At 34.3% G+C, this 129,617-nt stretch overlaps 1 long non-coding RNA gene across 1 annotated transcript; it reads left to right on the top strand.

Annotated features, from left to right (window-relative positions):
* Positions 1–35,322: 35,322 nt before the first annotated feature.
* LOC125924595 (uncharacterized) lies at positions 35,323–97,788 on the top strand. Its single transcript, XR_007458481.1, has 4 exons — positions 35,323–35,446; positions 84,627–84,732; positions 85,730–85,783; positions 97,734–97,788. It is a non-coding gene; the product is annotated as an uncharacterized LOC125924595 (long non-coding RNA).
* Positions 97,789–129,617: the final 31,829 nt, after the last annotated feature.

Genomic DNA, 129,617 nt, shown 5'->3' with positions numbered 1-129,617 from the left:
TTTTTTTTTTTTTTTTTTTTTTTTTTTTTTTTTTTAAAGTAGGCTCCACACCCAGCGTGGAGCCCAATGCAGGGCTTGAACTCTTGACCTTGAGATTCAGACCCAGACCTGACTGAGTCACTCAGGTGCCCCTCTCCTCCCCTATTAAATGTCTCAAAGTCTGTCTCTAGCTCTAGGCCAGTATGTTAATTTGGGACCCCATCCCTCTGTCTCATCTTATGGGAACAAATAACTTCATAACTGGTCTTGGAGATTTGGGATTTTGTCTCTGCTACAATCTCCACCCACACTCTCAGTCGAGTAATTTCCCTAAAACAGTGTCATTCTACAGTTTCTTTACTCCAAAAACTTACAGTGATTTTCTGCTTGATAGTATTTCAGTATGCAATTAATACGAAGCTCTTTGTATAGATGGTGCAGTTTTCAGGTCTGGAGGTGATGGCCAAGAAAGAACTCTTGAGATGTCTTTGGTGCAAAAAGATGATTTTATTTAAGCATGGGGACAGGACCCCGGGGGCAGCCACCAGGGTTGTGAGAAGTGACTGATTGGAGTTGAGGGTGGGGTGGGTAAAGGCAAAAGGGAGGTCTCCAAAAGGACTTTCATATGTTAAAGAGGATTCATAAGATACTGGAGGTCAAGATATTGTCAAGCCAAGGTGTTTTTGTTTGTATGTTTTTCCTCTCTAGCAAAGTACTAACATTAAGGCAGTAGGGACTTCCTGAAGGAATGGTAAACTCTGTATTTGCTTCAAATATTTGTCAATGGGATGCAGCTTATAAAGAAATTTAATGTTATTTACATTTTCTTCTTGCCTTTGTTCCCTACATCACTATGGAGGGGAGGGTGACGTTAAGGCTCTAGGAAACTGAGTCTATGGGTTTCTGGAGATTAGGCTATTGATAAGATTGCCTTTTTCTTGTCATTTTCTAAGACATTTGTAAACTGATGGCAACTCATGTCCTGCATGACTGTGATCTCTACAAGTTAACCAGTGGTTTTTCCCTTTCCTTTGCTCTTGGGCAGCCAGGAGTGCCTGAGGAATGTCACAAGTATCCCACTCAAGGTTGGAGGGGCGGGGAGGTTTGCAGACTGTCAGCTTGCCTTATGCTCCCTCATCATAGATGTCCTTTTCCACCTTTACCTACTCTACTCTCCCTAACTTCAGCTTCAACAATATATACCTACAGCAACACTGATTTACTTCTCCTTTCCTAAACTTGCCTGGTGCCTTTATATGCAGTCTTCCTCTGCCTGTGATTTATCTATCCCTATTCCCTGTCTAGTCAAGTCGTACCTAGTCATAAAGGCCTAGGTCAAATGTCATTTTCTTGGTAATTTTCCTGAGCAGTCAGGTACTTGTCTCAAGTTTGCTGCTAGAACACTTTTAAAATAATATTAGTAGCGCTACTTTTCTAATCTCCATTATTTACTTATAGGTTTTTCTTTCTCCTGCTCCTCTAGCACGTTAGGTTTTTGAGGGTCTCAAAACCCTCTCCTCTTTTTTTACCTTGCCTCTTCCCTTTTATTCATTCCTGTTCACTAATAGATGTTCAGTAAATGGTGGTTTGATATAAATAAAGGAAAGAGGAAAGAAATGTAAATTGTAAAAAAGACTATCCAATTGTGGGTAAATATATTTGTGATATATGGTATAATTTCTCCCCGCAAAGAAAATAGCAATTCATCTTGCTCAACTTGGTGTTTTTTTTTTTTTTTCTTTTCTTGTTTGATAGAATTACATTAATTTTTTTCTGTGTATGAAAACTTTCATTAAAATTTCAACCTTAAAGGGAAGAATATAGAATAAATGTATCAAAACACTGGGACTGGTATGTAATTTGGGCCTAGTTTGCAATAAAAATTCTTAATTAATCATATACTTCAGTGCCCAGTGAATGAGATATTATTGTTTTGATGGAAACTGTCCAGATGGTAAACTAGGTGAAGCATTGTTTTAAATGATTCAGGATGTGTTCTATTCATTAGCTAAAGGTTTGTTTTGTTTTGTTTTTGTTTTCTTTTGCTTAAAACTTTTAATCAAGCAGATGATCTATGTTTTTTGTTGAAGGAAAAAAACAGAAAGATCCAAATTTCTCCTGTCTGTTTTTTGTATAGTCTACAATGAACTCATAGGCATAATCTAAACATCCTGATGACATGCTAATTGCATTCTAAAAATAGTTTCCACAATTGAGAACTTTAGTTCTAAAGATCAAACAATATCCTGATGGGTGGTTTATTATTATTATTATTATTATTATTAACTATTGTTTATCTATTTTTGAGAGAGAGATAGAGCATGAGTGGAGTAGGGGCAGAGAGAGAGAGGGAGACACAGAATCCGAAGCAGGCTCCAGGCTCTGAGCTGTCAGCACAGAACCCAACGCGGAGCTCGAACTCATGAACCGCAGGATCATGACCTGAGTCAAAGTCAGATAGATGCTCAACAAACTGAGCCACCCAGGCTCCCCGGTTCATTATTTTTTGAAAGCATTGTTGAAAATGAATTTTTTTATTTTTCTGAACTGGCCCCATTTTATTCTTATTGAATTTTTGGTAGCAGGATTCATCCTGGTCCTTTTAATTTGCACTGCACAGCGGACATCACCTTCAGTGACCCTTGCTCTCCCACTCCAGCATAAAAGTTCAACAAATGCAAAATCTGAGAGATGACAGGCAACTGATAGATAATTTGCAGTTAGAGAAGTTTCTTAATTACAAACCTATTTCGAGGCAGTCATAGTGTTGAATAATGAGAATTTGACATCAAATGAACTAGACTCAAGAATCAACTTGCCACATTCTAGTGCACATTCTCTGAACCTCAGTTTTTTCATCTGTCAAATAGACATTACACAGTGTATTTAAATATGATGTTTTCAAAAGTAAAATTCTATGTAATTTGATATATTTTTATTTCCATTATGCAGTATTAGTAGTATAATACAGCAGTATTACCAAATTATAGATTGTTATCCCTAATGATTTCATATGTACACATTAACTGTTCTTCTAATGTATATTTTTAAAAAAGAAATGTAGAATTTATAGACTTGAAGACATGTAGTCCAAAACTTATAGTAAAAATCCATTGACGAGTGACTCATTGGGGAAAACAATGAGCGAATGAGTTTATGCAGTATTTTACCTACTTAAATGCATATTCAATAGACACTTATTGAACACTTATCGTTTTGCCTAAAATATTCTGTACTGAATGAAGTGTAGAATATGAGATCTTCTGAACCAGGTGGGTTCTCATCTTCTGGAAGTGTGCAATTCCATAAATTACTCATCATTCATTGTTTGAATCATTAATTCAACACTTAACTTTTCTCATTCAGCATTTATCTGACCTGTCCCCAAGGGCTTAAGTTCAATGGAATGGCCAATACTTTTATCTAAAATATGCTTTTTACTACAGTTAGGCAATTATAAAACAATAGTTATGGAAATATGAGCATTAAGATAAAATGCAATAAATGCCCTTCTGGAAAATTTGCAGTAGAGACATTCTTTTTAGACAATTGGTAACAATTGTTTCTGAACTTTTTCTCTTTTGTCCCCCCACCCCACAGTATTTGGCAAAATTATGTACACGTTTCAAAAATATGTTTCTGTTAGGGTTTGAGACTGATAAAACTCACCCTTTCCTTTTAATGAGTTATCAAACAATTGAAAAATAAGACCATAGAAACATGTAGAGGCAAATCAGTATGTCAGCTTTATTATGCAAAGGTCTTGAGAATATGGTTTAAATCTGCTGTCAGTTAGTTCATAACAGAAGTTCTTCTTAGCAGAACTTAACACTTCGCCATTTGCACATAGTCATCCAGAACCTCTGGCCTCTCTGGTTCCTTTACCAGGCCCCTAGGGGTAAATTCTGCCATTGTAGACTTACCACAGTGGAGAAGCAGATAGGAGAGCTTCGTGAGGATAGGTCGTCAGAAGGGAATAAACCTAGAAGGGACAAAATCAGGCAAGGTCTGTTCCTTCTAATTTCACTAATTAGTGAAGTAATCTCTTCTCTGTTGGAAACGAAGTAAAATATCTCCATCTTCTACAACTACTTGAGGAAGAGGGGAAAATTGATGCCTTCTAATGCTATCTCACAGTATATCTGTTCACAGTCTTCATGTCCTTGAGGTAATGCATAGTGGATCTTTATTTTTAAAATTTTGATGTATTTAAACATTCCTAATTTGGGGGTATCTAGAGTTGTGCTACATTGTTTTGGGTTCATGGTTCAAATAGAATCTGTCAAATTTTTATTTAAAAATTGTATGATTTTAAAGGTGGGAAAACTATAAAATATAACTAAATACTTTTATAGATATTATAAAAGTTTTTATAGTATTTTATAGTACAGTATTCTAGATAAGGACTTTAACTTGTATAACATTTAAGAGGCTTGGCTGAAGATATGCATAATGACTTCTCTCCTAAACTGAGTCTTACTAACCTTCAGAATCCTAGTGCCTAGTACAGTGCCTTGCACTCAACTCTGTTAAATGAATGAATGAATGAATGAATGAGGAGGCATAGTTCTAATACTGATTTTGTTACTAACCTAAATCTTTTGATTTTAAGTCCTGGTTCCTGTTCAAGAACACTGGTTTCCTGAGCAAGAAAGAACAAAGCCATAATTTTCTCTGTAAATTTGAAAAAAACAAAAAAGAAAATTCAGACAGACATTTGCCAATTGAATCATAGCCTTCAAGATATATTATGATATGGTTAAAACATTAATTTAGCTAGCTATAGTTACTCATCAATGATAATTGAAATTTTGTTTTCCAAGTTTTACTGAATTATAATTTATCAATGGTGTCTTAAAAGTTTCATAAGGTCTTTTAAAATAAAACTATTATGCAGGGCCCCTGGGTGGCTCAGTCAGTTAAGCATCTGGCTTCAGCTCAGGTCATGATCTTGTGGTTCACGAATTTGAGGCCCACATCAGGCTCTGTGCTGACAGCTCAGAGTCTGGAGCCTGCTTCAGATTCTGTGTGTCCCTCTTTGCCCCTACCCTGCTCACGCTCTCTCTCTCTTAAAATAAATAAACATTAAAAAAATAAAATATTATGCAGACTTTTTTGGATGGTAAATTTCTTCACTAGAGATAAATACATGTGAATCAATAATTTCATTTGTATTAAATTTTGAATTTCCGCTTTAGAAATAACTTGTTGGTTACTCATGGAGACCAATGGAAACTTGTCTTCTTAACCTTGGCTGTTTTCGTGAAGAACTGTGAAAAGTCTGAGATCTTACCCTAGTGGCAAGCAAAACAAGTGGCCTGACCATGTTCCTAGGATGCTGGCCGAAGACCCAACATTCCTCAATTAGAGGCAAAAAACTTTATTACTTACAGCTAGCAAGTAGCGCGAACCTATTTGTATGAGTTCTCCTTATCCCCGGAGATAAGGGCCCAGCAATGGGCTGTGTTACAGGAGAGGGAACTTGGTTTTATAATGGACGGTACACATAACTATTCTTTGCTCTGGAGGAGACGCTGCCTCCAACAACTAGGGCCAAAAGCACACTTGTACTTTACTCCAGAGAAAGATACTATCTTAGTCTTTCAAGGCTTTTTGCAACAGTCGGTGCCCTTAAGGAAGTGCAGAAACCTGACACCCACGGTGAGTTGTCTCTCATAGCTTTCTGTTGAATTTAGGCATACCTAAGTGCAATCTCTCAACTATTAATTGGGAACTTACGTTTTAAAACTTAGTATTAGATATTGTGTGATACAGAGTGATGAGAAAGCTATGGTTCATGTCCTCAAAGAGTTAAAGCGTGTGCTCACACACACCTATGATAACACACAGTGATGTAAATACTCTGTTACTTACAGAGGCAATTCACCTAGAACTTAAAAAGTTTGAACTTGATGTCAGAGATGGTGAAATCACTATAGCATAGTAGGTAAGGATTGAGGCTGAACTGCTTGAGTTTAAATTCAACTCCCACCAATTACCATCTTCTAAGTATGTAATACGCACCCACCCTGCTCTTCAATTTCTTCATTGGTAAAACTTATATGAATACCTACCTCACAGAGCAGTTGGGGGGATTAAATGACTTACTATGGGAAAGAGTCTAGAACCGTTTCTAAAACATGCTGTTAACAATGTTAGCTCTGTAAAATCTAACTTCTATCACTTTTTATCATTGTGGCCTTAAAAAATTTACTTAACTTTCTCTCTGAGTCATGTTTTTCCTCACTTATGAAACAGGAGTGATATTTCATTTGTGGACTCTGAGTCATAAATTAAAAATGTAATGAATATTCTTAATCAAGACTTAAAACTGGTAGCTGTAATTAGTAAAGGGATATATACTACATTTACTTGAAGGGATAGATTTGGCTTCTTTCTATCTTTTAAATTTCTTCTGATTCACAGCTGGTAGAATAATGCAGCAGGTGCAGGTAGGGGTGGGGAGGAAGCAACATGATACTAGAAGTTGAGAGCTGGTTCTGTTCTTGATTTTGTCATTAATTAACTTATTCACAAAATATACTGATTGGCTCATGTTTGGCAATACTATGACAGGGTCCCTTGTTTTTAAAAACTCACAATAGTGGCTCAAGCCACTTATATTCTTTTATGTAGCCTGGAGGAAGCAAAGGTGATCAGGAGGTCACATTTGACCTCAGCCATGGAAGATGAGTCAGGACAATGTGAACAAAGGTACAGAGACAAAAAACAAACAAACCAACAAAAAAAAACACCAAATGCAGTGTGTTCTGAGAGAACACTTAAAAAGTTCAGTGTAGCCCCCTTAGAGTCTGAGGGATAGGTTGGACTGATCGTGGAAGTCATTTGGAGAAGGATCTAAATGCATTTAAGAGGTTAGCCTTAATGCCACGGGCCTTGTGAAGCTCTTAATGATCTTGGCTGCTGCTGCTGCAAAGCAAAGCAAAGCAAAACTGGGGCAAGAGCAGGACACTTTGAGAAAAATCACATTCTCAGCTTGATGATCCTGGAGACAAAACGGACCCAACCCTTTTGTATTATATTATTTTAGCAAGTAAAAGGAAATACTCTGAACTTAATAAGCACTAGAAGGAATCATCCTAGCACACCAAGCCCCTTAATCACCCTTAGTGGTTGTGGACTAGAAGTACCTGAATAAAGCTCTTAAACATAAATGCTGACCATTGAGTTGGGAAAAGACAAGTACTTGACATTAAACTCATACTCTATCCTTGCGTAGCTCAGTGGTGAGCATATAGGGTATGGCCAAGGATTAGAAGAGAACTGCTTTGACTTATGGGATATTTTACCCACCCACGCACACCCCACCACATCACGAGTACCTGCAGTGATTCTATTTTGCCATTTAATGTTAAAAGTATCGCTCTGTGGGAGCTTATTTCTTAACATATGGGACTTTTTTTTTTCAAATGTTTACATGACTTTACAATGTTTAGCAGAGTTAGGTACTGAACTGCCAAATACGTAGATTTTATTGTAATGTTGTTACACCAGTCCCCAAACTCTAGCAAAAAATATTCTCATTAACTGCTATTACCTTCATCAAACATATAACCTCTCGGCAGGGCTCTAGCTCCCTAGGCAAGCCCATTATCAGCCCCCGCACTTCAAGCAAGTGCATAAGCACCAGCTGTCAACGGTGCTTTCAATCCAGCTGTCAAACCAGGTGTGGTAGGCTCAGTGCTGTGCTCTGATGTTAATGATGGATTAATTAAGGCGGTGTGTGTGTGTGTGTGTGTGTGTGTGTGTGTGTGTGCATGCAGTGGAATCTGGCGAGCAGTTTCTGTGCTGCTTTTGGCTGGGATTCTGTGGTAGTCTTCAGTGTATTCCTTGGGGGCTTCCTCTCTACTTGCCAACAGGTCTGTACACTCCGTTTCAAAAGCAAACAGTCAGCTTATTTGAATTAAAAACAAAGAATCCCGTGACTAATTCACCGAAGCTCATGATCTTGACAGAGAAGGAGCAGCGCTTATTTGACAGATCACAAAAGGAGATGGAGGTGCTCTTTTTTCTCCTTGCTTTTGCAGGGTAGACTAATCTGTAGGTACATTGCTTGTGTTGCATAAACCAGTGACATGTCATGATATTCTTAGCTCAAAAAATAATAGGATGTTGCAATATTTAAATGTTTCCCATAAACATGTTTGGGTGTGTATTTTTGCAGGATGACTTTGTTGATAACACTGTTGACCTTTGAAATTGTCCCTCCCACCCCCACAGGATTTGCCTCTGTATTGTTGGTTAGGCTTCTTCTCTCAAGGCAATCTATAGATTTTTAGCTACAGAGTTTTAAACTACTGCCCCACGTTACTCACTAGTAGTGTCTTATCTGTTAACACACCGTTTCGGACTTGGGGACCTGTTAGCCAGGGACTCAAATGCTTTGGTCCTAGAGTTATATCCTCCATTGTATCTTGGATAAAAAATTCAGGCTTCCATTTTTTTTGATGGAATAATAACAGTGTTAACAAGAATAATAATTACAATTAATTGAGCACCTATTACGTGTTGGATTTTAAATACATTATGTACATAATCTCATAATCTCCTTATTGATCCATTGCACTGAAGAAGTTAGAGCAAGTAACTTGCCCAGAGTTGTATAGCTCATAATGAAGAATGCAATGCATTTGGAGAAGATCAATATTGAAGAAACATTAGGGATTTATTAGGAAGGAAAAGGAGAAGCCATAAGGAAACGAACTAAGGATGTGGACAACCCAGAGCCTTACAGGAACAATGACTGTTAAGACACAATAGAACCTTGTGGCCGCAGCACACATATCTTGAGTAGGGAGTTGGGATACTGCAGGATTGAGACATGGCATGATAAGGAGTGTGAACTTGACTTTATTCTCCTTACAAAGAGGACTGGCGAAAAGACAGTCATTTTAGTTCTTAGAAGATAATGGCAATGAGGAGGATGCATTAGAGTGCAATAATAAGAGAACACCATTAAGAAGTCATATCACTGAGGTATACTTTTTATTGGGTGCAGAAAGCAAAGCATAAAGTGAGCCATGTATAGTCATTCGTTGCACCAGGATCTGTTTTAGGAAGCTGCTCGACTAGGAAAATGTCAGACATCTAGATATACAATATTATTGTTGCCTCATAATAATAATAATAATAATAATAGCTAGCATCTGAGTGACTAGTGCATGCCAGACACTACTTTAAGTTCTTTTTTTTTTAATGTTTATTTTTGAGACAGAAAGAGAGACAGAGTGCGAGTCGGGGGTGGGCAGAGAGAGAGGGAGACACAGAATCTGAAATAGGCTGCAGGCTTAGGCTCCATGCTGTGAGCACAGAGCCAGAGGTGGGGCTCCAACTCACGAACCTCCCGATCATGATCTGAGATGAAGTAGGCATCTTAACCAACTGAGCCACCCAGGCACCCCCCCCCCCCCATAGGTATTAATTCATTTAGTCTTCACCACAAGCCTATGGGGTATGCACAGGGGAGCGCTGGAACAGGTGATGACGTCATAGAGGGTGGTTTCCAGATTTGCTATTTTGACAACAGAATAAGGTAGTATTTTAGGGAGATGCTTTATTTCAGATTTTATTTATTAGTAACTGTAACATTTATAATGCAAATTTAGATTTTATATGTATCATTGTCAACAAGGAGTCATATTTTGTCTGGAAACTCTCTGAAGAAGTATAGTATTCTATAGACTGCATTTTTAGGGAGCAGTTTAACATTTGAGGAATGACAATTAGATCATATTATATCTGGATATCAAGGAAATATTTTATACACTACCTTACAAGTTCTCACCAGAAAAATAAATTCTGAGTGGCTTGAATGTGCACTGTTGTCAAGTGGATTTAAAACAGAGTGAAGGGACCCTAAGCAAAGGGTAATGATAGCAATAATAATGATAAATGGCGATGCATTGGGTTAGGAACAGGGTGCACAGTTGGCTGCTTTTATTTAAGATGTCTTGGTAATGTTAAAGCTGCAAAAAGCATTAATAAATGAGAATGTAGTGCTGTAATCTGAAATCTTTTTGCAGATATCTTGGTCCTTGCTCAATGTAATTATATATTGCTATTATTATTTAATTAAAGATAAAAAATCACATCAATTAACCTATGTGGTATCTCAAGTATCGCAAATATCTCAAGAACTGTCACTGGTTGTCTGCTTATAGTTATATAAGCCAGGACCATTTAACTGCCAAAGTGAACAAATTCTTCGTTTTCAAAATGAAGAAAGAAGAGAAATGCAAATGGCCTTTACTTTCAGCCAACGATATTAATTTTGTTGCAACATTTTTGCCATCGGAACTCTCCAGATAGAGGCCCAACCTATGCTAACCAGCTTGTGCATAGTTTAAAATAGTAATAGCAGATACATGGAAGTGAATTTAAAAGGAAAGATGTATTCATTTTTAGAAGAGAATGTTGACTATAAAATAATATTAATGTGTATATGCAAATTGTTTTAGCTATGACTTCATAATTTGTAATGGTATTCAGCTTGACAATGTTTACACTTGTTAATGACTCCCTTTATGAGTGATAATTGATCTACTTCATTATCATATTAAATCCTTGATCATATGCCATTAGGTTTGATGTAATAAATGATCTGTGTGATTTTTAGTGTAATGAACTAATTAGACTAATTAAAATCAATATGTGTGCCAATATTATACTTTGAATCCAAATGCTCTTTCTTACTCTCCTGGCTTAAAATCAGCAACTCAGTAAAAAGGATCTAATGCTGATTTATGAGCACTTGAGGAACATGAGGCAGAATAAATTGCTTGTGGTAGTGGAGACAGCATTAGTGAAGTATAAGATACTAAGTGCATTGTAAGGTCAGCAATAAGGGTGTACTTACACATGTAGTTATATGGCACCTTAAACCTCCTCTTAATATATCAGAACATCTCAGCAAAGTAATTTAGTTTAAATGCCAGTATGATTACTCTGCACTTGTTCATAAACAACATTGTAAAAATACAAGCATCCCAATCAGGTAATTAATCTACAATCTAATGAAAATATACATATTTAGTTTGATATATGCTTTTCAACAATTGATTTATTTTCTGTTAGAGTGAAGGAAACACACTTTAAAGCAGAGGTTAAATAAAAATCAATGTGTAGCCCTACAACCTTAAATCATCTATTATTCATTCAGAAATCTGTAGAAATTATAAATGATAGCTTTGGAGAACCTATAGATAAATTCTTCAAAATTAAGCTCTATGTTACTTCTTTGAGGAATTTTTTCCTGCTTCTCTAAACTGTAATATGTCCCTCACTTGAATGCTCACCCAAATGCTCCTTCTTTCTTCTTTTTTTCTTTATTTACCAAAATTTTAATTTAGGATTAATTGATCAATGGTGATAGAATTTCTGGATTGTCAACTCCATAAGGGATAGGACCCTATCTCTGAATCTTCTTGAAGTAGGCCTAACACAGTGCCTTGCTCATGGAAAGCAATCTGTTTCTTTAATTTTCTTGTAAACGTACATAAGTTTATTTGCTACTTCTAAGTTTAGTAAGTTTTAGATTATTTTAATGGAAACTAAATATCGTACCCCATTAGTCAAAAGGTATCTGCAATTTTTTTTTTTAGATCAGTTAGCCAAATTGTCTCCTCAAAGCTGAGCACATGCCTTCCATGTTTGTTTGTTTGTTTGTTTATTTATTTATTTATATGAGAGCTGATAGAAGGTGAAGATACATAAGGAAGTTGAACTGGAATGTGGAAGTCTGGGCTTATTCATTCTATGCCAGATCAATGGTTACTCACTTTGTTTCCTCTTACTTGATATCAGGGTTTACAGCTATTGCTAGTAAATGAAACCAGTGTGTAATATCTTTGGATACTCTCTTTAAAGACTTTCCTGCTAGGTTTGTTTTACCTATGTCTTCTGATGATCTAAATATAGGTAGGCATTTAATGTGAAAGTTTCACTTTGGGCATAGTCTTTAGTGATTTGACTGTGAGGCAACATAAAAGAGACTCTTAAGGGATTTTCTCAAGCTCATTCAGAACCTGTCTCTCCTATTTATTTTTTCTTTACATTTCCCGTGGCTTCCACTCATCTTTCATTTATTTATTTTATTTATTTATTTATTTATTTATTTATTCATTCATTCATTCATTCATTCATTCAAAAACAAACATATTGAGACGTTATGCAAAGTATTATCTTGGTTCTCTGATAAAGAATATAGTGCTCCCAGTCCAAAGCCATTTCTTGTCTGGGAAGAAAAAGATATACATAAATAGTTCATATTTACATAAATTAATCTAAAATTATATGTAATAAATCTTTGAGAGTCTCAAATAAATTGCAAGTAAAATCCAAAGAGGGGCCAATGACTTCTGGCAGGGTAAATTGCGAAGGCTTTGTAAGGGAGGTAGCATTCGACCTGAACTTTGATGGCTAGAAAGAATTTTGTCAGGGATAGGAAGTGACCATGCTAGAGAGAATGAAAAGCGTAACAACTTCTCTATTCTAAAATAAGGTGAACTATTATAATCCAGACTAACTAGATAGATGGTGGCAGCAGTCTAAATTAGCTCAAATATGAATTATAGATTATTCTTATTGCTTTTAAAGACTTGGAATAATTGTGAATTTCATGAATTGATATCCAGTAGAGATTCTAAGTAATTTTTTTTTAAATGACATATATGTGTAAGTAATATTATAAGGTTGTTGAAAACTTCTAACATAATGAGAATCTTATGGAACACTGATTTCAAGCTGTGGATCCTAATAATATTTTATCATGTAAGAAAGGTGCAGCTCACTAGATTTCCTTGGTGGTGAAGGGTAGGGATAAATGGTATCGACAGATACGTTAAAGGGAGACTTGTAAGGAATGCTCTTAAATCTTAGACAAAATCTTAATATATAACACAGACAGGCATAGATCTCCTCTCATTGAAACTGGGACCAATCCATTCTCTTTTCTTGCTTCTCATTTCCAGAAACAGAGTCTAAAGGTTACTTACGCCTCTGCTCAACACAGGAGGAAAAAACTTGTACAGGTTGTACTATTTAATGTTACGGTATGTGGAATTAGCTCGGAGCACTGGTGACCACTCAAAAATGTTTATTATTGTTGTTGTTACCTTTACATGAAACCTTAGGAAAAGACTTTGAGCACTCAGTTGTGACATTGTTGGGTTTTGTGATTTTAAGGAAATAGCTTCAACTTTCAAAGTCTCAGCAGCATGTTTAAAATGGGGGTTTTGAATTAAGCAGTAGCTGAGGGTTTATTTTCTTCTAGTTATATTGTTCTATGATTCCAATAATAGTATTTTAACTCTTATGGAGATATTCATATTTTTAAAAAAGGCATCATTTTGTAAGAGAATAATCCTCTAGTGGAATTAAAACAATGTGATATATTGAAACTGCATTCATGAAATAAAATAGAAATGATATTTGGGTATTTGGGTGGGGCAATAATGTTTTGGGGTAGGGAGACTGCCATGTAAACAAGGTATGCCTAGAGTCTTTCTTCTTGCAGTCAGAACTAATGTCCTGACTGCATTCTGGGTTTCTTATGCTAATTAATACCCGCAGTTCCCTAAATTGTCTCTCTTGCTGTCTCTATGTGTCTATATGTTTCTCTCTCTGTATCTGTCTGTCTCTTGCCCTACCCCTGTGTCTCAACAGATTCCTAGGCTGGAGAAGAGAGATTACACTCTTCATCTGACAATACTTTTTAAATTTTTTCTAAGTAGGCATACCTTTCAATCTAAGTGTATTTATTCTGATAAAGGATTTCACTTCTTTGTACCATTAAGTCTGTAAGGAGCAGAAGCTACATTATTTCTGTTTAACTACTTAATGTCTATTTTTTTTCACAACTGTTTACTAAATATCCCTGGTTTGTTTTTCCAGGCTGTCCAGAGGTCTTTGACTTTTAATTGTGGTTGCTGAGAACAATAGATGGCTGGGTGTTTTGCTTCAGGGCCTGTCTGTGTCATTTGATTCCAATAAATGAAAATAGGCCTAATTAACAAAACAGCAGTAAGACTGTCACTATATGCTGCTGGACTTTCGCCTCATTCCTTGTCATGTGGTGAGCCAGGGGCAGACTACATGTAGATGTTAAATCGGAAAGAGCACTGTACTTAGGTTGTGACCTTGGGTTGGTCCTAGCTCTAATTATAAGTTATGTGATCCAGAGGAGCTCACTGAAAAGTGAGGGTGATAGCATCTCCCATGCTGTGGCCTTGTAGGGATGACGTAAAATGCCATAAGCAAAAGCAATGCATAAACTCCAAAACCCTATAAAAACCTAAGACTGCATTATTCATTCTTACAGATAACAAATTTCATTTGCAGATTTAAACCTTGAACAAAATACATATTTTATATTGCTAGAATATGGAGGATGAAAGTTAAAAATTATAATCTGTGTACCAATGAGTATTGATACTAAGAATACGGCATTTTCTGTAAAAGAGTATTGAATAATGGAAAAGCAACCAAAATAGGGTTCCAGAAAAAATATATTTTATCTTATTTCAGATTGAGGTTGGATGATATGACTTGAACTTGCTATATGTTTATGAGTTTAAAAATGTTCAAGTTTCTAGTATCTAATGACTTCTATGTTCAAAGTAACATTTTATTAATTATTTCACACACACACACACCACACACATATATAGAGAGAGGGAATATGATTAACTTTATTCAATATTTGAATAGAGATGGTAAAATTATACACTTTTATATATACCTACATATACTTTAATTTTGAATGGGCAAATGTTGTTTTTACTTTTGTCCAACAAAAATATTCAAAAGGATTTTGGCCATACCTATAATTTCAATTTAATATATATCTCACTTTTCAGCGTTGGAAGTTCTGTGGAAGTCAAGGAAAATTTTTAATCTATATTATGGATCTCCAACATGTTATTCTAAACTCAAAATGTAATTGGAATTGAGACATATTCTGGTTGAACATCTACACTGAATTTAGTAGCATCTTCATTTTAATATGTTACTTTCAAAGAGACATTTTGAAAAAGGATTCAAACCACAAACGTTTTGTTTTTTTGTTAAATGTATGGTTTGTGCATTTTAGGAGCAGGTTTATTTTTGCTGAGTTTTTGTATTTATTTTAATTCATAACTATCTTTCTTCAACTCTTTTGTATGCTAATTAATCCTTTGTCAATTTTTGAGACAGACTGATTTTCAAATATATCAATAGTCCTGTCACTTTCAAGAGCTTTTCTTGATGGCCCCCACGTAGGACCTTACCGTTACCTTTTTGTGTCCACATGATACTTTATCCCATCTCTGTTGTAACAGTTATGAACATTTCCACACTTGTGTACATGATTGTATCTCTATAGTAGATTCCAAGTTTCTTGAGGGCAAGGCTTCTCTCATTTTTCTCACTACTCCTGGTATCTCGATTTGGGATTGGACATGTGGTAGTTGCTCAGATAATATATATTTTTTGGAATGAAATAATGAAATAGGGAATCATATTTAAAATAATTCATTTATTGCTATTGAGAAACATTACCAGCTGAAGAAAGAATTCTAGCTTTCCAAAAACCTGTCTGAGAAATATCAAATTCTTCATGTGTGTTAGCAACAAAGTCTTTTCATGCATTGGCTCTAATATTAGTATCTATAATATAACAGGCCACCTGATCCTTTATATATAAAAGTCAGTGAATATGTGTATCGTATATTTCCCAGGATTATTGTAAGACTAAAAGAAGAATTTAGCTGAGAAAGTATTTTATAAACTGTAAAATGCTATAGAAATGTAGTACTTACCAGAAGAAATTAGTGGAAGTAATAACATTGAGCTATCACTGTCATCATTGTTACTGGTTTGTGCTAGTGAGACATTCAATGCTCAAATCAGCCAGGCTTCTTATCACCACGTGCAAAATCATATATATTCTCTGCTTCATATTTGGAATAACTACTCATTCCCTTGCTTATACTGATCTCTGTAGTTTTAATGATGTTCGCATAAAATCCCTTTATGGAATTGGTTAAAACTGACTTCACAGGGTGTTGGTCATCTTTGTCGCTATTGTGTTAGACACCCAGAACCCACTTGCCCTTTTCCTGATAGTAGCAACCTAAACATTTGTTTCAGTGTTGTTGGAATTAGTAAGCTGTGCTGCACATACCTGGCTTGGGTGTGTGAACCAAAATAGACCAAATGAAGTTTAAATTCTTAGAAGAAATGATTTTAACTAATTCATCTTAGTGTCTTAGATTTGCCATTGTTCCTGCCACCTAGTTCCCTGAACTATTTGTGTAATTTCTAAGTCAGTTCTTCAGCTTTTTACAAATCTTTTTAATATACTGGGAACCATTTCATACCTTTCTGGTAAATCTCCTCTTGGTATATGTTAATTTTGCTTATACATGACACAAAACCCCTGACTAATACCAGGACCATGTATCTGTGAGTATTATGATTGTTTTTACCTAATTAGAGGGAATGGTTGTCATGAGTGTAATTTTTAACTCTTTTTGAATACTCAACGCCTTTTTGCATTGTGGTTTCTTTTGTATGTATGTGTACTTACGTAATGCTGAATGAATAATTTATCAATAAATGATGTCTGATTGAAGTAGAAATAGCAGGAACATGAACTTTTATGGCATATTTCCTGTGGCATTTAAATTATAATATCCACCTGCATTCACGCTGTTAAAGAGAATGACTCAAAGTAGTATAATTGAAAGGAAATTACTTTCACACTTCCACACTTTCAATGTTTAATAACAATCAGACACAAAATTGTTGTTTCCTAAAGTCAAAATAAATACTAGAGGTTTATGATCCAGTCCTCTAAAGTTTGGAAATAACTTAAATTTCCAACTAATAACATCACGAGTTGTTTTTTTTTTTTTTTTTTTTTTTGTTTTTTTTTTTTTTTTAGGCCACAAAATTAACATGATATTTAGGTCATATTCTGAAGCTGCCTTCTAATCAAAATGGTATCCAGTTGTGATTTCATTGTTGTATTTTAGTTTCTGACATTTTTCATGGATAATGTTCTGTTATCCTTTTGGCGATTACCTATGTGTGTATGAGGATAAAGGGAAACATACTTTATCATCTCATAAATTATGTTAATAAATAATGAACAGAAAAGATACCAGGAAACAAAGTAATAATTTAATCCCTCTGTAGGCATTCTGAAAACAAAGTGAAATTTTGCCTAAAAGTTAGATAGGCACTATTTGGCTTAAATTACCCGATTTGAGAATGTTAAAAGATTTTTTTTCTCTTTGAAAATGTGTGTTAAAACACGCCGCTCAGCTTCAGGAGAACTTAGTGAAAAAGTTCAGTGACTTTCTTGCCTGTGCCGTTTTCATCCTTACATTGCATTATAGCCATATTGTGTTTATTTATGTTATGATTATTAGTATCATTATTTTAAATTTGCGTCTCACTGCTTGCCGACTGTCTCTTGATTGGTACAGTGTGACAACAGGTAATAGACACAATAGCAGTAAAACAGTCATCATCACTGCTGGGATGAGAAACCCCTCCTCTCTGCTTTTTTTAACCTTCCTCAGCTGGAAAGTTTTGACATCTGCTGGTTTGGGACATGGCTGAGCAGCTGTCAGCAGTGGGGTAGCTGCTCTCAGCAGCAGTTGGCGGGATGGCAGGGTGCCAGCTTGTACCATCTGTGCGCCTGACATTTCATTCTAATTAACAGTAGGGTTAATTGTTCTGGCAGGCTCAAATGTAGTGTCTAACATTACCCAAGGGAAACATGTACAAGTGCAGGAGTGGCAGGGAGCTGGGGACAGCATCGCTAACAAACCCATCGAGGGAGAGTGGTTAACAACTACCGATGATTTTACTAGCTGGCCACATGCAATAAGGTTGAGGTATTTTTTATTCTGATGAATTATGCCAAGCCTGTAATGATGTAGAAGGAATCAAGCTTAGAAAGGCTGAGACTGCTGCCTTAGGGCAATTGTGAGGGAACAATTTGCATGTTATTACTGCATATTCATACCTAATTGTGTTAGGCTTTGCTAATAGAGCAGAATGACAGTATGAAAAATCGAGCAACTGCTTTAGAGGCAACAAAGCCAATGTTTTTTTCTTCCTACACTATGAGTGCTGAATGATCATTTAGACATTTAGTTGCTCAATATGACAAGTCTACCATTTGTTAGCTTGACATATTATAATTTATAAAGCAGTATTCTAATTTTACTTTTAGTTTATTCTTCTCATTTTATACAATATTCATGATAGCAATTTGAATGGGGATATTCATAGCTATTGTGAGTAGTTGTGATTCAAATAAAACTATATTTTGTATGAAGCATTACCATTGTTTTATGATGTATTAATTTTAATGTTTAAATAGCTTTTTCATATGTTAATACAACATAAACCAAGAGTTGATGAGAAATCCTTATTATAGTGGTGCTCATTCACGTTGCTATAGTTAATGTCTCAACATTTCCATTTTATAAAGGCCTATTTTTAGTGGGGCTTGGACAAAGAAATTGTCAGGTGGTGCAGAGCCAAAAAGTCTGCTGTTTTAGAAAAGTGACTACGTACAGATTCACTGAACTTTGTATCTGATTCTATCTTCTAAGTAGATAATATTCTTAAGAAATCTCAAGCACAGTGGTACATTTTTTATGTTAGCCCACAATGCCTTTTGAAATCTTTTTATGGAAACTCAGAGAAGACAAAGAATTAGAAAATGTAGCTTTAGAAATCTACATTTAAGAACTGGTAAGATGTTTCTTCATTCTAATTTTATTTCTTTCAGATTTGTAAGGCTATACTTGTATCCCCAAGTTGCCCCAATCTGATATTGGAATATCCATTCATTTCAAATTATAAGCCAGCTTTCATATTGTATTGCCTGCTCTAAGAGTCCAAAAAAATTTTTAGATTAAATTAATGAACAGAGAAAAAAGTTTCACTAGCTTTTCTGGCTAATTTATAATATGATAAAAGTTTTAAATATATTTCTTGTAAGTTCTAATTTTTAAAAATTTCTTACATAACTAGTTCATAATTTATTCAAAACTTGTACTATATGGAATGTTCAAAGTAAGTCAAAACTTTGCCACATGTTAGTTTGCTTTGTGTATGTGTGCGTTTTTATTTTTCTTAAAACATCTATTTTCCAAAGTGTATGTGGTTTGTTAAAAAATACATACTATAAAATCCGTCCTAACTTGTATTTAAATTTCAAACCATGGAATTATATAAATACTACATATTTGTAGCTTAATTATGTAGTAAAATATTAGAGGACTGTAATTCAAACAGTGTATGGTAGGGCCCAGTTAATTTATGAGACCCTAAATTTCAGCTATTGGTTGGTGATTTTATGGCTTTGGACATAGAAATTTAGTCCCCCACATAAGATGTGTTCTATATTTGTACATTTGTGAGTTGGAGGGTAAGTAGAGACTTCTGTTAAATATATGAGTCATCTCTCAGCCAGGAATATCCTCTGTTACCCTCAGTGTGTTTTGGTCAAAGTTTTATACCTATTTTTTAAAAAGACTGAAGGTTAGTGCAGCATTTTGGAAACTTCCTCTGATATGTCATCTAAATTTGAGCAATTACAGGACATTTCATTTGAAATCTAAGCCTAATAAGATTTCAAAGAATGTAAGTCTAACTGTTGTCCTAAAGGCATCATGTTGGATCAGACTGTTTTGGGATTTTTTTTCCCCGAACCTAACTTTTGAAAGGTAAAAAACAGGATGTTATCAAACAGAACAGCTCCTGCCCCCAAAACCAAGAGTTTGACTTGTATGAAACAGGGGTTCTACACTACAGCAAAGTGTATTTCAGGATCACAGAAATAGAAGGAACCTTGTAGTATTTTAGCATATTTCCTTTCCACCATTCTCACTTAAGCGGCTGGAGGCTCATTACCTTCCAAATTAGACTGTTTCACAGTTAAGGATTGGACATCCTTAACTGTAAGGAAGTGAGATATTTAATATATTTTTCTCTAAAAGCAAAAGGAAGATACTTAAGTCAGTACTTGAGTCAGATTTGTTTTTCATTCCATAAATTCATAAAGTGCAAACATAACACACATGGTTAAATTTTGAAAAGAAATCAACAATGTAATGCAGCTAATAATTTTTTTAAAGTGTCTATTTTTGAGAGAGAGAGAGGGCACGAGCGAGAGACAGAGCACAAGTGGAGGAGGTGCAGAGAGAGGAGACACAGAATCTGAAGCAGGCTCCAGGCTCCAGCTGTCAGCACAGCACAGAGCCCGACACAGGGCTCGAACCCACGACCTGTGAGATCATGACCTGAACCAAAGTCGGTCGCTCAACCGACTGAGCCACCCAGGCACCCCAGAGAGGGAGACACAGGATCTGAAACAGGCTTCAGGCTCTGAGCTGTCAGCACAGAGCCCAAAGCAGGGCTCGAACCCACAAACGAGACCATGACCTGAGCTAAAGTCAGATGCTTAACTGACTGAGCCACCCAGGCATGCCAACAGCTAATAATTTTTGAGGAGTATTATTTGTGAAGCAAAGTCTTTACTTTGTGTATCTTTATCTCTGTTTTCAAATTAAATTTTCCAGCTGTAAATGCATGGAACTCTTTAACTGAAGAAAGAAAAGTGCCACCCTAGAACCAATAAATGTGCCTCGTTTTGATTTTTGAAACACAGTCCCAATCAGGTCCCTTAAGTTTATTTCATTGTCACATTTATCATTATTATTGATGTCCAGAAAGCTTTTATTACTTGTTTTTGTTCTCATTTTTTTTTTTTTCTGGTGACTACTCTATAACCAAAGGCTCAATGAATGTTGCCCCATCTCTCTAGGAAATAACAATGGAATAAAAGCAACATTTACTGAATGATGACCCTGTGCCAGAAGTGATTCTAAGATTTTGTGTTTCTTACTTCATTTAAGCCTTATAACAACACAATAAAGTAGGTACCTTTGCTTTTCCCATTTTTCAGAGGAGGAAACCAGCTTAGAGAGCAGTAGTGACTTGCCTATATAATCAGGTAGTAAGAGAGGAGCTAGAATTGCATTGGGAACAAGCTTTCTTAATCACTGCAATAGACACACTATCCAAACGGATAAGTAAGACATAGAGGAAAATCCAAATACATGGGAAACATTTTTAAAAATGTATATAGTTTACCTAAAATGTTCAAAGCATGCTTTTGTTTATTATAGGGAATGAAGTCCAGAAATTAGTTGTTCATAAACTGGGAGGGTTATAATCCAAAGCTTTATACTTTATAGCACATCCAGATTTAGGAATTTCACAAAAGAGCTTACTAGGCGTCCTTTCAGTGGAGGACATTGTGTAATGGTACCTATGGGGATTATTTTATTGTAAAGGGGTGTGATGATGAAATTTCTATTGACTAAGCTATTTTACAACTGTAGAAAAGTAATAGTGATGTAAATGATTTTTTCTATAGTAAGAAAAACAAATTTTATCCAGTTGAGAAACAATTGTTTCTTGCCCCACAAAATATAACTCCAAATGTTACATTTTGTTGTCACACATTAGAAACATCACATTTTTTTCATTTTATATTCACAATATTTTGTATCCATTTTTCATTTCGTATTAGCAAGTTTTGTATCCATTAGGAAATTCATTATTCTCACTTGCATATACACACACACACATTATTGTATATATATAGCCTATATATGCATATTTTATATATATATATATATATATATATGCATATACATATACTTTGGTAAGCATTATGAGGTTAAAACAAACAAAAAGACAGAAACTGAAGTGACTGAATTTTACTGAGTGCCTATTATGAGTCCAGGAATTGCTAAATCCTTTGCATATATTAGCCATTTTATTTATTTATTTATTTATTTATTTAGAGAAAGAGAAAGAGAGAGAGATTATGTGGGCAGAGAGAGGGAGAGACACAGAATTCCAAGTAGGCTCCGCACCATCAGTGCAGAGCCTGATGTGGGGCTCAAACCCACAAACTGTGAGATCAAGACCTGAGGTGAAATCAAGAGTCAAACACTTACCGACTGTACCACCCAGGCACCCCTCATGTATTAGCCATTTTAATCCTCACCATAACTGTATATGGCAGCTATCAATTTCCCCACTTGAAATGATGAGGTGAAGATGGCAATGGGTATATAAATGACTTGGATATCCTGAGCTCCAACTGGTAAAAAAGGGAACCAGTCTGTCTGACTCCACAACCCTTCTTTCTATATTCAGAACACTATATAAAAGATAAACAAAACCACACAAATTAATGATTCATATATGATTACTATCTAAACCAGGGTAGAAATGCTCTTTTAAAGTGAAATATAAGTGACTGACAAGATGGCTGATATGTTCATTGATAAGGGCCATTGATAATGACAGTGCTCTTGCAAAGGAATCACTAGGAAGCAACTTGGATCTTCTGGAAACCAAACTCCATTCTATCATCATTGTCTTGAACACTTTCTCATTTCCATAACGAGTATCTTCTTTGTCTTCAATAATTTTCCAGCTAAATTTATCTGGGATTAACTCCTATAAATTCTGTCTAAAAAATTGGTAGGACAGCCTCTGATAGGCAAAAGTAAGCTGAAATTTTATTAATTGATTTGTCAATTATTAAATATTAAATATTAAAATGTTAAAAAATAATTTTAAAAATTGAATTTTATTAGGAAATACATTATGATAGATATGTAACATAGAAGAAAGGGTGGGTTATGTTTTGACAGATCTGTGTTGGAATTCTGGTTCTAATACTTGTGGCCTGTGTGAACATGGACACATTATTTAAAGATATGACCTTAATTGCGCTATCCAAAAAATTGGAATGAGAGATAAATAAGGTAAAAAAACACCCACAAATATAAATAGGGCATTCAAAAAATGGCACTTACATGTGTCAGTTTGGAGTGATGCATGGCCTTAAGAAAAAGCATTATTGTATGATTATTTCCTTTTCTCCTAATATTTTAAGAGTTAAGCAAAATGTCTTTGAACAAAGATACACACACACACACACACACACATATGTATAATCGTTCTTATTGGTATATTAGTCAAACATTTCTGTTTCTTTGAGAAACTATGCTTAAGTTTGTACCTTCTGTATATAGAAATTTAAGCCTATATAATTCTACAAGGAGACTTTTATATGTACTTAAAAAATATACTATGTACTTCTTAGTTCTCAAATATTTTTCTGAATTTTAGCAATTTTTTTTTCTGCCAAGTTAATTTAAAAGATAGTATCTTATACTCACTGAATGTGTTTTCTATTGTAAGTATTTTAGTTCCAGGAAAAAAATGTTATTGAGAATTTATTATTACTTTTATGCATGTATTAGTTATGTTTACTGTTTTTATTTAAAGTTTATGTAGTTTTGAGAGAGACTGAGACAACGTAAATGGGGGAAGGGCAGAGAGAGAGGGATAGAGAGAATCCCAAGCAGGTTCTGTGCTGCCGGCACAGAGCCTGACATGGGTCCTGAACTCACGAAACCTCGAGATCATGACCTGAGCTGAAACCAAGAGTCAGATGCTTAACCAACTGAGCCACCCAGGTGCCCCATATATTAGTTATGTTTATAAAGATACTTTTAGTTGGTAATAAACATACATACAGTTAAGTCTTATTGTGAGTGCTTATTTTACTAGTGATTTTCATTTTTATTATAATTGAATGTTTTTTTGTTTTTCATAGTTTCACTTAAACTTTCGAAAGATTTTGACTACCTAATGACATTTCACAAAACAGGAAATTCTTGCCATCAAACAGTGCATTAATTCATATTTGGTACATGGAAAGGCAAATTTAAGCATATGTGAATTGTGCCTATGGTGTGGAAGCATGGAAGGAAATGTATTTCACAAGACTCATAACATCCTAAAATGTAATTTGTTAACTTTAAGTACCCTCTACTGTGTAAGCAAGCAAAGAGATTATCAGAGTAAGTTCCATCTGTACCAATTAAACATTAATTCACATATATATAAAACATATATATATGTATAAAACATATATATGTATGTATACATATATATGTATATAAATATGTATAAAACATATATATATATATATATGTATGTATATATACATTTTAGAGAGTAAAATATATATATTTTAGTGAGACAGAGAGTGGGAATGCACGATTAGGGGAGGGGGGCAGAGAGAGAGGGAGAGAGAGAATCTTAAGCAGGCTCAGCACAGAGCCCCACATGGGCTCAATCCCATGATTCTGGGATCATGACCTGAGCTGAAATCAAGAGTTGGATGTTTAACTGACTGAACCACCCAAGCACTCTTCAAAGATATTTCTTACAATACCAAAACAGGATTAACTTCAGTGACACTATGCGTGAAGTTATTTATGTGGCACATTATTAATATCTTTGATTAGCTTTTTAAGGTATTCAACAAACAACATTTTTGTTGCTGTGGTTATCAACCTAAAGTAATCCCCAGGTCTGCATGCCTGATCAACCTGAAGGAACAGTGAAGAGACAGACATAATTGCAAAATTCGTCATTTTTGAGCCCCAACAGGCTAAAGCATGGCTAAAGCAAGTCTCTCTTGTTCCCTTGACAGGATCCCAGGAGATTCACAATGGGATTGGTGGATATAAAAATTGCCCTGGTGGATATAAACATTACCTCCTGGTGGATACAAAAATTACCCTGATGTTGCTCTTGGCTTTGTAACCTGGTCACTCTAATCTGCATTCTTGTCCCAGTCACTTACACTGTGGTGTCTGACTGCAACAGAGCCCTCAGGGTTGACCTCCCTGTCGCTGTCCTGCATAGTTCCTCCTGCAGTTCATAGTTTTCCTGCTTCAGTTAGCTCTTCTGCCCCTCCTCCTCCCCCTCTTCCTCTTCCTGCTTCTTTCTTGTCCTCCTTTCTCTTCCACTTGCCCCTCATCCTCTCCCTTTCTCTCCTTCTCCTCTTTGTTCTCCTCTACTTCCTCCTCCCTCTCCTTCTTTTTTCTCACCCCTCCCTCTTCTCTGCTGTCCTGCCTCCTACCCATTTTCTCTTTCTCCTCCTCTGTTCCCTCTTCCTTCTCTCCCTCTTAATCTCCTTCCTTACCCTTCCTGCTTTCCCACCCCTATCTCTGATCTTCATTCTTCTCTTTCTTCTCCTCACTTTCATTCTTCTTTTTGAAAATTCATCTTTAATGGGTGAAGGAGAAAGGATATAACAACAGGAAGTCATAGCAACTGTAAAAAGAAATATATTGAAAAAGAGAGTAATTTCATATTTTTTGAGGTATAAGTACAGTGGCATAAGTGTTTATAATACAGTTCCTTTCTGCAAAGACCTGTGGCCAAAATTAAGTTGAGATCAGTCACACAGTTTCCAGAACTTTCTCATGAGAGCCACAGAATATGAAAGATAATATGCACTGAATGAGTAACTTTGATCAGAAGTTGGTTTCCAGCAGCTCAAGGATTGGATTCCCACAGCTCAAGATTTTAAAGCTCATTAAGTAGGAACCAGGGAGTGCTCAGTCTGGTCTGGTTTGAGGTCATGAGTTTGATGATGAAGTTTGAACTTCTCCCAGGTGCTGATCATGTTACTGGTAGGACCAGGCCCCAAGGTTCCAACAGTCTTCACGATGATCTCTAGATTTTCTGGTTGTCTGAAGCTCATTCTCTTTGTTTTCTGTGGGAAGGACTCGTGAGAACAATATCCCACAAATCCTTGTATTTCATAACAGCATGTCTGAGGTTTTCCTGCTTAAAGATGGGTTTGGCTTGAATATAACATCTGTAGATCCTATTTTATTTTCTTCAGTATTTAAAATGTGTTACTCCATTTACTTCTAGCTAAAAGTGTTACTTTTGAAAAGTCTAATAAAAGTCTGATTTCCTTTCCTCTTAAGAGGTGATCTTTTTGCTGGGAAACACAAAAAAAAATCTTTGAAGTCTCAGTTTTATGAGAATATCTCTTGGTGTTGGGCTTTTTAGGACTATTTCCAGATGAGTAGTTTCAGGTCTTTCATTTCTGGGAATTTTTCTTGAGTTACGGTTTTCAGCATTTTTTTTTTTATTATTCTATTGCTGTAGATTTTCTCTTTGGGGATCATTATATGTCTATTGAATTTTCATAACTTATCTTCCATATTTACAGTTATAGCTCAAATCCTTATTATTATATCTTCATTTCTTTTGCTTTTGAATATTTTTCTCCTTTCTATCTTTTACTTTTCTGAAGGCATCATTTAGCATGCTTATTTGCTATTTTATTTTATTATTTCATCTTATTTCATTTTTTTAATCTCTGAGATAATATTTTCTTTTACTTTCAGCTCTGGTCTAAGTGCTGTCACCCATATTTTTACATCTTTCTATTTTACAAGCATCTTATTTCTGAGGTTTTCTAGCTAATTATGTATGTTTATAGTTTCTACATTTGTTATTTTTAAGCTTACTTTGAAATATTAAATTATAGTTTTTATTTCCTTTGTAGGCACGACTTGCTGGCTTTTGTTTTTTTTAGGAGAATTATAATTATTTTATAATTTACAAATGAAAATTGAGAATATACATAATGCCTTTATCTTGTTCATGTTTTAAATAAAATGAATGTGCCTTTAGAAAGGGGAGTTGGGGGCATGATCTCTTTCCTAGCTCATAGCTCTAGAGAATCCTTTTCACAAAGTGATGAAAATATATTTTATTTTCTGGGAGTTTTGCATCATTCCATTTTGCTTAAAGTAAGGCCATGTATCTTCTTACAGACCTTCCTCTTCTATATTTCCTTGCCGTACATTGAAATTTTTAGTACTTACTATGTTATAAACATGAGTAAAATGTGGTTTTATTTGTTCCTCTTATTGGTCTGTGTTTTGAACTAAGTATAAAATCCATACATTTCTGCATAAATGTGCTCTAGCAAAATTTGTGATATCACCAAAAAAGATGATTTTACCTTCGTGCTTTTAAGTTAAATTTACAGTAGCATTTATAATAATTTTATATGTTTAAACTACAACATAATGAGCTTCTAACATCTGTAATATTATTCCACGAATTGGTTGAAAAAAATCAAGTCAATGTTGGAAGTAACCTATATTTTTTTCGAAGCAATTAGTAACACCTATACAAACAGAAACATTAAACTTTAATGCTGGGCCCAACATATCACCAGCTATTGCTTACCTTTTCAGCTGTGCATTAGAAATCTTGCATTTGAAAATGAGTGAATTTAATTGAAAAGAACTATTATTTGATCTAAATGAAAAGTCATGCTTCACAAGGAAGTATGAAAATGTACTTCTTGTGGTTTCTTTGTTAAACTGTAGTCTTCAGCCTGGTTTTCTTAAAATAGTTTTCCATTTAAAACAAGATGCTAACGGTTCTTTGGTCATTTTTTGTATTTTGGTTTTCATGTAGTCATGATAACCTTAGGACTCTATAGTGAATAATATGTATCCACAAACATTTCGTGAAAATTATACATACCTAGTCAACCTTTTGAGACACATAAATTCTGTACTTAACTTTTCATTCAGCATAAGCATTTATATTTTTTATTTCATTGTCAAAAGGGTTTATTTACAAAAAATAAAAAGTTATATATGTCTACCATACAATAAATGACAGCATTATTGACATTGGTGCATTCCACCTACTGTTTACAGTACAGCTACTCTGCTTGCCTCTATATCTACGAGCACATTCCATGATTTCCCTTAGTATCCAAAGACCACATCAATTGGCAGTTTTGCACAAATTTCAGGCCAAGGCATGGTCCACCAACTGATGGACATGGCGGTGTCATATATCTTATAGGCCAAAACCTGAGACAAGGCAAAGTCAGCTGATATGTAAATGACTTGCAAAAGCACCCGGCGTCAAATACTTCTCTCTTCACCCCTGGAGCCTGGAAAGAGCCTTCAGCTACTCTTCTCAGAACACATTTATCAGTAAATACCCTGCATGTTTTCTTAGAATGTGTATTATTAGTTACATTGTATCTGGAAGGATCTGGCAAAGCTAATTTAACTAAATTCATTGCACAACGCATCTCACACAACACCGGACAGACCATGGAAGTTTCTGGAAGTACAAGAGATATTTTCTTTAATTTAATGCAACTATTGGAAATCATTGAAAAACATGAAATGAACAAACACAATAGTTTCTAAACCAGAACAAACACCGGGACAATAGATGTTAGTCATTCCTGACCAAACCGGCATGTGTGGTCACCACATCATATATTGAGTTCCTCTATATGCATGGCTTTGTTTCTGAGCTTCCCATTCCCTTCTGGACTATTGCCTGAGCAGATAGCCTGAACAGAAGTTGCTACTGTGTCTGCTCAGTCCGGGAGCCCAACTGCCATGGGCTTCTGTCCTGATTCCTGTTAGGACTCTGGTTTATAGGCATGTCTATCTTGGTCTTGATCCTGCATGAATTTTTGGCTTTCTCTTTTTATATTTTATAAATCGCTATTATGTATCTGGGGCATAATGCGAGTATCAAAGTACATTTATTTGCCATCTTTAGTAGAACTCTTAAAGATTTATTTCAGTGAAAATCCTTATTTTTTTTTTACATTCTCTAATATCAAAAATGACAAAGAATAAAATACCTCTTTTATATTTTAAGGAATATAGGAACAGAGATAGGAGACTGATTCCCGAAGACTGAATAGTAGACAAAGGGCTTTGGCCTTTATTCCATGGGCCAATAGGAAGGAAAAAAAGTTTTTATTTAAGAGGATATCATGATCAGATTTGTGCTTCAATGAGATAAATATGCTGGAAAAGGAAGTTGAGAGACCATTTAGAAAGCTACCATTCTAAGAGAGGTAAAGAGAGTTGTGTTTGTGGAAATAAAGAAGACAGAATAGCAAAATATTGTGGAGTTAAAATGAAAAAGTGAATGAGAGGCCCCATCGAGGGACCATTAAAAAAAAAAAAAAAGAAAGAAAAGAATAGATCGATTTTGAGCCTGCAGGATGGGAAGGCGATGGTGTCAACAAGACAAATCAGTAGCATACAAATAAGTGTAGTTAGAGGACGAGATGATAGGTTCAGTGTTGAAAATGTTTAGTTTGTGGTATTGGCAGGACGTACAGGCGATTGCCATTAGGCTGTTGAAAATGTGGCTGCATATTTGTTTTTTCAAATGAACACTTGCAGAAGCAATCCAAAGCTTCCCTTGAAATCTAAGAGTAAATTACATTAGCATCACTGTTGGGAAACCCAATCAGAATGTAATTTACAAAATATGTATTTTGCAGTCCCCTCTGCATTCCTCTTTAAATTCTAATATAAGGGGCTTACTGTATATTCAATAAGTATTTGGGCAAGTTGGATAATTTAGTCAGGACTCAGTGACTGTACCACCACAGCTTAGTTCCATTGCCAATCCTGGGGGCCATTTAAATCCAGGACCAACCACTATACCTGGAATGTGGTAGATCCTCATGGATGAGGAAGAAAGAATCAATGGGTCATTGAGCACATTTTTAATTTTTTAAAACTTTGGAAGTCATTTGTGTTTCCTCTTTTGGTATAGTGTTAGAAGAGAATTTGATGGGAATACATGATGAAATCTGAAACAAAAATTACATTGCTTAAATTTAACTAGAATATCCTTGGTTGGGCAGATTGAAGCACAGAAGGCATTTAAGGTTAGTTCACAGATTTATGAAACTACAGTGTTTTTTCACTTCCTTATTTACATAACTACATGAAATATAAAAGAATGAGTGGTATAAATTATATATTCTTTAGCAAAATATGAAGCTGTAATAATTATTATTAGAATTAAACATTTCCTCAAAATAATTGTCAATGTCATTCATGTCCATCTGTATAGGTAATTATTTACTTGCCAGTGACAACTGGAAAAAAATTCAATATGTTTTTTTAAGACTATATGATTTATATACATTTCTGCCTGATCACTGGAAGAAGTCAGAAGAGACTGTAGTTAATCCTTTATATTTCTTGGGTCTCTAGTCCGTCTTGCTTTGCAGTTATTAGAGTCCATTTTTAATGCTTGAGTATGGCATCAAAAAGCTGGTAGTAAATCTCATGATCTCCTAAAAAGCAGTTGTAGGTCAAGAGATAGAATGGTAGTAATTTATAAGGTCTGATGCTATACCAAATACTATCTAGAATTGGGCGAGCATTATGGGTTGAATCATGTCTTCCCTCCCCACACATACTGGTCCTAACCCCCAGTAGCTCAGAATGTGGCCTTATTTGGAAAGAGGGTCATTGCAGATGTAATTAGTTAAAATGAGGCTATACTGGAGTAGGGAGGGCTCCTAATCCGTATGGCTGGTGTCCTTATAAAAAGAGGGTGATGTGAAGGCAGAGACACACAGGGAGAATGCCATATGACAATAAAGGCAGAGATTGCAGCTGAAAGCCAAGGAATGCCAAAGATTGCTGGCAAACCACCAGAAGCTAGCATGTGGCAAGTTAAGTTTCCCTTGCAGGTTTCAGAGAGAGAGCGCATGCATGGCTTTGCTGACACCTTGATCTTGGACTTTTAGCCTCCAGGACTGGGAAACAATAGATGTCTGTTGTTTTAAGGCATCTAGTTTATGGTGCTTCATTACGGAAGCCGTAGGAAACTAATAGAGTAAAATACGTCGTGGGGTATAGCATGCCATTGTTTTTAGTGCCTGGAATATCTTTATTACCTTTTCATGGAAGTGACAGCTGCATATGGGTGGCCACAAACTTGTGCTTTCAGAATTTCCTGTATTTTAGGAAACTATGACCCAAATACCAGGTTAGTATTCTAACAATGTCCCTTGACATTTATTTCTAGATATTTCTTGCCAATTCTATCTTCTATTTGTTTTTAAAGGGTGCAGCCACTGTTAAGAACTACATACCAAGTTTTGTTGCTATGAATCATTTAATGCCATTGGAGACTAGGCCTAAGGAGATGGCATGTCAAATTCACTGAGGGTTTAAGCAGCTTCACAATAGTGTTTGAAAGGAGTGTTTGGGTGGAGTCTTCTGGGATAATGAGAATCCATCATATATTATGAAAAATAACATATTTATTACTTTTCATACTCATTAGTTATTATGTAAAATATTATGACATGAAAAATATGGTCATTAATACTTCCCTTGCTTGAATTTCGAGATATAATTAATTTTGATTTCCTTGGGCTATACAAGTTCAAGCAATTATTTTGGGGTAAATTTTTTTGGTATGATATTCTTACAGACAATCCCAATACCCACTGAACATTTCTTTTACATTTATTTTTCTAAAAATACGTGGACATGAACCTTAATCTGAACAGATTTCTTGTTGGAGAGTAATATTAAAAACTCATCAATAACCAACAACTAGTTAGTAAATAATAAATGTCATTTATCCTTTTGCTATCTTTTAATACCTGTTCCAATCTCTTTTATGTAAGAGATTTCTATTTCCCCATGACTCTATTTTCCTGCCCATTGCTAGCTTTAGAAGAAAAATAACTGTATTGCAAGATTTTCTGTAACTAAACTGGAAATTTCATATATCCTTGTTCCATTGAAAACATGTTCTCGCCTACAATTATCTCTAGCTAGATATTTGATGCTGTCACACAGATGATAAATATTGAGCTAGTTTCTTCAGTTCCTCTATCTTGGTAGACAGACAATTGTAAAGAATTTGGAAACACCTAAGTTGTAGAAACTATGACGTCATGTACTGTTAAGACCATTGATCTCTCCTCTCTATGTAAATAAGAAAAATAAATGCATTGAATAATGGTTCCTTTCCGTGTGTGTGTGTGTGTGTGTGCGTGTATGTGTGAATAACTGATGTGTATAGCTTCTCACTCACGCAAAAGTACTGAATGAAATACCCTTTTTTTAAAGAAAGGAAAGTACCAGTGATTTTGATACATTTTGAAGGTCAGTAATGTTCAGCATAGAGCAATAGGCGGAGAACAATAGCTCCTTAGAGAGTGGAAAACATGGTACTCTCATTATCCATAATCTCAGCTGGTCACCATAGTAACAGCATTTTATTTTCCAAGATGTAAGCCTTTATAGTTCTGTAGAATCCACTTCCTAGGCCTCCAGACACATCAGCGGCATCTAGTGGCTGAGACCTCGGCTGAAATGTTTGCGCTTTACCGCCTGCTATATTATGTTGGAAAACTGATGGCATGCACATGTGGCTAACTATGCTGATATTTTTCAATCGCCATGATGGGTGACTACAATTTTTCAGTGAAATATTTGTGGATTGCCTACAAAAAAGGTGAAAATGTAAGCAAAAGGAAATTATTTTACTAATACTTCTATGGTAAAGAATTTTGCGGGGGAATTGGAGAGCGTAGAGGCATGTGTATTCTCCATCCAAATACTATCCTGAGATAAGGAAATGATTGCTCAGGTAATTTATAGGACTACTTTCTGGAACCCCTAGATTTGCTAAATATTCAAAGAGTTTATTAATGAATTCTGAGGATAATTCAGTCATGTTTACCCACTTTCATTTTCTGATCACATATCTGTCCTTTACTTTGTGATTTTTAGAAACTTATGTAATAGTGGTTATTATCTTGGGTCTCTATTCCATCTTGATATATAAAATATAGTTCAGAATCAACAAACCGAACTTGGATAGTGAGTGGGGAAATTCAGACATTTTATCTATGTTCAGGGAGATAGTATGGGGTACATAAAAAGCCTGCACACTGGGTTGAGACTCAGGTGTAGTCCTGCTTCTACCCGATCCTCAATGATAATGACTCTTGAGCAAAAACTACAGCTGTGGTTCTCAACCTTGGCTGCATATGAGGAGACAATGTCAGTACCCAGACTCCGTCCTGGACCAATTAAAACAGAATCTCCAGGAGAAGAGCCTGAGCATGACTTGAAAAAAAAAAAAAATCTGAGTAACCACACCTCAAAATCTCCTGAGGAGTTCTGAAACAATATAGCATTACTGGTCTAACGTGTGACATTGACCTAGTTGTGTGAGACACAGACCATCACCATCACTTAGGAACTTGTTAGGAATTAATACACATTTAAGTTTGATAAGTAATGAAAGCCCATAGAGGCTCTAATATTCAGAAAGTCTGAGGTGAGCCTGGAAATCTATGTTTTTTAAAACTTAGGTGTTTCTGTGTATGTTTAGCTTCATGTTGTAACTGAGGCTATTACCTGGAAGTTTCCAGGAAGGTTAAATAAAGACACTTAGGTAGACTGCAATGCACTGTATAAATGTTACTCATTTATTCATAAGTTAACCAGTATTTACTAAGTACCTATCATGTTCCAAGTGCTGTAACAGGGATACACAGAAGAGCCGATGTGTTGATGTGCAGGGCTGAAATCAGTCTTGGAAGTAGGTACTTCTCAGTTCAGAAATGCTTTTCTGAAATTATTCATTTGCTTATCTTAGACATATCACAGAAATTTTAACATAAAAGAACCCAAAAGAAGTGTTTTTTAATTCATCAAATGAGAATTAAATACTTATTATGTACCCACACCTGTGTTCATCGTAGTGAAATTATTTACTTATTTTTCTACAATTTTTTAATGTTTTATTTATTTCTGTAAGAGAGAGATTGCCAGGTGGGTAGTGGCAGCGAGAGAGAGGGAGACAGAGGATCCGGGGCCGGCTGTTTGCTGACACCAGACAGCCTGATGTGAGGCTTGAACTCGTGAACTGTTAGATGATGACCTGAGCCAAAGTCCAATGCTTAACCAACTAAGGCACCCAGGCACCCCAGTCTTAGTGAAATATTTTTTTAAAGGAATACAGCACATTTCCTGCCTTTAAGAAATATACATTTTAGGTGGATTGTTACAGCACATTAAAAAAGTAACCAAAGGATAATATCAGAATAAAATTATATAGAACTAATTATACATTTTTTATTGATATACAGTTTCGAGGAAAGTGATCAGTTTGGTTTTTTTGGTTTTTTTGTTTTGTTTTGTTTTTTGATATGGAGAATTGTGTGCGGGAGATTTATTGAGAAGCTCTCTTGGGAACAACATCTGTGAGAGAATGAGAAAAGCAGGACTGAGCAGAGAGAGTTACCATAATGAGATGCATTTGTATGAGATAACTCATCTCACTCCACAGGGAACTTTAACTTTGAGACAGTCTTTCAATAATGTGGCTTCCGATTGAGGCCATGAGGCCAAGGTTTTGTTCCCCTACATCAGCCAGTACTGGATGTAAGCTGCCTCCAGGAAGAGGGTGTAAACTTGGGTGAAGCAACCCCCTTTGGCCGAGGGCAATTCTCAGGGGAGGTCTCAACTTTGAGGCACCAGCAGCCAATACTCAAGGCAGCTAACAGAGTGAATTCTTCATATCTGAAGGGTGGAATCTGAACAGTATGAATCACTTTTATTCCAAAAGCACTGGTCTGTCTAAAAATACTAAGCATTTCTCTCAATCTAACTTTCAGACCATCTCTTACCAGACGCATTCTACATTTTAAGACTTACCTTTTGGCAATCTCTAAATAAAATCTTTTGCCCTAGCAAATTTGGCAAACTAAAATCTTCCTGGAACATGTTTCAGGCCCTCTCATGCTATGCTTTTGTTCTCTTCTGACCACTTGCCTGAAATTTCCTGGACTGTTTTTCTTTCTCTTTCTTGGCCGACTCATTAGTTTAACAATTGTTTTAAGTATCATTTTGCTTATGAAAACATCTAAGATGGGCTTCTCAAACTTGAATGTGCATATACATCACAAGATCTGGGCATCTGCTAAAATGCAGATTCTGATTCAGTAGGTCTGGTGTGGTGTCTGAGAATCTGCATTTCTAACAAAGTAACCATGCTGGTAGTCATTGAAGAAATCTACCTTGTCTGTACTTTGGTAGGACTTTTATCTATATCATCTTATTGCATATAACTTATCCTTTTGTAGGGTGTTTTTATTTTGTACCAATATAAATTAATTTACATTTTAACAATTGCATCTGATATTATGTATATCTCATAACACTTAGCATAGTGTTAGTGTTTATTATGCACTCTATATATCTGTTGATTGATTTTGAAAGAAAGGACTAACAGGTAGTTAATGATTTTTCAAGGTGAGCATGTGAGTTTTCAGGGTTTTACAATGTTACACTTGCTGAATGAGAACTATGACCAATGACCTTTTCAGAATACTAGTAAAGCTATCCTGGTTCTGCTCCCGCCCCCACCCTGAGCTGACCATCTCATCAAGTCTGGAAAAAATTTGCCATGTCTTTACGAATGCTCAAGGACACAGAAAATTTTTAAAAAACTAAAGACTCAGATGTTCTCAATTTCCCATATTGTAAACCTAGCTTCTCTATTTCCTCTAGCTTCCGAGAAATAGTGAAATAATACATCCAGTGATACCTGTCAATGGTCTTTTCCTGTCTTTGGTGAGAAGCAAACACATCATGTCTACAGAACATCAACCAAAGAATAGTTTGAAGCCTATTTCCAGGTAATATTTTGCATTAACACTTGATTGCTAGTTATAACCAAATGGCGATTCTAATTTTTTATTCTTATTAATTCCATTTCTCCACTTAAATCCCTATTTGCCATCTATATACTCTCATTATTTTATTGCTTGACTCTTTGTAAAAATGAACACTAGGAACGATAGCTCTTTCCTTGACTGATTTTAAATAAATTAATCAGAATGGGTACTTGCATAATCTGGAAATCATATGCATTGGGAATAAGCCTGTTGCAACTTCTCATTAGGTAATTGTAAGTCATAAGTTTGCTGCTGAACCTGTGTCTGTTAAGGATGTAATGCGTCACAACTGACTGACTGGGGCCATTGTCTAGGTGGAAGTTTTGCTTTTGTGATTGTTATAATTTTATATATATTGGTATAAAATTATGGTATTCAAACTATGAAAGAATTCTAAAGATGTTTCTCAGTGTGCTTCAAATTCTTTGGGAAGCCAGGAGAGTTAATACTAAATATTTGATGAGGTACAATAATTTGAAAGAACTCTAATAAGCCCTTTTAGTCAAAGACTACATAATTGTGATGAGTATTTCTTGTTACTGGTTGACAGCATATGTATACTCATAAATTGGTTATTTTGTTGGAAACTTGAGCAGCAAGCATAGCTGTGCATATTGATGTTATTATACAAATCAAATATGTTTAAAGAGACTGGGTTAACAGAGTCTCAATATTAAAAGGCTATGGTTGACTCTTTCTCTTGGTCTTAATTTCTGTGTCTCTTTATAATTGACTAATGTTCATTGGTAGACTAAGTATGAATAATTTACGATTCACATAGCTGCTGGCTTATTAATTGTTTAATTTCAGAGAAAGTAACTATATATTAAGGAAACTCAAGTTGTCACTCTGAGTAGCCAAGTGAATTTATACAGTTTGTTACTGCATAGTCTAGAAATAGTGTATCAGACATACAGTCTGTATTTTCTGCAGTGCTTAAAAAGAAGAATGCTAATGAAATGTTGGAGAGATTTTTAAAAGTAAAAAGGAGCAAATGGCCTGACGTGTCTGAGGACTGCATGCTCTGAGTATTATTTCTCCTTTTTTTTTTTTTTACATTTTCTTCTGCTTCAATGATTCTACGTAATATGCCATAGAATCATTGTAAGATTCTATGTAATATTCATAAAATGAAGTTAATTGAATGATGCTTATTCTTTACAAGAAAACATAATTAAATATTGAAAAGAAAGTTGTAATTAACTTTAGATATATTACAATTTCTTTGGAGTTTGAGCAAATGATTTTGATTCTGAGAAATTAAAGGACATGATAAATTTGCCTTCTTTAGCAACATGCATGGAAAAAACATTGCTGTCTCAAAAAATGCACATTATTTTCATAATGGTAATAATTTCATTTGTCTCTACATTTATGCTGAAAACCAAAGACTAGTATAAATTGCATTTAAACTGAATGTTAATGGCCTTTTCTTGTTTGGTAGAATATTTTCAAATATATCTAAAAGATGAAAATTTTAATCAGCATCAGTGATCTTAAATGAAGTTGAAGAATATAAATTTGAAACTTCTACTTTCCTGAAATACAACTTTTAATATTCAAGGACAGGGTTTTGAGAAATGGTCAATAAGATTGATTTTGTCTGTCTTTAAAATACTTTGTGTGACAAAAGTAAGCTTCACATTAGGAAGTGTGGACAATGATTTTCCTAAAAGTGAAATTTGTTTGGATCTGGGAGGAGAAGAAACAGAATAATTTTAATGACTTCTCCTATTCCTCATCTCTTTCATGCATTTAGTGCAAATCATTCCAGAGCTCTGGATGAGCTTCTGTAGAGATCACAGTGCAAAGCTGTGGAAAGGAGTCTGAACTTAATGTTGGCACTATGGTAAACATTTCCACTTTCATGTATCCCTTTAGAGAATTGGGAAGAAAGAGGAACACAAAATGCTATGTGATCTCATAAAATGAAAGAGAAAAGAACAAAATAATATGTATATATTGAGAAAGGAGGGATGAACGGCATTTTAGTTATCTTGATTATATGTGAACAAGTCTCACTTTTCCTGGTAGACTGAGCTCCTTAAGGGCATGATGGCCTATGTATAATTCAGCTTTGTATAATATATTTTTTTCATGAATAAAATATGGTTATGGGCTGACAACCGCTTAGATCTCTACAATGTCATATCTAAATCATTTCTACTTCACCTAATGTTAGACTCACTTCCTCTTTCTTTACTCTCTTATATTACTGAATATCCTCAACCTCATGCATGCTCATCCCCTATACACACTAATTTAAAAATTAAGGCATTCTTATTACTCTTTGCTTAAGGCTAAACTTTGCATTGGTGCAATTGATTGCTTTCTCCAGAGCATTGCTCTATCATTTATTTTCTCTTACTTTGAGGACTTTTCCCTTTCTTATGGCTACTTCTCAGCTTAATAATAAGCTCACAGTCCAGCCACAATAAAACAATCAAGTGAAAAACTTAATATATTGGCCTACTTTGAGCAGGTGTCTTAACTTCAGATATTACTATATCTGTTCTCTTCCTGGATCATGTAAGCTTTTTAAGAAAGTCGTTACTCTGTCTCCATTTCCTTTCTTCACATTTGTTTCTCAATACATTGCAAATCGATTTTACTCTCATTGATGCTCTAATAAAGATCACCCTTGACTTCTAGATTCTCAAATCCAATGGTTACTTTTTTAGCTCCATCTTCCGGGATCTCTTTGCTACATGTGGCATTTTGATTCTCTCATTTTTAGAATTTCTTTTTAAATTATAAATGAGGCTCAAACAAATTTTTCTTCTTCTATTTTTTTTTTTTTTTTGGTCAAGTGGGTATTTTATTTAGTTGCTCTAGATTTCTCCTTTGTGAGTTGTCTGCACATATCTTTTGTTCATTTTCTTATTGATTTGCAGTATATTTAGAATATATTTCAGATACTAATTTATTATTATTGATATGAATTGCAGATACCTTCTTCCAGGTCAATATAGGATTTTTCCTCAAAGAACTGGTCACAAATTTTAACTTCTCTATTTCTTTTCTTTTCATTTCATAGTTTGTTTATGTCTTATATTTTTATTTCTTTCACTTTCTTTGACTTACCTTTTTTTTTTAACTGAGGTAAAATTGTATATAACATTGTAATAGTTTCAGGTGCAAAACAGAATAATTTTATATTTGTATATATTGCAGAGCAATTGCCACAATAAGTTACCATCTGTCACCGTATAATTGACCCCTTTCTCACATTTTGTCCACCCTCACCTCCTTCCTCTCTAACAGCCACTAAGTGAATATAAGTGAAATCATACAGTATTTGTCTTTCTCTGACTTATTTCACTTAGCATAATACCCTCAAGGTCCATTCATGTCACAAATGGCAAGATTTTCTTCTTTTTCATGGCTAAGTAGCATTTGAGGAACCTCCATACTATTTTCCATAGTAACTGCACCAATTTACATTTCCATTAACAGTGTATGAAGGTCCCTTTTTCTCTGGATCCTCTTTAGCACTTGTTATTTCTTGTCTTTTTGATAATGGCCAATCTAACAGGTGTGAGGTGATGTATCATTGTGTCTTTGATTTGCATTTCCCTAATAATTAGTGATGTTGATCATCCTATCATGTACCTGTTGGTCATCTGTATGTCTTCTTTGGAAAAATGTCTATTTAGATCTTCTGCCCATTTTTAATCAGATGATAATGGTTATTATTATTACAACTATTGACTTGAGCTCTTTGTATATTTTGGTCACTAACCCCTTCAGATACATGATATGTAAATATTTTCTTTCATTCAGTAGGTTGCCTTCTTGTTTTGTTGATGGTTTCCTCTGTTGTGCAGATGTTTTTTAGTGATGTAGTCCCACACTTGTTTATTTTTGCTTTTGTTCCCTTTGCTTTTGGAGTTACGGTTAAAAATTCAATGCTTTCATTCATTATTACTTTTATATGCTTCTTTCCATTTTCTTTATTCTTTTATGCTGAAACTTATATTAAAGAAATGTTGGAACTCATAATTTTATTCTCTAGGCCTTTCAACTTCACTATTCTCTCTTTTTAAAATTTCTTTGTTATCTCTGTTCATTCCAGGTCATTTTCACATATTTATTTTCCAGGTAACTAATTTCACTTTAGCTGCTTCTAACTGGCTGCTGAACCAATTGACCGTCATATTTTTTAAATTAAAATAACTGCATGTTTCAGTGTTTGAAAAACAGAACAATTCTATTTCATTCCTTCTAAAATACATTTGTTGTTTTATATGAAATCATAAAATGTTTACTCTTCATGCTTTAATTACTTTAAGGTTTTTCATTTTATGGAATCTCTATCATACTGTTTAATTTTCTGCAGTTCTTAGAGTCTAATCCTACCGTCCATTGCATCTGCTAATTATTTTTCATTAATTTGTGTTTCCTATTGTGTTTTGTTAGTTTATCTTCCTTATCTTCAATGAGACTGTGTGTGTGTGTGTGTGTGTGTGTGTGTGTGTGTGTGTGGTTATCCTGAGCGTGTATATTCTATGATATGGGCTGGTTTTGTTTCTGTCATATGTCCCAGAGATATCAGAAGCCTGTGTTGGAACTCCCATGCCATGCTATTCACATGAATTTAATACCAACATCCTTTAAATTGCAAGTTTGTGATTAGGATCATTAGAATTAGGTTTCTTTGTTATACTCCTGTGTTACTAGGTAATTTCTTGTCTAGGTTACTTCTTCAGTTAAGATGTGGTATGCTTGGAACCCAGACTTAATATATTCCAACTCCATATCTGTCAAGATCCTGAGTTTTGTTTCCTTTCACCATGTGGTCACTATATCTAAATGCCAAACTTATTATACTGACAAGGCCAGTGCCCCTGTAACCTGCATAGACAGACTAGGAAATCATGTACTAAATGGCCTTTTTTTCTAGCCAAACATGTTGACATTTTTATTGTTCATCTTTTGAATGTCTTTTTTTTTGATAAGTAGAAAAATTGAAGTAAAATTGACATATATTAATTTTAGGTGTACAGCATAATTATGTAATATTTGTATATATTATGAAATGATCACCATAATGAGTCTACTCAACATCCATCAACATTGTGTAGTAGTAAAAAAATTTTTTTCTTGTCATGAGAACTTCAAAGATCTATTCTGTTATCAGTTTTTACTTATGTAGTGCACTATTATTAACCATAGTCTCTGTGCTATATATTACATCCTCGTGACTTACTTTATTTTACATGACTGTAAGTTTGTTTGTGCCTTTTGACTCCTTTAGCCTGTGTTTTGCCCAACCCTACACTCTCCATCTCTAGTGACCACCAGTCTGTTCTCTGTATCCAAGAGCTTGTTTATTTTGTTTCGTGTTGTTTTGCTCTTTAGATTCTGCTCACCTGTAAGTGAGATCATCCTCTATTTGTCTTTCTCTGTCTGACTTATATCACTAATGAAATGTGATAATGGCCTCGAGTCCATCCATATTGTTGAAAACGGCAGTAAATGAGCTCTTTTTTATGGAACAATTTTACCTAGAAGTATGACTCTTTACTTCCATAGTATCATGGAAAAGGTGATTGCCATTTGTTAATCTCTCACTGATGATTTAGCCACCCAAAGGAGCATGTTACTGTAATGTGCTTCACGTCCAGTTAGTTAGAGGAGGTAAAAACGCAGATGTAGAAGGCATGGGAAAAACTGCTGAAGAACACCAACCTGACAAAAATTCTTCAAACTTCTTTACTTGAAAAATTTCTTGATATTTTGCCTCTCAGCCGCATATTTCTCTGACAGGTGGCATTACATTTATAGATGGATAGGCGAGCAGGCTGAATCACGGTCCCAAAGGTTTCAAGTCCTAATACCTGGAAAGTGTAAATGCTGTCTTATTTGGAAAAGATCTTGAGATGCAAAGGTTATCCTGGAATACTGGCTGGGTCCCAAGTGCCTTGCTAAGAGAGAGGCAGAGGGAGATTTGACACAGACAGAGAAGCTGATGTGAAGATGGAACAGAGAGAGGTTTGAAGATGCTGGACCTGAAGATTGAAGTGATGCAGCCACAAGCCAAGAAAAGTTGGTAGGCACTGGGAGCTCCAAATCCAAAATTGGTATCACTGGTCTGAAATCAAGGTGTCACCAAGGCCATGCTCCCTCTGGACGTTCTAGGGGCAGAGTCTCTTCTTTGCTTCTTCCTCCAGCTTTCAGAACTATTGGGATAATAAATGTCTTTTTTTTAAAGACACCAAGTTTGTGGTAATTTGTTCTGGCAGCTGCAAAAAAAAAAAAAAAAAAAAAACAACCCAATTCATGGATTAACATGTTTTCCTTTCTTCAAATTTAGATAGTGGAGTAGAGATCAAACCATCATTTCATGCCTGATATCTTTAGGTGCAGCCATATAATTGAAAGCATCTGCAGGATAAGGCAGTCAACCCCCCATGATTGGTAAGGGTATAGACTCTGCATTTGGGCTATCTGGCTTTGAATTTCACCTCCCAGAAGTTTTGTCATTTTGGGTAGGCTATTGAACTCCTTCTGTCTAACTGTACTCATATATACAATGGGGATAATGACAGGTACATTCATGCAATTCAATAATAGTTGCAGTAACACCTCTTGTAGGTGTTACGAGGATTAAAGTTGACATAATTCATATAAGCTGAGCAATGGTAGTTACAGGGTAAATGTTAGCTAATAGTATTTAGTCCCAACATGCAGATGTGATTTTCTCAGATTGCATTCAGTCAACCATATTCCTTCATTTGCATTCAGTTTGTTAATCGTTTGTTAAAAGGAGTATCTCTCAGCATTTAAATATTATGTACTGTGGTGTTTAGAGTCACTTTTTCCTAAACTTGAATTCTTCAAGTAATGATAATGAATAACAATTACATAGATGACATCACGTCACAATTTGTCTAAATTAATAATCATTAATTGAACCATTTTGATATAAGAACACTGTACTTCTTTATATAGAGATAAATTCAGATAAAAATCTGTGATGGGCTAACTTGTAAGGAAAATCTCTAAAATATTTAATTTTCTTACTAATATTCTCTAATATGTTGAATGTATAACATAACATTGCAGGAAGCAAAAAAAATGCTAAATAAATCTTCCAAAAAATAACTTTCTTGAGGGAGCTCTATAATATGGAGCAAGAGAACAGCTTTTCCATTTTTAGGGAGGTCTATGATTCTAAGATAATCTTTAAGAATGTTACAAGAAATGATGAAAGTATCAGCTGAGAAGAAAATTTTTTTTTCTCATTTATGTTTAACTGGCACATTGTAATAAGAAATTTGGGAGTTTTTAAAAATCTTTCTAAATTAAAGCATAATTAACATATAGTGTTATATTAGTTTCAGGTGTAGAATATAATGGCTTAACAATTCTATACATTATTCAGTGCTCATCATGTTAAATGTATTCTTAATCCTTTTTATCGGTTTCACCCATATCTTTCTCCACCTCTCCTCTGGCAACCACCAGTTTGTTGTCTGTTATTTAAGTCTATTTTTTGTTTGTTTGTTTGTCCCTTTTGTCTTTGTTCATTTAGTTTCTTAAACTTCACACATGAATGAGAAGTTTTAAAGCTTTATCATGATGGTATTTTCTAGTCACAAAGGCTATTCTACAGACGCTAGCAACATTAACTGAGAGGCACCTAGTGTAGTCCTGTTCTATGAGTTATACAGCAGACAAACCATTCTTGCTGGACCATTGGACTTATGTAAAGGCATCTTGAGAGATAAATTTGGAGTAGTTTCTGGCATGATGAAAAAGTGTTGCAGTGATAGTTAAATATACAGTCATTTGAGTCTGCTGGTCTTGCTTAGGAATCCTTTCTGCTACTTATGGGCTGTATGACTTTAGGCAAATTATTTATATTCTCCTATAATGTGGAGATAATATTAGTGTTACCTGCTGGAGTTGTTATAAAGATTAAAGAAACGTATGTATTTGCAGTAATAAGCATAATGCATAGCATTTGGTAAACAGGCAGTGGGGAGTCAGTAAATGACTTTGAAGCAGGGAAGAACAGGACCAGAAGTGCACCTTAGACAGATACACTTGGCTGCAATGTTTTTGGCTGGCAGTAGGTGGGAAAGGATTGGAGGAAGGAATTTATGACCTGACACAGTGCTTTCCAGGAAAGCTTCATTGCACAAAACTAAATATACCTGTAGGGTGTACTATAATGGGTACCACTGAGGGCATTCTTAATAAATGTTTGGTAAAGATGAGTTCATCCTCCCAGCTATGTACAAGGGTCTATTAAAATATAATAAAGCAATAGAAGTTATTTAAATATAGAGTAAAAAAACAAACAGAAAACAGTTACAAAAAATTCAAGAGTTTTGTTTATCAGGATAACAACATCTGAGCATAAAGTAAATAATTCTGCTCAAAATACGGCAAAGGTATCTTTATTTTTCTTACATGTTGGCAGATATCTGAACATTTCATAGGCCTTTCTCCTTTTGGTTACTTGCCACTGAATTCTCAATTTATTCTTTCTGCCCATTGTACAGTATCTGAGTTTTATAGCCAAGATGAATGAAGGCACATTTTTTAAGATACATTCTAAGAAAAATATATGAATCAGTTTGGCAAACATTTAAAAATTGATTTTCACAGTTAAATATTAGCTTACTAATGCACTTTACATTTTTCAAACACTCATTGATTGCAATAAAAATATTGTTTGTTTTATAAACTCTATCTCCAAAAGTTTTCAATTATCATACTATAAACAAGGATTTGATGAAGATGCAAAATAAACCTGAGCTTTCATCTTTCTCTTCCACAACTTGAGGAGTAGAGAATGGTGACAGGGTTTGATCCAGCCTGGGTGCTGGCTAGAATCCAAGTGGTATCCAGAGAGAAGCAATGTTAGCCATATACAGACTTGTGCTGTCTGTACCGGGCAGTTCCCCACACAGCTCTCTGCATCCCTCTGGCCATGTGGTACAGCTCTTCCATTCCTTTTAGGTCAGAATTTCTCAGTTGTTTTTTGCTGCCGCGTTGCACATTATATTTGTGCTTCAAGGCCAGGTTGAAATTATATACTTTTCTTTCAGCTGAATTTAGAGAAAAAATATGTAAATTAGTTGGGCTAACATTTAAAGACATTTATTTCCACATTTAGGTACTGTTCTTACGTGATTTCTGCCCTGTATTTTCCTTCCCACAAACAATACAAATTAATTTTATAATGAGATGGAAAGGTCAATATGTCTCTTTTTGCAGAGGTTTGCTATGCCTTTTGAAGTCAAAAAAAATTCAACAGTGTGCAAACTATTTTACTATACCACATTAGTTTTGTACTTTAAAGAAAAATGAGCTAACAGTACAAAACTCTTTTACTATACCACAATCCTTTCATTTTTTCCCCTTTTTTCTTATGATGTCTATGAAGAAGATGAGTATCCAATGAACCATTATTTCACCAAAACCCATCAGTTGGATCACTGGATAGCATAGTGGAGTCATGCTATAATGCAGAGGTTCTGAAATCGAGCTTTAGAGACCTCTTCAGATTGTCGTGGAGAAAGGGGAGAATCTAAATCCACTGCAAAAGAGTTCTACAATTCTTTAAAAGTTTTGAAAGATTAAATTTGGATACAATTTGGAGGTCATTGATTTAGTAGACTGTATACCTAGGGGGAGAAATAGACTAGAGTGTAGACATAGCTTGTTTTACAATGCCAAAAAAGTGTGAATTCCTAAAATTAGTGATTTTTTTTTTCAAATTGAATACTATCTTACTAGCATGTGTCATTTCCAGGAAATCTTTAATAATCTTTTTTTTTCTAAATTAAAGAATAGATTATTTCTTAAAAACTTTTTATGGCTTTTCAAGAAGTTAAGTTTTGTAAATCGGTGAACTTCTACTAATGTTGAACCGTTTTCCAAGTTTTGAATTGATTTCCTCATTGAGATGCTATTTTTAGATCATCTTCAGTATTTTTAAATCCTTATTTGGATGTACTGCTATCTTATTGGATGATTATGCTTCATCAAACTATTTTTCAAAAAATCTTCCTAAAATTGGCTAATAATATGTGATTAGGAACAATTTTAATATGGAAGCAAATCTGTAACTGTCTGTAAAACCCAGTTTTAGTCATTTGATGAGACTCTTCTAAGGGTTCTGAAAATCGCATCAATGTTTTTAAAGACCATTATAGAATTTTTAGCATCACAGCATAAAATCCGTATATGAGAAGTTAATAGGCTTCCCTTACATTACTTTCTGCTGCCATGGGCATCTTCTGTCACTCTTCTCATCAATATTCTCCTAACATGAGGCACAAGAAGGTGAGTGACCCGGAGGGAAAGAGGCGACCTGGTGAGCTCTTGAGTCCTTGGAGCACCTGTTATCCATGGATTTCAAAGCACTTAATACCGTTTGATGGTCCTGTGAGTTAAGAAGTGCTTTACGACTTGGCTGTGAGCTTGTCATGGGTCTCCAGTACATTATTGGAAAATAGAACCCCTGGGCTATTTTCCTGACTCCTGGGTCAATGTTCACGTCAAGAGATGACACTTGAGCCTTGGCTGACAGGGGGATTGGGTGCTGATGGTTAACACTACTAGTAATTGATCTTCTTGCTTTTTGTTTATTCATATGTACAAACCTGAAAAATTAAATATCCCCACACTGCATGATCCCAGTATTTGGAGAATTATGATCTTCTTCCATAGAAATATGAATAATTTAAAGAACATGTGATTGTGCCATGAGCAATTGAAGTCAAAGACAAGAATGGAATAACTAAAAAAAGCCTTGTGATAAAATACAATTTGGAGGAACTATGTTAAAGCATAAACCAGTTATGAGATATTTATAGACTTTGACTTTGTAAAGCAACTTTGCATTTGACTGTGTTTATTAGTGAATGGGAATTTATTTCCCTATATTGAATGAGCATTTCTTGGCAGGCAAACTGTGCACAAGCTACAATGAGCTTCAATGAAGTGCTTTCACATTCCCTTCCCACTGAGTTGAAAGCCTTCTTATATTCTCTCAAGTGTGTTTCTTTTCTCATGGAGGATGGCTTTGTTGAAAATTGCTTCCTCTTCTCTTGATTATTGAATCAGATATTATATTCAGTTCTTCAATACTTTATAGAATGTTGGTGAAAAATGAAATATAATGAGTATGATTCTTCCCTGTATTTTGAACACTATGTAGATTCAGCTGTAAAGAATTTAGCAGGGCGAAGCCAGTATTAGAGGAGAGATATTTAACTGACTTTTCTCTTTCTTTGTAATGGCTCCTGTCACATTCCTGCCTCCACCATTATGATACTCTTCATTTCCAGCATTTTCTTTGTGTCTCAATAGCCAAAGTCAGCCCTCAGTATACCCATTTTGAGTATACCCATTTGCTTCAACCCAGACGACTCATGTGGCCAAAGGTAGTTTGCTGTTATTTCCCAAAAAGACCACTGTCCTATATTCTATATTTTTAAGTTTTCTTCCTTCTTCATCACCATTAATATTAACCTGACCTTAGAATGTTGTTCATCTGCTAAGAACAATTAGAATGAAATTAAAACACCAAAGATGAATATGGTGTTTTCCACACTTCAATTCAAACTGTCAAAGGATTGGAAAAGTCCTGAACTTATATTTAACTTTGCCTCTTCATAGTTATCCTGCATATCATAAAAATATGAAGTAAATCTTATTGCAGTTATACTCTAATATTTGTGCCATTTTGTGTAAGCATACTGTAATAATTTTATTTCATCCTTTCTCAAGCAGTTGAGTGTAGTTATTAGATTATAAACTCTGGAGCTAAATCCTTCTGTATCTGTCAAGTCCTACCTGCCTGAGGTTTCTTATTTATAACATGAAGATAAGGTTGGTGTATTAAATAAGTTTATAAATATGGTGCTTTGTACCTAGTACGTGGCATGTCAAAATGTTCTTCTATTGTTACTCATTCATTATGAAAGATTTATTGAGCTTTTACTATGCACCTTAGTGGTGACCTTGTAATGCTAAAAAATATTGAAGGGCAAATATTAACTCAATGATCACTTAAATAAATATAATTTCAAATTTTGATAAAAATCTCAATTAAAATACAGAACAGTAGGAAACACAGTTGCTGGAAAATAAGATTGAAAGACAAGTGAATCTGGTTTATTTTGGAGGGAACAGTAAGTCTCCAATGAAGACTAAATATTTGAATGGCAATCTAAAGCATTATAAGAATTCATCGATTTAGTGGGAAGAGTGTTCTAGAAAGAGAACTTGTCAAAATTAGAGAAGGGGTCATTGATACTAAAGTATCTGAGAGAATGGGAAGTAAATGGGTACAATAGCAGCAGAAGAAAAGTGCCTATTTAAACAAGGAAAAAATAAGAAACTAGGACAAATACAGGCAACTTAGGTTTGATGGCAGGGAGTTTTCTTCTCGTTGTATCAATTTACTCGGTGTAGTAGAGTGTGAAGCTCTCTGCTGAGAATGAGGTTTCCATGATAGGACTGGTGTTTTGAGGATATGCAGAAGGTCTGAAATCTTTATGTGGAAAACAGGAAAGTGGCTTGACCAATGAATATGGCACAATTATTGGGAAGCGTTGAGTGTTCAGTTAAGATTGGTGGTTTATTAATTTATATAAAGGATTCCACATTCCCTGTTGTATGTTTTTCTGTAGCAGAACTCAGATGCCTGAGGTTAGACCAGAGAAAGGTCTCCAGTTCTTAAGAAAAGGACCACCCAAATTGGAGGTCTTTTAAATAGATAAAATGCAGAGACAGAGGAATAGAGGATTTAGGTGTTATAAAGGCAATGGTTAGAATCACGTTCCACAAGATTTTAACTTAGTGTGGAGAGAGGTTTTGTCATAAGGAGATTATTTATAAGGCAATACTAAAGGGACCAACACATTGAAGTTTTTCAGTTGTAATGAGTGTTAGGGTTGTAGTTAGTGTAATTAAATAATAATCTAAAAACTAAAACAAAAACTTGTAATGTGAGAGAGGAGAATCATTTTTTAAAGTTTATTTATTTATTTTGAGGGGAGAAGGGGCAGAGAGAGAGGGAGACAGAGAATCCCAAGCAGGACCCATGCTGTCAGCACAGAGCCTGGTATGAGGCTTGATCTCCGGAACCATGAGACCATCACCTGAGCCAAAATCAAGAGTTCGATGCTAACCGACTGAGGCACCCAGGTGCCCTGAGAGAGAAGAATTCTTAAAATACCAACATTAAGATTGGAAGAGTTTTAGGGTTGATAGTTTCTAGTGTCTGTCCAGGAAAGTGGATGACCAAAGAGAAAGCCCTTGATGATGATTTGAAGGAACTGAGAGGCCAGGATTTGGGAAGAGTTGTCCATGTGGCTTTTAGCAGAAATTGTCATGAGTAGAGAAACTTTGAGTTAAGTGCCAAGATTTCAACAAATGGGAGGGCTGGGTGGTGGGAGTGGGGGTGTGGGGGGGTGCTGGGATCTTAACAAATGTGATTATGAGAGTAATATAGTGGATTGGAATGAGCTTCAAAAAAAGCAGAGTTTTTTTTATAAAAGCATAAGGGAATGATTGTCTAGAGATATGTATATGAACAGTTCATAAAGGAAAAAGCAATTTTTTAACTCTTGCTTTATAGCGAAAGTATGGTTTTCATGATTTTCTCATAATTGGTCATTAAAATACATTTTTTTGATTTTCATATAATTAAAGGTGGAATGTCAGTTTTGGCTTAGGGCCCAAAATGTCCTTTTAAAACTTGCTTGCTTTTGGAAACTTCAGTATTATTTAAAGAGCTTTGTTTTTATTTATAAACATAAACACACGCACACACACACACACACACACATTCTTTCTGAAGATAGAAACACCACTATAGAAGTTATCAAATGATACCAGATATTAGATGGTATACTGATAGACTGTGTGCATTTGAAGATTAAAAAATATGTTAGGGTAAAATATGTTTACCAAAAAAATTTTTAAAAAACAGAGAAAACATTATGATGAACTAAGTGTGTGTTAAAATGTTGCATACAACTTTATCCATGCTCATACATTAGAAAGGTGGTTTAATCACCCATAAGAAATTACTAGCTTCTCTGTTCGTGAAGCATGACATTTCAATTGCACAGCCAATAAAAGAATTACATGAAGAGACTGAAATGATTTACTGTATGGAAAGCATCAAGACCAAGGTTACCATGGTGAACTACCTTTCTGCACACTCAAGGTCAAGTGAGAGTGACCCATCAATGGGCAACCTTCAGTTGAAACCTAATATGGAATTGCTCTTACAATTATTAGTTGGTTTCCTTCTTAAATAATAAAGATGACTGTAATAGGCCTGTTACCATTATTTACCTATGCTAAATTTAAATTTGTAATTTAAAAAGTGACATTATTGTTAAGAAATTGGTAGAAGAACGCTGGCATTTCTCAGAATCTCATAAATTGCAGCTGTGCACTCTGATCATTTCCTGAAAATGCGGATAGGTTAGGAAGTGTTTACACAATTTTAATGTAAGTTGAAAAAGATTCCAGTTGTATTGTAGCTTTTAATGTTTAACCAGAATCATCTTTATTGTAAATCCTATCTTTATTCCATTGGGAGGGAGAGAGAGAGTATAAATAGTATACACATATTATAAAATATTGTTATGTATAATTAATACCTTAAAATATGTCCAAAATTCTGGGAAGTTCTTATATTGCTTTTTTTCAGATATGTTTTGTTGATGCATAAAAAGAGGACTGTACTAATAAATGTCTTTTGAATTACACATGGTGTCAGAAAATGAAAGCCTTTGGGTTATGAATCTTGGATTTAAAGAGGCAATCATCAAATATTTAAGATGAAAATGCAGTAACACATGCTTGCTGTCATGTGTAAGTTTGGTGAATGTTATGACAAGGTTTTTAAAACATTCATAGTTGGAGTATTTTTATGAAAATATTCATTAATTCAAACAGACATTCATATCTGGCAACCTGCATTTTAATCGTGATTTCTGGCTGCATGAGAAAATCGGGAAAGCCATGAAAGAATGGGTGAAATATATAGCAATCATGTTTAAATTATACATTATAAGGCATACATATCTGTACGTTGTCATATTATGCATTAAATTTAATGCATAAATCAGATTGTTATAATTCTGATGTCGCCAAAAGGCACAAAATATGACAAACAGAAGTAGGCATGTAGATATTATCATATTCAATAATTCAATGAGCATTTGTTTTATGTAAATTAACTTTCTGTTAATAAAGATTATCCTCATTTATTACACCACTTCCATATGATAATTTAAAAAATGTCCTTTTTTCTCTAGAAAATCATTACAAAATGCGAATAATGCATTTGTTTAATATCTATATAAACAAGATCTTACCATCAGATTAGTTCTGGAAATGAAAGCATTATTGATTTCTGTAATAATTTTTATAATATGGCTACACTGCAAAACTGAAGCTGCTAATCTCATTTTTTTTGTGGAGAACTCTATGCATTTAAAGCAGTGTTTAAACTTTTTGTAAGTAAATAATCTTAGTTTCTTTAGAATGTGTTAATGTAAAGTTTGTAGAAAATATACTTTTGGAAGTAAACAGAAACTACTGTGAAGAACTTAGCAAACAAGTTGAATTCCTCCTCTCAGTACTATATTCTAATGCCAATTAAAATAATATTGAAACCTAATCCAATTGACTCTTGCTATTCTATATGTTACTCTTTTAAAACTAGTGGGAGTCCCATTGAGAAGAAAGGATTTAATAAACTCTCAAATGGCTGAATTAAAATGATAAATAAGTTATAAAATACCACTTTAAATGACAGCAAATGATAATATCCACAAAATCCACTGCACATACATCTTTTGCAAGAAAAACGTGATGCAGCATTTTCTAAGGAGAGGTATATTTCTTCTCACTTGTTACATCATGATATTTTAACTGTTTATTCAAGTCATATTATATGCATGGCACTTTATCATCTGAAGCATGCTACAGTTTCTGATTGAGCCCTGTAGGTATTCATTTCAGAAAGTGAACGTATATTTTTTTAATTTAATTTAATTTAATTATTCTATTCTATTCTATTCTATTCTATTCTAATTTTGAGAGAGAGAGAGTGAGTACATGGATGCATACACACATGAGTGGGGGAGGGACAGAGGGAGAGAAAGAGAGAGAGGGGGCATAAGAAAGAGAGAGAGAGAATCCCAAGCAAGCTCCGTGCTCAGCATGGAACCTGACATGAGGCTCAATCCCATGACTGGGAGATCATGACCCAAGCAGAAATCAAGAGTCATAGGCTTAAATAAATAGGCGCCCTTATTTTAGATGCTTAAAGTTTCACAACATTGTCATCAATGGGTATGCTTATAAACTTTTCAAACTAGTTTGAACGAACTAGAATTTCTCCTTGAAAGAAGGCTGATAAAGGTAATTTATGGAAAAGTGAGGGAAATTTCACTTTAAATTTTAAGTAGAAACTTAAGAATGAAAGTAAAGAGCACTTAATGTACACTAATTAGACATATTTTCTCTATATTAGCAATGGAAATTCAATAAAATTGATGGGGTGAACCACGTGAAATTTTCCAATATTTGAACAGTTTTGATGCACAAGAATGGTTGTTTCATATAGTTCAATGTAAGATAATTTGCATATGTGCTCATTATTGCATAAAATACTTCACTGTATACATGACAGCTTTATATAATATATTGTTAGTCAATTATTTATGCAAGAAACCAGTTCTTAAAGTAGAGACTTCACACTGTACTGGAAAGAGGACTGAACTAAGAATTTATATTCTGGCCAGGCCTCTACCATTTAATCACTGAGTCGTGTTAGGCCACCATGTAATTTCTCTGAGTTTTGCTTTCCTTATTGGTATTATGGAGATGTCACAGTTTGGAGTGCTTCAGATCACAAGTAACAGAAACATAGCCAACATGGCTCCAACAGAAGAGGCTGCTTATCTTAGATAACAAGAAATCTGGAAAGGTTCCATGGGTGCTTCAGAAGTCCAACAATGTCATTAAGCAGCCCAGGTCTCTTTGTCCTGCCTCTATGTTTGCTTCTCTGGGATGGTTACAGTATCATGACTTCTTTACACAACAGTGTGTAAAGGACACATGTCTATAATTTGACCTTTTCTAAAAGCAAAGAAAACCTTCCCTAGAAGACTCCACTAACATCATCTGAAATCTTATTGTATCACATGCCCATGCCTAAATCAATCACAGGCAAGGGGGAATAATATCATCATCTCTACCTTGGGTTAATTAAAAGACCTCTTCCCCAAGTTGATGGATGCAAAACAGTGTGCAACCTGATGAAATGAGGCCCTGATAGTCAGGGAAAAGGAGGAGGAGGCTTAGGTGGGCATCACCGATAGTCTGTGCTATACTAATTCATGCAATAGTGCAGTGATACAACATGAAAATTTGGAAAATAAAGACGTTGAATTTCAATACTTGTCTACAATATGTGACAGAGACCTGACAAATTTGGTACATAAAAGTGAAATCATACAGAAACAATTCATGTGTAAGCTGTGCTCTAAAAGTGGGCTTTAAAATATGGTTCTCAGTTGTGGTAAATAAAGAGTTGTACAACTCGTATATTAATGGCATGGGAACATTTAAAGTCATGGGTAATAGAAGAAGAGTGAGATTTTAAAAACATTTAGCTAATTTGCAATCAAGCAAATTAGCAAATTTTCTGTAATTTTAAGAATGTTTAAAAAACATCCTTGGATAAAGCTTGAGTTGACTAAATGCCTAATCTTACGTTTAAAACTCATTGGATTTACTGATTTTTGCTTTAAGAAGCTAACCTCTATAGAAGTTCAAACATGCAGTTAGGAAAATTGCAACTGTCCTGAAGACAGTATAACAAGAATACAGGAACTGGACCTTCAATATTAATTTCCAACAGATTTCAGAGATAAGAGACTGCCGTCAACTCTGGGAAAATGTTTTCTGGATTATATAAAATATTTGACATATAAATAGAAATATATAAAATATTTAGTAGTGGCGTAATTAATATTTTAGGTTGTGCCAGTGAAAATGAAAAGCATGAGGAACAAAAATACTAAAGGTGCATCAGTATTGAGATTAAACTTATAGTATAATATAAATTTACTTTAAAAATGGAATGACTTTATTTTTAAGAGGCTATTTCTTATAAAACCGGCACCTATTTCCGGGGTTGATACCTGAAATACAGATGGTAAAGGAATAAAATAAGTTAAACAGCAGGATTAGTTGGTCATTAACTCCTTTTTTTTCATGTTTTTAAAATTTATTTATTTTTGAGAGACAGGATGCAAGCAGGGGAAGGGCAGAGGAAGAGAGGGGGTCACAGAATCCAAAGCAGGCTCCAGACTCTGAGCTGTCCTGACACAGGGCTTGAACCCACGAACTGTGAGATCATGACCTGAGCCAAAGCCAGACACTTAACCAAGTGAGCCATCCAGGCACCCCTAGTCATTAACTTCTTTTTTAAATGCAGTAACCAAAAGAGAAGGTCAATGGTCATACAGAATATAATTGAAGTTACTTTGAGGAGGCAAATTCCTCTGTTAGACATCGTTGTTGAACTTCAGTAGAGATTGAGTTGGTGAGAATTTTTTTTGTATGAGTGTTCAGATTTTAGAGGCATGTGATATAATTTCTTCTATCGAAATCCTTTTTTTTTTGTAAATAATGTACTGAAAACTTTTAACTTTATTCTTTTTTAAAAATGAACTATAAACCTGAGAACAAACTGAGGGTTGATGGGGTGTGGGAGAGAGGGGAGGGTGGGTGATGGGTATTGAGGAGGGCACCTTTTGGGATGAGCACTGGGTGTTGTATGGAAACCAATTTGACAATAAATTTCATATATTGAAAAAAGATTAAGCCTTAAAACCCTAATTAAATGCCTAAATTGCAAAGAAAAAAATAAAAATGAAGTATAATTATTCATCTTAAAAGAGAGCAGAATGTGTAAACGTCTAATTGACATAATCCACTGTTTGTTTGACTCTTGTATTGCATTTATAAATAAAAATTAAAGATATAAATATGTGCGCTATTGTTTTATGCATTCATTCGACAAACGTATTGGGTACACACTATGAGTGAATCATTTGACAAGGTGTGTGGGCAATACAAAGTGAAACAAAGATGATAAATGAAATAAAAGAGATTTTTAACAAGTACCCATACAAGGTGGTATGGGATAAATGCTGTGTGGAATGGAATAAAAAATCCTAATACCATGCCATGGGTAGATCTCACCAGTGATTAACATTCAAGAGTCTATAGCGGAGTGAGTAAAATTGAATATAGTGTTGTTTCCATGTTGGTGTAAAAATTATAAACTGTTCCTAATTTTAATCTGAAATTATATCCTTCCTACATTTTTGAAGTTAAATGTCCTATCTTTAATGAAATGGTGATTTTGAAAATATTCTTAACTGACAAAATTGAATATTGGATATGCCAGTCTCCGAGTTTAGTTTAATAACTTAATTGCTTCATGGAAGTTGTATCTTAGAACAACTGATATAGACCAAGAACTATAGGACCAAACTCAGGAAATTCAGTTTGAAAGAAATAATGAATCTTCCTTGTGCAAGAGGAATGAGGAAATTTTCTATTTCTATATTCTGCCTACTTTTTTTACATACTCAGTCCAGGGAATAGATTATTCTCCCATGCAGTGGAGACACAAGGGATGCTTCTATGCACATTTTGGAGGGAGAATGAGATGAGTGTGAAAAGAGAGTTGGCAATGAAGTGGTTGGATTGAAAAATGATCTCTTCATGCAAACTAAATAGAAAGAGCCGATACAACACCAATTGACAGTGTATTCTCAACCTATTGGGAGTTAAAATTTCATAAAAAAGTCTTTCTCAGTATACAATCAGCTGCAATTTTATTGAATGGAGTATATGTTGAAAATCAAGATAATATTTTATTTTATCTGGCAACATGCTTAGCCAGAATGCTGGTTATGCCATGAAGCGTAGGTATAGCAAGTCCATTCTTTAAAAACTTCACTTGATTTATTAGTTGAGATAGCAAACATAAAATAACACATGAAATTGCTGCATACTGCTTGAGAATATTTGGCCGTCTTAATTGATTAATTTGTTTTGTGTATATTTTTAATCTTAAGGGGAAATTTTTTTTGGTGTTATTTACATATTTCGATTCTGAAAATGTCTTCTTGTAGGTATAAATGAAAACAATATCAGACTGGAGAGAAGAATCCATCATCATCATCATCATCATCATCATCAAATTATTTATAAATAAATAATTAACATCATCATTAATAGCTATCAATATGATGACAACTGTGTTTTGCAAACAAGGAAGTAGATATTAACCAGCTTGATTTATGTCACATAGATAGAACATTAGTACTGACTAGCTGAGTGGCTTTAGAAAAAATAAATCATAGCCTAAATCTTTTATATAAAAAATTATGGTCTGTATTAGGAAATCTCTAAGAAACATTTTGAGGTTACAAAGGTCTAATTTTTGCTTCAAAGGTTTTTTTTCTAATTTTCCTTGAAGATATGACCTTTTGCTCATAATGCAACAAAGTTAATTAAACTCACACATTGTACATGCTAATTTGAAGCTCCAATTGTAATTTATTGCATCTGAAATAGAAGGAACACAACTGGTTAATGAGTGATCAAATTTCTGAATTGTTTACAGAACAGAGTCTAGGGAAATAAGCTTTCACAGCCTGTAGGGTAGTACATGTATAAAACTAATACTTTAAAATAAGTTATAACAAAAATATTAAATACCATTGTATATGTAGTTGGAAGAATCGAACTCTGCTTTGATTTTGTTGTAGAAAGAAGAAAAATAAGATTTTTTTATAAATCTTAAATTTTTATAAATTATAAAAATCAGTGAATGGAGGGTGACAGTACAAAGTAAAGAAATGATTTTTAACTTGCAAGGTGTGCCCAGTTTCTCTGCTATGTTGCTAAATGAAGCCACTGTGGCAAATTGTTCTATTATTTGGCAAAATTGTTAAGGGGCTTCATTATTCATGTATCAGAGGGTGTTCTACCAGCAGGAGAAACTGAAATCACTCCTCAAAATAATGTAAAGCATTACCTATGATTTGGGCAAAGGAATCTGAGTGGATGATAATGTGTGTAGTAGGACTATATCCTTCTTCCTTAAAGTGGATATGGTCTATATTGTCTCTTTAAAACCATGGTCTGTTTTAGAAGTGTGTGTGCATGTGTGCGCGTGTGCATGTCTGTATGCACATGCCCAATAAATGTAAGGTAAGGATATTGAAAGGTAGAATAAGGCAAGGAGAGAGGAAAGGAAGTATACTTGAGCTAATTTCCTCATTTTTAAGAAGTCAATAGATGCAAAAATCATTCAAAGGTTATTTCTTGAAAAAAGTTTAACTTTATAAGGTCAAAATTTTTGATAAATATATTTTGTTATGTAACCGTAATCCCCACAATTATTTAGGCTTAGATCTCTATTAATTAGATTACATGTTCACCACATAGTCTCTTTTTACTATGATTTATCTAGAGTTTGAAATTTTTGATTTATCTTTTTGTTGAAAAATGTTTATGATTCATATGATCCACCAGCTTTTTTTTATTATTATTCATGCATGCTCTGTTCACTGGGCTCTGGTTATTTCCTATTTGAGAATATCCATTGCCTTCAGACTTAAAGGACAACTTAGTAAGGCATAAAATTCTTTGTTCACACTTTCTCTCAGAAGTGTGGATGTCCTCAGATGTTGTAGACATTGCTCTTCTACTTATGGCACTCCCTGAATGCTGCTGTGGAGACGTCTGGCACCCAATTTATCTTTCTCTCTTGTGGATGACTTCCTCTTACTGTATGTATGCCTACATGAGTCTTTATTCTTGAAGTTCAATGACTTCAAGAAGATAGAGCATGGTGAGATTATTCTGTATCAATTTTTCCTGGACTAGGTTCACTCCTCAGTGCAGATTCGATTTTTCTTTATTTCCGGAAAATGTATTCTGGCATATTATTAAATGTATATTTTAAATTGTATATGTTTTCTTATTCAGAGACACCCAGAATGCGCATTGGGTTTAATTTTTCTGGTTTTTATGTATGTAATCTTTTTTATAATTGCATTTTTCTTTTTTCTTCTTTTTTTAATTTTTTTTAACATTTATTTATTATTGAGACAGAGCACGAGCAGGGGAGGGGTAGAGAGAGGGGAAGACACAGAATCTGAAGCAGGCTCCAGACACTGAGCTGTCAGCACAGAGCCTAATGCGGGGCTCAAACTCACAAACAGCGATATCATGACCTGAGCTGAAGTCGGTCGCCTAACCAAGTGAGCCACCCAGGTGCCCTTAAAATTGCATTTTTCAATGAAGAATGTTTACTGGAAAATATATCTCTGTTAATATTAGGTCAGTCTTTCCAACTACATACTAGACCATGTAACTTGCTTCCTCATTAGCTTCCAGTGTCTTCCCATCATCCTTGGGATAAATCTGAAATTCTTAACACAAGCTCACCATCTCCTTGCCTGGCCTCATCTTGCAATCTTCTCCCCAAGAAAATTATGCAAGTCCCATTACTTGTGGATACTCAAATATGCTATGTTTCTTTTTGTTTGGTCTCATTATTTACATCTGTATATCAGATACCTTGCCCTCCCCTGTTTCATTTTTAATAAATTTTTTGGAGAAATTTTTAAAAGTACAGTAAATTCAAAAAACAACATGATAAACATCTTTGTATACTTCACACAAAATTAGCTATTAACATTTCATCATAATATTCTCAAATATTACTTTAATAAATGAAATAAAACATTACAGATAAAGATGATGCTCCATTTTTCCAGTCACAGGCCAGTCTGATCTGTCTCCCTGCTCCTTCCTTCCCTATTTACACGCATCCTTGATATTAATTTGGTGTGTATCCTTCCAATGCTTTAAATGTGTGTGTGTGTGTGTGTGTGTGTGGCTCAGTCAGGTAAGCATCCAACTCTTGGTTTTGGTTCATGTCATGACCTCACGATTCATGAGATCAAGCCCTGCAGGCACAGAGCATGCTTGGGATTCTCTCTCTCCGTCTGTCTCTACCCCTCCCCAACTGCACTGTCTCTGTCTCTCTCAAAATAAATAAATAAACTTTAAAAATTATGCAAATGATATCTAATATGTAAAACTCTGCAACTTGCTTTATTAAATCAAGCTATGTTTTTTGAAAATTATGGATAATATGTTATTTCTTTTTAATTTTTATTTATTTATTGTCTTAAACCTTCTTTTTAAAATCTGGGAAAGTATATTTATGCCTAAAAATGCTTAATATCATTTTAGTAAGATAACTTACTGAACCAATACAGGATTCTATTAAAATAAACAAATTGCTCTTTTAAAAGACTTCATCCCTAAAAAAGTACTTTAAGAAAAATAAAATATATATAAGGTTGTTACCTGTGCATTGTTTCCTAAAAATCTAATGTGAAATAAAGTTTATTTTTCACACAAAATGATATTTAAAATCATGTAAAGAAGATTGAAATCAAACTCCAGAAGTTAGAGGAGCAATGGTTAATTTAATATATAAATTCACTTGCAATAATATCTTACAGCTTTTTTTTTTTTTTTTTTGGTCTTATTCATGTTCCAATGAAGATCCATCTGGGTGTATGTGTGAAGAAACAGAAATTACTTATACAATGGCAGAGACCTACTTGTACGTTATGCACACGCATACTGAGTTTGTACATTATTTCAGCAGTGGGAAAAGAGTCAGCTCAAGTCATATCTAATTAAAAATGAAACTCCCTAAAGAAATATGCTTAGTATTAAATTCTAGTTTTTCATAAGTGTAATGGAAATTAAATAACTAAATTAGTATATACACTCTGGAGTTCATCTATCCATCAAAATAATTGTTTTCCTTCCTCTTTATTACTTTAGTAATCAGTCTTTTAGTAAGTAACTGACCTACTGTATCAGTGAGGCATACACTTGAAGCATTTTATTTTCCTACAGTAAACTGATACAGTTTTATGCTAATTCAGTGCCCTTCACCTAGTCAAGCCAATTAATATATTACGGTTGAGGGAAACTTTGGCAGATTCCAGGACTAGTATAAGTTGTCATGTCCACAAGCCAGTAACACGAATCCCTTCAACCACTGTAGTGGCCTTACTTCCCTCTATCCTCATGGTAAGAACTCTACTACCAGAATCACACTTTCTCTTTGTTTGCTGTGCTGTATCTTGATATGTCAGTCATCCGTTTGGTCAATGGGGAGGTTGGGGTACCATGTTTATACTTTTGTAGTTCCTACCCATAGGTGTAGTCTCTTTTATTCAATGGTATAGACCAGAGTTTCTCAGTCTCAGCAGTATTGACATTTTTGACTGGATAATACTTTGTTGTGGATATGGAAAGGAGGGGACTGTCCTGTGCATTGTAGGATGTTTAGCAGTCTCTTGCTCTCAGTAGAGTCTCATTAGATGCTAGTAGCACTTCCTCGTTCTCAATCATGGTCAATAAAAATGACTATAGATATTACCAAATGACACTGGGGAGGTGGGTGGGCAACCCTGGCCCCACTTGAGAATCATTGTTCTAGACAGCAAGTACTACCATCTTATACTATCTCTAACTTAGTCTTATATGTTTGGGAAAATTTTATATTTGGAATACATTTAAATTTCCTCTTCGGAGCCATGTTGGCTCCTATTGTCTTGGGCTAAATTTATAGATACTAATGTATTATTTTATATAATATTTTATTGGAAATAAAAGCATTTATTTTTCTACTCTTGAATCCCACTTTTTAAAAAATTTTTAATTTTTTTTTGCATGTATTTATTTTTGAGAGACAGAGAGAGACAGCGTGAGCAGGGGAGTGGCAGAGAGAGAGGGAGACACAGAATTCAAAGCAGGCTCCAGGCTCCGAGCTGTCAGCACAGAGCCCGACGCGGGGCTCTAACCCACGAACCGTGAGATCATGACCTGAGCTGAAGTCGGACACTTAACCGACTCAGCCACCCAGGTGCCCCTTCAATCCCACTTTTGAAATGTAACTTTAAACTCTTGTAGTTGTTTCTTTTGGTATTTCTCTTAATATTTCCCAAATCAGAAGAGGGGTGCTGCATGGAATAGAACTAGAAATATATGGCTTTGAATTATTGGAAATAATTGAGCAGTGAGAACACGAATATTAGAACTGGAAAGGTGGCATCTTTGTTATGCCAGGGAATGACACTCAGTAAAACTGTTGCCTATGATATATTGGAAGGCAGATAGACAATGGACTATGTAAGATCTAGGAAATATTGATAATGTTGGAGTGTTTTCTTGGTATTTTTATATAGAGAAGGTGAATATAGGGAAGTGTTTGCAAAGTTCACTACATGTAGCTTGCAATATAAGTTGATTAAGAGTTGGACAGTTCAGGATCTCAAATGTCAAAAACAAACAAACAAACAAACAAACAAACAAACACATACCCCAGCCAACTGATTTCTTTTACTAACTGAAACAAGTGTTTTGCTTAGCCAGTAATGTTGCCAACATAGCTTAAAGGTCATATGAGAGGGACTGACTCTTACTCAAGCCTTTGTTTCACAAGAGAGGACAATGGGTAGAACTTAGAGACCAGTAAATAAAAGATCTATTATCAGATTTATAAACTATGTCTTCAAAGAATACGGTTTGTGTTTACTCCAATATAGAATTGACCAGAAGCAAAGTGACTGAATTCCCACTAAGTTTTCAAGGCAAATAGATTACTAGAGAAACCAGAAGTGTGATTTATAAAAGCATGATCAGATGACTTCAGAAACAACCTCCAGACCCCCAAATTCCACAAGTAGAAAGAGTGCTATGAAAGCAGCACAGCCCCATTGCAGTTCCGGCTACAGTTGGTTACTTGCTGTTCAATAGAGCAATTGAGGGAGTTTTTCCACTGACAGGGAGTGGTGCTTTTGGGATTCCTGTTTGCAAGATTTGAACATGCCACAGATACCCTATTTTTCCATTTTCTGAGTGGGAGATTTAATCTATGTAATCTTGTTTCTGCTATATAATGGATATGTAGTGTGGTGACTTTTTTATTTCTGGACCACTAGCTCATGAGAAGCCTATTGCATGGCTATGCTGAGTGCATTCATAGGATTGAATTTAGGAGTTGCTTCTCTGGAGAAAGGGGTTTGCTCACATAGTGAATATCCAAAAGAGAAAATCAGCATATTTCAAATGATCTCTCTAGGAGCTCTGGAGTGGCTCAGTAGCTGACTTTGGCTCAGGTCATGATCTCACAGCTCCTGAGTTTGAATACTGCGTTGGGCTCTGTGCTGCTGACAGGGCAGATCCTGGAGCCTGGAGCCTGCTTGGGATTTTGCATCTCCCTCTCTCTGTGTCCCTCCCCCATTCACTCACTCTCTCTCTCTCTTTCTCTCAAAAATAAATAAACATTAAAAAATACAAATTGTCTCTCTAACATGCCTTTCCCACACTCCCAAAATGCTGACTTCCTTATATTTTAACTGACACCCCTCCCACATATGAATTATGTGAAATAATTCATAAAGAAAAGTGCAAACCAAAGAAACCTGAAGCTGAAGTCTTATTTCTTGTGTATTGGTTAATCTGTCATCCTCTCCATTTCCAGATTAAATATCCATGATTCTCTGCCTTTCTCGACACACAGGATGCTGACCAATATCAACTGCATACATAGACTCCCTTGCATTCTGGCTTCTGGTTGGGATGGAAAGTGCTGGCATGAGGACAGGACAGGCAATGAGTAAGGTGGGGATGTGTTTCACACTCCCTCCATGTCTGATTGTGATTCCTACAGTGACCAGATCCTACAATGGCCACAGCTGCTCTCCAGAGGCTGTGCTTTCACATCTTCTAGTTCTTTCCAAGCTTCTGAAGCATCATTTTTTCCTCTTGCCCTTTATGTCTAGGCTAGAAATGATCTTCCACCATTACTGGTTCCTGGGTGCCCAGCATCCTAATTGTCTCCTTAACACTTCTCTCACAAGTGTAAATAGTCCCTTCCATAAATTATATCTAATTAAACCCTTTATTTTGTGTCTGGAGCTTGTCTCCATTTCTTTTCTGTAATCTATTTCATTTATTTCTTTTTCTATCTTTATTATTGGGATTTTGGGGGTTGTGTAAATAAACACAATTATCAATTCTAGAAACCTATTAAAAGAATCCCTGATAGTAAAATAACAATTTTGTGACAACTATAAGTTTGAAATTTACAATGGATTTATTTTTCCTTTTACCCTAAAATAGGTGCATCTATGTTTTTACACTGACTCCGGTTTTAAGACGGCTGACAATTGTTATTTTCTCAAGGAGCTTCAAATTGTTGCTGCTAAATAAGCTTCCTCATTCCTTCATAACTATCTCATTAAATTGGCACTCTAATTGATCATACTCCTGTCACCGAAAGAATTTTAGCTCTGTCCACTATCAACCACTAGCACACTTCCTTATGTCTAAAATTTTACTTTTACCCGTGGATAGCTCCCACTAATAGAAATTTCTTATGGTAGGGAACTTATAGTGGATTTTTCTTCATTTGTGAATATTGAGCAATTCTATATTTAATTAATGAATATATGAATATATAGGATGGAAGCTCCCATTTTTGTCAATTTTAGACTCTCTTAGGTTAGGATAACTATATCTTTTGTCTTTGCTTTCTCTAGTGTTTGACAGATTGTTTCATTGATACCTCCAGAAAGGTATGTTGGGTAAAACAGAGATCAGAGATAACAAGCACACACACACACACACACACACACACACACACGACAAAATACAAGGAAATAATAACTTTTCAAAATTTTCTGAAACAGTTCTCCTTCCATTATGTGTGTCTTGTATTATAGCTATTCTATTTCAGCTTTCTTCCTGATTCCCTTTTACTGTGCTCAAAGATAGCTTCCAAACTTCCTTTATATGGTTACATGGTCGGGGCAAATTGACCTCTACTTGGTCATTTCCAAGATGGAGAGGATGATTTTGAGTAATTTGGACTTTTCAAAATGTTTTTTTTTTGAAGAGTGTGAAAGACTTGAAGACAAACTATTTGTAGTTTGAGTGGTAGTTGGCAATTTTTCTCCACTTTACCAAATCTTCCATTTTCTTTCATTCCAAACATTACTGAAAACATTTAAATTCCCTTGAGTTTAATGAGAATTGATGACTTAAGTTTGTTTTCACTCAACTAAATGGACAACCTTTAGACCACCCTTTTTGATGTTTTCTTCTCTAATGAATATACCTGGTCTGTTTTGTTCTCTGTATTACCAGGTCAGTGTATTCTCTTTCATTGTTAATTTGGATTATTAGAGTCTTTTGAATCTTTTTGATTACTAAAAACTCTGACATATTGTTTTCCTTTATTTTCAAATGCAGATAGATGAACAAGAACAGTTTTTCATAATGGTGGTATTAGAAATATATAGACGTAAAACTAAGTGAATAAAGAAAATAATAACATAAGTTAATAACTGAAATTTAAGGAAAGAGTTTGAGGGAACAATGTACTCAAAAATACATAATCAAGACAAGGAGAGATGTGATTCCTAAAGACATTTGGGCTGCTGTTATTAGAAAAAGAAAAATTAGATATTGAATAGACACAATAAAGCAATGTCTTATTTTTGAATAGTGCTGGCATGTGATTGCTACTGTATATATGCCTAATGAATAAAAATAATAAAGATAAATATAAAGGGCCTGATTTCAAAAAGTTTTGTTTGTTGCTTGAGATTTACCATGGAACATTTGCTGGTTAAATGGAGGTGGGGTATTTTAATACAGGATTAGTTAAGTAAGCACTTGTCCTTTTTTTATATGAAATATGTTGTTATGAGAATGATTTAATTTTGTGATTATACTTGCCATCTCATATGAATTTGTGTTGCACAGATTAATACTGCCTAAATTAAAACATCCAATTAAAAATGAAGAATATAGTAATTATATATAAAATTATGTGTATATACTAATGAGAGACATATTACTGTTATTTACAGTGTCTGCATAAGTTACCTCCATAAGATGCACAATGTGTAAATAAATGGGTACTTATCTGAAGGTCAAATACAAGATCTGTTGTAACTCTGGGAAGTGGAGAATGTTCTTTTTTTCTTTTTTTAAGTTTCTTTATTTATTTTGAGAGAGAGTGAGAGAGAAAGCGAGTGGGGAAGGTGCTGAGAGAGGGGGAGTGACAGAATCCCAAGCAGGCTCTACCCTGTTAGTGTAGAGCCTGATGTGAGGCTCAATATCACAAACCATGAGATCATAATCTGATCTAAAGTCAAGAGTTGGACACTTAGCCACGTGCCCCAGAGAATGTTCTTTGATCCTTATCTCTGTTGGATAACGGAAATGAAGTTGGAAGCACAGGCAAAGAAACTCTAAAAGTGACTTCCAAATATTCTAGTAGAACTCCTATGATTCTGATTGTTATTCATTTACTCTATTTTTTCATAGCTTTTATTAATTTGTTGTCATGAAATTATTGATAATGTATAAGACTAAGTCAAAGTATTTATGATATTTTAATTATATTTCTACACAGATAAAGTTGTTTAACCCATGTGCCACTTAAGCCATCCTCATGACCAGTCATTCACACAGAACCCAGTCCTGGCTCATGATTAGATTGTATTTCTAGAGCTGCACCACTGTGGTACTTCCCAACTTGTATTTTGACACTAGTAGCAAAGTAGTGATTAAGGGGAAATTGGATCTAGTAAGTATAGGAACACATATACACTATTTGATTGTGTGAGAATTTCCTGAATTATTCCAAAATGTCACCATGGTTCAGAATTGGCACATAGTCAAATGAAAACATTCTGTGTACTCATTTTACATGCATAACATGTTAAATACTATAATCCTTATTCTATTTTAGGTTCACGGTCTAAAATGAACATTAGAAAGAACAGGTTGCACAAAACATAAAAATTGCATGTGTGTGTTGAAAGAACTAGATTTGGAAAAGATGTTGAGGCATCACACTGTTCATCCATCTGTATTAAACAAATCTTTCAGATGTATAACTTTACTGTTTTTAAGGATGTCATTTATAACTTCTCACCTCTAATAAAATTCTTGCTATCACTAATGTGCTTCTAAGTCCTCTTGATTTTTCTCTGAAAATCTTCTCTAAGTAAACTTTCCCATTCCAGTTCTATCATTTGTATCCTTATATAATTCTTATCATTCCCATCATTCTTACCAATCTTGGCTCCACTTTTTCAGGCAAGTTTACTGCTTACTAGATTGAGTCATGACTAGTCCTTTCTGACTAGTCTGGTCTAAAGGTCATTATTACAACATTGCACCTTTACTCTTGCTATCCTTTCCAAATGCTGCAGCCCAATTGTATTTTTCTCTAAACTTCTATAACCTAGGTATCCTTCAAGGAATAAGTTACTCTTCATTTCTTCCTGGAGTCCTTCTGCACTATTCTGCCTGAGGTCACTCTCTTAGCTCTGCAGGTAGTGTTCCACAAGGTTACGACTTGATTCTCTTTTATCTTGTATTATGACCTTGTTGCGTATATATTAGAAAATAATGCAAACTTCTTGAGAATGGTCAATTTAAGGTACTTCTATATTGCTTTCTCCATAACCTAAATATCATTTGAAATAAGGAAATTTGAGGTCTAATCAAAATATAGAAATGGAACATTAACAGAATTACTATATTATAGGATGTGAGGGTGATCTGGCTGTAAGATCTGTCACCCCATTGATCACCAGCTTTGATTTGGCTGATCTGGCTGGCTAGGTGCATGTCCCTTTCCTCCCACATGGCTCCATGTGTGTCCCTCCAAAAGCTGCACACTTGTGCTCTGTTGAAGAGGACGACCTTCCCTTTTAAAGGAGAACCATTCTTTGGCCAAGGGTATACAAGTAGCTACACTCCCCTGTTAGAACCTCCAAACAAACTCTCCAGGTCCATTTGTAGGAGAACAAAGGGTAGTCAAGCTTCCAAGACTCCAGACACATCCAAATGAGGTGCGGCTTGTGGCAGTCTGCCTTACTTAAAAAAAAATTACTATATTATAGAACATAGGATTTGGAAGAGAATTTAGAGATTTGGGGGGCTTCCTTTGTTTCCCTAAAACTCACCAAATATTATACCTAGAGGAACTATACATTAGTCCTAAAAGTAAAATATAAGCATTCTTACTTTTAGACATAATATTTTCCCTGAATGACATCAACTTTGTATTCAGGCAAGCTAAATTATATAACACAGAAAGCAGAAGTTTTCTTTGTCCTTATTTCTTAAATGTAGAATTTGGAGCATAGACTAATCTCTATACCATCAAAAATCTTCCTTTCTTTAAGGACTCAGTATGAGTCCTCTTAGCTTCCCAGAGGGTCATGAGAGATTTAAAAATAGGCCAATCTGGAAAACTGAGAGGGCTTACAACTTTCAGAAATGAAGGCAATGAGGAGTCGTTAAAGGCTTTTGAATATAGCAGTAACAGGATGTATCTGATGTTTAGGAAAATTATTACAGCTAGAGTATCAGAAGTTAACTTTGCGGCATAAAGTCTTCCAAGTAAGAAGAGGTTGGTACCTAAACTAGAAAATAAAAAGAAGCGGTGGGTCTAAGAGATATTATTAAAGAAAAAACAAGAGAATTTTGTGACTAATTTCACTTAGGGGAAGACATAGCAATAGAAGATAAATTATACGAATCCATAATTCTACTACTCTGAGGTTTTTAATCTAATTTGGGGAACGACTATATGATGTCATTGGGAGAAACAGAGGGCAGTTTAATCTTGAGTCACCAAGGCAAAGGAAATTATTTATTTTTCATTTTAATTATATAGTTTACTGAAAGAGTATATATTATACTGAAAATGCCTTTTTTCCCCCAAAGAATGCAAATGCATGCCCATCAATTGGGAAAATAACATATGGGTTAGTCAGAAGAACACTAAGCGTATTCACATTTTCTCTGCAATCCAGCTGTTTAAACATTATATTCAGAAAAAGTTATTGTGACATGCTGACTAAAAAGATTAAAAACTGTGCCTAACCTGTTTTACGTGGTATGCTCTAACTTTTCATAGTCAGAAAATAAACTTTCTGATAAATAGTAAAGTTCTCTGCAAGAAAAGAATCATTTTAAAAGATACATATTTTACATAGCAACTTCTTACTAGATATGTCTCCTGAGGTAAGGGAAACAAAAGCAAAAATAAACGATTGGGACTTCATCAAAATAAATAGCTTCTGCTAGCAAAGGAAACAATCAATGAAACTAAAAGACAACCTATAAAATTGGAGAAGATACTTGCAAATTATATATCAGATAAAACTTAGTATCCCAAATAAAGAACTTATAAAACTCAACACCCAAAAAACACATAATCCAATTAAAAAATGGACAGAAGTCATGAATAGACATTTTTCCAAAGACATCTAGATGGCTAACAGACACATGAAAAGACGCTCAACGTCACTCACCATCAGGGAAATACAAATCAAAACTACAATGATACATTACCTCACTCTGTTCAGAATGGCTAAAATCAACAATCAAGGAACAACAGGTGTTGGTGAAGATATGGAGAAAGGGGAACCTGCCTGCACTGTTGGTGGAAATGCAAACTGTTGCAGTCACTCTGGAAAACAGTATGGGGGTTCCTCAAAAAGTTAAAAATAGAACTACCTTATGATTCAGCAACTGCACTACTAAGTATTTACCCAAAGAAAACAAAAATACTAATTCAAAAGGATACATGCACACCAATGTTTCAGGCAACATTATCTATAGCAGGACTATGGAAACAAACCAAGTATTCATCAATTGATGAAATGAATGGATAAAGAAGATGGAATGTAAGAATATTTCTTAGCCATAAGAAAGAATGAAATCTTGCCATTTGCAATGGTGTGGATAGAGGTAGAGAGTATCATGCTAAGTGAAATAAGTCAGTCAGAGAAAGACAAATATCATATGATTTCATGCAAATGTGGAATTTAAGAAACCAAACAAATGAGCAAAAGGAAAAGAGAGAGAGAGAGAGAGAAACCAAAAAATAGATGCTTGATTATAGAGAACAAACTGATGGTTACCAGAGGGGAGGTGGTTGGGGAGTTGGTTAAATAGGTGATGGGGATTAGGGAGTGCAGTTGCTGCGATGAGCACTGGATATTGTATGGAAGTGTTGAATCACTATGTTGTACACCTGAATATAATGTAACACTGTATGTTAGTTATCTAACTGGAATTTAATTTTTTTTTAATGTTTATCTTTGAGAGACAGAGAGAGACAGAGTGTGAGCAGGGGAGGGGCAGAGAGAGAGAGAGAGAGAGAGAGAAAGACACAGAATCTGAAGAGGCTCCAGGCTCTGAGCTGTCAGCACCTAGCCTTACGTGGAGCCCGAACTCACAAGCCGTGAGATCATGACCTGAGCCGAAGTCGGATGCATAACCATATATATATGGTGTGTGTGTATATATACACATATATACATATATATGTATGTATATGTATATACACATATATACGTATATATGTGTATATACGTATATATACGTATATGTATATATATATGTATATGTACGTATATATACATACATATACATACATGTATATGTATGTATATATATGGTACTAAGACTAATGAAAGAAAGTAAAGTGCTAACACACATTTTCCCTCCATCCCCATTAGAACAAGAAATACTTTATTCACATATTAATAATCAGTAATCATAATACAGTTTTACATTGATGATAATATGTATATAAACTGATAGCTTAAGGTATTTGTGAATGATTAAGATTTGAAACCAATTTAATATCAATGTTTAGAAATGGAAGCCTGACAGATATTTAGCCATTCACTTTAATTCAGCTCTAAGTCTAATTGTTGATAAAACAAATTGATGAGCAAGAAAGAAGAAGTGGAAATGATTCTATAATAATTTTTGCTCCTTGAGAAGTCAAACAAAAGTTACCTCATTTTCGTGAAAATGTGTGGAGTAGAAAATCATTGCCCCTCCTTCACTATTCCATTAGAAACTTTAATTGATTTGGTCTGTGATAGGTCCTCATTCATTATAGCATAAGATATTGAAAATTTAACCACAAATAATGCAACGGAAAATCTAGCTTCAGATTTACCAGTTGGATCCAATTTGAATAACTGTAATAGTTTTATATAACAATTTGGCTGTAAACTTTTTATAGGGAATGAAATTATTATAAAATAACCAAATTTTACATAATACCATTTGTATTTTTATGATAGTAGTTAAACTGTTTTCCTCCTAAAAATCTCTATGTCTTTCAAAAGTATTATTACCAACAATTGCAGATTTTATGCATATTTTTAAGAATCTGTTAAGAAGAGTTTCTAAAAATTGGAAAAAGTTGGATCTGTCTGCATGCTAGATGGACAATAATGGTCCCGAATAATGTATTATAAGAGCTATAAAGCTACAGCCATATATTTAATACCAATGATCATAATCTATTAACAGTTAATATGTTAATCCAGGGGGAACACGCAAATAAAACTATTGCACCTTTGGTCATGCTCAGTGTCTCTAACCACTTGTCAGAAACATGAAAATGTAACTTGGCTATCATGCAAGCAAATTAAAGTAGAATATTAAAGTAATTCTCCTTGCAGTAATTTTTTAACTTTCTTTTCTCTTGGCAAAGTCTTACTTTCTTCTTAAAGTTCCAATTGAAAATCCTACTCCTCACTGATTTGCTTCAGTAATTATGCTATTTTCAATTCATTGTTAACTTCCTTATGCTTCCTGGTATAATTTTCAGTTATTTTATGTATATAGTGTCTTTCCTGAACATATACATTTGAAATTTACACATAATTTTATTCATGAGCATATTGTATCTAGTGAACTTTCCCTATTCTTGCTGCAAGGCAAGGACTCTATGACAATTTCTAGCTAAAGAAATATAAATGATAGTGGTACTGTCACTTGTGGGTTGAGAAATTTAAGAACTGACTAGGGAACTCTATGTTACCTCTTCCCTAGGTCTAGAAACCATGAATTTCTCATGTTAAGATGACTGCACTTCAGGGGGCCTGGGTGGCTCAGTCGGTTAAGCATCCGACTTTGGCTCAAGTCATGATCTCATGGTTCGTGGTTTTGAGCCCCGCATCGGGCTCTGTGCTGACAGCTCAGAGCCTGGAGCCTGTTTCAGATACTGTGTCTCCGTCTCTCTCTGCCCCTCCCCCACTCGCGTTCTGTCTCCCTCTGTCTCAAAAATAAATAAACATTAAAAAAAATTAAAAAAAAAAAGATGACTGCACTTCAGAATAGGGACCTGAATTCTTGAGCCACTGGATATGGGAGAACCTCCACCAACACAACATCTATCTATCTCTCTATCTATCTCTCTCTCTAGAGAGAGAGAGAAAGTGAGATTAAGCAATTGACATTTAAAGTTTCTTGGGGCGCCTGGGTGGCTCAGTCTGTTAAGCGTCTGACTTCAGCTCAGGTCACGATCTCGCGGTCCATGAGTTCGAGCCCCGCATCGGGCTCTGGGCTGATGGCTCAGAGCCTGGAGCCTGTTTTGGATTCTGTGTCTCCCTCTCTCTCTGCCCCTCCCCCATTCATGCTCTGTCTCTCTGTTTCAAAAATAAATAAACGTTAAAAAAAATTTAAAAAAAAATAAAGTTTCTCTTCATGGCAGCTCACATATGCTTCTAATGCCTAGTTTCTAACTATCTAAATTATCAGTTTCCTATTACCATACAGTAACTGCTTAAAATATATAAATAATAATGTTTTTTTGGAAAGCAACTATTAGAATGAACTGTCACTCTTATCTGTTTTATTTTACAGACTTGGATTAAAGTTCATTTGCACATTTATTCATTAATTCAGGAAATTATTTGTTGAATGTCTACTATGTGCCAGAAACTACCTTGAGCCCTGATAATACAGCAATAAATGAAAGTGATAAAAAAATATGTTCCTATGAATCTTAAATTCTAATGTTAGAGATGGATAATAAGTAATATGACATCAAACATATATGGTAAGGAGAAAAAAAATAGAGAATATTGATGGGACAGGATTCTTGGCTTAAATTTCAGAATAAGTGACCAAAGCAGATCTTATTGAGAAAATGATTTTAAATAAAGACCTACAGGATGTGGGGGAACTAGCCTTGTGTATAACTGAGGGCAAGTTATACAGGCAGAGAAATTAGCACGTGTGAATGCAAGGGGTATCTCTGAGCTAAATGAGAAACAACAAGGAAGCCAGTGCTACCAGAGAAGTGGGAGTGGAGAGAGAGGAAAGAGCAGGAGTTGACATATTCAGAGAGATAATAGGGACCCAGATCATTTAAGGCCTTGAAAATTACTGTAAGGACTTTGGCTTTTATTCTGAGATGGATGGGTATTGGAAAGTTTTCACTGGGGGAGTGACATGATATGAATTAGGTTTTAATAGGATCAACTCAGAGGCAATGTTGAGAATAGACTGAAGCATAATAGCCTTGAAACAGGAAGACCCGGAGAAGCCTAATTGAAATAGTCCAGGTGAGAGATGACTGTAGCTTCCACTAAGGTGTTAACAGCGATGGAATGGAGAAGTGATACAATTCTGAATATATTTTGGAATTAGGGAGCATAAGATTTGTTATCAGACTAGCAATGGGGTTTAGAGAAAGTCCAGTCAGGAATGACAACATTATTAACTTGCGTGACTGGAAGAATGCCATTGCTATTAACCAAGATGAGGAAAACTGTAGGAGAAGCAGTTTTAGGGGAATGTCATAGAGTCCAAGGCTTTTGAAAATATGGGTCTAGGGGTGCCTAGGTGGCTCAGTCGGTTAAGCCTCCGACTTTGACTCAGGTCATGATCTCATGGCTTGTGAGTTTGAGCCCCATGTTGGGCTCTTTGCTGACAGCTTGGAGTCTAGAGCTTGCTTCAGATTCTCTCTCTCTCTCTCTCTCTCTCTCTCTCTCTCTGCCCCTCCCCTGCTCACACTCTGTGTCTCTCTGTCTCTCAAAAAATAAATAAACATTAAAAAAATTTTTTTAGATATGGGTCTATATTTCATGGGGGGAGTGTGGGTAAAAAATATAAATTTGGGAGTTATCAGCATAAATATATAGTATTCTAAGTCATAAACTGGGTAATACCATCACTATAATGACTTAATAGAGAATAAGTTTGAGGACCAAGGTCAGGAACATTCTAACATTTAGAAATCAGATATGAAAAAAAAGAACTAGTAGAAGACTTTGAGAAAGAGTGGTCAAAAAAGCAGGACAGAATTTACATGAGGCTGATGTTTTGGAGATTATGTTAAAACAAGAGAAAGAAAAATTTGAAAAGAGAATAATTAACTGTGTTAAATGCTGCTGACTGATGAAATAGGATGAAGTCTGAGGAATAACAGATTTAGCAAAGTGAAGGCCATTGCTGATGTTGGTAATGGTTTCTTCTCAATGATAATGGTGGAACCTAATTAAGTGGACCACGAGAAAGTGGGATGGAAGAAATAGAAGACCACTAAGCATAGATTCTTTCAGAGAGTTTGTTATAAAACTGGAGGTAAGATATGAGTGAGCTAGTTGAAGGAACTGGGTCTGGGCAGTTCTATTTTCTTTATTTTAAAATATGGTTGAAATGGAAACTTGTTGTATCCTGATGAACGATCCACTGGAAAGGGAAAAGTGGAGAATGCAAGGGAAAAAGTAGAAAATTGCTAGAGTCAGTTACTGGTATGTAAGTGAGAGAGTTACCTTACTTATGAGCATTTAGAGTTCACCCACAATAACAGCATAGAGAAAGTAGAGACAGTTTTTGGAAGTCCTGTTTTTATTGCTTTTGTATTCTCATTGAAGTAGGAAGCAAAGTCATGAGTTGTATGTGAAGAAATCACAATAGGTTTTGGAGGTGTAGGAAAAATGGTTTTCTAAGACAGTATGTAAAAAAATAGATTAGATAAATATAATATTACTTATAAATACACTTCAGGGTCCATATGGAAAAAGGGTCCATTTTTCCAGCCAAGTTCAGCTTCAGGGATGTCGGAGTAGAGTAGGTGGAAAGTTGGATTTAACCAGGTTTTTTTTTTTTTTTTTTTTTGGTCAAGCAAGTGGGAGGAATTAAGAGAAAGGTTTATTATAATTATTTACCATAAATTTAAGGTGCATACTGAAGTAAGGACATGAGGGTACTAAAAAACGATGACAAATTGCTAGGATAAATGAATTGAGAGTTCTGATGAAGTGCAAAGTTTGTTAGAGATGTGAGTCAGAAGGAGTGGGATGGAAAAATAAAAATAATAGCAGAAAGGATGCGTATTAAATTGAGATGCAGAGTTGTTATTGAGAAATGTCAAGGTCAAGGGTGTGACCTTGGTACTCAATAGCTGCCATAGGGTGGAGAACAAGATCATTGGATAAATGAGGAAAAGGATTTAAGGGGTCAAGGTATTGACTTCTATGTGGAACTTGAAATTGCCAAGAAGATGTGTAGGTCTGGAATTGGAATCAGTGAGTCAGGGACTAGCTTCTCAGGAAAAGAGGGGGAGTTCATTGGGGAGCATTAGATGACTACAGAATGTAGTGATAGTGATCTGGAAGCAGCAATGAGGAGCCAAAAAGGCATCTCCTTCATTTCTAGTCCCTGAGGCAGAAAGAGTATGGAAAAGAACCTATTACTTAAACAGCTTTAGAAGCAGTGCCATGGGAGATTCAAATAGGAGAAGGGATTGAAACAAATCAGTTGAAACAAATAGGAGAAGGGATTTTGCTTCCTTCTATGAAGTAGTTTCATATGAACTTTAAAAGTAATTTGCTGATGATTGACCCTCAGGTCTAGAAGGTAAAATTTAGGAGATGGATAGGGTTAGGAGAATCGGTGGAAAGAGACATGGGCCACAGCTGAATAGGGATTTGTCCTGGGCCCATTGGGATATAAAGTGGCATGATGCTGTTTGTCCTGGCATTCCAAAGTTAGGGAATGGAGGGCTGTGATGGTAACTCATCAGATTTGACTGAATTGTCTGCCTTGGGTTACATTTCTTGTTCGCTTGTTTCTACACTCAACACTAAGAATTCTGTTAATCAGATAAGTAGAGCAAAAGTAACTGAAGCCAACCACTGTCTGGAAAATGACTTTTTGATATGGTTTGTGATTAGAAATTCAGAAGTAATTTTCAAACATAAGTACCTGTGGAAGTCCGAGGTGGTGTCATTTTTACTTTTTGTCACTGACTTTTAATTTAATAGTTACTTTAGTCTTGGTCATACTCTGCAACAATCTTATTTTCCTTTCTCTAATATCTAATTCAGTGTTCCATTAATTTTTACATATTTTCCCCTGCAATTATTCTGACATATGTAATTCTTTTTTTTTCAATTAACAATTTTTTTAAATGTTTATTTAATTTTGAGAGAAAGACAGAGGGAGGAGCAGAGAAAGGGAGACATGGAATCTGAAGCAGGCTCCAGGCTCCAAGAGCTGTCAACACAAAGTCCGACATGGGGCTCAAACTCATGAACTGTGAGATCATGAACTGAGCTGAAGTTGGACACTTAACTGACTGAGCCACCCAGGTGCCCCTGACATATGTAATTCTTAAGATATCCTAACTTAAAATAATTCATCAGTAAGCATGGATTATTTTTATTTACTTTTTATTTTACCTATAGTAAAATTGGCTGCTTTGATGTACAGTTCTTTGAGTTTTGATCATTTCAAGGAAATGTGTAAACATTACCACAGTCAATATACCAAATAGTTTTATCATTACTAAAAATTCCCTCATGCTGCTCTTTGTATTAAACCTCTTCTCCATCCCTAATCCTTAGCAACCACTGATCTGTTTCCTATAGCTTTGGCTTTTCCAGAATGGAAATCTAATCAGAATGTCATTGGTCTTCATTCTTGACAGAAATTACATTCATCCAATTATTTAAGGCAGACATTTGAGAATCATCCTAAGCAATTCCGTCTTTGGACTCCACATCTAATCAATTATATATTCCTTAATATTTCTGGAATCCTTTTCCACTTCAGAGAGCTGGGAGAAGAAAGAAAAGGAAGTTATTGGAGTTTTCACCTTTAATAAGTATGGTTTTGATATTGATGGTCATTATTTTTTAGTTTTTTACTTGAAGTTTTTCCTTAGAAAACAGACTTTATTAATCTCTTTTGTAGGCTTATGTTGGTGCTGGGAGAGAATTGAGAAAATTTGAGACAAAAAATGTAAATATAGGCTCTAGCCTTCATTTGGAAAGGAGTGTACAAAAGAAATAATTTGATGAAGTGAAAATATTTTCCTGGGATGGTGGAGATCTTAACAGAGAATTGGTTAAATTGGATATTGAGAGAGATTCTGACAATCCTGTCCATTAGGATTTAAAGCAACCAATGATTTTTTTCTACTTCCTCACCATTCACCTTATGCTATCCTACTACTAGAATATTCAGCAATTCCTCTACAAATGTGCTATTTCATATCTTTTTCTTGATTATCCTTCTGAGCATTAAAATCAGGCTTAGCCAGGTGGCTATCTTTACAATATTTGAAGTATGTTTGTTTGTTTATCTGTTTATTTATTTTAAAAATTTACTTATTTTGAAAGAGAGAGGGAGCACAAGCAGGGGAGGGGCAGAGAGAGAGGGAGACAGAGAATCCCAAGCAGGTCAGTGCAGAGCCCCACGTGGGGCTCAAACTCACGAACTGTGATCACGACCTGAGTGAAATCAACAGTCAGACACCGTACCTGACTGAGCCACCCAGGCACCTCTGTTTTTTTTTATATTTACACTTTGTAAATTTGACAAACATTTATTCTGAGAATAACTAAATTTTCACTGTTTTGAGAATTGTTTGGAGTTTGCTACAATATTTATATGTGATACACCGAATAAATTCCTCGTTGAGAGATTGACAATAACCCTTTCCAATGTAACTAAACTGTGTGCTCCAGCCCACAGTGCTTTATCTTCCACATACTTTGTGGAATATTAGCATGAATCTTACAATGAGCAAGATGAGTGCCCTTGCACTGAATTTTGAACTTTCTGTGTATATAATTTATGTATGAAGGTCTTGATCTTGCAGAAGATGGAAATTTCTATGGGAAGAGGACTAGAATAGCGAGAACAAAACAAAAGAAAACATAGAAGCAAATATAGGAACAACACATATATACACATAAATAGAAAAGTTTCTTATACCTGATTAAATCCTCACACTAACAGCAAACTTTTATAAACATTGGGACTGTGTTGGCAAGTAAAATAATTCTAAACTTTTTTTTTTTTTAATCAGATAGGGGATCAAAAAAGAATGAAGGTGATTGATGTTACAGTGGCTAATAAAAAAAAAAGGCCCTTAAGCAGTCAGGTGAAATGACTTAGGGATAAGAACAATTGGTTAGATTTGGGAGATGTAAGACTTCTAGAAAACCCACAAGCCTTGTAATGCTCAAGGACCTACGCACACTCTAGATCTTTGACTCATAGCACTTTATTGGTGGACGAGTATGAAGAATTTGCTTTAAGTATTTCCCGCTTGAATGTTCCAGTCTATTTCAAACTTGAGTTAACTTTGAGAGTCTTTCCAGACTTTTTGTCATTCGCTCACATCAATCTTCGTTTGGTACCTTTTGGAGTATTGTCTACCCCTGCAATCGGCCTCCATTGTTTCTCATACAGATCCTAATTCTCTAGTATGAAATGACTTCATTTGTGAACTAAGTAAACCATATTATTGTGTTACACATTCTTCTTGTTTTTCCCTATATATTAATTCTAGAATTGGTTGAATGGAGTTTCAGAATAAGACTCACTATGAATACGGCAAAAATTAATACTAGAGCAATTGTTTGCTAGGTAGCACAATATAATTTTTCTATCAACCATTCTACATTTTCAAATAGGGTAGACCAGGGCTAAAAATAGTGCTGACAGATGAAAGACATAAATGGCAATTTTAGTGGTTCAAATCCTGATTTTGCCACCAGTTTTTTTTTTTTTTAACGTTTATTTATTTTTGAGATAGAGAGAGAGACAGAGCATGAACGGGGGAGGTGCAGAGAGAGAGGGAGACACAGAACCTGAGGCAGGCTCCAGGCTCTGAGCCATCAGCCCAGAGCCCGACGCGGGGCTGGAACTCACGGACCGCGAGATCGCGAGATCGTGACCTGAGCTGAAGTCGGACACTCAACCGACTGAGCCACCCAGGCGCCCCGCCACCAGTTTATTTTTGAACATGTTGGGTATTAACTTTTCTAGTTCTGATTTTATGCATTGTTAGATGATAGAATTTGGTTAGGTCTGTTGATGACAGAATATAGATAGCAACAGATTCCTTTCCCCAAACAGATGTATACTGGAGAGAAATGTACAAAGTAAATCAGATCCTCTCTGGTAAAAGTTTGAGGAGTGGAGTGGAAAACTTGAACCCCCTGAAAGGAGTCTTTGGGAGAATTCATTTTGAAAACCATCGTTCTCCCATGATAGGTAGGATTACTTGTGCTTGTGACAATCCGTGAGTGCAAGTTGTATTGAGTGTATTTGAAGATTTAATTCACACAATGTATCTTAAATTTGAGCATTACAGAGAGATAGGAAGGGAAGAAAAGCAAGACCATTAAAGGAAGGTTTACATTTAGGTTTTTCTTTTAGCCTCGTGTTAGATTTGGTTCACCATTTATTTAGGGATCAAAACCAAGCAACTTAATAGGGCATCAGCTGTTTGAGTCTTTGAACCTCTAGGTATAACCTTAACCCTAATCCTCAAACAGCTGCTTGAACCTTTGAATGAATGGCCAAAGAGAGAAGGGAAGGGAAAATCAGGGAGAATAGTGAGAGGTTCAATAGGGGGACCGAGTTGTGAGTATCGACTGCCTACCTCCTCCACCTCCACAGTCTTCACCACAGCTATTGGTGAGCGTGTTTCCATTTTAATTTTCCTATTTATTTTCCTATCAAGTACGAAGCTTACTTATTTCAGTTCTGTTCATCAAATACTCATTGAGGGCCTATTCTGTGGCAGTCAGTCTGCTAGGTAGCAGAGATACAAAGATAAGTACCACATGCTCTTAATCCTTTGAACAGGTTATTTCAAATACTGTTTAGAGAAATTGCAGTTGATGGAGCAGAGAGGGATCAAACATTTGTATGTTTTTTTTTTCCTCCCGGAAAATATTGGTTTATAAAAGCAAGATGAAAAAACATTTGAGAAGGAGATATGTAAATATGTTTGTATTCAAGTGGTACAGTTGAGTTATCATGTTTTCTAATCTTTGAGACCTTAATTTCTGTATTTGTGTTATAGAGTATTGAGTTTCCTTTCTCACATCTATTATATTAGGAAAGAAATGAGAGATGAATGGGCCAGATAGGAAGTAAAGAGGAGATAGCAAGTGTGTATATTAAAGGTTAATGGGAAAGAAGATAGGAGATTAAGTTAGAATTGAGAGGAAGTGTTAGTAGAGTACCGAGAAGGAAATTGAATGGGACTCACATATGTTAAGAAAAAAAAGAAGAGAAAAGAGACACATGAAGCAACCAGAAGAGAAAATAAATATAAACACATATTTAAGGAATTTTGCAAAGGAGAAATCTTCAAGTTTTGTTTGCAGCCAATCTTGAATGCTACTGAAAATTTTGATTTCAACTTTTCAATTCTGGTACAATGCCACTGCTACTATGTAGGACGTATGCTTTTGGGGAGGACTGAAAAACAAGAGGGTGTTATTTCACCATAGAATGCCACATGCTTGTATTGGTTAAATGGTATTTAAATGTATTATAGATAATAAAGTAGAAATAACTATGTCGTATTCACATAATATATGTTATATTTAAAATATTACTCAGTGAAAGTCTGTAAAGAAAGTATTTCAGTGTCCTCACTGATACTATGTATTAACAATGTACTGTTGATCTCCTGATACAAGAATAATGTAATAACCTAAAAGCTTATTTCCGTTTTAGTTTTTGCAATAGCTGCAGTCAGAGACTAGGAGCCTCTACACCCCTAAAGCATAACATTGAGAACCATCTAGATTTAAAAACAAAGCGCAATATAGATCATCCGCTCTAGGAAATGTGCACAAGTGAGCTGTCTCTTAATTTCAACAAGCAATTCATATGAAGGGAATGTAACTGACTTAATTGTATTACATGTAAGAGACATGAGGTAATGGTGCTTTTGACGGGTGAGCATAAAGGAGGACTGGAAAGTAGGTCTGTATCAGTGCATGTGCAGTATCACTCGGGGAACAGGAGGCCCTGAGGAAAGGAGCCAGTGCCGGGTGCTCACGGCAGCCAGGGCTCCTATAGCTTTGCTCTTAGCATCCCATCAGGCTGAGTGACGTGATCCACTAACACACAGCTCCCTTGCCTGGAGTGTAATAAGTTCATTGTACAGAAAGCCTGGTCCAAACTGTAAGTGAAGCTCTTAAAACTTTAACCTTATGCTTTAACCTCTTTTACTTCATGTCCACGTCGGCAAAATTGGGCAATAATGGTAACAGTTTCATAAAGCTATTATGAAGATTATGTTAATTAATAAGTGTAAAGTGCTTACTGCCTGGCACATAGTAAGTATCATATAAGAATTAGCTAGAACATAGAAGCTTGGCTCTTGTTCCCCCATCTAGTTTATTGCTTTATCTTCAACACTTACTACATAACGAGTGGCCAGTAAGATTTGCTGAAAGGGTGAACAATTTGATAGCTCATGTAGTCTTTTAAAGGTGAGATAAGGAAACACAGAAAATAATATTTTGTCTTACTTAGCATTTTTATACTGTATTAGAAATTAATAAATTTAAGCTTTGGTCTCTTAAAGCATTTAGTTACAGAGAAAGACAGATACCATATGTTTTCACTCTAATGTGGATCCTGAGAAACTTAACAGAAGACCAAGGGGGAGGGGAAAGAAAAAAAAAAGAAAGGTTAGAAAGGGAGGGAGCCAAAACATAAGAGACTCGTAAAAACTGAGAACAGACTGAGGGTTGATGGGGGGTGGGAGGGAGGGGGGGGTGAGTGAGGGGTATTGAGGAGGGCACCTGTTGGGATGAGCACTGGGTGTTGTATGGAAACCAATTTGACAATAAGTTTCATATTAAAAAAAAACTTTTAGTTACATTGCATCAGTAAACGAGGACCTGATCTTTCTTGGAAAATTGATTATATACAGTTTCTAAACCTATAAAAATGAGAAGTCACCTGGACCAAGGCAATTAATGCAATGATTTAGGTAACTTGGAACCTCCACCATTTACCATTCATGTGATTTTGGCTGTTACCTAATCTCTCGTCTGTTTACACACCTAGAATATTGGAATAGCAATGATATATAGAGTGTTCTTTGGGGGACTAAAGTGAGATAATTTATATAAAGTGCTTTGCAGAGTATGTAATATATAATAAGTCCTAAACAATTCACTCTCAAACACAATGTTAATTCATTTACTAATCCAATCAACATTTACTGAAGTACTTGTCATGTCAGATATACAAAAAATGAGTAAAATATGGTTCCTATCCCCAAGAATTTCCAGTGTTGTAACATAAGGGACAAATAAAAAGGCAATTATCAAATAGTGGAAGTGCTCTTATAGAGAGATAACAGGGAATCTTAGGAGTTTACAGAGATGGAACCTGAATTACATTTATGTAAGATGACTTGATCAGCAATATATTTTGAAATTTCAATATTTTTAAATTCTGCATTATAATAAGACTAATGTTTATTAATTAGTAAACTAAGTCATTTGGTCAGGAAACACTTAGTATGGACCTAATATGTGTGAGGCCAAGGATAACATATATCATCTGATCTAATCTTTTACAACGTGAGGATGCTCTTTTATTTTCTCTACTTTTTACAGATAAGGAAACTTAGAGAAAAATAAAAATATGCCTCATGTCTCACCACAGCTAGCAAATGGCAGAACAGTGTCAAACCAAGGTCTATCTGCCTCCAGAGCCCCCTGCAATTCAGTTTTAGTGTAACTATTAAATTTGCATTTGTTGTACTTGAAGGCTTTTGTCTAATATATATTATCTACATGAATCATGCTACCTCTTTTTTGGATGTTTTTTAAAAATTTTTATTTATTTTGAGAGAGACAGAGTATGAGCGGAAGAGGGGAAGAGAGAGAGAGAGAGAGAGAGAGAGAGAGAGAGAGAGAGAGAGAGAATCCCAAGCAGGGCCTACACTGTCCGCACAGAGCCTGACGTGGGGTTTGAACCCAATTACCGTGAGATCATGACCTGAGCGGAAGTCAGACACTCAACCCACTGAGCCACCCAGTCTCCCCAATGCTACCTCTTTAGCATTGAGATATCCATTTCCTTAGATTATAGGATTAATAATGAACATTTTCTTTTTTACCATACTATTTTCTACTTAGTTTCTTGATATTTATAAATTGTTAAAGTAGTTTCTTAGATGTTTATATAGAACAACCTTCTGTAGTACTATTCATCAGAATCCTTTTCAAAAACTTAAGATTTTAGCTTTTGGTTGCTTGTATATTATTTCTTAAACATTTACTAATAATTTGCATTTCCATAGCTAGAGATTAAAGTAATTAACAAAATGTGCTCTTTTTTCCTATTGAATACAGAGATTTTTATCTAAAACAATGAATTGTTCTAAAGTCATATTGCTATTGGAGAGCACCAGTATAGTTCTGGTTTTAGTCTCAGTGATAAAAGACAAAAATAGTATGTGATCATTCAGTCTGAGTTTTGAGGGTGGTGGCAATGAAGCCTTGAAACAGATTTAAAACGTCACTTGTGTTTTTGTTTTGTGAGACTTAAGATATGAACTTCCTTTAGAGCAAGGCTAAAGCTTTGGAATGGGGTTAAAGCTCAAGTGTCCTTTTCTGTTTCATAACATTACCTTACATTTCTGTTCTGTTTGTAGAATTTCACTTCCTTTTTAAAAAATGCATCAGGTAAAAAGCATTTATAACTTTTGTTCTGATTTTGTAACTCATGAAGTGATAAATTTGCTTATTTTCAGTTATTTACCAGACTATTATCTTCAGAGAAGTACATGCTGGCTTTAGGTGACCCTCAGAGTTAATTGGAAAGATATCTGTGCCGGGCTTGCTGTATATATGTTCCTGTTTATGACTGGAGGATGGGTAGAAATCTGTACATTTTCTATCCAAGGAAGAGTCTGAACAATGATGAGGCTTTGATTAATACTATTGATGCTTTAATGGCTCATTTTATATCCTGAACACTGGGGGGAAGTATGTTCTCTTCTGTAAAGACTATGGTTCTTATGATTCACTTAACACAAATAGCAAAAAAGCATGAAAGATCTCTTGTCTCACAAGAAGAAATGGGTGGCTGTATAATGCTAGTTGCATATATTACTGAACTGTTACAGAGGAGAGGAAATTACCCAGTCAGAATAGATATGTCTCTGTAGCCTTGTATCCGCATTCTAATAGCCACAGAGTTTATCTTAGTCTGAACGGAGCTCTAAGTTATTAATTGTTTTAATGATTTCATTGATTTCTGTTAATCTAGGTAATGTGCCTTACTAAATTCGGTAGTTTATTTTGCTTTTCAATTAACCTTTTACTTTTGTTATATCATTTTTTATTAAAAACAAAGGTTTTATCTGCATTTTAATGATATGCCTATCTTAGTATATTATGAATTATATTTGGCTATCTGTACTGCAATTTTCCTGAATACTTTAGGATAATGGCACACCATAACGGCTCAGTATTTTATTGCAGGTTATCATTGATACAGAATACTTTTAAAAGATACTTGAATAAATTCTAGAATTCTGTATGTATAACCAAAATATATATTTAAATTGTTTTTTGTATTTTTAGAATACAACCATGAAAGAAATGTAATGCTTACTTTACTTTTACTCTTCCAAAGTAGGAATAATGCTACTATTTCAAATTAAATTCAAGTTATTTTAATTTCGTTCAATTAATAGATACAAAAATATATTATAAAATCTTGGAAAATTTAAAATGGTGTTTAAAAATAGTACATTCCGGAAGAAAGGCTACTGTAGGTGTATACTTTCTGTGTTTCTAAAATATTTCACCGGCTTACATAGATTAATTGATATTCAAATACAGTCTGCCTAATGAAGATCGTAATTTGTTTTGTCAGATATAAAGTTATCTGTATATTTATAAAATATTAGTGAAATGGTCCCACGTGATGCTGAGGTAGGTTCTCTATTCTTCATTCCTGGGGAGTCACATTCACATATAACTTTTGTACCAATTAAAAACTGTTAATGACAAAACATTGTAATTGATTAGTCTTTGTATATTTACAACTCACTTTAATTGCTGAAAAACGCCATTTGTCAGTTTCATGTTCTATTGACAATGTTATTGATTTATCTGAATTTGGCTTTGTCTTGTCTCTCGTACATAAAACTCACATATGCAGTTCAAATGGGAAATGACTGTATTGATTTCCTTAACTTGAGCCCAAATGCTAAAGATTTTTGGATAAGCTTTCTCATTACTTAAGCCAAAATCAATAAGAAAGAGCATCTTTTAATGAAAGAGCAGTTTGAGCAACGTACTTCAGAAATAGGGTCCTGTTCATTCTTTGCTTTACAAATCGATCTCCTAGGTTCCTTAAGTGAGGTCCAATTGGTTGACATTGTGGTTTGTCTTTGTGTGTAAACTTGCAGCTTCAGAAAAGAGAAGATGAGCTACAGAGACAGTGGAAAGAAACTCTCTCCCTGAGAAAGAAGAGTTCAGTACCAAGTGTAACCAGTGTTGAAATGCAGCACAATTTACAAATATACCAGATAATTCTTACATCTATCAAGTTCGTGCTTATATGTGATGGTTGCACAATATTTTAAAAGTTCCTTCCCTGTTTTGTTAATATCTATATGTGCATATCATATACATTTACATTAATCTTATTTTAACATTTGCTTTTATTTCAGAAAACGTCTGCTCATTGCTGCAGTTGATATTTATATAATGCAAAGTAGTTCACTGAAACATCAGGTCATTTTTACAATAAGTTTTTGTTAAGTGATCTTTGGATTTTCATTTTTTTTCACTGTTACATTTCCCATTTTCTGCAGGAAGAGAAACACTGGAGGTGAGCTACCGCAATAAAGTGCCCGTGCTGAGGAACAGCAAAATGAACTGAACATATAAAACAAGTTGTAAGGACAGGCCAAACGTCAGGTACTGTACTATGATATCATTAACTTCTGTGAACTACATAAATTAAGCTGATTATGCCTTCACTTAATTAACTGAGAATGACCTATTGATGTATAGGCCGAGTTAGCTAGAGACCGCTTGCTGCACTGTACTTAATTTATTGGTTTTCAATTAGTTCTTCTCTTGCCCGTGATTGTTGAGAAAAAAAAATGTCCATTTACATCTATTTTCTGTAGTGTGGTTTTATGCACGGTGAGTTTCTATTTAAAATTTTATCCCGAGTACTATTTTTTCTTTGCCAGCAATGCTTAGGTAGATTTGAAGAGTTTGTTATGTTTTGTTTTTCTTATTGTTAGATATAATTTGGTTTCTGGAATAAAAGAAATCTACACATGAATTCATCTTGTTAGTGTTGTGATTATTATTAAGTTATCTTTAGAAAAGATCCCGTATATTCCTTTCAAGAACTATTTTGCTTTAATTACATTTTGGAAATTAATGTTTACCAAATTTACTGTTAAACTATACTTTTGTCAAGCAATCTCAGTGAAGAAGGTTCTTTGGTAAACCTTTAGATTTTTGAGATTTTTTTTGCTCTAAAAACTTGAGTTTTTTGAAGTGGAAAGATTATAGTATGAATGGTCATTCTCAGTTTCCTGTGGTAGTAGGACGATTGTACATGAGAATACCTTTAGACAAAAATGTATTCTTCAACTTTTGCCCTTATATACACTGATTTTGTGAGGGCTGAGAAACCTCAGTATGTTGCCCTCTACTATATAGCTTTTATAATCCACTAATCAAAAGATATTTATTATATCATTCTTACAATCTCAGTATCTGAGCCTTAGAACATTTCACTAGAGATTGGTAGTCTGATTTTAGGTATTATAATTATTTTAATAATTTATTATTGATAGTTATTATAACAGGGTTAGTCAAATTATAAAAGTAAACTAAATATAAGGAAAGTATGTGACTCTGTTTTGATAATTTGCTTTATCTCTCCTAAATTTAGGTCTGTATCTGAGAATGGAGTTAATAATGGAATGCGGACTCAGGACCCTTTGAGGTATTTGCCGACTCTTGTATATATGCGGTATAAATATTACTTGTTCTGGAAGTTCTGACAGATAAATATTTCTATGGGTTGGAGTAATCAGAGATGGGTTAAAGATTTAATTTCTCCTACAAGACATATATGGGGGACAGTATGTTGATAATCTATGTTAAAATTTCATGCAGAATCTAATTAATACTGTAGGAGTTTGTGGGCATATGAGGATTTAACATTCTCATTATTTGTGAATAACCCTGAAAGCTCATAATGAGTTGTGGTAATGTGTGCATCACAAATTTGAATCTCATACCCTGTACCCATGCCATGGCATTGGGAAAGAAATTTAGCAGCTATATTCAAAGAGACATTGTTTTCTACACGTTTTCATATATGCAATGATATATGTAATGATTGGCCTACTTAAATTCCTAGCCACATTTTCCTGAATTTTCACAAAGTGTTTGCTCTTACAGAATTTGTGAATTAGGGGAACAACAAAAGACTCAGTATCTTGTTTGGAAATATCAAATGCCTGTTATTTCTTGAAAATCTAAAATGGATTTCTGTGACAGAAGGGGATAAAACTTATGTTTTGCAAAGAATATATTCAAAATTCACCTCTAGTTTTGTAATTTCTGGGATTTCAAATGGACACCAAAGTGGAAAGGTTATATATGGGCCTGTGTGTGTGCGTATTTGTGTGTATGTGTGTGTGTGTGTGTGTGTGTGTGAGAGAGAGAGAGAGAGAGAGAGAGAGAAACAGAGAGAGACTGAGGTGTTCAGGGGAAAGTTTTGAACTGGAGATGTAAATTATGAAATTGTTAACATATCAATGTTATTAAAGTCAAGAGAAAGGATGAGATGACCAAGAAGTAAATGCTAAGTAAAAAGAGAATCAAGGAAAAGAAGCCTTGTTGGTATTCTAACATTAAAAGATGAAGGATATGAGAAATCAGGAAAGGAATCAAACAGCCAATGATAATAAGAAATCCAGGAGAATCAGGAGCTTTAGAATCCAAGCAAAGAAAACATTTCAAGGAGAAAGAAATGATCACCTGTGTAAAATGCTGCTTATAGTTCATAATATGGGAGCTAAATGACATAGAGGTCATTGGCGATCTTGACAAAAGCAATTTTAGTGTCTTGGTGGGTGCATATTTATTCTGATTGTAATGGTCACAGTAACAGAAAAAAAATTATAATGCAGAAAATAAAGAGGATCATTGCTAGAACAATGTTTTGAGAATGAAAAAGCTGATAGAATCTACTAGAAAAATGGAAAGTTTGGCCGTAGTTAAGAACATGGGCAAATCTTCCCCAGTAATATAAAAGAGGGTAACTGGGCACAGACACAGTAAGTAGATGTGATAGTCTTGAGCTATCGAACTTTTCAGTGAAAGAAGAAGTAAGGTTATCAATTTAAAGTAACAATGGGGAAGGAAGTGTTGGAAGGTTGAGAAGTGAAAAGGGATGAAATATTTTGCTTGGACAGTAAAGGAAGAAATTGGCCATAACAAGTAAGCCAGAGTACTGAAAATACTCAGCTTTATTCTAATTGAAATGTTCCATATTTTCTCATACCAAGTCTATCATTCTAACATATTAACATTCTGTATTGAAACTGTGTGCTCAGTTTCTGTCTGTTCACTAGATTATGAGCAGCTTGAAGGCAAGATGTATATTTGATTCATTTTTATATTCATAACATCCAAATGAAGTCTCTAAAATGAAGTATGAAATTAAGAAATACTTGATAGATGACTGAATAATTTATGTGATACATTGTATGTTGTACTAAAGGCATATAAACAGTCAAAAAATATTATTTATATTTGGGAAAGTTGATGCTAGGTGTCATTTCATATTTAAATGGAACCATCATTTTGGGGTGCCTGGGTGGCTTAGTCGGTTAAGCGTCTGACTGTTGATTTTGGCTCAGGTCATGATCTCACGGTTTGTGAGTTTGAGCCCCACTTCAGGCTCTGAGCTAACTATGTAGCCTGCTTGGGATTCTCTTTCCCTCCCTCTCTCTCTGCTCCTCCCCTGCTTGTGTGTGCACTCCCTTCTCTCTCTCTCTCTCTTTTTCTCTCTGTCAAAATAAATAAATACACATTTAAAAAATAAGTAAAATAAAAATAAATTAAACAGTCATTTTTTTTTATAGTCAGCCATTTTTTTTTTTTTAACTTTAGGTGCATTACTGACTTAATCATTCTCCTAAGTTCATGGTCACCATTGGTTCATACAACCCTCATAAAGGCCTCTCTCTCCTTATAATTTTTATTTAATTTAATAGAAAATTATTTTTATTTCCACAAGGATTATATGAGAACATGGCTTGCCAGCAAAGACTGTGTGGTAAGTCTTTTGACTTTTGACAGTCTTGTCGATAAAATATGGAATCTCCTTATACTCATTATAGTTTTAATTTTAATTTCTATAATCTAAAGGAAATTGAGCACCTTTTTATATGTTTAATGGTTATTTCTATTTTTTCTGTGAATTACCTATTAATATCTTATCGTTCCAATACTATGATCATTTAGTTTCTCGCCATTCTTTTCTGCAATGAGGATGTCTTATGTTGCAATAACTTTTCCAATAACTGCAAACCTTACATAATCTCACATTGACTCATGACCTCATATTATTCTACTTTCTTCTGAATTTTAAGCCCAATAAGCTTTATTTTGGATGTTCTCATTACTTGCAACTATTTGCATTAGTTCATCCTATTTAATAGGAAAGAGCCTCTGACCTCATTATTTACACATTTACTAAAGCAGCTGAATATTTATACTTTCTATTCCATCTGATATTGCTTAAGTGGAAATATTTTCTGAAGGTTCTAAGGTTCTTGATATTTTTTCCTTACATTAAAGGTTTAATTTGATATTTCTCTGTGGGTTAGCATCCTTTCACTATGAAGTATGGGTATCCTGCCACCAGGAACAAGCAACCAGCTTCGCAAACAGAATAATTGGTGCTATTCTTTTCACATACACAAAAGTAAGTTAAAACAGGGTAGAGCTTTTATCATCAATTGATTCTTAGAAGTCCTTTCTTGATATTTCAGCCCCAAGGCTTATATCAAAGTTGTTTCCTTCAATGTGGAAACTTCAAGCTTCCAATTCACCAGTCTGCAAGCCCTGAGCATCAAAGCAGACCTGGCCTGTGATCCACGGCTAAGCACTTACTTTCTTGAAGTGATGCTTAGTGCTCTGATTCACCATCAAGATCTGAGGGTGCTGTTATGAGAAGATAAATTAGGGAACCAGACGATTAAACCCTTTGGCCTCCACTGAGATCTTCCTGAGCAGGAGCACTTGTCTCCAATTCCTCTTTGACCTGTTATTGTTTCCATATGGCGGCCACTGCTCAGGACTCTCACTTGACTTACACACGATTCCTGAGAGATTGACATGTGTGAGGATCCTGATTGCTTCAAACAGTAGTTGTGGAGAGGCCATGGAAACCAAAGGGTCTTTACCACTGTATATTATCTTCTCTTTAGCTACCATTTTATTTCATGCCAGAACTCATGCTCTTTTCTACTATTCTGACAATTAAAACTGTAATTTTCTTTATTTTTCAAAATTCTCTGGTAGTTTCTCATTTCAATCTGTCAGGCTGATGGCTTTATAATTTCCTTACTTAGAGAAGTCATGATTTTAAAATACTTATCATCATCATCGTCATTTGCATTCTTATTCTGATTGAAATTTAAATAACAGGGAAACCAAATGATGTATGATTTATTAATATTTCCTGCATATCAAGTTTTCATCATTTTGTCCAACTTTCCTCCTGTGTCACATGTTATATTTGTGCTCATCTAACACTGTGTGAAGCTCCATTTCTCACCTCTTTGTTCTGCCTGTCAAATGACTTAAAACAGAAAGTAGAAATGTTAGATCTTTGTTGTTTTAAATATATACATTTGGGGCGCCTGGGTGGCTCAGTCAGTTGGGCGACCCACTTCAGCTCAGGTCATGATCTCAAGGCTCGTGAGTTCGAGCCCACGTCGGGCTCTGTGCTGACAGCTCAGAGCCTGGAGTCTGCTTCCGATTTTGTGTCTCCCTCTCTCGCTGTGCCCCTCCCTCATTCATGCTCGTCTCTCTTTCTCTCAAGAATAAATGAAACATTAAAAAATTTTTAAAAATAAAAAATATATATATACATTCATATTGTGTGTGTGGGGGGGAACTGTTCCTCAGACCCTTTCCAGTTGATCTTCTAGTCATGTCAGTTACCCCGATAAATGTCTTAAATCCATTTCTCTATCTTTCTACCACTACTCAGTTCAGGTCTTCATTTGGGTCTTTCTTCCATTGGTCTCTTCCTCTTCTATTTATCCTCTCTCTGCTAGGCTAGACATAAAACATGCCCACATATGAACATGCAGAAATGTGATTAGATCACTCCTCCACCTAAAATCCTTTTATACTCCCAGATAACTTGAATTTCTTTTCAAACCAAAGCCACCAGGAATAGGCAAAAGAGAAGCTAACTCAGGCCGTGTTTTGAGTGTCTCATACCCAATCAACTATAATTCCACTTTTTTTTATTTGTTCAGCACAGCTAAAATTATATTTAAAGATAAGTTCACCATTTACTGTGATTATGCCATGTAATGAAGATCTTTCAGATGTCAGTGTCTAACAATGGCAAACATTTACTTTTCTTGTCCATAGGTCTTTGGATTGGTTCAGGTGGTTTTGCTGCAGGTACTTGAGGTTTCCTCCTCGTGTCTTTCTTTCTGGTATGAGTGGCCGTTTGTGGCCTCTTTCTTCATGAACATGCGGAAGCAACAGAGACAGGTCAAATAATACAAGCACATTTCAGAGTCTGCTCAGTTCCTATGTGCTCAAATGACATTGGCCTACGATGTCACATAATAAAGAAACATGCTCAACCCATAGTGAAACCATGACGGGGGTATAGAGGGCATGAAATATAGTGACTAAGTAATAGCACCTACTACAAAAAAGCCCTCCTGTTCTACACAAAAGTTTTAAAACAATTGATCTGCCAGATAAAGTGAAAACCTTAAGAAATAAAAATCTACATATGACCTTTAATTATTTACCTTTCAGTTTATTTTCCGCAGCTTTCTGCTATAGCTGAGTAGTCATTGCAGCAAATTAATCATAACACTTGCATACGCATATACCTTTTTCTCTCTTTTGAATGCCCTATATCTTCTGGGGAAAACTAGTTCTCATCCCTGTTTACCCACCTTATTATTAAAGCTTGCTGTTCCCAAATAAAGCATTTTCCTGGCCAAAATTAACTAACACTGAATTTTGAAAGCTAATGACTCACATGTAGGCATAGATACATTTAGTTCATCCAAGGAAAGATAGGCCCTGTTTCAGCCAAAGTCTGTAAAGGAATGCTGCAGAATCTGATTTTGTCCACTCTGATTCAAGAATGTTGATTGAAGAAGTTAGACTGGACATAATTTTTCCCAGATTTTAATATACTATAGTATATTAAAATATATATATAAATATATATTGTATGTTAAATACTATAGTATATTTACTATAGTATTACCTAAAAGAGGCACATCATGAGTGTGAGTGAGGAAATTATGAAAATAAGAGTGGTGTAGACTTTATGGTATAGTTAACAACCATAATTTATATAAAACAGACAATAAGTGACATTCAGTAAAGGTTTTATATTATTTTCTCCTTAGGGTATAACTCAAAGACTATGCTCTATGGTTTGCGTTCCTCTTCTGCAGGTTTCATCCAGTTCTAACACTCTGCTGTGTATCTTACACTGTTCCTGAATCATGTGTGCTATGTTGGAATGTTACTTTCTTATATCAGAAACCTTAATTATTAACTTTCTACTCATGTACTTGTTCCAAAAACAGATTTTAAGTAGCAGATTTAATTATTTCTACAGCTAAAGAGGCATCCCTCACTCAAATTATTGCTGCCAAACATTGTCTTCTCAGCTTTTAATACCCTAGGGAAGATAGATAGATAATAGATAGATAGATAGATAGATAGATAGATAGATAAGGCAAGTTTACTCCACAGACTGTGTATTTTGCTCCGTATCATCCGACCCTTTGTATTGTACTCATGCAGCAAGGAAAAGGATTTTGTTTCACTGTCCTTGGGAAGAGCAGTAATGTAGGAACAGAGCTGAATATGGTTCTGGATGGAACTGAAATGTGGATGCTACAATACTAGTTAAGTAAACAATGCCTTGGCAACTCCGGCTTTTCTGCTTCTCTGTTATGATCATTGTCTAGTATGTTACATATACATCATACATACGAAAGATAGGAAATTGAATTTGTGTTTGCAAGGAACTTCTCATGGTAGATGACAGATAAGCCAAAGCAGAGGTATGCTGAAGATGGTTGGCACTGTACCAAGAGATTGGATTGTTTAGCACTTCTTTCTACTTCCTTGTTCAGTGATATATTGATAACTTGAAATTGACCATGGTAGGAATATTTTGTCCATGGAAATTGGCAAATCCTTCAAACCAGATAGTTTTTATTTTTTTATTTTTATTTTTTCCAGAGAGCTAGTTACTAGTATACCAAGAGCGAAGCCTTGCACTTTTATATAAATTTTTGTTTCCTTTCTTGATTGTCAGATTTATAAGTTCTAAGTAAATTTCATTTATTTCATCTAACTGATAGTGTTTTATATATATTTTTTCACACATTCTATTCATTTCCACTTAAGATAATCACATATCCCAGTATTTTTTTTCTTTCTATTAATCCTTAAATTCTTTCTTTCTTTCTTTCTTTCTTTCTTTCTTTCTTTCTTTCTTTTTTTCTTCTCAGGATTCTGATCAGCTATTTATAAAAAGATTCTGATAAAATGTTATATATTTCAAAATTAAAATGAGTATCATGCTTATTATGTTATGTTACCTTAAAATGTTATGCTATATACATGCAATAACTATTTATCAATTCTAAATATTGGTTTGCAGGGAATTTTAAATTCATGTAAAGAATTTTCTGATTTATATGCAAAGACAGAAACTTGTTAGCTTAAAAAGATTCTCTCTTCCCCAAGAGAATCTAAATCTTAAAAATAAGTAAACTATATTTTTATTTGAAACTATTCAAATAGACTCTTCCCAAAAATATTAAAGATCAAGTTAAAATAGATGTTATTCAATAGTAGCTCTGCAACAATAGGTAAAACTAAAAAAAATCAAGACTGCAAAGATTGTATGATTTTGTATATTTTTCTGATTTTCTTGTTGGGTATGGTGCTGTGTCCACAAACCTGTTTTCAAGACTTGAGGGATATAAAATATTTGTCATAGTGCCCAGCAGAATGTGTAGTGGCTCAGGATCTTATCAATAATTATAAGTAATTAGAAATACAAATTAATATTGTTGCCAGAGAATCTGTTTCTAAACACTAGTGACAAAACTTTATCCTTTATTATACAGAAACTCGAGGGTAAACAAAATCATCTTTATTGATTTATAATTAGAATGTGATATTAGATATGTGCTCCATAATATTTCCTATGTTAGGGCTTTGTATACGTGCATTTATACTTCTTAACAATTGTCTTTTTTTTTTTCCTTCCTACATTCTGAGTCTTGCTCTTACTACCCTTTATTCAGATTAAATTTCAGAGTGGGAAAAATCCAGGTTGTGGTGCTTTAATAGTGGTGTAGCTTTGAGCAATTTGATTTATGCCCCATTTTCTCTATCAGTTCAATTAGGAAAACAATACTACATATTCCATATACTGTTGGAGATTAAATGAGAACCTATTTATAAAGAACTTAGAGAATGCCTTGCACATAACTTTTATCAAGCAGATATTAGCATTATCTTTCACAAGCCACCTTCTCTGGTAGTTTCATCCCTGAGGTCTTCCATTGATAATCACTCTCATCTCTTAATATCTGGAGTATTTTTTTTTAATGTTTATTTATTTTTGAGAGAGAGAGAGAGAGAGAGAGAGACAGAGACAGAGCATGGGAGGGGGAGGGGCAGAGAGAGAGGGAGACACAGAATCTGAAGCAGGCTCCAGGCTCTGAGCTGTCAGCACAGAGCCCGATGCAGGGCTCAAACCCACAAGCCATGAGATCATGACCTGAGCCGCAGTCAGACGCTTAAAAGACTGAGCCACCCAGGCACCCCAATATCTGAAGTATTTATCTTAACTGCCCAGCTGTGTTAATTTTTCTTTATTTATTCTAGATTGTAAGGCTCTTGAAGGGACAAGATTGTTTTTTATTCCTAATAGAATCCCAAATCTGTAGATTTAAAGCAAACATTTATTGTTGATGGTGAAGCTATTGATAGAAGGATGGAGGAAGAGCCTCACTTACTCTTCATAGATTTATTGTCCGAAAAGATTTCGTATTTGCACCCACGCACTCTCTTGCACATCACACTAACTGTACAGCACTTATATTTCTTGGGCGTGTCATGTGTAGTTTATTTTCAGAATTCTTGAGATCTAAATGCCTGATATTATATAAATTAGAATTGGTTTCTTCAAAATGGACAGCAATACATTGGAAAATACAGCATACATTGGAAAAAAATACAGCACAGAGTAAGATTTAATAGGAAAAGCAGACCCTATTTATTATTAGCTTTTGTTTCATTGGCAGAAATCTTTGTGTTTTTTTAACCATTTATTTAGTTATTCTTAAGTAGGTGGGTTACTTTCTCATTACACACGAAAGGTTTAACCTTTTCAAATGTTTTGTGTTTCAACACAGCAATTCTTGAGAAGCTGAAATTTTAACTCAATAAGCATACAGTACAGAAGACAAACACATAAATCAGTAACAGTTTAAAAAAAATAAAGGTTAGCGTTGTTGTCTTTGTGATCATCAAATGAATGGAAGCCATTTATGTCAATGACACTGTTGTGTTTTTGAACTAGATCCTAATTCTTTTGTTTGCCTTCTGCCTTTAAAATTATTCCTGAAACAAGTGCAGTGGCAAGCTAATTTTCTATATTCATTTACATAATTGCCATCATAACTTCTTTTATCTTGCATCAATTTACAACTAAAAGCTCAGAATGTTTCTATACAATTATTATTTTTTACTTTACATTTCTAAAGAACTATTGAAAGGGTTGATGATTTCAGGCCTTATCCTTAATAAATATTAACTTAGAATAGAACAAACAGGTGCCTTCTCATAATATGATCACTTAGAATAAGGAGGGGCATAATTTGAACACTTAGTACAAAGGGAAATTTATTTTTGGAACTCATAATGGTGTGTTTTAACTAGATATTAGAATATAAATAAGATTAGAGAACATGCATACAAAATGGAAGATATCTTTGGCTATGTTTTTATGAGTGATTTAAGAAAATTTAAAATTAAAAGAAAAAATCGTGAGAGACTGAGAACACTCATTGTTAATCTTGACCAAGTGCTGGGATATAGACTCCACCATACCGAAAAAAAAATCATGCTTTGAGCACACTTAGACAGCCATTTAATCAAAGATAGGATAGAGAATATATTTCTTTAATACACCATTTGATCTTCTATACATTCATTGATTTTAGTTGAAAGTTGCTTAGGGATTTGACTTACACAGTGCAGACTACACAGACTAAGCTGATGGAAAATAAACTTCCAAATACTGCATGGGATATCCAAATTTCTGGCAGATTTACAAATATAAATATTGTAGGGAAATCAAATTCATATAATATGTATACAATGAATACATAATATGCATATAATGTACATATATTTAACAGTTTAATCTTTTAAAATACTTATTTAAATACTTATTTAAATGCAATTGCATTCTTCTGATGATTAACAGAGATAGGGAAAAATAAATATTTTTTACGTTGTTTCAGTATTTGTTACATAGCACAAGCAGCAAATGCAATTTCTAGAATACATTTTGAATACAATTATTTGATTTATGAGTCTTTCCTTACCTTATAATATTTTACCCTGCTTCATTTATAGGAGAATATGCATTTTACCATTTAAAATGCAATTAGAATACTAATGTTTATTATGTAGGCACATAATTATTCTGTTTTATATACATTTTATCGAATTCTCACAAAACAGTGTGATGTGTTATTATTACACCCATTTAAAACTGAGAAGACTAAGAGTCATAGACATTTACTCCCTGGAGATTATTCCTAGTACATGACAAGGCCAAGGTGTACACCCAGGTTATGTGTTTCCACAACCCATGCTGCTTCCATTCTGGTTTATTGCCTTTCATTGCTCAATAGTCAGCATTACTTAGGAAATAAATATTCATACCTCAATGAAATAGTGACAGGATAAAAATGTAAAAATCGAAACTGAAACACAACAGCACTACTTGGCAAGCAAATCTGGAAAAAAGGTACATTTCAAACTACACCACTCTTTAATCAAAGCAAGAATAACACTACATCTCTCATAATTTAGATAAAGAAATCAAATCTTCCAGTGCCTTATATTTAGTTGAGCAATGTCCTCCAGTTGATAGCATACAGTGTATATACTGGCTTTTTCCTAAGCTAGTATTCATGGGTTTAGTAATTAAGTGGTGTTAATGTGAACAGCTTTTCTTCATATTTACCCCTATTGATCCTCTAACAAAATTTTGTTTCCTATCCCCACAAGTGTAAGCTTTGCTGATCTAGAGGTCTCAGTTTCCGAAGATAGAATGCTTCCTCCAAGGGACACACAATGGGTTACTTTAAACCAAAAGTGGAGTCTGCCGTTTGGTTCTTTGGGGCTCTGTATGCCAATAAGTTATCAAGCAAAGTAATGAGTTTGTGCCAATTGGGGTGACTAATCTTCAGTTCTAGGACAGACTTGGGTTACTACTACACGATGTGAATAAAAAGAGGATTCTATTTGGAATTCAGAAGATTTTCTAGGATGTCTCTTAGTACTTCCGTATCTTCTGGATCAAGTCAATGGAGAGCTGTAACAACACAATCCAAGTAGGACTGAACTAATTCAACAACTCACTTCTGACAGCATTAAAAGTTCGCATCACCCTGGTATTCAAGGAACTTTGACTAGCTGAGGGCAAAGGAGAAAGAATGTATAGAGAAAGAAGTTAGGTATGTATCAGCTACAGTCATGTTGCTGCTTGCAAAAATGAAAACTGTACCAGTTACGTGTATTTCTTCCTAACTTTTATAAATATATTTAGAAATTTAGTAACTGATTGTTTTTCTCTTTTCATCTACTACTCTCCTATCTAACATCACATTTGTAAGCACTAGCTGATTTAATAGTTCAATATTTTAGTTACAGGATATCAAACAGAGGGACTATGACTCAGCCAGAAGAATGGGACATTAATTAAAAAACAGACAAGATGACATTGTACCTGTAGGAGGAGAAAGTTAACATGCTTTTCATTGTATGCAGGATAGGTATATAATATTAGGCAGAAGCATGACATTACTATCATCTCTATTTGGAAGTTAAGTATGGTCAAAAAAGGGTATTTGGGTGCCTAGCTGACTCTGATGGCTTTAGAATGTGTTGACTTGGATAGGCTGAACTACATTTCCCAGAAACTTTTCCTTTTATGTTTTTTGCTTATATTTGGCCGCATGAGATATCTGTGTGAGACTTGGAAAATAAAGCAGTAGCTGTGTTCACTCTAGGAAGATTGATAAGTTCTAGCTCTTCTGTAGCTCATCAAAGTTTCTGTGCTTTTGCTTACTCAGATTATTGGCATGGACAGAAGCCCAGCCCAGGCCTCCAGCTCCTGCTGGAGCTCCATTGTCAATGTCTCAGGTCCGAGCCAGCAGCAGGTTTGGTTCTTTGGTATAGTGACAGCTCTGTCTACAAGTTATCCATGGCAGTGAGATTGGAGGCTTGGAAATGAGAAAAGGCCAATAGGGTCTCCCATGATGACACAGGTTTCAGTCATCATTGTTCTTCCCTCCTTGTCCGTCTTTCAAACCTTACTGCCTGTCTTGTGCATTCAGGTTGAGTGGAGATGAAACAGTAGACCAAGACTGTGATACCAGCCTTCACAAGTGCATAAGTCAAAACCCTATAGTAATTCTCTTATTCGAGAATGTCACTAGTAGTTTTATTTCTCTAACTTAATTCTGACACTATCTCTTTTCCGAAACCTTACCTCTCATTTCTCAACAATAATAATATATGTTCATACTTCAAAGGCATATTGTCACAACAAAAATTTTAAAACTGAAAAATAAAATAGGTCAAAATTAGACACAGAATCTTTTATAAGAATATTTCAAACTTGACCATTTTGGAGCCAAGTTGAGCTAAATATAATTAACCACCTCTTCCATAATTTCATGTAGAAAAATCAAACCTCTTAGAAGAGATTTTTCATTCTTTGACCACTTCATTATTATAATATCATAATGACATTATGAATATCCTTATAGTTCTATGCATTATAAGACTAATATCATCTCTAAAAGTGATTTCATCTAATGGGTTATAGTATGGACTTAACACAGGGATATCCAAATTAACTCATTATGTACTGAAATAAATGGATGTGAATGATTGATGTTTTGTGGCATTACTAACACCTACAAATTGTTTCAAAGCTTACATAGAGAGATTATACAAATGTTTTCTCAGATATGTAACTATGAATGAGGACTAGCATTGGCAAGACTCTTACTATTGAAACCTATGTAATAGCCTATTTTAAATTCAGTGTTATCTTCCATTGAGCTCAGAGAAAAATAATATGAAGGTTATGCATAATAATCGTAATTTTATCTTATTTTTTATTTTTTCTAAAAGCACTAAGGACATGTATATAATAATTTTGAATGTGAAATTGGTGAATTATGCAAAAACAGCCACTGGATGATCAATTAAAACAGGGATATATCTTTTGCATGACTTGAAGCTTTTAATGTGCAAATATATAGAATTATTCAATTCAAGGAAAAACTGTAATAAATAATTTGGCTTATTTTAAAATATTATTTTAAGACATTTTATATAATTTCATAATATTGTTTTGGAAAAATAAAGTGTGTCATATAAAAATGTAACAGCTTATCTCATGTTGTAGAAGTTATATTCCATTCTTTTTCCATGGCATCTAAATTCAGTCTACCAGAGACACTAGCCAATATTTTAGTTTAAGTGTGGTTTTGTTTTGTTTTTGTTTGTTTTTTAAGGAGTACACATGAAAACATGCAAACATATACACTCTACTTAATTAAATTTGGTATGTTGTATATCCTATCCCCAAGCTGTGTAATTTGAAGTTTTAAATTATTGAGGAAGAAGGTTTTTTTTTTTCAATTATTGATATAATAATGTTTATTAATGGCTATTTTTATTTGATTATGTCACAAGCCTGTTAACATTCTCCCATGTTCTCATCCCATCACATCCAAAATGAAATCTAATTTTAACAGGGTAAGAAATCTTCACAGTTTAACTCCTGCCTACCTTTCTGAACTCATTTAATCCCACTCTGAACAGTGATTACCAGACTCTCATATTGCATTAAGCAGTAAAATGTGAAACAAAGTAGTAAATAAATTATGATTATCAAAAGAAAAGTGGTGATTTATCTGGCAGAATTAAAAGCAATGCTTCCATGTGCTATTTCTCTTATTTAATAAAATAGTGACTATATAAAAACCTACTAAAATTGGAATATGATTAATATCAAAATAAAGGTCCATTTTATAAAGTACATGAAAGAAAGTTTTTAAATTCAATTCAATCTCTCTCTTTTTTTTAATTTTCTAATTTTGTTGGGGAAAGTTAAATCACAGAATGACATTTCTGCCACAGAAAGTTCATCACAGAATGGCATTTCTCTAAGGACCAGTGAATGGGAACGATGGCCAAGAGCTGCTTGTTCATACGATCTGTTGTTTCCTGTGTTATGAATGTCACTTTTCAATTATTTTCCTTATTAAATATTACTAATCCTTCAAATTCAACCTCACACTTGAAAGACTGCCTGGACTTTTGAAAGAGTTATGTATTTTCTTCTTTAAGCTCCCATAACAATTTGAACACATGTCTAGCATAATGATAATGGCTACCATTTATTTAGTGTTTAGACTATAAACCAGGCATTATACCAGATGTTTCCATTCAAACTTTCATTTAATACTCAAATCATACAATGAGATAGGTGCTGTTATTCAATTTCCCTGGGGAAAAATAGAAGTTTATAAAGGTTACTTCGCATAAGATCACTTTCAGAAAGTGGCTAAACTGGTTTTTGAATCCAGAAAGTCCAGCTCCGTTAACTGTTGTATACTGTCTTCTATTCTGCTTCATGATGTTATAGGTTTTTGTTATGTTTCTATTTTCTTCTCTACAAAGTTAGCTTCTTGACCTCAGTACTGTATCTTTATGACTCTTACACCTAGCATGTTGCTAGAACATAGTAGATAGTTCTGGGCATGCTGTAATGGAATAGTGAAGTGATTAATAAGAAAATACAAAAAAAAAGAGTTAAAGACTATAAACTTTATTTTTTATTGAGATTAATTCACATACCATGAATTCATCCTTTAAATTACAATATAGTAGGTTTTAGGTAGGTAATATTTTTATTATCCCCAAAAGAAACCTTGTACCCATTAGCCATCATTACCTATTTCTCCTTGATCTTCAGCTTCCAGAAATCACTAATCTACTTTCTGTCTTTATGGATTTAACTATTCTGGATATTTCACATAGTTGGAATCGTATAATACATAGTCTTTGTGACTGGTTTCTTTCACCTAACATAATTTTTCCAAGGTCCATCCAGACTGTAGCATCATTCTTTTTTTATAGCTGAGTAATATTCTATTGTATGGATATAGAATATTTTGTTTATCCATCAAGCTAAAAACATGAAGCCAGTTCAAGAGGCAAAGTGTTTATTTGAAATTTGGGGCACACAGATTTAAGTAGAAACCCAAGTTAGTGTCCTGATTGCAGGAAATGGACTCAGGGTTTTTATGGGGACAAAAAGGAAAATTAGGTTTTAAAATAAGTTGTTTTAAGGAGGAGCTCATTGGTGCTGATGAACAAGACTAGATTTGCACTTCAATAAATGGTCAGGCAGGGGCACCTGGGTGGCTCAGTCAGTTAAGTGGCTGACTTCCGCCCAGGTCATGATCTTATAGCTTGTGAGTTCAAGCCCCGCATTGGGTTCTGTGCTTAACTGACTGAGTCAGTTCTAGTCTTTATTATTTCCCTTTTTCTGCTGATTTCAGGCTTCATTTCTTATTCTTTTTCTAGTTCCTTTAGGTGTAAGGTTAGGTTGTGTATTTAAGATTTTTCTTGCTTCTTGAGATAAGACTGTAGTGCAATATACTTCCCTCTTATGACCACTTTTGCTGCATCCCAAAGGTTTTGAACTGTCATGTTTCCATTTTCATTTGTTTCCATGTATTTTTAAATTTATTCTTTAATTTTCTGGTTAATACATTCATTCTTTAATAGGATGTTCTTAATCTCTATGTATCTGTGGTCTTTCCAAATTTTTTCTTGTAGTTTACTTCAAGTTTCATAGCATTGTGGTCAGAAAATATGCATGGTATGATCTCAATCTTTTTGTACTTGTTGAGGCCTGATTGTGACCTACTATGTGATCTATTCTGGAGAATGTCCCATGAGCACTCAAAAAGAATGTTTATTCTGATGTTTTAGGAAGAAATGTTCTGAATATATCTGTTAAGTCCATCTGATCCAGTGTGCCATTCAAAGCCATTGTTTCTGTGTTGATTTTCTGCTTAGACAATCTGTCCATTCATATAAGTGGGGTGTTAATGTCCCCTACTATCATTGTATTATTATCAATGAGTTCCCTTATGTTTGTTATTAATTGTTTTATATATTTGGGATTTTCATGTTGGGGGCATAAATATTTACAACTGTTAATCTTGTTGGATAGACCCCTTCTTCATCTCTTGCTATAGTCTTTGTTTTGAAATCTAGTTTGTCTGATATAAGTATTGCTACTATGGCTTTCTTTTGATATCCATTTGCATGGTAAGTGGTTCTCCATTCCCTCACTTTCAATCTGCAGGTATTTTTAGTTCTAAAATGAGTCTTTTGTAGGCAGAATGTGGGTTTTATTTATTTTTTTTATCCATCCGACACCCTACGTCTTTTGATTGGAGCTACATTTACATTCAGAGTAAAAATTGATAGATATGAAAGTTAGATCTTAAAATTTATCAATCACAAGAAAGAAAATATTTGTAACTATGAGTGGTTCTGGATGTTAACTAGACTCACTATGGTGATAATTTTGCAATATATACATTTATTTAATCATTTTGTTATACACCTGAAACTAATATGTTATATGTTAATTATATCTCATAAAAATATACTATTAACATAACATAAAAGAATAGTCTCAAGCCTGCCTGAAACCCTTTTCTTCCAAGTATTATTTGTAGAAGCATTAAATGAATGAATAAGTTATTTAATTAATGCATATTAACATTGTGTTTCATATATGAGAGTTTAAATATAAATATGAGATATAGACCTCTATTTACTGGTCAATAAAAAGCATGTATGTATGACAAATGCATGGTAACCAATGTTATTTTATTTGTTTCCTTTTTTTGAAAGATGTTAAAAATGAAAGCCCTAATTCTCATGTAACAGAAAAATAAATAAAATGCTTTACTTTTTACCACTTTCTGTGCTTTACCCTGTGTTGAAGCATAACAGTATACTCATTTCGCAGTTCTTAATAAAATAAATAAGATAAAACATGTTTTATATTTAAAATTGATATATTTGATACTATTAAGTAATTCATAATAGCAACACATAGCTATTCAAATTAGTAGAGCTAGTTTCACTTATTCAGATGAAGCAAGATAAAGACCACCATTTCCAACAGGTTCACATACCCATGTTTCAAAGGGGTTAAGGCCATATAACTTTTTTTTTTAATGTTTGTTTAGTTTGAGAGAGAGAGAGAGAATGGGGAGGGGGCGGGGAAGGACCAAGAGAGAGAGAATCCCAAGCAAGCCCCACGCTGTCATCACAGAGCCTGATGTGGGGCTTTAATTCACAAAAGGTGAGATGGTGACCTTAGTGGAAATTGAGTTGGACTCTTAACCGACTGAGCCACCTCGATGCCCTAAGGCCATATGACTTTTCAATTGCTATAGACTGGTGGTTATAAACATAAAACACCAGTTGAGATCTTACACCAATTAAAAGCAACCAAATGAATGGGAGAAAACATTTGAAAATCATATATCTGATAAGGAATTAATATCCAAGATACAAAAAGAAGAAATACAACTCAATAGCAAACAAACAAACAAATCATTAAAAACTTGGCAGAGAATCTGAATAGATATTTTTTCTAAAGATGGCTTAAGCACATCAAAAGATGTTCAACCTCACTAATCATCAAGGAAATGCAAGTCAAATCCACAGTGAGAATATCACATCTGTCAGAATGACTGGTATCAAAAAGATGAGTAATAACAAGTGTTGGCCAAGATGTGGGGAAAAGAGGACCCTGTGGGAAAATAAATTAGTACAGCCACTATGGAAAAACAGTATGTAGGTTCCTCAAAAAATCGAAAATAGAACTGCCATATGATCTAGCGATTCCACTCCTGAGTATTTATCTAGAGAAAATGAAAATACTAATTTGAAAAGATATAGTCACTGCAGCATTATACTACACACACATAACGTGCACACACACACACACACACACACACACACACAGGAGTACTCTTCAGCTATAAAAATAAAAGAAGAAAATATTTCCATTGGCAACAACATTGATGGACTTGGAGGGCATTATGCTAAGTAAATACTTCAGAGAAAAACAAGTACTATATGATCTCGCTTATAAGTAGAATCTTATAGAAAAAAAAAAAACAAGCTTATAGATGTAAGAGAACAGATAGATGGTTGCCAGAGGGAGTATGGTGGGTGTGGACAAAATGGACAAAAGGTGTCTAAAGGTACAAACTTTCAGTTATAAAATAAATCAGTCATGGGGATGTACTTACTGCAACATGGTGAGCATAGTCAATAATACTGAATTGAATATTTTAAAATTGCAGAGCACAAATCATAAAAGTCCTCATCACAAAAAAAAATATGTAACTAAAAAAAAATTAGAATTTGTGTTAGAAAATCAACATCATTTGAAATTCAAATTGATATTTTGATCAAAAAATGTATTATTGCTTCTCAGTATTTATAGCATAAAATTATGATCATACATCCTAATATTGCTCTCGGCAGTGTAAATTATTTGCCTTAATTCGTGTATTTTGTTATGAACTCCTAAGTTTCAGCTGAGTTGTATACAATTATGACCTGAACATTTATACTAATGACAGAAAAAAAAGTTGTTATTTTGATAAATTAATGCATACTATCCTAAGAAACTTTTGTTGATGCCTAAATAAGTCTCAGTGGCTCCTTACTCACTTAGAGTCTCATCCTTCCAAGTATTGTACGTGAAAGTCTCACTGCATCAAAAGCAACAATATTTTAATGGTTTAGACCATTGCTCATTCTATGAAATACAGGAACATGGGACACTGTAGTTATGGTTCTTGAGTTATAGTAAAATTGATAGGCTGTGACATTTGGAGGATTCTTACACCTTATTTATATGCATGCAAGAGAACTGATGACCACTTTTATCACTGATTATCTATCTGGTACCAAGATTTCATCAGTGAGAGCTATTTCTAATATCTCTTAAGCTAATTAAAATCTTATGGTGAAAATTTTCATAATAATTGTTAAAAACCTAAGTAACAATCTCTGGAGTATCACATCCTGTTTAGAGTACCTCCTAATTAATAGTTTGTGGATTTAAGATTAGAGCTAGCTTGTATACAGGTGGATATATCTGTACTCTTTTACTTAGGTTTTTTTTTTTAAATAAATTACTATATGGGTAATATAACAGCATGTCTATTGAGTAGTGCATATTTGATGTTCTGCCTAATTCTGATAAATACTCTTCCAATTTTCCTTCAAGCATTGTCCTCCTTTTTTCTTATTCTATGTGGTGAAATTGACTCTATTTGTTCCCATGAGTTGGTTGGTAAACCAGGCTTGGCCATTTAGAGCCTCTGATTCTTCAGACTGTGGTGATTTATTTAGAAAAAGACAAATGCTCATAATTAAATTAAGCCAATCAGAGTCTGAGGCTCAAGCCCAGAACTTTGTTGAAACTGCTGAAAAAGCAAGATTTTTGTTTTGTTTTGTTTTGTTTTCCCATTGAATTGCAGTTGTGAGGATATAAGGGGAAAGCAAAACTTAGACATGTTTTAAGGAAAAGTCTTCATGGAATCAGTGAATGATTATCCAGTGAGTTTTTGTTTATAACGAGACAACATACCTGTATTCTTTATATGTGATATAGATATATGTATACAAATAAGTCCATTTTATATACACTAGAGAGATATAATGTACATGCAAATTGTTATCATAGGTGCAGTGTGAATCATTGTTTAAACACAATTTGGCTGGAATTTACCGTTGCTGCACTGGGATTGAGAAATGTCAGCCAGTACCAGGCAAAAGGAGAAATCAAGCCTCCTTCCAGATGACAACCAGAGAAGAACATTTCAGCATTATGGGATTATAGCAAGAACCTGATTCTGCTACTGAAGTGACCTTCCAGTCTTGCTTTCTCCCTAAGTTTGGTTTAACTTCAAAAGTCACTTAATTTAACCTGGTTTAGTTCCCCTATCAGCACAGATGTGGGGTTGGATGAAATGACATGTGAAGGCATTTTAGTTCCATAATACAAGATGAACAATACTTAAAGAGTATATAAAAAGAGCCAAGGTCAGTCTTAGGGGATATAAAACCTGGTTTTGACCAGGTGTCAAAAACCAAAGTCAAGTTCAAATGCTAGATTAGAAGGTTTGTTGTATGAATTATGAATGTGTAGGTGGTAGAAATTATTGTCACATGGAAGTAAGGAAAACCTGCACCCCAGTCCCAGTTTTGCAGCCAGCCAACTGTGTGCTGGAATTTTCAGGCTCATGTCACTTATTAGTGAAATGAGAAGAAAAGAGCAGCATAATCTGGAAGCTTCACACACATTTGCTTTTCTAAGGGGGCAAACCTGGCCAGTTATGTATGGCACTGGGCAGCACCAATTCAGGGAGCAAGTGAGCCGTAGTTGATATGATTCCTTAACCAATGGTAGTAAACTGATGTGAGGTTTTATCATTCCTTATTCTGTTTCTCTGGGCTTAGATACTTTTTATTTACTTGAATTCCTTATTATATCTAAAAATTGTCCCTCCCTTCATAAAATGTCATCACAGCCATAGATAAATCACCTCTATGCTACCTCTGGTCAGCATCTCATTGATCATGACCTCCACCTTCCCCTTCTTAGTGGTATTTGTATTATTTTATATTTCCATTTATGTCTGTAACATTTTGAAATAACTCATATTAGCAATCAAATCTCTTCTCAAAAATTCTTTTGTAGAGAAACTCTAACTTTCAGCAAATGGAAATATACTATTAGGTAAAAGATAAGTGTTTGATGACCACATATCTAACTGCATAAAATTGTTTAAATCTGTGGAAGTGTTTCCTGCTATTCAAGGAAGTTTTATTATTATTATTAATTGTTATTATTATATATATGTTATATGTATTATCAAAGTTAATATTATTATTGTTAAGCAAAACAAAGGAAATAATGAGGCATTAAATATATTTTAAAGTTTTATAAATTTCAACCCCACATTTGGATTAAAGGGTAAGTAACGTTACCAAATATCTAAGTCAAAGTATTTTAGTCATTTGTTCTAAAAGTATGTTTGCTACTAATATAAAGTCAGCCAGTTATCCTAGTATAAATCTCATAATGGATTGGTGAAAATTAAAATTATATGTGAAGATAATAGACTCTGGAACTGTCAGTTTAGATAGTAATTAGATATAGTAATATACTCTCTAATTAAAAACTAATTAGGAATGGAATTGTATCAATGGTCCATATATTAATGTTAGTGCCAATATCTTAAAATGATGATATAATTAACAACATGGTCTAGTTTAAAGATAAGTCATTTTGGGGGTGCCTGGGTGACCCAATCCATTAAGCTTACCACTCTTAATTTTGGCTCTGGTCATGATCTCGTGGTTTCATGAGTTTGAGCCCTATCGGGCTCTGCACAGGCAGCATGGATCCTGCTTGGGATTCTCTCTCTCCCCCCCCCGCCCCTTCCCCACTCATGCTGTTTCTGTGTCTCTCAAAATAAATAAATAAAACTTAAAAAAATTTCAAAAAGGGTAAGTCATTTTTGAAGTAAATTTCTAACAAACAACCCTCAATTCCACAAGTATGTGAAAACCAATGTTCAGGAATGTTCATTACAATGACTTTTTAAAAATAACAAAAAGTTGGAAGACAATATATGTCCCCAAATAGGGTACTGTTCAGAAAAATGTATCATGCAGTCATATAATAGCCATGTGTAGCCATCTAATGGGATGTAGACCTATAAATTGTGATATGGGAGAATGCTCCCCAGAGTACAGCTAAGTATGCAAATTAGCTGTGGAGTAGTAATGATTAACACTAACATCATAAATATACAACAGTTACTAGGTGCTTACTATGAGTCAGGTGCTGTACAATGGTTTTCTATATATTACCTCATTTAATCTTCACAACATTATTAATTAGGTCCTGCTCTCATCCTCTTTGGACAGAGAAAGAACCTGAAGCTCCAAGAAATAAGGAGATTAAATAATATGCCCAAGGACATATCCCAGAGTCCTTGTTTCTGTGTATTATCTATCTATCACCCACCTATCATCATCCATCATCTATCTATTATTATTATTATTATTATTACTATTATCCATCATCAATTTAAAATTTTAATTAGCAGCATATTGTTTGGGTATGAATCAAATATGGAGTAAACATTTGGAGACTCACCAGGATGATAGCTATTCAGGATGAGTGTGTGTTTATGTGTGTGTATAAAAGTTACAGTCAACAATTTAGTGATTAACTCTCTATGGGAAACTTGCATTAAATTTTGTTGGCCGGGGTAAATGTATTGGCAAAATTTTGACCTCTAGAAAAAAATGGAAGAAAATGGAGAAAATTTTAACTTTCTGGGACTTCTAAATATTTCAGAGAGATATATTTCAGACTCCAGATTGAGACTAATGAGTATTCTCCATACCTTAGTTAAAACTGTATTTCATTTTCCATAACCTTCTTATGGAGCTTAGTTTGATTAATAGTCATTGTACTATTTGAAAAAGAAATTAGAAATCAACTTCAGTAAATTAGCTTATAATGCAATTTTTTGGCCTTTCTTTTATTTAATCTTACTTATCAGATATATTAATATGAAAATGGGACAGTCAGAAAGTGTATAGAAAAAGAATTGCTTTGAAAAGGAGAAAACTAATTTTTATGCAGAAAGCACAACACATAATTTGCAAAGCAGTGTTAAGATAAAGTAATGTTAAAGATTAATCAGAGAAATTTTCATTTAAACAAATTTCTTAACACAAAATTATGAAAATAATAGTATCTTACAAGGGTCTATTTCTCTACAGTTTTCAATACTTATTCATCTGGTGATGATTTTTAAAAATTTGGCTTTTTACTCCCCAACTGTGAGACTAAGGGACTACAGATATGTTTGCATATTCCAACTGAAGATACCAGGGTCTGGGGAAATTAAAAGATTTGCCCAAGGTCACAGAGTTGGGTCTAGGAGCCAGAACTTCCCAGTATCTAGAATTGTTTTTAGCATACTTCACTGCTTCTGTATGGGAATTATGATACAGGAAAGTTGTACCAAAGAGAATATTGTCCAATTTCATAGAGGCTAATTAAAGGGCGAAGAATTCTTAATAGAAGATTTAATAGCAATTTGTTTTCCGCAGCAAGTTACAGGTAATTTTGTAGTTATCTAAGTGGCTTTTTATTTCTGAAATTGGGCTGTACTGACTGCTATTTTCTTGCTCTTTGCATTCTTTGTCATTTTTAATATCTTTAGTGATTTTGAAATATTTGGTGCTGGATCATTCTGCTGCAAATATGACCTGTCATTCCAACAAATGGACTGATTGAATCTGTCACACTGGTGGGATTTATAGTAAATTCACCACAGCACAAGTAAAACCATTAGAAATTGCATTGGTTTAAATGACTGAATATAAGAGCCCCTGATTCTATCAGCAAGATGGCTTATATTTTCCCTCCAAATGACCATGGAGAATCTTAAAATTATATCAATTTTAATGTGCATATGTTGCTGTGTTGATTTCTATTTCAGATCTATAACATGGTTTTGGCCTCTAAAATCTCTGTATTAAAATAATTTATGGGACGGATTAATGAGATTTTGTACTGTAAAGTATTTTGCTTTGAAACAACATATATATATATATATAATATTTCTTTTCAATTTTAATTATGATATATACACATATACATACATGTGAATAAGCTACTTTATATTGTGTATATCATAGCTCTTTGAATCATTATTTACTTTAGCTTTCAGACTGTCCCACAACTGAAATGGAAAAAAAAATATTGTTATTAGTCAAGACCTATATCCTGAAGTAAGTTTTCAGGTATTGATGATTTGGACAATAATTCAGTGGTTTTGGTGTTGTCATTGTTCATACAATACTTGCTATTCCAAATACAATATTTTGAATCATTTTTACCCTAACATAAGAGGAAAAAGCAAGGCTAATTTTTCAATTCTAAATACATAATCTTTTTTTTCTTAAATTTCAAAACATTTTATTATTTTATGCAAATCAAGTGTATTTTATGTTGTTTGTCTCCATATACCTGATCATCTGTATTTTTTAGATTTTTCAGATTTAATATAATCGTGTTTCACAGTGTATTTTACTTTGTTAACCGAACAGTTCAATTTGATACTATCCCTATCTGAATACTAAAACTATAATAAAAAAAACCATTTTAATAGTCTTGTAAAACAGAGCACATAAAACAAGAACATTTATTTTAGTTGAAGACATGTGCTAATTTTTTATTGAGAAATGCATTAAACATTGATACATCCAACCTCTGATTGAACCTTCAGACTTGTCACATGTAGGGGCTGTTGGAGATTTATTGCACAATATAAAATTAGGCATATACAGTAAACTTGATAGTGAATGACCTTTGCAGACAGGAGACTGCCACAGAGAAAAGTTGCACAATAGAACAGGGTTTGAAAAACATTTTTAAAGACATTCAAAGATGAGTGATGGAAACTGAAAAACATAAAGAGAAAAAAATATTCTCCAAAGAAATAGATATACAGAAAATGTATTTTCTATGATGAATAGACATTTTTAACATCCTTAATTTATTTGTTATACAACAGTTCACTAAATAGCAGGTGTTTAACTTCCAACATATAAATATGCCTATTTACTCATGCCAGTTTCGAAAAGTACTAATGAAATATAAATATAAAGAGATCTGTTTGATCCATAAAAAGGTACAAGTTAATAGAGCAATAAAGACTCACATAAGGATGAATATCATATGTCAAAAGCAGCGCACCCTGTGATGTGACAAGAGGTTGATTTCACTGTGAATTAGATTGCGGGCATGCTTCATTCTGTAATCTGTCCATTTGCTCTCCTCTTCTTTTCCTCTCCTCTTTTTTCTCCTCCCCATCCTTCCCTTCCCTTCCTAGTTGACAGTCCGATTGCCAGCTTTTTGGTTTGAAGGAAAGTGCTCTTGGCTTTCTGGAACTCAGGTGATCTTTGGTTTTCTTTTTGTCTGTCTCTTTTTCTGTCTTTCTGCATGGTTCCCAATTTGAGGAGTATAGCTGGATTATAGTCTGTAAAGCCCCAAAATGACTCACAAGACTACTTGCCCTTCCTGAGTCTGAGAGCTGAAAACCCCGATTGCTTCTTCCACTTCCTGTTTTTGATGTTTTATCTATCTATCTATCTATCTATCTATCATCTATCGTCATTTATTTTTTCAGTTTTATTGAGATATAATTGACAAAACTGTATATTTGTGATGATTTGACATATACTTTGTGAAATGTTTACCACAAACAGGTTAATTAACACATTCATCACCTCACATAGTTACGTGTGTGTGTGTGTGTGTGTGTGTGTGTGTGTGCGCTCACTGAGAATGGTTAAGGTTTATTCTTTCCCTGAATTTCAAGTACCCAGCTATAATCACCATGCTACATATTTTTACCTTAGATCTCCGGAGCATATTCGTAATATAACTAAGGTTTGTACCCTTTGACCAGCATCTCCCCATCTTTCCATTCTCCGGCTCCCCATAATAGCCACTCCAATCTTTGTTTCTGAGTTTGACTTTTTTTAAATTTTTTTTTTCAACGTTTTTTATTTATTTTTGGGACAGAGAGAGACAGAGCATGAATGGGGGAGGGGCAGAGAGAGAGGGAGACACACAGAATTGGAAACAGGCTCCAGGCTCCGAGCCATCAGCCCAGAGCCTGACGCGGGGCTCGAACTCACAGACCGCGAGATCGTGACCTGGCTGAAGTCGGACGCTCAACCGACTGCGCCACCCAGGCGCCCCTTGACTTTTTTTAAAGATCTACATATAAGTGAGAAACTAGGGTATTTGTATTTCTATGTCTGGCTAATTTTACTTAACATAATTCATCTGGATTCATCCATGTTGTTGCAAAAGATAGGATTTCCCTCATTTTTGAATTTTAATGGCTGAATAATATTCCATTGTGTCTGTATCTATATGTATATATGTGTATATCTATATGTATTTATCTATATATCTTATTCATATATATCCATTTATAAAATATGCATTATATAGTATATTAATTGTAATTATATCTATTATATTATCTGTTATAACAATATCTGTATGTATATATCGATACATATAAAACATCTTTTTTATCCATTCATTCATCCAAGGATACTTACGTGGTTTCCATATACTAAAACCTTGGTTTGCGAGCATAATTCATTTCAGAACATGCTTATTATCAAAAACACTTGTATATCAAAGTGAATTTCAAGAACCATTGGCTCAGTTGTGATCATGTGACATTCGGCATCACATACTACTCATACTGAAGACATTGCTCATTTATCAACTTAAAATTTATTAGAAATGTTTGGTCATACTGTGGGACACTCACAGAACAAGTTACTCATAATCCAAGGTTTTACTGTATATATCTTGACTATTGCGAATAATGTTACAATGAATAGGAGACGCTTAACCACTGAACCACCCAGATGCCCTGACACTTCATTATTTTCTGATTGCATTTAAGATTTTCTCTTAATCATTGCTTTTCCGTATTTTAATATGTTGTGCTTTGGTGCACTTCTGGGGTTCATTGAATTCTTTGAATCTGTAGATTTATAGTTTTCATCAAATTTGAAATATTGAGGCATTATTTCTTTAAGTATCTTTTCTGCCCCTAAAGCTCACCCTCCATCTTCAGGGGCTTCAGCCATGCCAATATTAGGCCATTTAGTGCTGTCCAGCAGCTTTCTGGTGCTCTGTTTATTTTTTTAACTATATTTTCTTTCTGTGTATCATATTGAATAGGTGCTATTGCTATCTTCAGTGTTAATAATCTTACCAATCTTTTCTTCTGCAATATCTAAATTCCACAAATTCCATCAACTGCATTTTTCATTTTTTAGATTGTAGTTTCAATATTTAGAAATTTGACTTGTATTTTTTTATATCTAACATGTCTCTAAATTATCCAACATGGAATACAGTTAGAATAACAGTTTAACTGTACCTATTTGTTTGCTAATTTGTACATCTATGTTTGTTCTGGATTGATTTCAGTTGATTGATTATGGATCATATTTTCCTGTTTCATTGTTTGCATTAAATTTTGGTTGGATGACAGATAATTGGAAATGTTACCTTTTTGGGTTTTAGAGGGCTTTATCTTTCATATCTTGTATGTGTTCTTGAGATTTGTTCTGGGATACAGTTATATTAATAGGAGAAACTTTGATATGAAATGTCCTATCTTAAAAATTTGTTAGATAGGACTGGAAAAATGCTCAGGTCCTGATTAATTACTCCTCACCACTGAACACAAGAACTTTCTGTTTTGGATCCAAATCACTGGACTACGGCTGTGCTTTCTATCCTCCTTAGGACTGTGACTCCAGGTATCATTTGGCCATGGATTTTTCTTCAGAATCCTTCATAAACTGGGAGGACTTAGTTTTCACAAGTGACACTGTTTTAGGTTCTTTATTCTTCTGTGGATATACATGATATCTACTACCTCACTTCTTTACATTATCTAAACATTAAAAATAACTAATACATTGGGGCACCTGGGTGGCTCAGTCGGTTGAGCATCTGACTTCGGCTCAGGTTATGATCTCGCAGTTCATGAGTTGGAGCCCTGCATCAGGCTCTGTGCTGACAGCTCAGAGCCTGTAGCCTACTATAGATTTCGTATCTCCCTCTCTCTCTGCTCTCCCCTATTCATGCTCTGTCTCTCCCTCTCCCCAAAAAATAAACATTAAAAAAATACAAATATAAAATATGTATTCTTGGAACATATCAGTTAATAAATCATTTTCTTTTTATTCTCTAATATCATATCACTGATATTATCAAAAGTTTTTTTGAACATTGTGTTACTCTTTTTATATTCTGAAAATAAATTCAATTGTAACTTTTAAAAGTTGAATTTATAATTAATGTATTTTAAATTGTTGAACCTTCAATTGGCTCTTTTCTGGACTTAGAGCAGTGCTGTGCAATAAAAATATAATGTGAGTCACAAATGGAACCATTTTTTACATTTTAAAAAGTGCAAAGAAACAGGTAAATTTTTTAAATAATTTATTTTATTTAGTATGTCCAAAATATTAGAATTTCAAAATATGATCTATATATAAATATTAATGATTTTTTTCATATTGGTCTTCAAGATCCAATGTATTTTACATTTACAGAATATCTCAATTTGTATTAACTATATTTCACATGTTAGGGGCACATAGGGCTTGTGGCTGCTATAGTGCATAGCATATACCCAGACAACAATAATTTAAAAGAGAAGAGACTTTCTACAGGAGCTAAGGTACTGGTTAGTTCAAAGTCAATCCATTCAAATGGATGGTGTTTAAAAATCACAATTAAATTGTGTAATTATTTCCACTCAAGTATTTTAATAATATTTTTTGCTTCCATTAAAAATAGCTTTTTCTGACAAATATTACCTTACGTGAAAGAAATAATAAATAACAATCTTGCCTTTATGATTCTTTTGAATATGTTTCCATTTTTAGATATCTCAAGAACAGGTATTTTCACTTTCATTTAATTCCAACATATAATATCAATTGGAATACCAAGATAGTCTACCCATATGTCAATAGATGCCAAAATTAAGTTTTAGAATTATAAATTTAACCTTTTATTTTGCTTTAGCTTCACGTTGCAAGCTTTTTTTTTTCAGTAATGGCAATTTGTTTAAAGTGTTTCATGTTGAAATTCGTTAGTTCTCTATTGAATACTTGAGTTGATATTTTCTAACTTATTTTGAACAGGTACAGGGCTCATTGACAAACATGTATTATAATATTAAAGTAAGATTATTCAAAGGATCAAACATTTTGAAATTTTGATTTATGAAAGTAACAAATTAAAGAGAAAGTATCTATTGGTGATTTATTTTTGTATCACTTTTAATGACATTCAGTTTTGTAGTTCATTTATTCTGTGTGTATCCTTATACTCTGTATGAATTTATGTAAATCTCTACATCTTTAGTTTTTATTTATGTCAGTAGAATATTTGATCACTGAACTCAGTTTTGAGTTTTGTGCATTTTTTCCAATTCCCAAGTCATTTCTACCCCAGAGCTCTCTTAATTTAATAAATGTGTGTATATAAAATATATGTTTTTGGGGCGCCTGGGTGGGTCAGTTGGTTAAGCCTCTGACTTCGGCTCAGATCATGATCTCACGGATCGTGAGTTTGAACCCTGCATCAGACTCTGTGCTGACAGCTCAGAGCCTGGAGTCTGCTTTGGATTCTGTGTCTCTCTCCACTCACACTCTGTCTCTCTCTCTCTCTCTCTTTCTGTCTCAAAAATAAATACACATTAAATATACATGTATTTTTTCCAAATAGTCTCCTTTATTACAATTTATATTGGTATTATCTATGTAAACGTAAATATTTTTATCTTCAATGTTAAATTTTTTGATTAAATACAACACTGATAATAATGTCAGATGTTTCTACTTTATCAATACAATTCACAATCTTTAATTTTGTTAAGCAGAAGTAAAGAAGGGACTGTTTTTGGAGTTAATATAACTGATTTTTCATTCAAGCTTCTAATGAAATGGACTAAAAAAAGTGGCTTATGCAACTTTTTTTAAAAATTCTTTGTTGCCTAGATGGAGAAAATACATTAGCAGCTATCATTTTACTCTTTGTGTGTGCATAAGAAATTTGGAATTAGTAATTTCATCTTGTTCAACTGAGAAGTCATACTTCACAAAATGTGTGAAAGCCAAAATGTAGCTTCATAATGCAGATTCTTAAATTTTGAGTATATGTTAAATGTTTTGTCACAAAATATATGTCTGGTTGATTTCATGGTCAATGATACCAGAGTGTAATCCACGGTGATTGACAAATGTCAAAAGATATTTTGTATAAGTTACAAAATCACCATTAAATTTCTAGAGAAATAGGCATTTGGTATTTACTTTCTCATTAAATATGCATGTTTCATTTTATGAGCTCATAGCTGTGAAAGTGTTTACGGCAACGAAAAAAATCATTACAAAAAATAGATATAAGATTTCTAGGTTTACATAACAAATGGGAAAATCACTGTAGAAAGACATTGACTGCTGTTTAGCAAAGTTGGCTCAGCCTCTATTTCCAGTATAAATTTCAGATGTACCTAATCGTAATGTCCTGTATTACTCGGTGACCCAGTTGACTAGCGGCATGATGGCTTTTTGTGCGTTTTGCTGCAAATGGCCTTCAGGGCTGAATATTAAATACTTCTCTGACCAGACCAGGGTCCTGGTGGAATTAGCTTTCCACAGCTGCTGGTGCCAAGCACACTTTGTTTTATCTGTGAACACACTGAATACTCATCTTGAAAGAGAGATACTAGCTGAAAGGGGGCTGTTCCAGATTAAGTGGGAGTTACTAATGATCTTTTAAGCAATTAAATGTATAAAAATAATGTATCAGTAATAAAATGACTTTTTTTTATTATTTTAGTGCTCAATATTAAAATGTGGTCTGATCATGTATAAAATAATAATAATTACAGAAGTTTTACATATCTACTCTCTTCTTAGAGGTGTACCAAGATTTCCTATCAAGATTTCATTAATATATACTATATTTATTGGATATTCCAACATGATTTTGTTTTATTGTGTGCATATTTGCCTTCCTATTCAATACAAAATAAAATTACTTGAAATTGGAAATGAAAAGATGAATCGTATACTTTGTAAATCTGTATAAAACTATGGAATGGTGCAAAATTGGAAATAAATGCAATTGCTCGGTATGCTTATTGATATTTTGCATAGTAGCAATTAATTGTCAGGACATTTAGTGAGTTTTCTTGAACCAAAGTTCAGATACTATGATTATTGAAATTTTCCATCAGGATATTTAGTTTTGTATAGTAAGATTTTATTGACATATTTTTGTTTTAAGTTAAAATTATTTTTAGTCCTGTTTAAATGGACGTGAATTGTGAAACACAGGAAGGTTTATAGAGTTACATGCTTTTCAGTAGTGGAGACACTTTGGCAAGTGGTTTTCAAATTAAAAGCGATCTTTTCCCTTTAAAAATCCAGTTGATCTATAAACTTTCTTTTGCCAATAAAGTGAAACAGGGATAGAAAAAGCCATTTCATAATACTAGTATGGTAAACATTAGTATTCTTGAAACTTATGCACTGGAGAAATTATAACTCTATATGCTTTGGTACTGAAGACACTTCTGCTTTGTCAATAGAAAAATATGATCCAGATGTGCTGAAACAGAATGAAAGAAAATTTTGAGCTTTAACTTTAATTTTGAATTTTTAATAATGATTAATTGTAAAAATATTGATGGAATATTTTTTCACTTGTCCTAGTTTTCACTACAGATGGAAAGATAGAAGGGATAATTTTAACAGGGATTATCATAAAGAAAAAGGATTAAATGGAAAACGAAAAAGATCATCAATATTGATTGAGAATCTCATATATAAGAAGGTCTAGAAAGGAAATATCTGAGAGGAGCTATCCTAGTAACATTACTTCTGACCCAACATCAAAAAATCTTTTAAAAAATGATTTTTATAAGAAAATATACTCAGTTATTAAATGAGTGTTGTTTAATAATGTTTTGAGCAATATATACTGAAGAAGAAAAAATTAAAACTAATTCTACAGAGATGCAGTCTTTATGCTATTTGTATTTTATGTAAATTTATCTTTGTTTCCTGTTTACTAAAACTATATATACTTATTCGTTAGTATGTGTTTAATTACTTTCAACAAGTAGTTTGTGTTGTTTTCTTTATAAAAGCTTTAACCTTTAAAATTCAAAAGGCCTTTGTAAGTTAGACCAGTTGGCAATTACATCCACATTCTGACATCCTTGGCAAATAACATCCCATTTATAATGGTGCCCGTATAGGGTTATCCCCATCAAGCTTCACCACATATTTATAAAAAAGAAAATCTGTAGTTAAAAATAAAAGTTAGCTTTATCATAAGGTACAGTGTAGAAGTAAAAGGAGGTTAAATTCTTTGGATGGAGTAGGTGTATTTTATCCTGCTGAATTTTAGTCATATGTATTTTTAGCAGCTTCCTACTTTTCTTGTTAGTTTGTAGTATTATTTCATAGGCCAGAATCATCAAACCTCCCAAGAGAGAGTCTTGTCTGTAGATTTGGCCAGAGTCTGTTTTACTGAGTATATGGTTTGGCCTTTTGACAAAGACGAATTGTTTGTTTGCTCATTTGTTTTTATTGCCCTAGACCCATAGGATACTTCTTACAGAGTTGGCAATCACTGTTTGTTTTTTAGGTCCCTACCCTTTTATCCTTTGTGTCATCGCTCTGGGCTGTTGTGATTTCTTCTTACATCTTGGCATGTTGATTCTTTCTCAGTTGTCCTTTGGCTGTTACCAAACCCTATGGTGATATCTCCCAAATCTTCTACTGTCCTGGCAACATTTACAAAGGGCTGTGTAGAGTAATCTTCTGAACATTTTCTAAGGTTTCTTAAAACATATTGCTTTTCTAGTGTACTTAATAATTTCCTATGGAAGTTTCTTATTTCATAGAATTGTGTCAGAGTCAAACTACCCCAGTTATCTCAAAAATATGACAAATGGACACTTACATTTCACTGATTTATGGTCAAGTCCACTAGTTGCTATCAATCTTAAAAGATACCTTTCATCAAGATCCATTATACGATAAGTCAGTTTTGTAGTTTTAAAAATAACAATGACACTCATTCCTTTCATTTGTTTTTTTTTCTTTTTTCATCCTTAATAATGAAGTTTTGAGCTTTTCCTGTGAATGTCATGCTTTCAACTATTTTATCTAATTTGACCTTATAACAATGCTATGCGAGAGGAACTATCCTAACATTACTTCTGACCCAACATCAAAAATATCTTTAAAAAAATGATTTTTATAAGAAAATATACTCAGTTATTAAATATTATGGGATAATAAGTAGTAAAAGAAAGTCTGTTAAAGTGTTTTCTGAGCTGTTATACAAAGGTTAATTATTTTTGCAATTATTAAATATTATTATGCTTTCTTAATGGTCCATAATACTATATTCAGTGTGAAGACAAAAAGTGAGTCAGAGTGAAATTAAGTCATTTTTCATTTGTATAAAGACAATGTTTTACTGGTGATAGTACTATCTGGCTGACAGTTATCATTAAAATTCATCATCACAGTGTATTCCTTTTTTTTCAAAAGTTTTTTTAGATCTTTATTTATTTTTGAAAGAGAGACAGAGTGTGAGCAGGGGAGGAGCAGAGAGAGAGGGAGACACAGAATCTGAAGCAGGCTCCAGGCGCTGAGCTGTCAGCACAGAGCCCAACACGGGGCTTGAACTCACGAACCGTGAGATCATGACCTGAGTCGAAGTCAGATGCTCAACGGACTGAGCCACCCAGGTGCCCCCACACTGTATTCTTATATTTCTGAAGTAGATTCTTTCTATAAAAAAAGATATTGGTGCAGTTGACAAAAAAATGTCATTTGCTTAATTTGCTTGACCTGGAATCTCTTATCTGTAATATTGGGGTAAGAAAATGGCCTATCTGGAGTGGTCGTTATGTACCACCCTGAATGCACCCAATCTCATCTGGAATAGTTGTTATGAATGAATAGAATAATATTTTTGTCTAGTAAGGATAAAAATGTTCCCTTTTTTCAAATATTTGACCTCTCCCTTCCCATTTTCATTTTTAGCAAATGACCTTCTCGCATATTAGAACCCATTAGATGAGCATCCCTCCTCCAAGCATGTGGTCATTTATACTCATCTTCTTCTTTCTTCTTCTAACAATGAAGGGAAACTTCTCACCTATCAAAGGCAAAATCATCAGGTTTGCTTGGAATCCTTTCCCTTTCCCCTTTGTTAAAATTGAACTCCTTCAATTTGCCCACCTCTTGTTAGCTTCAGTTTTTTTTTCTTTTACAACTGATTTTTCTCATTGACATTCATATATCTATCATTGTTTGTGTTAACTTTGATTCCTTCATCACCCTCTCATTCCCCTTATTTCTTGACCTATCTTCAAGGGCAAACTTCTTCCAAGAGTTCTTTGTATGTAGCCATTACCATTTCATTACATAGCATTCATATTTCAACTAACTAAAATTTTTGGCTTCTGCTTGCATTGCTCCATCAAAACTGGTCTGGCTGACATCACTTATCAAACCCCATGCTGTTAAATTTAATGCACACTTTTTCTGTCATCTTATAGGTCCTCCCAACAGCATTATACACTATTGACTACTGCTTCATTTTTCATGCATTCTTTATAGTGGCCTCATGACACCTTATTTCCCTTTCCTTTCTTTTTTTTCCCTAAATGTTTATTTATTTTGAGAGAGAGAGAGAGAGAGAGAGAGAGAGAGAGAGAATGAGCAGGGGAGGAGCAGAGAGAATTCCAAGCAGGCTCTGTGCTCAGTGCAGAGCCCAACACAGGGTTTGATCTCACAACTGTGGGATGATGACTTTAGCTGAAATCAAGAGTCAGTCACTTAACCGACTAAGCCACCCAGGTGCCTTTCCTGGTTTGCCTTTCATTTTTCTCTTTTCAGTTTCCTTTGTCGACCCTTTCTCTTTTTCTCAAGTGCTTCTCGCAGCTAAACATATTGATCATCAAGTGGTCCTCTAAATGCAAGTTATGAGTCAATAGTTCTCTGCAGTGGGTCTTGAGACACTGTAATGTTGACCCTTGAACAACATGGGTTTGAACTGCACAGATCCACATATACATGGAATTTTTTTTGTTTTGGTTAATACAGTACAATACTGTAAATGTATTTCCTCTTTCTTATGATTTAATAACATTTTCTTTTCTCTGGCTTATTTTATAATAAGAATACAGTATGTAATAAATATATTTGTTTTTATTTATTTATTTATTTTTATTTCTTTGTTATACAAAATAAGTGTTGATTGACTGTTTATGTTATTAATGTGGCTTCCAGTCAACAATACATTATTAATTAGTTAAGTTCGGGAGGAGTTAAAAGTTATATATTGATTTTTTACTGTATGGGTGGTTGGCGTCCCTAACCCCCATGTGGTTCAAGAGTCAGCTGTATTTCTAACAAGATTCCAAGTAATGCTGATGCTGTTATTTCACAGACCACACTTTGAGGAAATTTTCTGTAAAATCACTAAAAACCCTCAAGACTCGCATGTGACTCTTATAATTTCTTATGAAGAATTCTCTCCCTAGGCAATCTCATCCATTCACATGGTGTTAAATACAATACACACGTTTATGGTTCTCACATTTAATATCTATCCTGGACACCTTTTCTAATTTCCAGACCCATAGATCAAGTTTTACTTGGCATTATCTCTTGAAAGTTTTATTGGCATAATAAGCTTCTAATTCCAAAAGCGGAGCTCTTAAGCCTTCCTCCAAATCTTTCACTCCTCTTAATTATCCATTTCAGTCCATGGTGCCTCTATCTACTTAGAAGTAAAACCAGAAATTGGGTGTCAAACTTTATCTCTTTTATCTGCTAAATATAATCCTTTGCCAATTAATCCTTTTGCGTATTTCACCTTCCTGCAAAAATGTATTTAAAGATTGCCCACTTCTTTCCTCCTCAGAGAACCAACCCTAGTTCTAGTCTACCTTCTGCTTATTCTTCAGATCTTAGCTTAAATATCCATGTTTTAATCATATTTTTCATGACTGCTCCTGCTAATGAAATAATATAATTCATTTTGTAAATTTTTAATTTTATATTAAAAATATATTTCTATTCTTTTACTCCTGCACTAGACTGTGAGCACCATAAAAACAGAGATTAAATTGGTTTCATGTCACACTGTATTACCACCAAGCAGAGTGGCTGGGCTTCAAACATATTTGTTGAATACTTCAACTTGGATAAAGATGAGAAGATAGAGTTTTAATCCACGTATCTTGACCTTCTAACTCTGTAATTTATTCTGCCTCTATGATACTTAAGTCACTCAAATTGAATTAATTTTCAACTGTCATTAATTTAAATAGCTGTTTGATTTCTCCCTTAGGCCTAGCTGCTGGATGGAATAGTTCCCTGCTTCTGAATGTCGGCAGTACACAAGTGTTCTGTAAATTGGCTCACTGAAAAGCAGAATTGGTTTATATTTCGTTAAAGAACAATTAATTCCACAAAGAACTAATGCTTCAAGTTAAGAAATGCTAGAGCTCCTAGAGATTATCTAATCAAAAGATGGCAAAACTATTTCTTCTCTAATGCCAAGTCCATTAATTATTCGTGACTGCTTGAAGTGGTAGGATTAGAATTTATTTTGCCACTTTGGGCACAGTGGCAAAGAGTGCTGGGATCTATTTGCAACGTCTGCCATATTTGTAGGGTAGGAGATGGGCTTTGTGACATCGATTTCAATTCTGATTTGGTGCATAGATAAAGAATTTTAAAATCAGGAAGAATATTACTTTACTAAAGGCCCCATTACTAGTTTTGGACACAGTCAGGACTAGAATGTAGATTTCCTAACTTTTAAATCTATTGTATAGTTGTTTCACTTATTTCTAGGATTTTATTTTATTTGTTTTCCTCACAACATTTTCATATTTAACTGATTATTCTAGAGATTAAATGTGTATGTACATTTTTCTGTTCTTGTTATTTGAATGGAAAAAACTTAAGCATGTTTCTTTAATTTATTATATCAGATTTTCATTTATTCATAAGCCTAATAATATCCAAAGCAAACTTTTTTTATCATTGAGGTAGCGTGTTTTAATACTCTGGCAATGATGATTTTTAGACCCAAGTCTATTTCAAATGTGTTGCTAGCAAATTCAACTCTAAATATTTAGAGTACTTTGTAACTCTAAATATTGAAAATTGCCTTAAGAACAATTACAAAATTCCCATCCTACCTCTTTCTTTGAAAATGTTTTGCCTTAGAGTGTGGCCTATTATTATGCTCATTTTTAAATGAAAGTTGGAATGGACTGCCATTTGGTAGGATTATTTAATTAGCATAAGTGTAAATAGATTAAATTAGTTACTGCTATTGCTTTTAAAAACTTTAAGATGATAAAGTTATTTCCTCACTCCACTGGGCTCTCAGCGTTTCATACACCCATTCTCAGTGAAAAACAATTGTCAGGCAAAATTAGGATAGGCATGGAATCTTAATGGCTGTAGAGTAAGAATTTATGCCTAAGATTTGCCTTGTTAAAGTCTGAAATATTTTAGAAGGTGTGATAAATAAGATTAGGATTACTCAGTAATCTAAACAGAGAAATCAGAGAATATTCCCTGAATGAAGGAAATCTTTTTTGAGAGAATAAATATTCTAGAAAAGTAAGGTTGATGGCAATCTCAGTAACTAACAAAAACAGTGATTAAAGACACTTGAATGCAACACAGAAACATTTCTTATGTAATGTGAAAAGAAAATCTACAATGGATTTGATGGCAAACTAACAACACTATATTCTGATTTATTTACCAAAATCTATACATAATTTGGTGCTTGGAAATAAGTATTGTTGTATGGAGGGACAACTTGTAACTCTTACCGTTATCAAGCTATCCCAGAAGAACTTGCTGTGTTTCTTAGTGGTACTTTGTAACATGATAGTCAGTATGGTAACGCTATAGACTAGTGCTTTACACCTTTGCTTCACTTCCATTTTTTTCATCCTTGGCCCTTGGCTTGTACTTCTCAACTAAAGGATCACTATTTTAATCCTTGCCTCAGGCTCTGCTTTCAAGAGAATCGGTCCTAAACATTGCCCTATTGGGGTGAAAATTACCATATGTAAGTTCAGAGAGTTCTCAGAGGCTTTTGCTGGTCCAATTTTACTCTACTTTTAGGTATTGTAATGTGTTTATATTATATATATTTGCATGCTATTACATAATATATATGATACATAAAATGTATTTCTATGTATAAACTTAAAGACTTTAGAAACCTAGAGTTACAGAGGGTTAAGAAATAACTAATGCAATTTTTTTTCAGTACCATTCCTCCTTAAATTTCATGTTAAGAGAAAAACAAATGATTGGATTTTAAGCAATAAATTTTACAGTGAGAATGTCGTCACTAAATAAGACTCTTATAAAGGGAGAAATCTTTTTTGGGTTTTTTTGGTGTTGTTATTCATTATTGAATTCTCCCAGAACCCAGTAACTTGCTTGACACAAAGAAGAAACTCAATAGAAATGTGACAGATGGATAAAAGAATGAGGTCTTAATACTGTCAATTGGAAGTTTATCAATAATGGTTCCTATTACTATTTCTGATGTGATGATTGTGCTCTATACTTTTGGTTGCAGTTTGTTATTAAACAATTTTGTTTTACATCTGAAGTGGTCTATTTTTACTTCAAAATCACATCTTTAAAAAATACTTAACTTTTCAATGAATGCCCTCTGATATTACTTAATCTTTATTCAAAAATAATTTGATGATCTATGCAGATGATACTCAAAGCTTGTTGCTTCATTTATCTCAAGCAGGTGGTCAAGTCCTTGAGCAAACCAGTAGAATTTGTTATTTGATTGGTTTAGCTCCTGCTTACAATGGTCTATTGTTTTCCTAGGTAGACAGCCACTTTGATTTTCCTCTTTCTGTATCTTTTTAAAGTGTAATATTCTTCCTTTTGCATTTGCCAACTTAGTGCTAAATGAATTCCTCAGAAGAAGCTGCTGTATAAATTTAAAGCATTTTTACTGTTGCAGATGACTTATTTCTGACAGGCATCTATATTTGAATATTCAGCAATATTCAAGTACAAAATTTGTTTTCACTTATTTCCCAACAAATTCAAATTTCTCTCTTCCTGCAGATGTCTAGCTTAAAATCAGGGATATGAAGAACTTCTTTGGAAATTCTATCCCTATTTGAAAGTAATGTTTTTGAAGTCTATCCTCTAAGGAATATCAGGGGTATATATTTCTTGCATAACTTTTTATAGCAAAAAGGTCTGTAGATTTACCTGGCATATAAGCCCTGAATAAGTATGTTGTGCAAATAAAATATATACTCGAATGCTTTCTCAGAAACAGGCCTTTTCCTGTTGAATTGGTGAGAGCAGCTTTGTGTTTTATTTGGAACAATATAAAAGACTTTGAAGATTTTTGACTGTAACTGATTGTATTAAAAGACTAAATTAAACATACTTACAGAGTTAACATTTCTGTGTTCAAATGATATAAAATGAGTTAGCATTTTGTTATTACAAAACATCTATTACGCACATCTTACCTGACTACCAGGCTTAATCAGATCTTGCAAAAGGGAATTTTACAATGATGATTTAAATACATAAAACAGAAATAATATTTTCATTATTGTGCTTTGAGCTCCAGTCCACGTGTAATGAAAAACATTTTGTTAAAGCCATAGTGTTTATCCAAATGTAATGTCAGTTTTTTGGTTATATATTCATATTTCTGAATTGTGAGTCTCTTGAGGCAGATAAATATATTTTATTCATTTTTTCAGCCCTAGTAACTACCATAATACCTGAATGCCAAAAACATTTTTAGTTGAATGAATGAAAAATATATAATTATGAATATATATATTATCTATAGATTATGTTAATATACATATGATATATAGATATAGATATAGATAGATATAGATATATTGTTTGACATATATTTACTATACATTAGGGGATAATATTACCTGCATTGCCTTGAGAAAAATCTTACACATGCTCTTAAAGGAATGTGATTCCTGGCCAAATTACCTGGTTTACTTGCATGCACACAGATGGAGATTATTTTATATCTGTGATAATGCTTTACTATTTAGCATAGGGATATAAATGACTGGGAACTGATATCTGGGGTAAAACTCTTGAATCCTATGAACTTTTCCATATGCTGTGGCTCACAAAATTCAAACAGGGTATATGATTCTGGGCTTCTAGTTCATGTCCTTTATCAACTCTGATTGAAGTATATCATCATTTCTTTCAGTTGCCATTTATAAATATTATTGGTAATTATGTCCATACCTATTTAAATTCATGTATGTCCTCTTTCCCTCACTCTTGGGGCTAATATCTTTTTTTTTTAAGTGCTTTTTCTTTAAGCTTATTTATTTATTTTGGGAGAAAGAAAGAGAGAGAGAGAGCCAGGGAGGGCCAGAGAGAGGGGGAGAGAGAATCCCAAGAAGTCTCTGTGCTGGCAGCACAGAGCCAGATGTGGGGCTCGAATTCATGAACTGTGAGATCATAACCTGAACTGAAACCTAGAGTCTGATGCTTAACTCACTGAGCCACCCAGGTGCCCCTAGGTGCTAATATCTTTATATTAATTTCTCAGTGGGTTGAGATGCAACACCTTTCATTACTTGTCACGTCACATATTTTTTTGAGTACCCAGTGCTGCTCTTTTGCTACTAGCTTTTCCATATTTTGTGAAAAGTTTCCCATAAGTTTTAAATCAGCCTTGCATTCATTGAAGCCAGGAAAGGTTTTCATGAATGGTATATAGAAATTTTTAATGATGGGGTGCCTGGGTGGCTCAGTCAGTTAAGCGGTTGATTCTCGGTTTCAGCTCAGGTCATGACCTCAGGGTTTCATGAGTGTGAGCCCCACATCAGACTCTAAGCTGACAAGACAGAGGAGTCGCTTGGGATTCTCTGTCTCCCTCTCTCTCTGCCCCTCCCCCACTTGCACTGTCTCTCTAAAAATAAATAAACTTTAAAAAAAGAAATTTTTAATGATGTTAGAGAAATTTACAAATATTTTTCTATGGTTATCATTTATAATCAGAGAATTATAATTATTTTTTAATGTTTATTTATTGATTTTTGAGAAAGAGAGAGAATGAATAAGCAGGGAAGGGACAGAGAGAGAGGGAGACAGAGAATCCCAAGCAGGCCCCGTTCCCTCAGCACAGAGCTCAACTCAGGCTGGAACTTACAAACTGTAAGATCATAACCTGAGTGGAAACCAAGAGTTGGCAGTGTAATCGACTGAGCCACCCAGGCGCCCCATCAATATTTTTGAAGCACAGCTTTTATTTCTCATTAATATGACCTAAAGATAATTATTTTTGTTTTCTAAATTACAATTTAAAATAATTTTAATATTATCTCTAGCCACAGAATTTTAAAAATAGAAAACGTCTAGGATTTTCTTTTTGATAGTCTTCATAAATATTTGCACTTGATATGTTCTCATTTACAACCCTCTGGATTAATTTGTTTAGCAAGTGTTTATTCAACTCCTGTGATGTGCCAGGTATGGTTTTAAGTCCTAGAGGTATAACAGTAAGTACAAACAAACAAAAAAAAATTGCCCCAACTGAGCTTATGTTTTTGAGGAGGGAGATAGACTATCAGCAAGATTAATAAATTAAACATGTGTATAAATACATAATGACATAAAAGTATTAAGTAAAAGGAATGGAGTCTTTAACTCCTGGGGTATCTTAAACCTCCTCCCAGATTCTCTTCCATTTTTACTTTGTTTCACAGGCCAGCAATTTATAGAAGTATTATTTTCTCTTCCTTTTGGAAAAAATGACCTGTTTTCTAAGAAGGTTGAATCTAAGTAATTAAAATTATATGCAACTTTGTTGAGAAATGTTGCTTCCAAAAACAGGAACCGTTATTTAATTATTAAATGTTGTTAACCCATAGCAAAATGCAGTATAAATGCCCCTTACAGATCACTTCAGTGATACAGTACCCGAAGAATTTGGGAAGGCACAAGTAACTGGATCGATACAAGGTACACAGGATGAATAATCATGGTGCTGGTGTCATATGCCATGATGCCTCAATGGTATCCAAATCTAGTCTGAGTGCCTTAGGACATGTTTTAGAACTGCGATCATCTCAAATTGCTTAAGCTTATGATTCTAGGTTTATGTTCGCTACTTTCTAAAGCTTTTATTTTTTTTTAAGTTTTAAAGTCCATCTAGTTAACATAGTTATATTAGTTTCAGGAGTACAGCACAGTAGTTTAACACTTCCAACATCATCCTGTGCTCATCGCAAGTGCACTCCTTAATCCGCATCACCTATTTAACACATCTCCCTCACCCACCTCCCCTCTGGTAACCATCAGTTTGTTCTCAATAGTTAAGAATTTTTGGGGATGCCTGGTGGCTCAGTTGGTTGAGCATCTGACTCTTGATGTCAGCTCAGGTCACGATCCCAGGGTTGTGGGATTGAGCTCAGCATCAGGCTGAATGTGGAGCCTGCTTAAGGTTCTTTCTCTCTCCCTCTGCTTCTCTCCTTTGCTTGTGCTATAAATAAATAAAGAAATAAATAAATAAATAATAAAAGGAATCTGTTTCTTGGTTTGCATCTGTCTCTCTTGGTTTTCCTTTTGTTTATTTTGTTTCTGAAATTCCACATATGAGTGAAATCATATGGTATTTGTCTTTCTCTGACTGACTTGTTTCGCTTAGCATAATACTCTCAAACTGGTGCAGCCACTCTGGAAAACAGTATGGACTGTCCCCAAAAAGTTAAAAATAGAACTACCCCGCAATCCGGAAATTTCACTACTCAGTATTTACCTGAAGAGTACAAAAATACAAATTCAAAAGAATGTACTCCAATGTTTATAGCAGCATTATCTACAATAGCCAAACAATGGAAATAGCCCAAGTGTCCATCCACTGATGAACAGATAGAGAAGATGTAGTGTATCTACACAATGGAATATTAGTCATAAAAATTGGGTGGAGCCAGAGCTTTTTAAAAAAGATAATCAATTTCACCTACCATGGCATAAGGAGATGGAAGATGGAGTGGGGATTGGGACACAAAATAGGTCATAGCGTGTCCAATGTGACTCCATGAGTTACATAACACAAGGGTCATCTAACAGAGAGGACACAATCCAATATCTTGGTAGCCATTTACACTGCATTGCTGAAAAAACTAATGGTAATTTAGAGCTGCTTACAAAAAAAAAATCTAACAGTAGCTTCTAATAGAGATTCGGTGCTTAACTTCATTATATCTAATCTAATTGTTATAATAAGCCAATGTGTTAAGCATAGTTACCACTTGAGATGAGAATACTTAGATTCAGAGAGGGTAAATAATTTATTCAATCATTACTTAGGGGCACAGTTAAAATTAGCATGGAAGTCTGTTTGATTAATCCATACTCTTTTTTTTCCCAGAAAGAAGGACTATCTTCATGTTCTTACCTCCCATTTATTTTTCATTAGTTCTTGAAATTTAGTATTTCCCAAAGAGTCTTGTATTACAAAAACTAGTTCAAAAGAATGTTTTAAAGTGCTTTTATATGAAAAAGACATTTGAAGTAAAATGTTTGATTAATAATGGCTAAGAGTTATTATTTTTTTAAGTTTATTTATGCTGAGTGAGAGTGAGAGAGCAGGGGAGGGGCAGGGAGGGAGAGAGAGAGAGAATCCCCAGCAGGCTTCTCACTGTCAGCACAGAGCCTGACTGGGGGCTCAAAGTCACCGACCATGAGATCATGACCTGAACCGAAATCAAGAGTCGGAGGCTTAACTGACTAAGCCCCCCTGGCACCCCAAGTTAATGGTTTTTATGTTTATAATACTGCTCTGAATACAGTAGTCCTCCCTTATCTACAGTTTCGCTTTCCACAGTTTTAGTTATCCTTTGTCAACCGCAGTCCAGAAGCATACGATGCTCCTGATGTACCATCAGAAGATCAGTGGCAGCCACCACTGCGTCACAATGCCTAGTCATTCACCTCACTTTTTCTCATCATGAAGGCATTTTATCAACTCACATCATCTCAGGAAGAAGAAGGGTGAGGGCAATACAATAAGATATTTTGAGATAGAGACCACATTTACATAGCTTTCATTATAGTGTATTGTTATAATAATTTTATTTTATTATTAGTTATTAATCTCTTACTGTGCTTAACTTATAAATTAAATTATATCACAGGTATGTATAAGAAAAGATATAGTATATGTAAAGAGTTCAGTCCTATCCACAATTTCATACTGTATGTACTGGGTGTCTTGGAATGTATCACCTGCAAATTAGGTAGGACCACTGTATTTAGTATACAAATACACTAGGGAATACACAAGAAATACACTAGGGAAAACACAAGAAAAAAAG

The sequence above is a fragment of the Panthera uncia genome, chromosome F2, assembly GCF_023721935.1.
Source record: "Panthera uncia isolate 11264 chromosome F2, Puncia_PCG_1.0, whole genome shotgun sequence".
NCBI classification, from domain to species: domain Eukaryota; kingdom Metazoa; phylum Chordata; class Mammalia; order Carnivora; family Felidae; genus Panthera; species Panthera uncia.
The sequence above is the reverse complement of the archived record's forward strand: the minus strand, read 5'-3'. Positions and strand labels throughout refer to the sequence as shown.